At 36.2% G+C, this 144,179-nt stretch overlaps 1 protein-coding gene across 2 annotated transcripts; it reads left to right on the forward strand.

Annotated features, from left to right (window-relative positions):
• The first annotated feature begins 29,439 nt into the window (after nucleotides 1-29,439).
• On the forward strand, nucleotides 29,440-115,808 carry TAFA2 (TAFA chemokine like family member 2). Of its 2 annotated transcripts, XM_083860417.1 has the most exons (6): nucleotides 29,440-29,520; nucleotides 65,623-65,729; nucleotides 94,309-94,461; nucleotides 95,452-95,576; nucleotides 108,591-108,838; nucleotides 115,414-115,808. In XM_083860417.1, the coding sequence occupies exons 1-5, from the start codon at nucleotides 29,480-29,482 to the stop codon at nucleotides 108,600-108,602; spliced, it is 438 nt and encodes a 145-aa protein (XP_083716543.1). In that variant the 5' UTR covers nucleotides 29,440-29,479; the 3' UTR covers nucleotides 108,603-108,838; nucleotides 115,414-115,808. The 2 variants fall into 2 exon arrangements, with proteins under 2 accessions (XP_083716543.1, XP_083716542.1); XM_083860416.1 differs by lacking the exons at nucleotides 108,591-108,838; nucleotides 115,414-115,808 and having other exon boundaries at nucleotides 95,452-95,726.
• The last annotated feature ends 28,371 nt before the right edge of the window (nucleotides 115,809-144,179 follow it).

Consider the following 144,179-nt stretch of genomic DNA (forward strand, 5'->3'; position numbering starts at 1 on the left):
GATGAGAATGTGTTGACAGTGCATGAAATCTTTGATGTGGATTCCTTTATAAAATAAAATGACTTTTTGGAGCTGCAAAGATGACTGTTAAAAACTCCAGTTATAAGCCCTCATGAGAAAATAAGAGTCCTTTTGGTTTTAGCATTGCTCCTCAGCTGAAAGAATGATTGATTATTTTTTAAGAACATCTTGTAGTGCAAAGGACCGTAACAGAGGCTATCTTGATGCTGGTAATCTGTATTGTGTTTTTCTGTTCATTTATTCATTTTCTGTAGGAAATTAAAATAGATTAATGGAAGGGGTTTTTTTTTAGAAGAAGGGAGTAGAACTCAGGAAACAGAACTATCAAAATTGATATTTACATGACATGGTTGTGTAATGTTTGTCAAAGAAGAGAGTATTACAACCTTTTTCTGTGCCACACTAAAGAATGATTACCTGTAGAATGCAAGCAATGGACTTCTTATTTGTTACACACACCTGAGGCACAAAGAAGAAATGAAAGTGTTCAGTTTGATTCCATCCTATAGACACAATTCTGCTCAGCTTTAATTGTTCTGTGTGCTGTAAGAACACTAGAAAATATTCTGCCTTGAAAAAGTTGAGGCTAGGTATTCTGCAATTCATGAGAGAGGAACAGAGGCACTGAAATCACTGCTGCTCACTGAGGCCCTGGATGAGATCTTCCTCACTGTGGAGATTATAGACTGTGTAGAACCTTCCTAGTAGGCTTTGAAGGGACAGTTGAGTGGCTTCCTGTCTTCTCAGCTACTCATGCTGAGAAGACAAGCTTTATCATGATGTGCAACTATTTTTTGTAAATAATCTTAAAAGTCCTCTCGTGATTTGACTGGGGGTCATGGTGAAGAGGGAATCAAGTAAATCCCCATCCCAGATTGTTTCCGGCACCTAACAGTTGATGGATGCTTGTGCTTCCTTTCACAGACAGCGAAGTACTCAAATAATGAGCTCCTCTTTTCTAAAATAAATAGGCCAGATACTTGAAATCTCTTTTATGAAAAGGAAATATTTGTTATAAAAATAGCTGGGAGATGATTGCAGTCTTGGATTTGAGATTAAATTTATATTTATTCTCTAGATGGAAAACTATGCTGAATGACTTTCTAATCCTCTGGGGACACCTCTGTAGAAACAAAAGTAAGATGTGGGGTTTGGCAGACCTCTTTAAAGGATATTCTGTATGGAATTTGTGAGAAGCCTCCTTGAAATATGGTCACAACACAAGACTTTTACACAGCATATCAGCCAACAAAATCATGCCCCACCACTTCTAACTCCAAACAGGAAATAACTGCCTGAGAAATAATCATGAGTGTTAAGAAATTGCTCTTGGGGAAATAGCACAGGTTTTATTTTGCTTACAGGTAGGTACCCACCAGGAGTGTAAGAATGGTACTACAAGCATAAGTGCGATACTTGACTGGTAGTCTCTTTTAAATAGTATAAGGACTTGGTCCCCCAAAATTCAGTTAAATCCCTAGAATTCATCTAAGATGTGATTTCCATTGCATAATTATTATTTTGTTGGCATTTACTTGTGTTTTGCCCTAAATATTACTTAACATCTCTAGGGTATGGCTGATGAAAATGGTGAGAAATTTTTGTACAGTGTCAAGCATAGACAAGCTCTAAGAAAGGTACCACCCAGTATGCTGTCCTTGTTTGCTTGAGTTCTTTTGGCAATGCTAGCCCTTCAGCAAACATCTCAGAACAAACACAAGTACTGCAGGGAACCCAGCTTCGGATATTTCTAATGTTAAAAACAAGCACATATACCATTTTAATGTTATGGAAATCTACTTTGCAACAGACTTAATTTCCCCCTATTAATGAGTTTGATTTTCTTATCTTGGTTTCTCAATAAATTTATAGTGGATCACATTTGTATCATAACACAATTGGAGGTTATGTATTGATGTTAGGTACATGATCCACCTTTGTTAACATTATATTTGAGTGTTTAAAAATTTTACTTTATACTGTAAGGTGATTACTTGTCTTACTATGCCTTCCACTTTTATGGCTGTGGTATCCATATTAGAAGACTGACTGGGTCTCCTAAGGTCCTGTAGGAAACCTGTAGAAGCTTAGAGAATGAAGAGAAGAGGCAGACTCTTCTAAATTTGGAACTGTGGGCCCAGTCACTGGGCTCCCATTTCTTACTGTGTGACATCCTTGATGCTGAAGACAGAAGGAACATAGCTGTTCCAGGCTACTCTGCTGTACTGAAATTATCTTACAGGTAAAGATTCATAATATGTGCCGTGAAAGACTTCTATATCTCTTGTTCACAAGGATGCAAATATTTTTACTTTTGATAAGAAACTGTTTCTTTTCAAGCATGCAAACAAACATCAGGCATCCAGTACTTCTGAAAGTACTTAAATAGTGAATTATCTGGAGGAAAACGACGTTTCAGAAGCTGCGAATCGAAGTGGCTGGAACTGGATCTCAGAAATCTCTTTCTGCAGAGGTACTGAGCAATCCTTGGGTAGAGGAAATGTTAATTCTTTGAAAGATCTGTACTTCTGTGAAAACTGGTGATTAGAAGTGGGTAGTACCCTTCATGTAATGCTTTCACTGCAAAGATGGAGAGGCTGGGAAAAGTGTGTCTGCAATAATGTGTGTCAGAGAGAGATTGTTAGGTGCAGCAGTACACTTAAATAAAATATCACAGCTGGTCTGTCAGATATGACTAAATTATATAATACCTATTTCAAATAAAGTTTATGGCTCTTAGGATCATAGATTCACAGGTAATTCAGGTTGAAAGAGTCCTTAGGTGGTCAGCCTCCCCAGCCTGGGTGGCTGCAAGGGTTCTTCTTTCCCAGGAAGAGTGCTTTGCTTTTCTCCTCACTGAATGTAAAGAAGATCCTTGGAACTCCTGCCAGCCAATTTCTCCAGCCCACCTGGGTCTCACTGAATGGCAGGCCTCCCCCTCAGCATATCAGCTGGCCCTGCACCTTGTGTCATCTGCAGACTTGAAGGGAGTGCACGCCAGTACCTCCTCCAAGTCCCTAATAAAGACGCTGAGCAGGACAGACCCGAGGAGTCTCCTGAAACATCACTTCTTATTGTCCTGCAGGCAAAATATGATCCATTAACCATTACTCTTAGAAGCCTATCATCTCAGCAATCTTTTACACATCTGGCTGTCCACCTCTGCAGTGTGTAATGTCCTAATATTTATAAAAGAACACTGTGGTAAACAGTGTTGAACAGTGAACTTCCTAAAGTTGAGATAAATGACATCCACTGCTCTCCCAGTGGATATCTTTCTTTAGTCATATTTTCTTCATTCTCCGTGTAATTTTAGTTGAAAAACAAAACTATGATAGAGTTAGTATGCATGGCTGGACAGAGAGAAGCCAGAAACAGAGAGAGCACAGGGAAGGACAGCTCTTTTTGCCAACAGTCCAGTGAATTCTGTTGCCTGGCTACTTCAGTTCAGCTGGAGACACCATGTGTGGGTAACTTCACACAGCACATGTACTTAACTGTTGTGTGGAGGTAAAACATATAAGCTTGAGTTGTGCAAATAGTAACTCATTCTAGTCAGTCTTGTTAGCCTGTTGAAGCCAATATTGATGTTAGGAATGGCCAAAGAATATGTTTAGTGCATTCATGTGCAGAAGACCCAGTAGTAGAATTGCAACTTTTTAAAGTTGTGAATCAGATTGTAACAGTACTGAAGTTGTGGTAGAATAGAAGGAAGACACACTTAGGAGACTGATTTGCTACGAGACTACAGGGATCATCATAAAATAGACATAACCTGCAGCTGAGGAGTTGATTAGTTGATTAGTTGATTACATGTCTGTAGCTGGTGTGATCTTTTAGTAGAAACTGATATCAAATCAATTCTCTTGGCATATGCTTGAGGAGATAACTTGCAAGAGTAACCCCAACTTTTAAAAGAAGTTATTACATTAAAACCAAGTAAAATAATATTTTTCCTGGATTATTGCACTGCTATAAAATAACATACAAAAAAATTAACTAGAACATGGATTTATTTTAAATAAAAGAGTAGTCATTGTGTAGTGTTGTCCATGCCACAGTATATTGAGATTTCAAAGACGGCTTTTGTTCTGTACCAAGAATTTTCTTACCGAAAAAAGTGAACCCTTAAACACTTCTCAAAAGATTAAATCCTTCCAAAACAGGATCAATTCAAAATACATTAATCTGACTCCAAATGATATGATACTTAACCTATGCAGACTCTTAAAAATAATGAGAAAGGAAATCATCTGAATGAAGGGATTGTGGCTGATGATTCATATGATGACCAAGGCTGTGACTGAAAGAGTAAGGAATGATTTTTCTTTTTACTCTTCTATTTGAGGAATGAAAATGGATGATGCTTACAAGAATTGGAACAGGGTAAGAAGAGAAAAGTGACTCATTGAAAGGTTTATAGCATTGAAACTTGGAGATCTCTGCTTAGTGAACAGCAGTGCTGCTTTAGTATCAGTCTACATCAGTTCATGCTACCTGGGGAAAATATTTGAGATTTCCTCAAAGTTATTTGCAGTTATTAGCCATAATTTTTATTTTTCTCTGTGCTGTTTTTGTCATGTGATGCTGATTTCTTGGCTTAAGATGAGCTTTCCATTCAAAAGGTCAGTTTTGTTGTGTATAGATGCTCTCCCAAAGTGGTGTGAGGTGGTTGTTAAAGACCAGTGACTCTGCTTGGGGAACATGGTCTTTGCCATACTTTTCACAGATGACTGTACATTGTTATGTGTAATGATATCTTAATTTTATCACAGGTAATGTGGTTTGAAAGGGAAAATGAAACAAAAAGTTATACTCCTGCTCAGTTAGCCTGCTGTAAAATTCTGGCTCACTGGGATGGAAACATGTTAAGAGTGGGATTAAAGTGTGTATCCTCTGAGTAATATGTGATGGTGGCATTTGGAAACTTGTATGCTAGAAGGGTTAGTGCTCATTAGCTGAAAATATTCTGTATGTCCTGCTGAAAGGGAAAATGCTGAAGTGGTGATTAGGTTTCTTTTTATTGTGACTGAAATAAAGAACTTTAAGAAAAAATTTAATGTAGTTTAATGTATGTGTAGGGACTATCATTAATTGTCTAGGTGGTGTGCAGGCAGTACTTTACAGTAATTGTAGTACAACCAGTAGAATATTAATGCATGCTGCTTTGACCTGCTATCAGTCATTGTGATTTGAATATAATTTGCATAATACTTTGCATATCAGTAACATACTACTTATTAGGCTTTATACTGCTAGGATGGGGGATTAACAAAATGATTGTAGTAGCATTACTCCAATGAAAGGGATGATATTCTATATTTCTCCTTTTTCTTACTATTTTCCAAAATAATTTATAACAATGTTTTTAGAATATTAATATTATTTTGATCAGGATTAGTAATAAATCCTGGATGGACCATGGTAACAGTAGCTACCAGTTGCCTGTTAGCCTCTCATTTGTGTTTATTCTACTTTATTTAAACTTCCTGTGACAGTTTTATTTGTGATAAAAGTTGTATACTTTCACTATGACTTTTAAAATGTTTAGTATATTGAACAGTGACAACAGAGAGCTTAAATACAGTAGTTGAAACCTAAAGCTAGACATAAAAACTGTTGATTTGATATAAATAGCTAAAAGTATTTGAAAAATATTGCAGTACAGATGTATTAAAAAAGTGTTATGAAAACTTGTGACTTGGTTGGTAGCTATCATTGCTAGCAGAGAAGGGTTCCAGAATAAAAGTTTTGTCCAATGTGTGTCTACAGTGATTCAAAGTGTGTAGGACTTGGATCAGAGGCAAAAACAGACAGAGCACTTGTTGAATAAGGTGGATTATTTTTGGCCAGGAAGAAAACTTGCTTTTTGTCTGCATTTCCCAGACAGCTTGTTGCAGTTTTCAGTGGACTATTGGAACATCAGTTGATTATTAGGAGTGTATTACTTTGATTTGACCTCATGCATTTAGATCTTTTACAGACATAGACAATGCATAAAAATCCAGAATGACTACTAATCTCTTTCACCTTCAGTGTTAGGGAAAATTATCACAATCAGAGTTTCTTCCTAACTGCAGATGAATTTAATGTACAATAAATGTGAATTCCACTGGCTTATAGTAAAATTCCTGGTTGTGCCAGGAAACTGTATCAAGTTCATAGAACATATATGCTCTATGCTCTGAAATATTAGTTTCTTTTTAGTTGAAAGGTTACATACATTTTATTGATATGTCATGATTTCAGTTAATATAAATGCTGCTATAATGTCAGTAGTCTTTTTCTCTCTATTTCTTTATTGATTTCAAAGAAATTTTTACAATTCTCAGTAGAGCTGTCTTCTAGAGTTCCAGTGACATGCAAACTGTTTTGTTGTTAGTCAACCTCCCTAACAGCCAAGCTGTGACATCATGAGAATTCTCGAAGAGCCTTTTTACTTTCAATGGAAGATGCAGAATTATTTTTCAAACATTGACTTTTTAAACCAGAGTTTTCATTGTTGTTTAAAGAAATAATTTTTCACATATCCCAAAAGACGTCTCCTTAGACAATATCTCTGTGTACTTCTTTGGGTTCTTGAATGAGATTTGTAATGTTGAACTTGCTTTGCACTACATGATAACAGATATTTTACAGTGCAGCCAGCTCTTTCTTGTGCCTGGTAATAAAAGTACTGTTAGTGGGCCACTGCTGTGTCCCATCACACACTGATGTGTCCTACTGCTGCCTTTATCTTAACTGCTCCCAGTTATTTGAGAACTTGTCAACTTCTCCCCTATTTTACACTTTCCATAACTATTATTGACATAAAAAAATTCTGTGGGGAAACTAAGTAGATTGAATCCCAATGTATATGTATGAACAGAATTAGAATTGTATGTAGAATTACATGAATTCAAATAGCCACTGGCTAAACACAGCTTGCATGAATATTGAATGGTAAAATGTTTCTAGATGGATTTAATTTAGATTGCAAGTTCCTAGTAAAGTTATGTTATGCTTTTGTATGAAAGCGGCCTACTCTTTGAATGACACTTCATCTCAAAAGTGTTAGTACAATTAAGGACTTATAGATGTAAAACATGGAAATTAAAGATTGAATTTCAGTGTGAATTCTAAAATTCTGAGAATTTTAAGGGAAAACCCATCTTGGACCCTGGTTAATACACCTCCCCATATGGATGTACCACATATGTGTAAAAATTAGTTCAAAACAAGTATCTTTCATGTCTTTCAAACCTCTGGAAAGGATGTACTCTGGATACTGTAATTTTCAGGTATGTATGCAAGGGGTGGATGAAAAATACTTCTCACCAAATGTTTGGCCCTTGCAGACACCAGCTTCCATTTCTGGTGTTGCAACTGTGACTGTTAGGGAGTTAGAGGCTTCTGTGAAGGGATGCAAGATCTGGTGTGCATAGTGGATATAAAATTAATTTTAAGTAAAAAATTCCATGTCTTACGACATAACTGAATGAAAGTCTTCAGTCTGCTCCTAAAGGATTCATTCCTTAACCTTAGCAATTTTTTATCCTAATTTGAAATATTAGAAACACTACAAAATCATTGCTTTACAAATCCAGAAGTATAAATATATGAAAAGAAAAATCACATAGTATAGGATTTTAGACACAAACATGCTTTTTTGAATAAAAATTTTAAAAGGAATCAGTCTATATTTGTGTAAAGATGTATTTTTTAATTCAAACACTGATAAATAATTTTAAAATAGAATTCTGAATACTGTAGAGGTAGAGATTAGGGGAATATAAAATTACAATTTTTGATGCAAAATTTCACAGGATTCATACTATGGATTTGCAGAGCTCTACTTTATTGACATAATTAGCTGTAATTCAGAGTCAGTATTAACTGAACCAAAATTTATTAACAAGACTTTAAAGTTTAATTGCTAATTTAATAAAGAATGACAAATTCATTTTACTCAGCATGGTCATCCTCTTTGCTGAATTTTATAATTTGCTTTCAGTGTGTAGAGTCTCATGGCACAAATCAGGAATAGGTCATGCATGGTTGCTTAGTGGTTTCTTAATTAGTATTATAACCCATTTGCTTTGTTAATAGCTTTGCATTTGGAAATACCATATCCCATTTTTGCTGAGGAATCATCACTGCAGCTAGTCTAGAGAAGGCCTGTTAAGGAAGCAGTGGAAATCAAATCCTGTATAATCCTGCAAAACATATTTGTCGTGTTTGTGATCCAAGTGACTGTTCTTTGTTTTAGCTTTCTTTTTACCCTTCTGTGAAAACTGGGCTGACACATGACCTGATTGCAAGATTGTATTTTTAAGTGTGGTGCTATCATTCACTGTGATTTTAGGTAAACATGTTAAATGCAAAAGTTCTTGATACATGCAGGCCAAATATGTAATCTATGCTGGTTTTGTTTTTTTTTTTTTTTCCATTTCCACTAAAAAGGAAAACTGTGTTATCAGAAATAAAACATCAGTGGAGTGGAGATTTCGCTGCATTGCTTACTGTTTAAAAGCTTTCTTAAAACCTTGCATTGCATTGCATTGCTGAGAAGTGCAGCTGTTGATCTTGTTTGCTGATGACAAACCAGAAGCTGTGATGCACCGAGTCGCACATCTTGTGGGCAGACATTGACTGTGGCTTCATGATGTGCAACGGGGCTGGAAAAGTGGGGTGAGAGGTACTGCAGAGCTGAGCTTGGTGCCAAGGAAAGAAAGTTCTGAGAGTCCATTTGGCTCCTGGGCACTGATACAGTTCATAGCCCCATAATGGCCACTGTGAAGAAAATCAACTCTAAATAACTCTAAATAGAAAAAAAAAAAAAAAAAAAAAAAAAGAAGAAGAAAGATTTAATTTCCTCTTTTCTTACAACAGAGAAGTGTTATATGATTTGAACTAATCTTGGTCTTGTTTAATGATTATTCACTAGCTCATGAAAGAGGCTACAGAGTATAACAAAACCAGAATAAGCTCACTCAGCACATGGTTGGAGGTTTATTTGCAGTTCATGCTGCACAGATGGGTAATAGTTTGAAAGCACAGATGGAATTTAAGGAACAGCAAGTTCAGTGGTGAAACTGCTGTATTGAAAAGAGGGAGAGAACTGAAGGAACCAACAGATTGAGAGAAAAATATTGAGATCCATCTGGTTATTACACAAATTATTTTAGCCTGCCCTAATGTATAAACTGTGAGGACAAACAGCAAATATTTTACAGAAATTGGCTGCTTCCTCAATATTCTCTTATACAAGAAGTACCTCTCAAATCTAATTAAAATAGAAGGGTTTTTTTTGTTTTCATTGAATGATGTTTTATTGGGAGTTAGTGAAGGAAATAGGCAAAGATCTATCTAAACAGCAAGACAAAGCTGGAGAAAATGAATAGAGCAAAGTGGCTGGAGATTTTAACCCCAGGGTTTGTTGATCCACAGAGAGGGATTGAAAAGCCAGTTTGGTAAGGAGGGCAACCTGCCAAGCTCACTAGTCTGCAGGTCCTGCTAGTGTTGAGTGCCTGCCTCTTGGCAGGACTTGTTTCTAAGTCCTTTAATGACATTTTCCTTGTGCATCATCTTCAGAAAGGCAGGGCACAGAGAAAGCCTTGCTATGCTTTTCCAAAAAGAGTAAAGAGGAGAATACTCCTAGCAAATTTTCAACCACCTGGTTCTTTCCCTGAGCTGTGTCCACTTGTCACACCTTTTGCATTTACCTGCTTCCCACCAATGCAACAATTAGGTTGTGTCTGCAGCAATTTTATCAGATGCCGGTGTGTTGTAGACTTCAGCTCTTGAATAATTTTATTATCTGGGGAATCTGTTTACTCTAAACTTTTCACATTTAGCTCAATTGAGTCTTTCATCATAATAAAGTAACTGGGCTACTATATATGTTTAGATTTTTGCATTGGAGTTTTTGGGAAAAGTTTCATTCAATAAATAAGATCTGATAAGGAAAAATGAAAAATATGATGAAAACTCATTTTTGCAGAACATTTACATATTTTATATTATTCTCTCAGTTCCCCAATTTTCTAATATTTCAGTAATAAGTGTGAGGCAGATATTTTTAGCTAAGTTATAAAACAAAGAAAATTATTTTTGAAGTACTAAATTGTGTATGTATGTAATTCCAAGAGTAATGCAGAATCCATCATTCAGAACAGGAGAAGCATCAGCAATAAATTCATTCCTTCAAGCACTGATTTAAAAAGAGAGAGAAAGAGAAGAATAAAATTATATAATCAGATGAATTAAGACTATAATTTACTGCTGTGCTCTGATTTATCTCCTGCTGCTAGAGATTGTCTCATAAGTGAAGCCAGTATGGCTGAGCATTTAAATTCAATTTTTTTTAGACCTGACTGGTTTTTTCCCCTCAAAGTTTTATGTTTCTCTATATTTAAATTCTAGCTTATTAAAAAAAACCAAACAGTTTAACCCTGAGAACTTGCAAGGTTATTTGCTGTGTATAACTAATTTCATAAAAAGAGTACATAAGAAATGTAAAAGCCCCAAATAAATAATTCTGCATCATAGTGTGATAATGCTCTATTTAAAATAAACCATCCTCATGACAGTGTTTCTGTGGAGTTCTGCTGTAGGAGTTGGAGCCTTTCATCATAAGTAAAAGGAAATAACTAGGAAGTTATTAATGTTTTTTGTTGTGTTTATTGGATTAAATACTGAGGAAAAAATTAATTTCTTTTTTCCTCTTTCCATGAACTGGGCTGTTTCTTCCAGAAGCACATTGAGATTTACTCTTCTAGCTTGTCATTCTTCTGTTTCTTGAATTTTGTAAAAAGTGTTGGTTGGGTTTTTTCAATATTGAAATCATACCATTTTTATTGGTAACATCAGTGTCCTAATTGATATTTGCCAAAAAAAATTAAATACCAATTTCTAACTCTTTTGAAAAGGAACCTTTCTTTCTTTTTCTGGTCTGTGGAGAATTTTTTTCATGGAGCTTCTACTTCCTGTCAGAAAATAAAGAAAGTAAAAGTTTGTCTTGGTTTTGAAGGAATCATTGATGCTAACAGGAACAGAGAGGTTTCTTTTTGAAGGAATCACAGCATGGGATTGTGTCTTCCAGCTAAGAGTTTATGATTGAAAACAACTGGAGAGGACCTTTCAAGGTCATCTTGAAGGATTTAATAGGGGAAGATCCAAGCATTTATAGCAAAGATCTGTTGATTTATTTTCTGGACATAAGATAAATAGTGGTGTTTTCAACCCTCATGTATGAAGAGTCTTCTGAAACTCTAGCAGCAGTCTGAAAATGAGAAAAAAGTGCTGGTGCTGTTCAGAGAAAGAATATTAGTTCTCCAAGCTAGCAAGTTGTAAAGACATATCTATCACCATGTAATCACTGCCCAAGAGGTGCCAGCAGACTACAGTGAGTGGATTTCACTGCCCATCCAGCCAGCTTCACTGAGAAATTTGGTATAACTACTCATGGAGTACCATGCCAAGGGAGTTATGTCCTTTCTAGTAACTAGGCTAGTTTTATCCACACTAATCTGAGCATATCTGTGTGGAACTGCTCACACAGACTTGTTTTGTTAGTAAAGACAGCTTCCTTGGATGCAGAGAGCCATTAGAACTGTCTGGAGCTCAACCTGTACAGCATTAAACCCCACTGTCTCCTATTCCCTCTAAATGTGTCTGTGGAGAATTTCCTTCCAGTAATGGTCCAGGCTGGACTCACTAGATTTTGTATGTTTTTGGTTGCACATCAAAAGGAAACAGATTCTGTATTGTAGTATGGGGATTCTGATGACTCAAAGGAGAAGTGATTTTGTGTAAACATCATTCCTTGCAGAGGATGTATGGAGATGCCAGAGTATGAAACTACATCAGCCTGGCGTTTAGAGAACAGAGACTCACAAATAGCATTCTTTAGCAGAAGTTGACTGACATATCCTCATTAGTGTCAATAGGTAGTATCACCATTAATCAATTACCATTTATCAGTTTGGGTCATTGGATCATAAGGAAATACAAAGAAATTTCTAACTATGTCTGACTGTTCACACTTTGATAATGACTGGAGCAGCAGCTTTATAAATAGAGCAACTATTCTCCATAGCCCTCTGCTACATCCTGCAGATACAGCCTTTGTACCTGGCTGTATGAAGGAGATTGGGTTGAATGAGGTTAAAAACTAAGGCCGTTTATGTTGCTGTGCTTTTGACATGTCAGGCTCCATGTATAGCAGGTGAGCAGAGTTGAGCAGTTTATGAGGTTAGTGGAAAGCACTGATCCTGGCAGCCATCAGGCTTCATCCCTTGGTGCCAAGGACTACAAAGAGCCAGCCATTGCTTTTGGTCACAAAACTCTGTTAAGAAGTAGAAGAACATAATATTGGATGGTATGGATGGATACAGCTGCTCCTGTCCTGCCTGCTATGAATACAGTGATGCCTCTTTCTGTAGGAATATTGGTCAACCAGCAATGGTCAGTGGTTCTTTCTTTAAACCACACAGCCTCCCTGACTTGTGTGGTTATTTATGAATTTTATTTTTGTTACAAAGAGGACAATAATACTAAGCAGTTTCTAGCCTATTTCTGGCTTTTCACTTCAGATTTTAAATATCCTCTTACATTTTTCAGTCTTTGGTAATAATGGAAGACTGACAAAAGAAAAATGGATATGCGTGAAATACAGAGATACATTCATTGACCATGTCCCCTCAGTGGTACTATATATCCTAGTTTAATTTCTAAAGTCCTTCTTTTTCCTTGCTCTCTCAATCCTCAAACAGAAAATAATCTCTGCTTTCAACACAGGTTTGATGTGCCCTCAAGTTCTATTAGTGCAGAGAAACTAAATTTAAAAAGGCATAATTTGTATTCATGTCTTTAAACATCCAAAGAAAAGGCTCTGACTACCCAGCTTGAATGAACTAACAGTAAACAGGGCACGTGATTAGCCTAGATGTTGACTTGTCCTTGTCCTTTCAGCCTAAGGAGCAATTTCTAACTCCATTCTGCTCAGACTTGGGGCTGTGGAGAGGCCTTCAATGGAGGGCACAGCAGGGCTCCCAGTTTTGAGGCTCTTTGCAAACAGTGTTGAAATGCTGTGATTGCAGTGTTTTTGACTTTGTTCATGTTCTTCCTGAGCAACAAGCCTTTTGGGAGAGGACTTCTCTGTAGGATGTTAGATTTTTGTCCCTTCCCTCTGTGTTTGTCAAAGGGATAACAAAGAAATACTGTGTATCTTCTTCGGTCAAAACTGTTTTTATTGTTTAGTCTGAATAGTTCAAAACTTTCACTATTTTAATCATTCTTTGATTTCTCTTTCTGACAAAGAAGTAAGGGCATCTAAAGTAAGTAGATCCCACTTGAGCTATGCAGTGTCAAGCTTCTGTCAAGCCACAGGGAAAAAGATTAAAAATAAAAGGGTCAACTTTTGGTCCTCATTTCTCTGATGCAAGTGCCAACCTTTTCCTCAGTCAAATTTTTGTAATTAAGTGTTTTAAATAGAAGAATATGCTTTGAAGTTGTTGGATAAATCAAGAAGAATGAGGATTCAATGGGTTTTAGGCATAGGCTTTGAGTAAGTCATTAGGGATTTTATGAGGGTAGTGTTACTAGAGTGCAAACAGTGGATGGTGAATTTGAAAGAGATTATATGAGGTTATCTATATGCTGGATCTCTCTGGAAATAAGATTTAAAAATATATATTTGAGATAAAGTGATAAAATGTGAAAATCACAGCGAAGAATAAAGTATTTTAATAAGATCACCATAGATAATTATATGTAAAAAAAGTAAAATGTGTTAAAAGATGGGTTACTTGTTCTTTCAAGTCTAAACTCAAATCAGCACTTACTTTTAGCAAGGGAAATTCATTCATTTGTCTGAATTTATGGTGTCTCTAGGGTACTGCTGTTTTCTTAGTGAAGCACTTGAAATTTCTATAATATTCTGTTCAACAGATTGCAAAAAGAATTTTAGAAATAATTTTATTTCTGTTTGATTTTCCAAGGAGAAATAGGTAGATAGACGACTCTAGTGCATTCTGCTTTCTTTTTTTTTTTAATTAATGCATAATTATAATTATTATATTAATAATTAACATCAGAACTACAGAAGTTTTGAGTTATTCTTTCTTATTTTGTTGACCTTTATGATATTTCTGAACCTCAAATAATTATAGTGCTCATCGACATTATATAATTTAAGTTCTCTTGTCTGCAGGGACTTGGATGAAACAGAGTAGTTTTCCTTAGTGTTACATCCTTAATAATTTCCTTCTTTCTATAATACTAGTTTAGAGACTAATGGAAGAGAGCTCAGCTTTTTACTGTTTATGGCTGAAAATTTTGGTCCCTTTGAAACACATCTCACTATTGATATGGTAGACATGTCATAGCTAGAAGTAGTGCACCATCCACCTTCCCCAAAGAAAAATATGGGCTAAGTAGTGTTTGACCAATTTATGCCACTATTCTGTTATGGTTTGCTGTTCTTTGATAATCCCAGAAGTTATAAGAAATTATGCAAAATGAAATGTACAACATAATTGATAAACTTAACACTGTTATTGCATTTATTTATATGATGGCTCTGCCAGGTTCTGATATGCCATAGCAAAGACCAGATTCAAGGGATTGTTAAAGCTTTGCACTGCCTTCCTCTCTACAGTGCAAGGCACTATATTTTTCTATGCTAAAACCTGGGAAAACTCTGTTAGCTGCCAAATACTTCTCCACATACCAAATTAAACAGGCTTGTACAACTAGTGTTTTATTTTCTAGTGGATAAAAGGAAACAAAATCATATTGCCTTGTGAATCTCCAAAAGATAAAGCGAATCCTCCCCTGAGGAATACGCAAAAGTTCTGCCCAATCCTCCTCCTAGAGGAGTGGCTGCTGCCTTGCTGAGCAGGCATCTTACTGCTCTGCAGCCCAGGGCTTGAGAGAGCCCAGTTTTGGTTTTAAAGCTAGTCTAAGTTAGCAATCCCAGCCTACTTTAGTCAGTGGTGAAAAACAGGCATCTCCAGAGAATGATTAGTTATTTGACCATTTTTTAAAAGTATTTTTCTCCTTGGCTGTTTTTCTCCATTAGCTGGTATCTGCTGTCCATTACTGACCAGTTTCTCTCTCCAGTCTTTTGGGTATCTTACATGGTCTAAGTCTTCTTTTCCAGGGACCAGGATTCAGCAAGTAGCCCAGCAATGAAGCCCACCTGAGTAGAGGCAAGGTACTGTCAGATGCAGTCACTTATAAAGTTTACACATATATCTGTTGCTGAATAGTATGCACTGAAAGCTGAGACTGGAACATGGAATTTGTACTTGCTGATTATTTCCTCACTAAGGGATGGTGGGGGTTTGGATGCAGGGATTTTGTAAGTGGTCCATTTATTCTAACTTGATTAAATGATGCCTAAGTCCTTTTGTTGACATGGCTACTGGCCTTGCTGGGAGGTTCAAACAGGCATTTTCCTACAAGCTGTCTGCTTTTTTAGGTGATTAATCTTCTTAAAATCTTATGTGCCTATGTTACAATTCATAAGGAATTTAGTATGTGATACAGCTTTTTCTGATCCAGTTGTGGATGTATATTCGAAAGACATTTTCTAAAACAAGATTAAGCTACATATACCTATTTTTCTACAAATACCATCTGAGTGGTGCAATAAAAGTTGCAACTGCACCCTCTAATCATTGACTTGGTCTTACAACAGGAGGGCTGTGTGCCCAGACATGACATCTCAAGGTCAGCCAGTCCGCATTTCTGGAAACAAATTATATGGTGCTTACAAAAATGTTCCAGTTGTCTTTCAAAGTACCCAGGGCACCTTTATACTTGTTGAGGTCAGTATAGTAACTCCTAATATCAAATCAAAATATATTTCTCTTCACTCGCGATTGAATTCTGTTACTCCATCTTTTAATTATTCATTTTTATTGATCATGTTTGATTTACAAAAATAAGATCCTTATGAACTTTTCTGGGGTTGTTGTTTTTAAAGTACTGTAAATAAGATTTATTTCTAAAAATCACAGCTGAGTAAAGTGTTTTGAAAGAATTTCTGGGAACATTAGTATTTTGTAAAAATGAAGAAATTAATAAGTTTTTTGTAGACTCACTTATTTATAGTCAGAAAGAATTTTGCCAAATCTAAGAGTAGCTTTATTTCTGACTGTTCTTTAAGTGTGTTTATGACATGCAAAATGTGTTAAAGGAGGTAATGAAGTATCTGGTCTCCTCATCTTATGGCACAAGAAAACTAGTCAGAAATGAAAAGGATGTAACTTAACAGTTGGATACATGAGAAATCCAGTCATTTGTATTCATATTTCTTCCTGCAACCAAAAGAAAATGGCCACGTTTCTCACACTTTGTGTGAAATGCTACATAATGCAAATGTTTTGTAAACTCTGTGAGTTTATAGCAGCTTGGCTTTTACTAATGAATATAAACTATCTCCCACATTTCTGAGTTACCAATTCATTTTATGCCATGTAAAAATACTTATAGCAGAAGCTGTTCCTAAAAATATTTTTACTGTTGTTGTGAGACTATGCAGAACTTTTTTCAGCATCTTGAAATTACTTGGGACAGGACATTAAGCATGACTTAAAAGGAAGAGGTCTAAAGCATGATGACTTTTGCTATGCAAATGTAAAATTTATATTACCAGAATATTTTGAAGACCCTTAGTAAGAGTAGTTTTTTATCAGCAAAATGGTAATTCTTGCATGTTAATAATACCTTCCTAGGCATCTTGAAGTGGTGTCAGGGGTAGTTTAAGTTGGATATTAGGAGATGATTCTTCACCTGAGGGGGTGTTTGGGCACTGGAACAGGCTCCCCAGGGAAGTGGTCACAGCAACAGCCTGACAGAGTTCAAGAAGCATTTGGACAAGTCCTTTGCAGGGCAGGGATTTGGACTTGATGATTCTTGTGGGTCCCTTCCAGCTCAGCATATTCTGTGATTTGAGAGCAGCTCTCAGATCAGTTCGTTGTTTCTCTTATTCTTTTGGAGGTGTAGTAGTGATAGTTGGAAACTTGGTATCTTGTCATCCCACTGAAGTAAACTTTAAAACAAAAAGTGCTTGGTAGTAGGGTGGGATTAATGCTTTGGTCTGCTGAAAGATAATTGCTTAGAAGCAGTGATTATGCAGAGTGCATAATTATGCAATGTATAATTATGTATTAAACACTGCATGTCTCGAGTTGTTTATTTCTGTTTAATTTATTTTTATTACACAGAAGAAAAATCAAGTTAGAATTTCTTCAAAATATCAAATATCTAACAAAATAACTTTGCATCATTGCTAAAGTATGACTAAGATACAGATATATCATAATCCATTTGGTGAATATGCAGTGTAATTCAATATTCGGTATTTCTATTTAACCATGACCTCTGTGTAAATAAATGGCTGTCTTTTGTATATGGAGGTTGCTAGACGCTTTTGTAGCACTGTTTATGCTTTTGCACCCCAATTATTTGAAATACCTTTTCCAGAACAAAACTGGGAAAAGGGGCATCTGACAAATCTTTCCCCTAGAAAGGTTAGAAACCTATTTTCGTTCAATTTTCTTAGCATGCCTTGTCCTGACTGGATTGTGCAAATGGTTCTTACCAACTCCAGGGTGCCAGAGTGATAAAACAATATCCCTAGACTTAATCTTTTTCCTTATTATGGAACAGTTATAGCTATTGTACAGTTAAGGTTGAAGTTTACTTCCATTACAAGCCTGATCTACAACTCCTATCAACCACTTATCCCCAAAACAAGCCATTACCTGTGCGATTTCACATCATATCTCATGCAGAGTTTTATATTTCTATGAAGGCTAAAGAAAGAATACAGAAAAGGACTTAAAGTTGCAAAGCTTGATCCTCTGCTGCCATGAAGTAGTTTTATCATCATAAACAATGAATGTATCTTACAATGTGTATGCATATATTTTTGTTAAAGGGATTACTAGCCCTGCCTATTGTAAGAATCCCTAATAAGTCCTGTCATAGGGCCCCATTTTCAGTTTCTTATAGCTTTGATAGATGTTTACTGTCTTGAGATTTTCTTTCAGCTTGATGCTTGTGTTTATGCATGATGATATGTGTAAAATATTAGCAATTATTGAGACGCAAGACAATTGCACAACAGGTCATTCCTTACTTTCTGTAAACTCTTATGTTGTAGCTTGTGAAATGAAATGTAAAAGACCTAAAAAAATTCCAAAATGAGATATTAACTACTAGTTTAGCAGAAAACAAAATAATTTCTGGATAACATCCTGCCAGCTGGCTCTGGCAGACAATAAACATCGTGTTCCACTTGGTGAAGCTGACAGCAGATTTTAAAAGTCCCAAATACATACCTGAAGTTAAACTAGCTTCAATAAACTAGCTTCAATAAACTAGCTTCAAATTATTCAAAACTTTTTATTAGTTTTCTGTTTGATCTCACAGTTTTGTGGTATGGTAATAATTTGCAGAAAAGTATGTGTGCTACTCCCTCACTCCCTATAGTATGCACTAGCATTGTTAAACTGTATTCTTCTATTATTTGATCAAATTATTATTTTTATTTGATTAGGAACTTGTTGTGCTAATTTAAAAATGTAGTCCAATGTAAAAAAAATGGTACTTGAAATTCTTGCTTTTTCTTATCAAATAATTTCTTTTTGAAGAATAATCAGGAGTTATATCTTGAATTAAAAAAATTCAATATCCATGTTAATAAGCTTTGCTTTTTTATAAAGACAGGATGTAAATATAGAATGGGCAGAAACATTTTAATTCTTGTCACATTTAAAAAAGAATATGTAAAAAGTATTAGACCTGTTCACTTGATCCTAGGTGCCTTACAACATTTTTTGCTTCCTTTTGTAACTCATTAGACAGACCCTATTGGCATTTGAGGGTTGCTTTTTTGTATAAGAGTTTCATCACGTAACTGAAAGTTTTTCCCTGGAATAACTTTCTTTTATTTCACTAAGATGTATCTGTAGAACAGGCTATCAATTGTGACAAATTGATGTTTTCTTCTGAAGCTCACTGACTTCCTTTGGATTAGGTGTATGAGAACAGTAAAGCTCATTTTCAGTCCTGACTTAAACTCAGTGCCAAAGAGCTTTTGCGCTTAACCCTCTGTGTCACCTGTCTTCTCATGAACTTTTCCATAGTGAACATATGAATAAAACTCTAAATTTTGTTCTTTAAAATCTATTCCATGTTGAATTAGTGGAGATACCAATTTTAGCTATTTAAGAAATATGAAATATCTATAATCATCATACTTATAGTAACACATGTAGTTATTTTGCACTAAAGACTGAAATAAATTGCATGTTATCTTGTAGTACTAATGAAAACAAATAGCAGAAGCTATGCCTTCTGTTGTGCTTGAAATGTCATGAAAATTATCTAACACAAGTCACAATACACACCAAATAGAGTTTTTTATACAGCTCAATGTATGGTTATGCTGTAGAATTCTAATTACTGTGATTGAAAATAGTCACCGTTTATTGCATGTCTTAGGGCAGCTGTACAATGGCTAGTGCTTCAATTTTGGTTGACCACATTAATTATTAAGTAGACTCCTCACTGATCCTTTTGCACTGTTCTATTTTAAAATTGATGGTGTGAAAGGAGATGGTCTTATCTGAACTGAGATAAAATTGAGGGTCATAACTTTTTTTAAAACTGTAAGGTGTAACAGAAGACTGTGGTCTTCTTGGGATGAGACCCCTCTCACATAAATGTCCAAATGTAGTTCCTTGCTTGGAAAATTAAGAGACTTGACTTTTTCTTCATTAACTTTATTATTCATATACATTAGAGTGGTGTGGTACTTTTTTTTTTTTTTTAACTAAGTTATATCTTAAGAAATGTTTTGCCATGAAAATTTCTTGTTCCACTATTAAGCCAAACTGTGAGGATAGAATAAAAGATGTGTGAGGATATCAATTTTGATTTTATTCAGTGTATTCAGAGATTAATGTGTCTTTCTCAAGTTTTGAACATTTAAATTAATTCAGTATTTTTTTATAAATTGTAATTTTGGATAATTTACTCTCCTTTATTTTTGCTGCTATTTGTACCAGATAGTCCAAGTGAAGCCGATTGGTGTCTGACATTGACATGTAAACATTCAGCAATATCTTTCATTTATTTGACAGCATCTTGAGATAATCGATACATTTTCTTTCACAGCATGCAATAACGTTAATGGTAGGGCCGTGAACGCCTCTTGGGCAAAGGATTAATTTGCAACAGTGTAACAAAAAACTGCTCTCTCTTTCTCTTTGTGTGTGTGTGTGTGTGTGTGTGTGTCAAGGCTATGCAGCTCTTTTGTTAACTGGGAAATTTTTACTGCAGTGTCTGTCTGCAGCAGTATACTTGCAAATCTGTTCTGCAGTGAAGGCTCAGTCCTCTCCTTAGAGTACAGATTTGAAGGATTTGAAGGATTTTTTTTCAGACTCTCCAGATTGTGATGAACAGGAATTTTTAAAATATCTTTCTAAAACAGAACTCAGGGTGTTTGCTTATTTTTCACTGTTTGGGGAATCTCTTATGGTCTTGGGTAAGACATTTATCGAAGGGAGGCTGAAAAAGAAGGGGCTGATGTAGAGCCATTGAAGAATGACATAAATTCAGCCGGTTCCCTCTTTGGGCAGGGAGAACATCTAGTGACTTTCAATTCTGGGCTTTTCTGTGAAAAACAGAACATTTCCCAGTGGCATCTGGGTCAAGATTTGTGTTTGTAATGCTTGATGTTTTTACTTTTTTGGTGTTTAAAGAAGAATATTTCAGTGGTGTTTTGGAAAGGAAAAATACAAAGAAGGCCATTGATTTTGATCAAGAGAAAGCTGTAGTCACTGGTTTGAGAGCTATCCAAATGAATCTCTTGATGGGTCTGCACAGGAAAGCAGTTTAAAGGATAAAGCATAAATTAAAGGATATTCCTTTACATTTAGGGTTTTTTCCCCATATCTATAAAACTGGAAGCAACATATGAAATGACCTAATTTTAACTGATTCTTAAGTTCCTGAAGGCATGAATAGAGAGAATATATATGTATAGACATATATAGGCACATATACATAGGTATATGTGTATATAGATGTTTGAAGATCTGTGAATATAGATTAATGTTAGCATTTGTGCTCTTATTTAGGTGTATGAGCCACACCTTTCTCTGTGATTCTGTTTTGCTGCAGCATGGAAGTTTTTTATACATATCTAAATAAAAGTACTTTAAAATTAATTCACTCAGCAGAGTTCAGCTATTCAGTGCCAGAGGAGGTTGGTCCCAAAATGTGATCCCAAAATAATGAGGGCTAGATTTCGTTGCCCTTTTGCTGCTTTTTCACTTTTCTCCCATGTGCAAGAAGAAATGTTAATGCTGACTTAGCTTTTCCACACTTAAAAAATAAAAGACAACTTCCATTAGTCAGTTTTCATAATGCTATGCACAAGAATGCACTAGAGATTGCTGCTTGATCCATCTCTGGAACTGTCATGCTAATGGAACATGCAAATGCTCTGATGAAGAGGAACATAGTGCCACAAATGGATTGAAAAGATACCCTCCAAATATCTCCAAGTCTTTTGGTCCTTGGATATTTTTGTTTGACAAAAACAGTGACGAGAAAAAGCTCCCCAGCTGGCACAAGTCACCTGACAGCAATATACAAAGCCATAGTAACAAATTATGAGGACTGTGAAAAACACAATTAGAATTTTTGTAATATACTTAGTTAAAGTACTTGAAATAACATTATGCTAGAAACAGTTTATAAAATGATCATGTATGACTTAGAAAAGATAACATCAGGGATGAGATTATTTCAGAAACATAGTTACCTAATAATATTATTTGCATGTAATTTTCTCAAATCCATGTCTTCTGTGCCACTTAATATGGGTTTTAAATGGATAGCTGTCTAAATGAAATATTTGGAAAAAAAAATCCAGGGTCGTACAACTTTTTCTTTTTTTCCTCTAGGTAGTGTGTGTGGTTTGTCTGTTTGTTTGTTTGTTTGTTTGATTGATTGCTGTTTTTTGCTGTTGTTGAAAATATTTGGGTGGTATTACTCTGGAAGAAAAGCCTGTGGAAATTGCCTGGTTTGTGATAAAATTCTAAGTGAAGTAAGAGATTTTCAGATCTGAGTTTCATATCTAAAACCAGGAATTTTTTAGTTTTCTTTTGTTGTGTCTACATTCTGTTGTTAAAATATTTATATCACACTTGAAATTGATGAAGAAAAAAGCCATTTGTTGTTAAAATATATATTTCTGTATTCACAATAAAAAAGTAATGTGATAACAGTAGTATCACACTCACAAGCACATGCAGATACCACTGAAATTCACTTGTTTTCTCTAGGGCTTTTACATCCTCCATTTTAAAATGGTATCAATTTATGCTAATATGTATCCTATCCTATCTATCTTAATGTCTTCCAGGACATTATCCTAATAAATATCTCCTAAATATTCAAGGGAGTTATTTATATATAAAAGCCATTTATTTATATGTAAATTTTGATTAACTGGTTTGAGAATGCTGATATCTCTCCAAGCAATATTAAAAGTTGTGGAATGAAATTGAAAAGTGCAGCTTCTGCAAAAACAGTGGCACCATCACATGTGTTAAACAGCAGAGCTTGTTGGGGGCCCCGGGGTGAGAGGGAGGAAAGCTGCCCAGCTGCAAAGCAGGGCATGAGGTGCCCTGGCTGCTGTTTCCATGACCCTGCAGAGCAATTTGCTTTCTGACATGACCTAAAGAATCAGAGAGGAACACACTGGAAGCTGGGCAGGCTGTTAGTTAATTCTGAGCTCTTACATGACCACTCCTGCCAGTAGCACACAAGTGTCTATTGCCACAGCTGAGGTTTGAAAATGCAAATTATCTGAAGTGCAATCTGTAATTATTATTTATATTGATAAGTAAAAGTGCCTTACTGCATAGCTGTGACATGTTCAATTTGATATGACATTCTAGTTCTGGAATTATTTTGCAATATTTTAACATTTATTTTTAAAAAAATTAACTAGTAATAATATTTTAAAATATTATACACAGATTATAAAGAGAAAGAATAACTTGAATTTTTTTTACAAGGCATGCAAATTATTCAGCATTCCCTGCCTTTGACTGGATGGCTCCGGTTCCTTGAGCTTATCAAGCAGAAGGTTTTTAAAAAATAAGTAAAGAGGTGGTGTCTAATTTGTACTATGCAGAGAATGGGGAATGCTTGCATGAGGTGTGTTCTTGAATGTCCAGGGCTACTGAAAATATGAAATATGTTGGAAGATGTGGGTTTTAACTAAAAATTAGAAATGATTGTATTTTGAATCAAAAGGAAATACTTAGATTTTAAGTGCTTTAAACTTAAGAAGGTTTTCAAATTGAAATAGTCCTAAAAAATTACAATTTGAAGCATATATTTATTTAAGATATTTTGATTTATTCAAGGTGAATTCATGAATTGCTTGGGTTTTTGCATATGGAGTTCTCTGCAAAAACCCCAAACAACATTTCTGTGAAGTTTCACGGAGCTGCAGTTCTGCTACAGCACATTTTTTATCCTGTATACAGCATGTATAGCTGTCACATTCCAAAGCTCATGGTAAGGATAGACTCAGTCTAAATAAAGTGATAAGGTTTTTAGAGCTGCCATTAATTTTTGTGAACTCTTTTTGCAGTTGAATGGCCAAATATTTATTTCTGTATTGACATGTGCAGACAATCTTAATAAGCTGACCAGTACAGGATACTAAAGGATGTGTGAAAATGTGTTCTTCAGTCTAGGCTGTGTTATTGCCTTGGTTTATACAACTCCCCAGGGTCCTTAAGGTGGGAGAATAGATTGTTTAGTAACACACTAACAGGATTTGAAGTGCTTCATCTCTAGGACATTGATTTATGTCCCAGGCTAGGTTGGCACTGTCTGAGTGTAGTTATCACCTGAGAGCTTTTTGTTTGGCCAGTGTGAAATGAAAGGCCTAAATTCATAGTGGACATATCTAAATCACAAAATTACCCTCTTGTTTTGTACTAATTATGGCCTTTCACATTTCAATAAAGAGACAAAGATTAAGTAGGCATTAAAACTTCCCTCATATCCCTGGTGAGTAATCTTTGTAAAGGCACTTTGTCAGGTTATCCTTGACAGTCAGATGCCGCTGTCACTGTGCCAAACACCCATTTAGTCAGTAATGAAGAAATCTTCAAGAACAGAAAAACTCCAGCTTAAAAAAAGCCATAGAAAAGGTTCAGGTTGAGAATTTCTACTATTTAGAAAACTGTTATTCCTCAAAGACTTGGAGTCTAACAATCTCAAACTCATAGTCATCTGAAATGGTTGATTATCATGTGTCTGATTTCAGTGAAGAAACAGTGGAAAGCTACCTGCATGAATCACATTTCTATTTTTATATCTGCTGCACTACAGATTGATGCAGAATAGAATGTTCACTGGATAGAAGCAATTCATGCTGAAATATGGGGAAAGTTCTATTCCTAATTAGCCAATCACGATATTAAATGCAAAAATAGTACCTGCCTGCTGAAGAAGTGTGTGAGTCCTATACTAGCTAGTTCATAATTTAGTGGAAGGAATAATACAATTTTATTCTGGATTTGCTGTGGATGAAAAAAGTTGGGGAGCAATTTGAGGTTAGATAGTGTCGCAGTGCACCTTCTGAAAGTCCGGCCAGCCCCGGCACACCTGACAGCCTCCAACGCGTTTGTGGGCTTCTTTTCTGACACCCTTCAGCTTGCCCAACCTCGCTATAGCAACGCTCAATAAAGGGAGAGGACTCTCAAGGAAACGGAACAAGGAACTTTATTCCAGGTCCGGCGTCCCAAGAGACACCGATCCTGTTCGAAGAAGGGTATTTAAACTTGGTCTCTCAACATGGGCGGAACAGGGGTGGGTATAACAACAACCAATAGGAAAGAACTGGGGGTGGCTGCATGAACAACATTAACAAATCATGAACAAGCAGGGAGGAGGGAGCACAGGGGCCCAGCCAATCACCCATCCCAGGCCTCAGAGTGACTGGCATGGGGGGAAGGATACATTCAGGCGGGAAGAAGGAGCCAATGGAGTGCTGTCTCCAAGGTGGGGAGAGGGGGATAACAAACATTGTAGCGAACTGGGTCTAACTATAGAACTGAGGGGAAGGTGAACAAAATGGAGGACGGGGTACAAAGAACAAAGGAAGCCATTTTACACTGAATACAGAACATGAACAATAAACTTAAAACCCAACAAACCCACAAGATAGGAAATTTTATTTTGTTGTATTTTTTCCCCCTGAAGTATGGTCAAACAATGCAACAGGTACCTGAGCAATGGGTGATTTCAAATGCCAGGACATTCCCCAACAAAAGGATGATGATCCTTAAAGCCAGCTGCTATAAGACTAGGAATCACCCAGATCCCCAGGATGTGCAGCTTGAGGATATCCAAAGGGGAATGTCTCCATGGGAGAACATATTTCAGATCTTGTATATGAGGACTAAAAAATGACAAACATACCGTCCAGGGACAAGAATTAGTCAGGAAGATCCTTTGAAATACATTAAGTCAGAGAGGAGGCTCCTTGACTTTGGATTCCTAAAGCATCATCTAACAAACCCAGAATATTCAAAAGAATTAAAGACTAATTGATTTTTATTTTATTTTATTATTTTTATTTTATTTTAATTTTTATTTTTTTAAAGATCATTGTTGCTCTAGTCCTTCCTTAATACTTGTTGGTAAGTTACATGCCAGCCTGCAGCCATGTAACTGCACAGTCCCTTTCACCATTAGTGGAAAACTAGTAAGACCCATTGTGAGATCCCATGGAAGAAGATGATGGTTTATTCCAAACAATGATTTAATTCATAGAATCACAGAATGTTTTGCCTTAGAAGGGATCTTCAATCTATTATTTCAGTTCAGGGCACATCCATTTTGTCAGGCAAGAAGGTAAAAAATAGAGGAAAAGATTGGAAAACGCAGAGTTTTGATAGGTCTAACTTGAAATTTTATATGAGTCTGTTGTATGAGGACAGGAATTATTATGCTATGAAGAAGAATAGTGAGCCTTTACTGAGTACATGTCTGGGTCAAAAAAATTTAGCAGTCTGCAAGGTGAATTGGTTACGTATTTGGGATTTACAGACTTTCAGTAGGCTTCAGTGACATTTTGTCAATAGAATGGAAGCAGAAGAACAATATTTTGCATTAAACTGGTAAGGAGATCTTCTCCCTAAACTTCCAAAATCCTGGGTTTTTTACAGTCATTTCTCTAGTTGATTCATTCTACCAATTAAATCAAATTTTCTAGATGCAGCTACACTATATTTGTGTCACCATCTCTTTTTATTATGTAAGTGACTAAACTGATGATGATTGGTTCTTTGAAAGTAATTGTTTATTACCTTGTTTGTGCCTTTTTTCTTAATCTTTTTGATTTGCCAAGTCAACAAATATCCTCATTTTTACAAAAGCCAGCTTTTAGCATAGGCTGGTTTGTTGGTATCATTAAATAAAAGACATTAAATGATTACTGCGGTTACGGGGAGTTATGCAGTGTGGTTTCAACCTTTAGTGAGTAAAACTTACACATATGCAAAATTTTTCTTCTGAAATCGGTTCCTAGGTTTGTCAGCTGGCACAGCAGTGTATAGAAAGAAAAGAAACAAATTCTTTTGTAGTAGTGCAGTGATAAAGTACATGGCATTATCTTTTGGGGGAAAAAACGCTCAAAGGGAAATGTGCTGTTGCTTGTGTTGCCCTTGGTTTTCTTTTTGTTTCTGGTTTCTTCCAGGTTCAATGTGGAATGCTCAAGTGGTTTTTCATTGAAAAATGTCTTTAGAATCTTTTTCACTACGCAGATTGTGTAGATCTAAATGTATTTTTCCCTCACAGATTTCCTTTCCTATAGGAGTTTTTTTTCTTCCCATTCTCCCCTACCAAGAAATCTCTTTTTAAAGGCAATGGAGGAGGTGGCAAGGCCAAGTGGGGCCACAGAAAATGGTTGCTGCAGCAACAAAATAAATTTGGCCAGGCATCTGGAGCTGCTGTAAATTGTGTTTCAGAGGCACAAAACACCCTGGGCTGCGTGAGTTCCCCAGGGCTCTGGTCTGCAGAGGTGGGAGGCAGCTCCTCGGGCTCAGTGCTGCTGCCACCCTTCTGCAGTTGCCTCCCTAAGGGGCTGTGTCCTTACTGCCACCCACGGTCTGGGCTGCCCTGGAGTGTGCTGGGAGAGAGCAGTGGAGTAAGGGAAATTTCAGGGATGCAGTCCTATGAGTAAATAAAAGCAGGAGGATTCTGCTACTTATCATCTCCTTGCTGAGCAGGCATGAGCTGTTCTGTGTGTGTATGTGAGGGTGGAACACTAGATCTGAACCAACATGTTCATTTCTTCATAGGGCAAATTAGGAGATTTATCAGTTGAACAACTCCAACCACAGCTTCTGGCTGTGGAGCCAGTATGGAATATGAGCAGGGCCAGCTCTTGCCTGTTTGCAAAACAGGTGTTTTCTTTACTGAGTTTATTGAAGGCAGACTTACCTGTTTTTCAGGCAGAGAAAAGACCTTAATCTCCTTCTGGAGTTGTTGTCAGAGCATTTCCTGATTACACAGGGGTACCTTAGAATAAGTGTTAATCATGTTCAGCTCTCAGGATGGGCTCTGTGCTGCTTTTGTCAGATTAAGGGCTAACAAGATGATTGTTTTTTCTCTGAGCAGCTCATTGGACTTTGCTCATTGAGACTGAGACTGCCACTTCATTTGATATCCTTAAGCAAGCTTTTGAGTTGCTGTCTGTAGTCTTCTTTGGTTTCCTGGGCCAGCAGGCACAGGGATGGTGATTGGACCTGATTCTGTGGCAGCTGCTGCTATCACTGCAGCAGAGCCAGTGATACTCTGACATGCACAGCGGCTGCTCCTGCTGCTCTGGCCCTGCTTAGCCTGAAAATGAGTGGTTTTGTTGGGCAGACACTTACTGTAAGAGCTTTGGTTCCTTCTCTTGCTGGTAGTCTCAGTTATCCATTTCAGTAAAATGTTTGGACATGTTTTAATTCAAGGAGCATAAACGCCATCACTGGCCCTAGGAGGGAAGCCCCCTGCAGCAGCCCAGGCTGTGGGATTGTTCCTGGCTGGGGAGCAGCTCTCTGGAGCTCTCGTGGGCAGCTGAGCATGGGCAGCCCTGTGCCCTGGCCCCAAGGATGACCAGTGGGCTTCTGGGCTGCGCAAATAGAGGCACAAGTGGCAGATTGAAAGAAGAGATCATCCTCCCTTACTCAGAACTTATTAGACCTTGTCTTTTGGTCACCCAAAAGAAAGACACAAATTGGAGAATGTGCAGCAGAGGGCTTGAGATTTGAGCATTCGCCCTCCAGGGGTAGTCTGAGGGACTTAGAGCCTCCTGGGGTCGTAACTATAGTTTATTGATGCTTATGTTGTGGTTAATGAGGAGATGGAGACATACTCTTTGGGAGACTGAGAAATAATGAGTGCAAGCTGAAAGAGGAGAGGTACAGACTGAACAGAAGAAAACCTTTTTTTGACCATAAGACTGTCCAGGACAATTGTGCTCTCTCTCCTTGGGGATTTACAAGACTCAAAAGGATAAAGCCCTGAGCAGCCTGGTCTGAGCTCAAAGGTGGCTGCACTAGAGACCTTCTGCTTCCTGATGTCGCTTCCAGCCTTGCCTGACTAAAATAACCTTTCCTTTGCTGGTGGAAAAGAAGTGAACAAAGGAAAATGAAGGGAGAAATTGTCCTTTTATATCTCATTTTTCTGTGTAGACTGCCAAGTATGGCTTTGACATAGTATTGCTATTGCTTCTGGCTTGTCCTATTCTGCTAGTCTGCCAGACCAGTGCATTCCTGAGGGATTAACCCTGTGGCTGGTCTTGTGAAAATCTATTTCTCAGAGGATTATTGACAATCCAGAGGAAACCAGACACTAATGGAGTAATATAAAACATGATGTGATTTTTTTTCTTGTATCCTTTATCAGTGTTGCAACACTCAGGTCAAACAGCATGTCTGGCAGAGGCTGGTTGTTCTCATGCCTGCAACTGAGTCTCTGCGGCTTTGAAACCACCAAAGAACGTGGCAGCTTTTCTGTGCAAGAATTTGCCTCCAACTCAGACTGTGCTTTTGTTCTGTTAGTCCTGAATGTGCTGTATTTTATTATATTATAAGAAACATTTTTATTCACCAATATGTTCTTTTGTATGTCTCCTTTTACCTGATCAAATACTTCTTAGCTGTTCCTTTAATGCTTATGGGTCATGGAACATTAGGCACCAAATAAGGGCTGTATCTAATAGTGCAGAATGAATGGTCCTCCTGCTGCAAGGCCTCACTTATCACTGTCATAAAAGAAGGAAAACAATATAGCACAGTGGGCACTGGTTTTTGCTGCTTAAAGAAATCAGTAGGGTACTTGAGGAGATCCTTGCAGCTGTGTCACAGGTCTTATGGACTATGTGAACAACTACAGCCCTTTCTGCAGGGAAATGTAAGTACAAGGCTTTGGCACCTATATCCTTATGAAACCTCAGCTGTTATTGCTAAAGGCCAGGTTAAAACCAAAAGGCTGGGAAAGAAGGTGGCTTTATTTTTTATTACATAGAATTTGTCTGCTCAGAAGCCTTTTGGTTTTAGTAAAAGAAAAGCTCGTGATGTGTAGATTGCAGTTCTGAAATTCAGAAAGTAAAGTAATAGGTTAAATTCATTTGGGGGACTTTTAATTTGGTAACATTTTTCAACAATCCTAGGAAACAAGTTATGCCATCACATGGATTTTCACTAGGGAATAGAGTTTATTTGCTCATGTTCCAGATGTCTAGACTGTAGATAGCATTCTCTAATTTTACCACTCAACATACAGAGCAGAGGAGAAAACCAGTTAAAATGGTAAGCTTGTATCCCAGTGTTCATTGAACCTAGTATAGAGACTGATGTAATTTTTTAATGATCAATTGACCAGATTAACTCATAAGCAACCAGCAATATCTAGCTATGTACTGCAGCTGTAATTCTGTCAGATTGCTTTCATACTGTTTAAAATTAACTTAATTTGTAAAAGGTTTTGTCAATACACATCAATTTAAGTCCTAGTGGCTCTTCATACTTCTTTTTTTTACTGAATTTAAGTAAATTTTATTTATATGAAAGGTTGCATAATTTTGTAAATATCTATGTTGGTGAATTTTTAATCTCTCCCTTCAATTAAAGATAAACTAATCTGTTCTTAATGTCAGAAAACATAGGATTCATTATATAAATCAACAACTATGTTCCCTTATCTCAGCAAAAATGCTATTTTTAATTAAATGAAATTTCAGCAATGAAAAGGTTTGTTGGAATTGCTGCTTGCTTAGTCAGAAAAATGTTTGTTGTTATTTATTTGCTTTTTAGGCACATGTTCACACATACACAATCTATATTTTCTGTCCAGACTTTCTTTGAAAGATTTTGCAGTCTGAAGATGTGATATCGAATGGTCCTGTCTTTCTGAATTGTCTGTATTTGAAATTGATCTCTTTGTAGGATTTGATTTCCAGAAGAACAGAGGTTATAAAGCTACATTTTAATTTATGTCTCAGTTCTCCAAAGTACCAGTGTTAACCTGCCAAGCTTTCACCAAACTTGGGATGTGAACTATAATAAAGAATGAATATTTTACCATTTCTCAGATTTTTTTTCAGTATAGAGCTCACAGTTTTTATGTGAGAAGTAAGGTTTGAAAATGTTGGAACTATTTAAACATCACCTGATCTTGGCGGAATTATACAGTGAGATACCTAATATAAGATCCATGTTGTATAGTAATGCATTTTTATTATAAAGTTTTAATATAACGGTTTTAGAACAACCAAACAGAAAAAAATACTTAGGAAAAACTACTTATCAATACTGCACCGATAATGTACAAGATAGAGTAGATCAAATTAAGTTTTGATTAAACCATTTTTAGTTGGAAAACATTGACAGAACTGAACTTAAACTTCTTGTGGGATATCCTTTTAGATTAGTTTCCTGGCTTAAAATAGTTTTGAAAAAGTTCTAAAGTTGTGGAAACAACACACTTTGCCATCTTCCAAATGAAGATTTTAGTTTTTCTTAATTTAAACTATTGTTTTGAAATGTGTTTGTTTTATAGTAATATCAGCACTGGAATGGGAGTTTTAAACTAAATAATCTGTTGACATTTTCAAATTGCAAAAGTTTGATGAATTTGACCTTTGTTTTCCTCTCAGTGGGAAAGCAAAGCAATTGAAATCATGAATATTTTTGTGTGCCATGAAGTTACCATCCTGTTGAGATCTGTTACAGCACATGGGAAGGGATAGCATTTATCTACTCTAAGGAATCCACTGATTCTTCTGAGGACACTAGAGTAGAGTTTGAGGAATAATCAGTCAAGAGAGATGGCCTTCCCACACTGCTTGAGCCTTCCTGTGTTAAATGTTCCTAAATTATCTCTTGAGCAAGCATAAAGTGAATAGTCAGCTATGATGGGTTGATGGGATGATGATAGGTTTCAACCAAGGGCATAAAAAAGAAAGGTTTAGAGGGTCAAGGGCTCAAAAATGGATTGAATGAGTTCGGGAAAAAGGCACGGAGCAAAGCACGTCTGAGAGAGCCCATTGCTTTCAGAAACATCTGGTGGTGATTTGCTCAGAGAGGTGAGATGATGATGATGAGGGATCCTTGCCATTATTTTCTTCCTTCTGCTGGTGTTGATGCCCAGCAAGCCAGAGGCAGGAGGACAAGGTGGTGCAATGAGACTGTAGGCCCTCAGAGAGAATACAAGTGGAGGAGGTATGGAAAACTATGCCTCCAGAGTATCAGGAGGAGAATCTGGAGGACCTGAAAAGGGTACACATGTTCATTTCACTAGTGAAGGCACATGAATCGATGAATTGCTTCACAATTAACATGTCTCTGCCTTCAGAAGATTTGCCAGATGATGACCTGAGTGCTGTGGGAAGTGCTTTGACTGCAGGCTAGCGCTTCTAGGGAATAACAAGTACTATGATAGTAGGGGGGAAAACAAAATATGAACTTGTGATAAATAAATCTAGTTAAGGAGATAGGAAGGGATAGAAATCCAGAATGTTAGGAATCACCAAGTGGAGAAAGGTGGAGGATATGCCAGGAGACAGATGTATTGCATATAAAAGTGAGGAATAGAAAGAAGGTGAGAACACCATAGCAGTGAAGAGAGACAAGAAATGAGAAATACAGGTATTGCAGGTAGGATAGAAGTCTCTACTTAAGTATAGAATAACTGAAAATAAGAACCAAAAGAAGCCTCCTAATCCAAACCCCAGCTCCAGTGAAAGGTCACTACTTAACCATGCATACTTAAATAATTTACGCTACTTTATTTCTGGTAGGTTTTCATGAGAATCATTCAGCATCATTTTAACAAGTATGCTATTGCCTCAGGGATCTTCCTCCTTGGAGAAACATGAAATAACTACCCTCAGAAACTGGCTCTTGCTTGTCTTGCAGCAGCCTCTTAAATTATCTCTCCAAGTGAAAGTGAAATTAAATCATACAGATATCAAATTCTTTCACTGAAAATCTTGAGGAAAAAAAACCTTGTTCAATATAGTACCTAGAGAATTTAAGCTGTGTAAGTGATCTGAGTGAATAACTGAGAGAGCAAAGAGGATTATAATACCACAACCTAAGTGTAAGTGCATAAACTATTTAGAATGGTTTCTGCTTGGGCAGAATATTACTGTTTCGAGAGAACAACTTATTCTTCTTTCTGTTTTTTTTTTTTTTTTTGAGTATTTCCGCTTTCCAGTTTTGATCTTTGTCAAATGAATTATTATAGCCTTTATAAAGAAATAGGAAGTATCAAGTTGCATTGTTATATATACCAGAGAGATGGATCAATGGTTATTACAGTTTCCAGATTTATTTACATTCTTCCGCTGACTTGGTCTTTGGAGGAACAGCAGATTAGCCCTTGATTACTAGGAAGTGAGCAATTCACAGTGAATAATTTATTTGGCAAATGACTTATGACTTAGAATATTTTATTTCCCAAAATGAATTCATTGGATGTTGTACAGGCCTTTTAGGTAAAGAGTTTTCATTCTATAGATTATTCATCATTGGTTATGCAATTTCCATAATTACATAAATTTGTATACTGAAAACAAGATAACAGATCTCAGTCTCTTTACCCTGCCACAGATGCCCTGCTATGGTAGAGGATTAGCAAAACTGGAAATCTGTAAGGATCTGTAGGAATTCTGCAATTTAGGGCTAAATGACACATTTTTCATTGACTTCTTGCTATTCCAAGTATGGTTCTTTTGCTAGCAAACATTGCTTTTATCTCTTCAGCATGGAAAAATCGTTATCGCAACTCTGAAACTATCTGTGTAATGCATTTGCTGTTCATCTGCAGATTCTTCAAGTACAATGTCTACTGCCACTATTAAACAGATTTTTCAGTAGTTTAGGCAGCTGCTTGTTCTGGCTGAAGCAACAGGAGAGTGTTGGAGAGCATGGACAGCATGAGGAAAAGGGGCACACAGAACAATATCTGAAATACTGACTGTTATATGACTTATTCAAGTCATACAAAAATGTATAGAGGGATGCCTAGACTGATGATTGAAAATAATGGTCTAGCTCTGGAATGATTAGCAGTCTACAAAGTCTACTCTGAGATTTATGGATCTCATCATGAAGTGAAACACCACTATGAGTGTCCTTAAACTACTTAGCAGTATGTGCTAACACTGTCTGGAATTGCTATCAACTCTAGGTAGCAGCTAAAGTACAGGTAGATATACTTTAAGCTCCTGGAATGGATATATGTATACTGATAGAGAACTTAGTAATCAGCAACTGGCTCAGGAATTGGAGGTCTGAGAATGTGGGAGTGCAGAATTATAGTAGGTGCTGATAAAATTAATATTTGTACTTTGACAAACTCCAAGCGAATGACATTGAATCCTTAAAATGGTGACCATTAAATCAAGCCCTGGCTTTGATACCATTAATGAAGAAATAATGTTTTGACTTCATACAGAATCATACAGAATGACTAGATTGGAAGAGACCTTCAAGATTATCCAGTCCAACCCAGTCCTAACACCTCAACCTAGCCATGGCACTAAGTGCCACACCCAGTCTGTTTTTAAACACATCCAGGGATGGTGACTCCACCACCTCCCCAGGCAGACCATTCCAATACTTTATGACCCCTTCTCTAAAAACCATTTTCCTAATATCCAACCTGTATTTCTCTTGGTGCAGCTTAAGACTGTGTCCTATCATTCTGTCAGTTGCTGCCTGGAGAAAGACACCAACCCCCACCTGGCTGCAGTCACCTTTCAGGGAGTTGTAGAGAGTGATAAGGTCACCTCTGAGTCTCCTTTCCTCCAGGCTAAACAATCCCAGCTCCCTCAGTTGTTCCTCACAGGGTTTGTGTTCCCAGCCCCTCACCAGCCTCGTTGCCTCCTTTGGACGTGCTCAAGTGTCTCAATGTCCTCCCTAAACTGAGGGGCCAGAACTGGACACAACACTCCAGGTGTGGCCTCACCAGTGCTGAGTACAGGGGAAGAGTGACCTCCCTGCTCCTGCTGGCCACACTATTCCTTATAGAGGCCAGGATGCTTCTGCCCTAAACATCTGAGTTGGTTAACACAAAGAAATAATTTTCCATTGAACTGCAAAGTCAAGCTGATCGCAGCAGAAGACTGAATGGTCTGATTTTTTTTTTTTTTTTTTTTTTTTTAAAAGAATTTGGTACTTTGCTTTGTGGATATTGAAGTTGTGTGATTATTGCTGCCGTCCTGGGAAACTTAGTTGATCTTTCACTATCTTAATGAGTGGATTTATTGTTATGCAGTTTGTTGATGAAGAGTCATTTAGCTATTACCTGCATTTGGGGCAACTGCACAGTTGGAGACTGTAAGGGAAATGGTGCTATCTCTTGACAAAGAAAAGATTTACTGAACAATATTTCTTGTCATTATGGCTGTCTGATGTTTGCTGAAAGCAAACAGTTGGCAGAGAAAACCTTATTGCACTTTGAAAAATTGTATTTGGAGATTTTCCAAGATTTACAAGTGGCCAATGAAATTACAGTCTCCAGGGATATCTCGTCAGACATATTTTGTATCCTTATTTTGAAAAAAAATAAGATGATTTAAAAAATTAAGTAAAATTTATTTCATTTATATTTCAGATTATTGAAAAATAAATGAATGAGTTCCTGGACTATATCATAAACTTATAATACAGAAAAATAGATGCAGTTGTCCTGTGTAATCACTCGATGCCATTCTTTGATGTCACCCAGAATGCGCTACAAAGCTGAATCTTTATTTTCTCTTCTTTTATTGACCAGCATTTTTATTCCCAATATTAATATAGTGAAGACTAGGCCATAAATAAAATAGAATCTGCAGCTCAAGGTTACAACATTAACAGTGAAAAATCATTACTATTTTTAAAATTACATATTAAAATCAGCTAAAAAATTTTGTAATTTGATAGATATAAAGCTGTGTTAAGTATTTGTTTGTGCTTTAGGGCAAAATAAATCCACAAAATTCTTAAGGAAAGCTCAAAATATTTTTTTTTCTTCATAAAGGGGAATTCAAAGTTTCTTCTGCTGTTATGCACAATGTGATGATTTAAAGCCTAAAAGATTTTCTCCCTAAATCACCTATTCAAATTTGTATGATGGAAACATATTTAAACATAATATTTTTAATCTTGCTTTCATTTGAACTTCTGAATACTTTTTCAGGAAAGCAAGTGTTTCATTAGTCCTTTTTGCCATTCCACTATACTGATCTGCAAGTAGATGAGAATCATCACATTAACTTTCTTCTTTAAAAAAATTAATTATACTTACTTTGTTTTTAAACCCAATATACATCTAGTCTCATTGAATTTTACCACTTCTAAAGTGTTGTACAGTAATTCACTCCTCATCATGCGTATTGGGATTTGTCCATTCTGTCCATTCTGTGGCTGGACTCTGTGATCTTAAATGTCTTTTCCAACATAAAGGATGCTATGATTTTTTAAAAATATTCAATTTTCAGTGAAATATTTAAGCTACAGCACAATGATAGAATGGGAGATGGCATAGTTGACACTTGGCTGTGTCCATACAATTCTCTTTACCCTTTACAGGAGTTGAGAAAAAACCAAATATTATCATGCCATGTTGCACAGTTTGAGAAAAGAGGTTGTCTTCCTGCTTAAAGCTCTGCTTATTCTTAGACTGTTTTATATAATTTTTTTTACTTTACTCATGAATATTAAATTAAAATAATCAAGGGAGATTTCATATACCTTTAAATAATTCTAAATGAAAATTATTTTATGTGGGATTTTATTTTCCTTCCTGGGGCTTTTTTATGGCACTTCTAACAGATTTTATGAAAGTTTTACTAGATTTTTATTTTTAAAATTCAAATTTAAACCAAAGGTAAAAATAAAAATGCTTATTGCCTTAGAAACCTATGAAAATGCACTGCCTTAGAATAGGAAGAAAAAAAAATTACAATAGAGTTACAACTTAAACAACAAATATCTACTAAAAAGTTTTTGAAATTAGCAGCTGGACACTCAGAGGCAGAATTGAACATACAGGGCTGAAGACTTTCAGCTAACAGCAAGATGCTTTCATATGGTCCGTGCTTGACTGCCTCTGGACAATCTGAATGTCCAAAATGCATTTGAGTCGAGTTGTTGCTTATGCTGGGGCATGTTGCTTGGAGGTATCTGCACAGGTTATTGACTACATTTTGGAAAGTTCCCTGTGTTCAGCAGTGCAGGACCTGAAAGCAGTACTGACACAAAGCAGAACACTGAAATATAGACATATAGTTTCTTTCAATCCATGACAAAACTTTCTGAATTTTCCTTGCTGCATTACCTCCTTTTGCTTCCTTGTCTCTGAGACCCTGTTCCTTCACACTTGCCTCTCTGGGCTCCAGTGTAATCTGGCCTTGTTTATCTGGCTGTTTGAGGAATTGTCCTATTTTCATTCCTTACTTTTCTCTTTCTTTCCTAAAGATGGCCAAATCCTGGGAATTCTGGCTTACTTTGCTGCAGTTCTTTTGGAAAACAAGAGAAAGAGCAAGTCTCCTCCCTGTCCTGTTCCATGTCACCAAAAATATTTCCCCCCTTCTTTTTTTTTTTTTTTTTTTGAGTGTATGCCCTCAGTATGCACTGTCTACATAATTTTGGATGTTGCTCATGTGTTGCTACCATTTCTTTCTGAACAAAAGTACCCTGAGGTGCATGTTTCATTTTTATATTGAGAAAATGGAAGAGTTAAGGTAATTGCTGGTTTGAAGGGTTCAGTTTGTATTTTGGACAATGTGTAGCTCTTGTGGTCTGAAAGCAGCAAAGAAGACACAACCATAGGAAAGCAAAAGGAAGTTTGGACATTGATGTTGCTCAACAGAACAGTTCTTCCAGATTGCCTTTTTAGTTGGAAAGACTATCTCTTCTGGACTGAGTGACAAGGTTAGTTTGCCCTGCAGCTGTTTGAGCACTACAGAATCATTTCTATTGCTAAAACTCCTGAATTTACTGTGAAGGGACTGTCTGGTAGGAATTGCTGAAGTTAGATGTTTGCTTCATCATGAAGAGTGCAAGAGAGCAAGCTGACTGCGCTCAATTTGTTTATTGATTAGGATTATAAAGGCTGTGACCAAGCAGGGATATAAAGTTGTACTTAACAAATTTATCTTTCTTTTGTGATGCTTCAGTGACTGAAACAGAGAAATCTCTGCATCTTGTTTTACAAATTGTATTGATATCTTGTTAATGAAATGTAGCACTACAGTTTCCAGCCTTCTTCAGCTTCTAATCTGAAAAGTAAAAGCACAAAGAAGTATAACATTCACAGATCATTCATGTTTGGTGTCTGCTTGGCAATTTTGATGGGGTAAATATAAAAGCACAAGATGTAGAAATCATCTGGCTAGCACAAAATGGAAAAACTAAACAATTTTGAAAAACTCTAGAAAAATAATGGTCATAGAAAGTTCAGCTAAATCTCTTTCTAGAAATTCTTTAGTGTTGTGTCATCCATGTTCATGTTGTGCTAGCATACTCATATAAAAATTTCACTGAATTAAAGTCAAATCAGTCAGCATAGAACAGCCTAAAGAGAAGTCATAGAAACTAATATTAACCTGTGCTCCAGATTGTTTTAGCAGATTACTAAACAGATTTCTTCAAGCGAATTTCAGTAAGCAGATTTCTTGCATTCCAGAAACAATTTATCTATTGTTAAAGTTTACTTCAGCCCATTTTGAACAAGAAGAAAAAAAAATTGAGTATCACTGCTTTGACAATCTGTAATGTTAAGATAGATGATAAATAGTGTTTTGGGTGGGTATTGAGGAAGATAATAATCCCATTATTGAGAGTTAATTTGGAAACTGACTGGTAGCACCTTGATAATATTCTAAGCATCTAACACAATAAGTACGTATGACATTTTGAGGCAGGGAAGAGAGACCTATAAATTACATGTTTTTCAACAGCTAAGTGACCCATAAGCCAATAATAGTTAATGACAGATTTCCTGTATAGCAAAATTGCCATTTTTAGCAGATAATAGGTATATTTAAATTTTATCAGGCTTGACTTCTAGCAACATCCACCATGCATGAGGAGTGAGGGTTATCACGATAGTAGTCCAGACAGGAGTAACTGCTGTCTGTGTCTCTTTTTCCCCAGCTGCTGTGCTCCATGCATATGTCAGTTTACATGTCCAGCATTTTCTTAGATTCTCATGCAGTGAAGGTGCCTTGCTTTCTTAGTGATACCTTTTGATTTTTTTGATTCCTGTTAGTTTTGGAATCCTGTGACCCTCAAGTGCTGGCTTGGCATTTACTCCAGTAAACTGCAGCTTACAGCAGTATCCTGGGGAAAAAATTCTGATATGATTCTTCTTATAGAGGCCAGTGCCGTGAACATTGCTGGTTTTAGAACTTAACTAACTTAGCTAAAGGTAAAGCTTGTAAACTGTTTTGCATTCTTTGGTCTTAACTTGGTACTTCTAGATGTCCTGAGATTTGACCATGACATGTATTTTTCTTTGGGTAAAGTTTAAAAGGCCTTCTGAACTATGATCTAACATCATAGTAACCAGTAAATAACTTATAAAAAACTAGTATTGTGTAGACTGTATTTCAGTGTGGAGAAACTGAAAGCAGTCAGAACTTCCACCCACTGCTATATAAGCAAATCTCATATTTTGGTTTTAATTACCTCACTGCTTGTCCTGATTTATAAACACGTCATTCTTGTGAAGTACTTTTTAAAGCTCTTAATTGAATAGAACCAATTACATAAAGTTAAGGTCCTTACCAAAGGAAGATATTGTGCCACATTATGCACAGAACTGTAATAGAAAATAATTCTGAGGTGGGAAACAAAAAGAAGGCAGAAATAAAAATTATTTAAAAACTTATTTAATCGACAACATATGTCTTTTAATGGAAGACTAATTTGGTCAAAAATCAGAAAATTATAAATAAGTATATAAATAAATAAATAAATCTGTTTTCATCAAAACAACAGAAAATATCTGCGAATTATTTTTCACTTGCATTCTGAAGAGAGGTTTTTAAGAAGATTGTTCATCCAAACTAGTGACAAGCTGCAATGAGACATGAGGGAAGATCTCTTAGACTAATAAATATGTAAATATTAGGAAAAATATCATAATTCTTTTTTTTTTTTCCCAATAAGAAAAGATTAGTGGAGTCCAGAAGAAACTGTTCTAGACCTATCTGTTCAAGACATTCATAAATGATGTAGAAAAAGAGGTGAATAGGGAGATGAAAAAGTGTGCTAATACTATTCAGTGAAGTAAAAATGGAAAGTAAGTGATGAGATTTGCAGAAGACTTCAAGATACAGGGGGATGGTGTGAGAAAGTGTCAGATGAAATTCAGCGTAGATAGTGATGCACATCGGGAAGAAAAGCTAACTTTGCATTCCTAACGATGGGCTCTGAATGATATTTTCCACTCAAGGTAGAAATCTTGGAATTATAGTAGATCATTCTATGAAGTCAGCTCAGTGCTTAGAAATAGCTACTGATTCAACAGGGCACAAAAGCTGCAAATAAAATGGAAAGAAGTGCTGGGAAGGTATAGAGAACAAAGTAGGCAACATCATTAAGGCATTGTACAAATCTCTGGCCTGTCTTCATCCTTGAGAATTAGCACACTTCTTGGGTTCTAGTCCTGAAAACTGTATAGTATATCTAGTAGAATTAGAAAATAATAGAAATAGAAAATATATAGTAGAATTAGAAAGAGGATGTGACTCTTGAAAGGTGTGTAATGGCTTCCTTAAATGAAGAGCGACTTTCTATGCCAGTGTACTTCAACCTGAAAAGAGGCATTTAACCAGCTCTGTCTTGGAGTATTCTGTTGGCAAAGCAGAGTTTATAATGGCATTGCCACTATGTGCTTTATTTTATATTGTTCCTTAGGTGTCATTATTCACTACTGCCAAAGACAGGATATTGAGTTTTACAAATGTTTGGTCCGACATCCTGCTTCTCATTTTGTTCTGCCTTGTTCCTATGGAGAGAACCAAGATGAAATATTTTCTTATGATTTCATATTCACTTGTCAACTAACAGTAGACCAGAATTTCAGGACTGAAGAAAAGTTATAGACCTTTCTGTCTGTCTGTCTAATATGTCTGCCCAAGTATGACATGGTAATATCACATACTAGGAACTGAAAACCAATGAAGTGAGTATATATTTTATATTGTACTCAACTTCTGGAAGACAGTTTGAACTGATAGATTGGTTAGGTTGGAAAAGACCTCTGAGATCACCAAGTCTAACATTAACCCAGCACTACCAAGCCCTCTGCTAAATTATATCCCTGAGTGCCACGTCTGCCCTTCCATTTTATTTGCCTTCCATTTCACTGTTGTATATGATTAGTTTCAGTTTGATCACTTCATATTTATCTTTGCAATTTACATTTGAGTTTTCCATTCAGTTGGAAGATTAAAAATAAATTATTATTACAGAATTTGAATTGGGAAGAGAAGTCAGACTTAATTTTTTGAAAGTACTCAGCAGTCTATTTTAATATATGTGGACAATCATATGAAATGAACAACATGGTGTTTATTTTGTATAAAGTTTTAGAGAAAAGTAAGACCAATTGTCACTGAATATGACTTAAGAAAATTAACAATTTAGTTGATGAGGGATTTCTGAAAAGTTGTTTGTGGTAGAGTCTTCTGATTAATGTTATATATATGTACATATGCTTTTGGAAATAGACTGTTTTGCAGTAATTCTTTCTTGTTTTAGAATGAGAAGTTCCACACATGGAATTATTATGACATGGTTAGTATCTTGTAAAGAAACATAATTTCTTAGTTAATGTTTGTTTCTAGCTTTTGGAGTAACTGTTAAGTAATCCTGCAGTAAGTTAAATAAGTTAAGTAAACTTAACTATTGATTACCATCAATACAGTGGTATTCCATATAACTTCCTGTGTATGTCCGGCTCCATCTGTGCATTTCAAATCTAACCCCCAAATTTAGAAATTATAATGGCTAGCTTTAAATTTTATTGGACTAAGAACATCTCTGGAGTAATATGGAGAAAAGATAATGAGGGACACATGCATTGGTAGAGTGGAAACTAAACAGAAATGACACGCTAAGACACAATGCAAGTTGGTGGGAGTATTAAGTCATATATGGTATCTGTTAAAATAAATCACAGATTTTTATAGAGGTTGCCATGGCATGCCTAGGGAAATGTTTGTTATACTATCTTGCTGAACATCTAGCCTAAATCTGACAATGAATTCCATAGTCTGAAGAAATACTGGATGAAAAGTGTCCTTTCCATTGCTTGTTGTCAAGTTTCTATTTTAAAATTTCAGATAGATACCTGTAATCTCTTTACTGAAAGAGATAGTAAATGAAGATTCCCCAGATGAATAACCAGAGACTAGAGGAGAAAACACAATAATGTTTAGACATTTCCATTGCCTCCAAATATGTTGTACAAAAGAAATCTAAAAATTTCCAGTGTATCTTTTACACTAAAAAAGTGGATTGTGAGAAAGATGAAGAATAAAGAAATTATTTTAAGGAAGCAGCAACATGGATAAAAATGCTCGCAGGTAAATTTGGTACATTTAAATAAACTATAAACTTAAGGGCTAATTGTAAAATACTTTCAAAATATTGAAAACATGTTAAACAAGAATCAGAGAGAAACTGTTAGAACTCACAGACTAGCATTCAAATGAAGAAATAAATGTAAACTTGGCAGCTCAAACATAAAATTGCAATGAAATGAGACAAAAACATTTTGAGGGACAGCTTGCTAAGGGAAACATACAATTTATAGACACCTTCCTCACCCCTGAACAGAAATGGGAAATTTGAAAGCAAATGCTGAAAATAGGGAGATAATCAAAGCCATTGAGTGTAATAAGGCCATTTTGCAGAAAATCTGATTAGTTGTGTGCATTTATGTATTATGCAGAGAAGGCTAGGAAAATACTTTCTTTACAGTCATTGTTTATGGATGATATATCTGAGGAACTTTCTCAAATTAAAGTGTCAATAAAAGACATTTTTAACAGGTCAATAAAATTAATAGTAACAGTTCACCATGATCTGATAGTTTGCTTCTGAATGTTCTAAGGAACTTAAATATGAAGCTGATGGCCTCCTAATAGTAATAAGCAACCTACAGTTTTGAATGAGTAGGAGGTGGAAAACATGATACCGGTGTTTAAAATGGGGATTCTCAGGATGAGAATTACATACCAGTAAATTTGAAGCTTGCATTAAAGAATTTCATAGACATTATTATAAAGAGTAAAATTGGTGGAGGCATAGATAGATAGATGCAGTAAGAACTAATATGGCTTGGAAACTAGAGGGATGTCATGAATTAGAAGTCTAGAGTTATTTGAATGTGTCAGTAAACATTGGCTAAAGATGATGTAGATGATACAATCTAGTTAGAACTGTGAAAGGGATTATAACAAATTCCTGTAAAAAAGACCCATATTAGCACCTTATTAAAAGATTGCTAGATAGAAGTCAATGATTTTTTTTTCTTATAATGGAGTGTAGTTACAAATAAAATCCTGCAGAAATCTGTGCTGAGCCTGGGCTCTTCAAGATGTTCATAAGTTTGAATATCACAGACTCATAAATTATTCAGAAAATGAGATGAGCATTATAGCAACAAAGTTTGCAGACAAAACAGAGTAATGCCTAGTATTTAAAACAGTCTGTGATGAGATTCTGATGGTACAATACTGGTTTACTGGGTAATAAAATGGCAAATTAAACTCAATGTCAATAAATACCAAGTGATGCATGCAGAGGAAATGATCTTACCTACACATACAGAATAATGACCTCAAAATTTCCATTGTTATTATAATTTAGCGATATTAGAGTCACAGCAGATATTTCATACAGAACGTCATCTCAGTGGTAAAGACTGAAAAAGAGAAGTGAGTGTTGAAAGTGTAAAGGTAAAGCTGTGAGAGCAAACACTGGAACTTCATTAAATTAATACAATTACATGCTGCACAGTTTTTTTGAATACTACATGCAAGATTAACTCATTCTATCGCAGAAAAGTGTAGAAGAACTAGGAAGGGTACTGGGAATTTAACCGGGTATGAACCAGAGGCATGGAGCACCTGTGCTATTAGAAAAGACAATGTCAACTAGGACTATTTCCTTTGAAAAATAGACAGCTGCAATGAAAATATGCACAAAGTATGTACAAAAAGTGAAATGAAAGTGAAAAAATGTGCATAATCATAATGATCATTCTTTCTTGTTGTACTCTAACTAAGGAGCAGCACCTTAAGGAGTTTAAGACAAATAAATGGAAGTGCTTTTCCTACAACTGAAAAGTAAATTCTAAAATTTATCATCATAGGATATTTTGAAAGGCAAATAGAAAGAGTTTCTGAATGTGATGAAAACAAATTATGGAAAATGAGGCATTCATAGTTATTATTCCAATGGTCTTTGTGCAGCATAAGACCCATGAGTCCATGTACTGCTGGCTGCTGTATGAGGAGTCAGGCTGTTTGAACTCTGTCCTGGGTTGGTGATTTTAAAATACAGGACAGAGGTCAGACTGAGCAGTTCTAAGGTTGACTTGTCTCAAAGTACACAAATGAATATGAAAGACCTCATTCTAAACAGCCTTTTCCCTCCTTCCCCATACAGTCATCAGCACTTAGGCAAAGAACATCTAATATAGTGCCACTATTCCTTAGAAATGTGTTTCTATTTTTGTGCTGAAAATGGGCATGTTTTAGGTACTGCTGAACAGCACTGTCACAGCATCAAGGCTTTGGGCCTCTCCTACTGCTGTCAGTGAGTTGGCTGGGGATGCACAGGTATCTGGGAGGGGACACAGACAGCTGACCCCAACTGACCAAAGGGATAATGCAAACCAGTGTTGTGTTAAACAATAAAAGCTGAGGGAAAGAAAGAACAAGGAGAGACTTTCAGAATGAAGGCATTTGTCTTCTCAAGTCACCATTATGTGATGGAGTACTGCTTGTCTGAAGATGGCTGAACACCTGCCTGACCAAGGGAAATACTGAATTAGTTCCTCGTTTTTATTTGCTTGAGTGTATGGCTTTTCCTTTACCTATTAAACTTCTGTCTCAGCCCATGACTTTTCTCTCTTTTAGCCATCTGATTCTCTTACTCATCCTTCTGGAGGGAGAGAGTTATCTGGGTGGTGCTGATCTGCTGGCTGGGGTTAAGCTATCACAGGCAGTTTTACACTATGAGCACACATGTAATGATGTTTCCTAACAGCATCTTGTGTCTAGTATCTTCTTTTATGTCATGATTCCTGTATTTAGACACACTGTTTGCTGTATAGGAATCCCTGCAATAATGAATACTAGCATTGTGCAAATTATTTTTTAATGGTTCATTGTACTGAAGAGCAAACAAATTCATTTTAATAAAAAAATCTGACAGTATAGTATGGCTCCTGATTCAGCATGCAATTTGCAATTTTACTCCAGTGAACAGAATGTGTACAAGGCAATGCTTTCTTGCCCATTGCAAAGATATCATGTACGTATTGTTTACTTATAGGGTAATATTAATACTTAATTATGTGTGAAGCAGTGACAAAGCTGGGTAATTATGCTGAAAGGACAATGTTATTATCCAGGCTCAGCCCTCTTTTCCCTTTGAGGAAAGGAGTGGAATAGAAAAATTGGAAAGTTTATAGGCTGTACTTTATCTGCATTTCCTCTGTGCTTGGACATTCTGTAAAGTTACCAAGGGACTTGGCCTTCAGTCTTTGTGCAATGCTGAGGTTCTTAATCTCCTGCTAAACACACTAACTGGAGTAATGGAAACAGTCCAGCTGCAGTGGTATGGAGCTGTATTTAGGCTGGCTACTCCATTACCAACAATGTACAGGTTTATCAGGAGTACTGGGATGTTAGGTTTCAGATATATGAGTAAGACAATAGGAAAGATAATTATCTTTTCCTGACTGCTCCTTCAGCAGTGCTAGGCTTTCACTATGTTACTTTTTAATTAAAAGAATCAAGACTAGAATACATTTTTGGACATAAATGTCATTTAAAAGGGAAAGATTATGTTTAAAACCAATTGTATTTAAATAAAAGGGTTTGCTTCTTTTATCCTTATATGTGTACAAATTGGCATTCTGGAACTCTCCTGGAAGGATATGTAAACTTTCAGGAGACATGCTTCAGGTCATCACCACTATGTTGAGTTCTGTCCATTAGTAATCAGATATGCTGTCTGTATCTATGTGCAGTTAGTTAGAATAATTTGAGTAGAAATTTTGTAAGGAAGATGATGTGAAAAAGACTTCCTTGAATATTACTTAGAATTATCCTTTTTGTCCTATCATTGCATGCGCTTTTTTTACAAGGGCGTATAGTGACAGTACAAGGCAGAATGGCCTTAAAATGACAGAGAATAGGTTTAGATTAGATATTAGAAAGAATTTCTTTACTCTGAAGGTGATGAGACTTTGGAGTAGGTTGTCCAGAGAAGGGCTTATAATGCCCCCATAAATGTTCAAGGTCAGGTTGGATGGGGCTTTGAGGAAACTGATGTATGGAAGGTGTCCCTCCCCAGGGCAGAGGGTTGGAACTAGATGATCTTGAAGGTCCTTTCCAACCCAAACCATTCTATGGTTCTGTGAATTGTTATTTCCTGCTAATAATTCCAGGATCAATTTTTCAATTCATACATACTGTGAAAAAAGATGCTTAACTTCACATCTGAAACCTAACAAATAAAAACTGCATCTGCAGCTGCCAGTGCTACAAACTGTCATAAAATAACTATGAATCTGGACTGATTTCCATGTGAGTGCTATTTTGCTTTGCTTTTGTCATGGAGTGAGAGGGAAGGTGAATTAATTGAATACTGTTCTTGAGAAAAACAGAATTGCTCATAGTAACAAATAAACCTCTTCTAGATAATGAAACCTGATGTATTTTTAAATTATAGTGTTATCTAGACTGAAAACTAGGAAGAGTATTGCAGTGCATTTTTCCTCTTGGATTAGCTTCAGGTGGATATTCCTGGGCGGAGTGGCTCAGTCTGTAAAATTTGCTGGTGGTGGCATTTTACTCCTCATGGACTTTGTCAGTAGAATCAGTGATTTTTACTAGTTTAGGGATTAAGATCAACTACATTCTTAAAGAGTAAAAAACATCTTTCTTCAGTATCCTGAACATATTTGCAAAAATTAAAAAGCATTAAAGAAAAGCAATGTAAGTGTAAGTTAGCAGAGTCTTCCTCTAGAAGTGTTTGGTTCTTGTGCCAAATTATATTTTCAGCTCCTGTAGACAGATCTCCTTGAACTGTAAGCATTTGTATTGGGATCATTATTGTGGGAAATATAGTATGATGTGCCATGTTGCCTCCATTGATAGCCTCCATTTCTCATCTTTCCACTGATGAGAAAAAGACAAGAGTCCTGGCTGGTCTGGTATTCTCTGAGTGTCCTTCAGATGGGAGGGAGAGGAGGCTGACCAGATATAACTGTATTTCTGGGGATACAGATTGTGTTCCCATTTTTTTTTTTGTGTGTAGTGGTTTTGGCCTTCCTGGAGAGAATGGTCAAGATTAACTGAAATGTTTGGGTTAACTGACCAGACATAGAACGGTCCACATGAATTAAAGTTCCATTGCAGAGTTACTGCGGTACCTAAAAAACTATAGTAAAATGAGAATGCAATTTGTCCTGTAAGACCAAAATATTGTCATATGAGTTCTTAGAACTGTGAACTGAAATCTGATGTAATGGACAAAGTTCCATGTTGTGTCTCATTATGGAGAGCTTTGATTTCTGTGTAACTGAAGTGTAGCCAGAAGTTATATTTTTGTTTACTTTTCAGGCTTCAGAGGTAAACATTTCACATATTGAACTGGAGATGGTATCTTTTAGCCCAGTATCAACCTTTATGCATTTCTTTGCACTTAATTATTTAGGTAGTGTCTTTGATTATTTTTTCCTCTAATTTTAATGTTAGCATTTCACCCAGATTTCACTGAGTTTAATACTTTCCTTCTTGATACTAGTTCTTACTTTTGACTGTTTCATTCTTAAGGCAGAAGCAGTGAATTAAATTGTATATTAAAATCAAGGATGTTTGCTTTTTTTTTGAAGTAGCTGTCAAAAGTGTTTTTCTGTGAAGCTTTTAGTTTTTTATAATTTCTTGTCGGTTACAATTTTTGAGCCACAAATCCAAAGTACCATTCAACACACGAAGAAAGGAGCCAAGGCATTCCTTTCATTTGTTCTACCTTTTTCTTATAATGGCCAGACTTTAGGCGTCTGCTTATCTTTGTGCCCAATGAATACCTTCAGTGAAGCTGCTAGGAATAGGTTATTTAAATCTATCTCATAGGTTGAAAGTTTTATGACAGTTCCCTCAAATGTAGAAGAAACCAATTTCAGTATTGCTCCACTGAAATGCTGATAGATCTGACATGTCACACATGTTGCCAACCTCTGCTGCCCAAGTGGAGCAGGTACCACTTGTGTGGAAGTTTAATAAATACTAGAGGTCGATGAAGTTGGACTTTGTAAATAATGAGCTTATACTGTTCTGTGGTTAATAGATGGATGAAATTACATATAATTTTGCTTGAAATCCATACCTGTCAGTCTTGAAAACTGCAAGTCTTTTTCAGGAAAATTATTTTGATATCCTATTCCCTATGGATGTTTATACGTAAAGGCATGCTGCAGCTATGATGGAATTGTTCTCCAGACATAGAGGTTGTGGCCATATTCTGGAATTCATTCAGGTCTTTGACCAGCTTATGCATGGCTGTTTGCACATACAGAACCTAATGCATTCTGGACAGGTAATTGGTTGTCAGAATATTCTACATTATTTTGTATACAGCTTTCAATTTGAAAGAATATTGCTGTTGTAACTGCAAGGGAAACTAGCCCATAATAGCAGATGCTGTTACCAGGCAGTTAATTTGCAAAAGGCCAAGAATTAACACTTTAGCTGTTTATGTGGCACACTAATTTTTCTGCAAAAGGAAATCTGCATTGATGAATAATTTAAATCCCAGTCTCCCTGCAAGTCTATAATCACGTGCCCTACAGAGACTGGAGTACATTCTACTGTGAGCATTGTGCAAAAGATTAGTAGCTCCGTGGTGGCAGTGCTGCTATAACAGTGTGAATTGCACTTTTAATTTGTCTTCCCATCTGACAGAGCATCTCATTATACTTACAAAATTTATTTTAAATTATACTTTTAAAATTCTCATTTGAAGGATATTTACATAAAAAAGGTGAAGATTAAATAAATTGTTTTAAGTCATATCAGCAAATCATTTTAATGAGACCATCCTTTCTTCTTGCATTTGGAAAAGAATGTGCATTTTATTCCCACCATGTTTAGTTCCAGTCAGTCAAACCCAGCAACTGGATACAATTTTTTACATTATAGTCTAGATATGAAATGTGTGATAAGCCCTACTTTGTGTCATAAAATTATGCAGGCTCTCTAATAGCTAACTTGTTAGCTATCTTGAGCTGAGAAGTATTTTATACAAAATCTTATATAAGATGAAAACTTCTCTTTTTTTCCCCATAAGTAGTACTGAGCTGAAAATTATTACGTTTTGTTAATCAGATTAAATTGTGAGGGAGTATACACATAAGGTCCTTAGGCACACATTTTTAATAACAACATTACATTCCTTTCACTCCTTCTTTTTGCCCTATTTGCTCTTCCTTAACTACATTATTGAAATCTAGGAAGCATAATAGCTGATCTATTTAATGGCACATCATTATCTTCCCACAGCATAATGCATACTATTCATTCTCTCATATTATTCATTAATCCATTATATTTATTCTATCCTAGTCTTTGTGTAACAATGTAAGGAATCAGACTTTCACTGTACAAATGAATAATATTTTGCAGTACTCAAAGATCTCAATTAATATCAGTGACCTGCTAATTTGATGGGTCAGTTATTGGTAGGATTTCATGTTAGTTGGACACTATTTGTTGTAGCTCTTGTTTATTTTTCTGGACATCTGCTGCTGGAGTTAGTACTGTGCTGAGCATGGTACAAAAGCTGTGGGCATTTATAGTGGCTTCAGTGTGAATGGGATTGGACTTATGTGAAACACTTGTATTTAATACTTTCTCTTATAAAATATATGGGCCAAGTCCTTTAAGGTGAGGGTAGGTTTAGGAGGCTGTTGGCAGTGCACTTTGCTTCTGGCAATTGTTTTCCAGCAGAGCACACTTCATGGGCTGTGGCTGCTGCTGCCATGACTGTGTGGGGGGGCAGGAGCTCCCCTTGCTGCAGGACAGAGCTCTGAGGTCACTTCGGGGCAGACAGGATGCTCCAACTCATGTCCCAAGCTGTATTCCTGTGTTATGCGTGGGTTGTCAAGAGGTGGTTTTACTGCTCTTTAGTTTCTTTTTTTCTCTTATTTGCACACAAGGTATTCTCAAATATTGCAGTTATTAACAATTGGTGAGGCTTTGGGTTCAGATCCAGATTCGAACTTCAAAGGCTGCTGGGAGATATTAGGACCTACATTTCTGACTTATGTTACCTACTCTTGTTTTTCATATTTCTTATTTGACAAGAAGAGTTCATGAAAACTCTTAATTTTTATACTATTGTTCTAAATCACTTTTGATTTTGCAGCATCTGTAGATTTAGCTTGGAAAGAAAAGTAGAATTAATTTAAAAATGATTTTTTATTATATGCCTACCTGACTTGTGCAGCTGTAAATTGCCCACATTTAAAAATAATATAAAAGTAGGTATATAATGAAAGGGTAAATAATGTCCAAAATGGACACCGGTGTTTATTAATATCTTGTGTCTCCCAGGAACTGAAGGTGTAGCCCCAGTTCCACAGAAACTGGAACATGTCCTGAGTTGTAAATCCAAAAACTTTTCCCTTTTTCCAGGCTAGAGAGATCACCACCTTGCATACTTGGCCCTAACTGCTTACATGCTCATGAGCTGATATTCCTGTGCATACCAAACAGCAATTAGATTTCATAAAGCTATGCAAGCATTTTGGAAAACAAGTCTCACTACAGTTTTAAAATCAACTTCCACCATCTGTTTGGGAAAAGCAGTGGGTTGGTTCCTTGTGAACTTGGCAATTAAATATGCTAAAATATAGTAGTGGCAGGATACAATATTTGCCATACCTATTAAGAACAAAAGCTAAACTCCAGCTATGTTAGACCAAACCTCAGACCAAGAGTCACCATCTGGCTACCAGGTTAATCAAAACTCTTGATACTCATCAAACACTCTCAACTGGAATACAATTTTAGTAATGAATTTTAAAGCAACCAGAGTTAAATTCTGATTAGAAAAGCAAAGTTCTTATTTCAAGGGTTTAAAAAGCTGTAAAGCATATAAAACTGCCTATTATGGGCTCTTATATTCAGATTATTTTCCTGGTTTTTGTTTTCAGATTTTTAAAAATTATTTTTAGAAGACAGCAAGAAATGCAGAAATTTTAGTAGTTATCTAATGTTAGAGAGATTAAGGCCAGCACAAGAACGTGGTAGACTACTGTTCTGGTTTTTGAAATAATGAAATCACAGCTTTTTCCAGGTGAAATGTCATTTCTGCTCTTTCCAGTAATAAAGAAATCTAACAAACACAGAATTCCTTTTAAGGGTATGTCAGAACTTCAGATATTCTGGAAAACTATGTTGAAGAATAGACTTATTTCTAAATCTTGTTTGGGTATTCTATTTCCAGAACCAGTGCCTTAGAGAATTTGAACAATAATTTGAGTGGAGAACTCTTCATGGCAGAGGATTACAGTGAACGAAATGCTCTCAAACAAGCACACTTCAGTATCTGGCGTAAGTGTGCAATTGGTGCTGCTCTACCAGGAGGATGTAGTTATCATAACTGTGTGAAAAGAAGACATGGCAACTGTTTAATGTACTCTTGCTGGATAAGTAAAGGATTCCATTGAGTGGGCTTCATCTCATCCACCCCTGCTTTTCAGATTATTAATTCATATATACCTACTGGCATCACTCAAGCAATAATAAAACATAGCATTTTCATTTTTTATTAGTATTTGACAAATATCATACTTTGAGGAACAGACCACAATAGAAAATAAAACCAACTTATGGTGAGGCTCAAAGACTAACTTTTTTTTCTTATATTGCCTGTAGATGAGTATTTCTGAATTACAGCCATCATGAGAAACGTCCCATTTATCTTTTACCTCACGTAAAAGATTTTCATTATAGCTAGGCAAAGAATTGATATTTGATGAGCTTAATCTGGTTGACAGTGCATTGGAAATATATAATGGTTTATATTTATAGGAATAGTACATATTGGGTGAATTGCTTTCCCATTTCATTCCATTGTTTTTTTCATATAAATACTTTGCTCATCTTGCAGTTAATGAGATGACAAATAGTTTGAGATGACTGCTAAACTTTGAGGTCATGACATACAGTTTGGGTTCATAAGCCCTATGCTATCTTAGGTGAAATACAATGGAAACATAGGGTTGGAAAGGACACTGCTCTCAGTGTGTAGAGAAGTGTCCTCTAGACACTTTCTTTCAACTGGATTTTAGTCCTCTTTTTTTCTGTTGAAGAAACATGAATTGCCACCATCAAATAAAATATATTAGACTGGACATATAGGAGCAAGCCAGCCACTGGAAATACCTGAAGATAATAGCTTTACAGATTCATGGCTCTTCTTGTTTCCAGATTTATTTCTGAGATGTGAATGCATTGTTGTGATACCAGTAAAAGAGGAAGGGGCATATACTATTACCTATTAAAAGAAACAGAAAAAAATCCAAACCAGAAGGATCAGTCTTAATTAATAGACTTTTACTTCCATTTATCTTAGTAGCTTTTGTTAAAGATATGCATTCCTGTGGTAAGTAATTTTCATCATTTAGGTAGCATTTTTTAAACCACTAACACACTTTCACCTTGAAATATCAATTTTATTTTTCTCTGAAATTTCAAAGCTTACATAAGGGAATTATGGGAAAATACCCCTTTCCAGAATTTGTGACTTATTTTCTGCAAATTGTTTATATTCTTACATTAATATTAATTAAACATGAACAATAGTGATAGAAGTGAATTTATTATACTTAATATTGCTATCCAGAATAAATTTCCATACAGCATCTGTAGATAATTTGGAAAAAGAAACATAAAATTAATATGTGACTCCACTGATTATTTCCAAACCAAAAATTTGGCAGTACTCGCCAAATCTGATTTTCTGGAAATTTAGGTTCACGTTTTTAAAGCTCTTAAGGCTTTATGAAAATGGATCCTTTTGTTTCATTACCTTTAGAAATCTCATTTTCTATGAAACTGTGAAGAATAATTACAATTGAAGTTTTTGTCTAATTATTGGACTTTGGGAGCTTTCAAAGAGACACTAAATATCAAAGACTCCAGAGGAACAGAGGGGAAAAACTGTGCTTCCTTCACTGTGCAACTGAAATGGAGGCCCATTGTTAGCAGCTGCAACTGCAAATTATGCAAGGAGCAATATAAAAGCAGAGAATGTCCTTTCTTTAATCAGCGTTGTAAGAAGAGCTTTCACCTTTAACAGGCAAGGATTTTGGGAAGCGTGAGGCAGATAGCTGTTAAAATGAAATAAAATTAATGGATGCAGAAGGAAATATGCTTTGGCTTAGGTTGCATTTTGCTTCTCTTTAAATTTTGAAAGCTGTGGTGATTTTCCAAAATTAAAAGAAAATATGATGAACTGCTGATCTCAGTATCATACATATAGTCTCCTGCAAGTCTGACAAACTTATAATGATTTCCTTTAATGGTGATGGCACTGCAATAGCTATATTTGTGACTGAAATGATATGGAAATATTATTACACCATTTCTTTCTTAGTAAGTAATATATGAATGGTATTATATCTGTGCTCTTGCAAAATATAACATTCCCTTATTAAAACTCAGTCATCATTCAATTGAAACAGCATTCTAAATCTTATCTTTAGAAGTTTTGGCAATTTTTTCATGTCTTTCATTTATGGCCATTCTTATGTCATACTAGATAATTCTGTTTCTTACCTAAATACCCTCTTCAGGTCTTACACATTTAGAGAGTAATGCTCTCTTATTAATGGACTCACATAAATGCCTTTCTGAGACAGCACTAAAAGAATCCTAGTTGTCTGTACTGCTCTTGTGTGTTACCAAATTTAGATTATTACTGGCAGAAAATTAGACGTTAGTTGGTCGAGTTCCTATACAGTTCCAATTAATTATTACAAAATCAAGAATGAAAAGACCAACCCTCTCTTTAATCATGGGTACTACAAACACTCCCTGTAACCTCTTGTTTAGAAACAAGATGCATGAAATTCTGAATATCCTTGTCTCTAATACTGGTGCTGCTTATGTAGTTGTTATGAAAGAGTAATGACAGACCTTTCTTTAATAATACTATACAAATAAAAGTAAATAATTTTTTGTTGTTCCACTAAGCATACATAAGAATGCAAATGCAGAATTTGTTAGAAACATTTGAACCTGTTGTAAACACGGTAACATCTGAGTATTTTCTGGGCCAAGTCTGTATTAGGAAGGAATATAACCTTTATTCAAATTTTGTTCACTCTTATAAACTCCCAATTGAAGGACATTTCACATCGTTAGGCTGGAATTATGAATAATAACCTTAATGTTTTATTGATAAAGTCAACTGAAGTGTACTTAGGCTCAGTCCTTTACTCGAGCCCTGTCTGCCAGGGCAAAATGAAGCCAATGCCTTCCCTCTGGGCTGGAGGATGTAGGTGGTGAGAAGGGCAGGTCCTTGTTGACAAGTGTCTGTCCCACTGCCAGTCAGTAATTTCTGAGGCTTTCCATTTTAGCAAGTCATTTTCTGTGTTATTCACCTAAAAGGGTCAACCTACTCATCTTAGCAGTGTCTTTATTGGTAGCTTGGCCACCAGACTCAGGGAAAAACTGTCAATAATCTGATATCTGAAAATGGCAGGTATGGAGCCAGTAAAGCATCTAGTTTGGCAGTTTTGCAATGAGTTGTGCTTTTCTTAACAGTAGAGTTGCTTGTTAGGTAAGGTAATAGGTTAGGTAATACTCCCTGTGAAAAAAAGACAGAAAGACTCTTGTCATTAATTGCATTAAAAGGTAAGGGTTTTGCTGTTTCACAAAAGGGAACAATTCACTGGGTAATTTGAAGTAATTTATTCTGAATTCTATGCTCTAAATTAGGGGGATGTACTGCAGGTAACTGCTCCCTGACTTTGGTACACAAGCTGTCTTTTCCCTTTGCTATGGTGTCACAGTAGGAATAATGGCCCTAAAATGCAGATCAGAACTTGTTTGAGGGCCTCCTGAATGACAGGTTCCTTTCAACTCGCCATTGAGTTTTTCTGAGGATCTGAAAAGGCTTTTCAGATTAATCACAACCAAAAGGGCATCTCATCCAAGTATAAAATAATTATAATAATTATCTCCTTCCTCATGAGATTATAGGGTTGCATCTACATTAGCAAACAGTTTATCCCTACAGAAGTGATTTTGTAAACCCAAACTGTTGTTGCTGGGATCCAATGATGTCCACATTATATTAATTTAGCGGAGGAGAATGTTTTTTATTAGCCCTTGTGTCCCGAAAGGAACACCCCTAAACTGTAGGAATGCATTAGGTGCACTCTCAGGCTCATCTTTTGATTTTCATCTAAAAGGGATTAATTTGCTGTGAATCATTCCAGAAACATTCCATGATGTGATCCAGACCATAGTACATGGAGAAAATATGAATATTTGTTTGAAAATTGAAGTCCAGCTTTAAATTGAAATGCTGACATAAATGCACCTTGTAAGAGTCCAAGGAACTAGAGGAACAAAACACTGTTTATTGATTTGTTTTGTCATTCATTCTCCTGTTGTGCTCTGCCTACAAATCTCAAACTATGTATCATGCGGCAGGAAGCTGGGTATAGAACTTTTGAGAAGTGCTGGTAATGACTGGTTATTTAATGAGCTCCTGGCTATATTCAAAAGCCATTGCAAGACAGGCATAATACATGCCAAAAAGAGTGCATTATTTCTTGAGGTAGACTCACTTGGATGAAAATCAGGGTTGAAGCTCCATATGACTCTTACATAGCTGCTGTTACCCTTCAAAAGGGGATATTTGAAAAGGGGGTGGGAAATTGATTTGATTTTTCAAGGAAAACTGCCATTTAGATACTTCAACTATGATTAAGCAATGACCTGGCTTGAATTGATTCCTAGCTAGCCATCACAAGGATACCCTGAATTTTCTGTCTTCAGTATCAGCTAGTATTAATAATATCTTATTGTTTTAGAATGCTGACAAGGAAGTAGAGACTGAGAGTCGGAATTGTCTTAAGATATTGGATGGTTCTAAAGATAGCATTAGTTATTGTAGTCTATGCAACAGATTGGATAAAGTGCCAGGGCCAAAACCCCGCTACTATTTGGTAAAGTCCTGTGCAGAGAGGAAAAAGCCATTTTTTCATTTCTATGAGTAGAAAATTCATATTTTCTCCTGTGCAGGCATACCTCTCTGAGTACAAGGCACTGTATCTGTATTACCTGCTGGACTTTATGTTCTACTTCCCAGCTGGAGATGAAGGTTATTTATGCAGCGTGGATGCCTTTCTTTAGCATCTCTCTGAGTGAAAAAAGTCTTTTTCTATGCATATGCTCAGGAATAGACAATTGCATTATGTACCAGATCCATATTTTGGATGAGTATAGTCTAACTTTTATCTCACTTGTTTTCTTTGAAAGTGGTTCCTGTGGTGGCTGTGACAAAAAGGCATGTGTTAGGACTTGACATTAAAAGAGTGAAGGAACACGTTCCAACCGTGTTTCAACCAGGTTTACTCCCAGCTGACAACTCTCCTGCCTTCTTAGTGTGTTATGTCAGCTGTTAGAGCTATATTGGTCATTGCGCAAGCAAGATTCATAGTTTCCTGTGATTTGAGAAACCTGTCATTTTTATTTACACTTTAACCCTTACTTTTAAGCGTGGCCCTAAATGTGTAGGAGTCAGGTATAAAACATAAATTAGGCTCAGACCTATTGTTATTTGTCAGAAGTGCTACTCTGCCTATTGACAGATATAATTGTCATGAAAATAGCAGGGGAAAACTTAGTCTGAGTCCTGCTTCCCTGTTCATCTGCAGAGATCTGTCACAGTGTTATTTTTCAGAGGAATTCTTCGGAAAAAAAATTAACTTTCAGTTGGATATTCGTGCAAAAAAATCTGAACATACAAATTTCAGGTCTAGCAAGACTATGTAATATGATGGCCTTCCCCCATACTCATATCCACGTAAGAATCCCAGAATTAGTCCTCCACTATCGATTGAAGACATTATGTTTAAAACAGTAGTCACTTTAAATAGATCTCACAACAACAGAGATTTTGAAATTCCTGTATCTGCACTTTAAAAATAGTTCTAATGGTATAGTTTCTTCTGTTATCTGAAAATACTTGCACTTGAAAGTACATAATTTTTAGGTTCCACATCTCTATATTTTCTACGTATTTTCTACATTTTCTTTGTTTCTGCTCTTGCAGGAACTTCATATCTCAACAATTGTTATGCTTGCCAGTTTTACATTTCCATGTTGTCGTTGTTAAAAATAAGGATGACAATGTGAAGATTTTAAATTTAAAACATAAGTGATAGAAGAGACAGCGATTTCTAAATCAAGTGAGGGAGTCTTAATTATGGAATAGTCACCCATGCTCAACAGTTCGACTTCAACTCACTGAAGTTAGTTAAATAGCAGTTTATAATCCACCAGTATAGTACTGTGACTTTTTGGGTCACCTTAAATTTTGACACAGAGATGAAAATTATGCCTTGAAGATGTTAAAACAACAAGAAAGTATATTTGTCTTAATCAAATGTTCATCAGTATAGTTAGTTTTTGGATGGAGAACAATATGGGTTCAGGTAATAAATGAGAACACTCACATTTTTTTTCCTGTGAAATGCAACAGCATTAGGAGTTTTTCTGAGGAGAATGAAATGACATAGAAGAAATCACTTCACTAATAAAACTTGCAAAGAACTTGCTTATAGTTCTCTACATGAAAAAAAATACTTCTTGTGTTTCTGGACTAGAGTACAAGAAAGGAATCATGGTATTGATATAGAGACAAGGCTCTGGAATCACTGAGCTATATGTCCTGATCCTGCCTGCTGGCAAGGTATCATCTAATACATTTCTTCTGGATTTTTTTTTTCTTTTTTTTTCTTTTTGCCTGCACTGTGTTTATTTCTAGCTGATTTCTCTGTTTCCCTTTAACGTTTCCCTTGGTTCACAAGCCAAATTCTTTAAAACTCCTTCTGTGATAGAGACTTTAATCCCCTGACTGGAAGACTGTCCCCATATTTTTATGGGTTCAGTTTCACTTCCATAAAGATGACTGGCCAGAACTGTATAGATTATTCTGAATGATAGTTTAAGAAACTTCATACTTGTCCTTCTGTGTCTTTATTAGAAATATATAATTTAAGAATGTATATGATGTGCCTTTTTCACAGCCATCTTGTGTCATATTGACACTGATGTGTTCTTCGTGATCAGCTTAAATAAATGAATTGTTTTTACATGTGTTGTTTCAGATGATGAGTTCCCAACTTGTAGCAGAAATGCTATTAATCCCTGATATTCCCTTTCAGTAGTCCATGCTGTTGCTGCATGGAATCACCTGGATTCACCTTTCAGTTCTTATAATCCACTGAGTCTTCAGATTAATGTAGAAGTTCTGTAGTGACACTGTAGAAAATGCTATATCTAAAACCAGACAAATTATATCTACTTCATTTCTTTGTCTGGAAAATGAGTTATCAAAAAGAGCTGTTGAGTTAGTCTGGCACGAGCTACCTTTGTTAACACTGCTTCATTTTATCCTATGTTCTATTTACTTCCCTCTCTTTAATTTATCTTTTTCTTCAAAGCTTTCAAAGCTCTTGCAAACTGAAGAGGTCAGACTAATAGGCTTACACTTGCCCAGATCATTTTTGTCCTTGCTTTTAAATATGGGTACTTCAGTTCCCATTCTCCACTAATATTTGATGCTTTCTCTGTCTTCAAAGATTTGGAGGCTTATCTCTGCAACTGCAATGGCCTTTATGAAATCACAGTACACCTAGTGATTCAGATCTTAGTGAGACATTTTGTTCAAAGCTCATTGCACAGTTATCTTCTTTTTTTTTCAAAGTTAAGCTTTTGATTGGTTGGTGAGAAATGAATAAAGAAAATTTAAATAATCATCTGCAGGAGGATCACATATAAGATATAAGCAAATACTGCTGCCTTGATGATTAAGTGAATAGCTAGTACCCCATGCTCCCTTAAGCATAAAAACTGGGAGAGAAATAGTTTAAAGTGGCATGATAATATCAGAGAAAATGATGAGAATTGGAGCCTAAGTATCCTCTAACACTTCATGGTCAGAGATTATTTCACAAAGGTGCTGGACATCATTGGGCATCTTAAAGATATTTTAATACCTTGGATGTTTAAATATTTCATAATGTTTTATGTTAGCACTTAAAAACTCAGTAAATAAAACATATAGGTTTAATGCTAGATTATTACTTTTAGTTTTATGTTTTCATTACTACATAGAAGTATAGAACCTAACCACCCAAAAATTCATGGCATTTTATTTCTCCGTACTGAGTAACCTGTCAGCATTAATGTTCATTAGGTGCACATTCTTTTGCTGGTCCTCATGAAATGGCCAAGAAAGAAATTTAGTCAGTTAAATATATCTGTATTGTTTGAATTGAAGCTGGCTAGAAGGGCTGTTTGCTTTTTTCTTTGCTTTCTTTATTGGTTTCAATTAGGTGTTGTATTGGAAAATTAATGAAGACGAAAATTACTATCAACTGTGTGTACAGAGAACTGGGATTAATCTGGAAACAGGGGACATTAACATTGATAGCAGTTTAGAGGGAAGATCATTCATCACAACCATACATATGCTTTTGGAAGAAATAAGTTCTTTCCATCATCTCTCAGTATTTCTAGCTGGAAGATGGAATGCAGCTAGGTGGCTCAAGCATTTTTATACCTCTGGCCATTTGAGCATTCATGCTTATCAGATTTTGGAAACAATAATATATATGTAAATTTCACATCCAAGTGCTATGAGACTGTTGGCAAATGTAATTACCTGTATGTGCATCTGCCTACAGTTTCCTTCTGCTGGGAAACTAATTGAAGTATTGAAAGAAGAATTTTTTCTTTGTTTTGTTTTGTTTATTGCATGTTTTCATATATTCCATAAATTTTTATTTTTCAGATATTTGAGATATTTTCTTCTCTTAAAACTCTCTCTTCTTATAAAAGCTCACTTACTAATCTGTTTCCAAGAACTCATGTTGTGTACATACATTTCTGTATATGCTTAAATTTAAGTATGTGCTTAAGTTACACTGATTTAAATAAAAGACAAATATGGGCATACATATCAATCATATGCTAAAGGACTTTTGGCAACATTTATTTTTCCTCAGAGCCCTAAGTTTTAGCACAGTAGTCTTTCAAAACCCCTCTTTTTGGCATCAAACCCCAAAATCTTCAGTTTGCTTCCACTGCTATACTTAACAAAGTAACAGTGACAACATTAGTGTATTGGTCCGTCTAGAGTGCTTGAACTATTTCTGAGTATTTTAGTAGTGGGGTAAACTCTCTATGACTACTTATTTTGGCTATTGAAATATCCACACCATTAAACAACTTTAAAAAAACTCCACAAAACAGCAAACTCACCCTTTTTGCTTTATATGCAGGGATTTCCCACATCTCGTATGTGAGACTAGAGTGCATTGCCAGGCTAAATGCCTATATTCTTCCTTTCATTGCCCACCTAGAACAAAGGAAGTAGCTTGTGAGAATGTGTTCATGTTTGTCCCCCAGCTTCCTTTTGGAATCACAGTGCACTTTGTGTCTGTTACAGGCTCTGATGTATGAAGCAGAAAGAAGATTGACTTTCACAGGCTGCTTTGTACCTGAAGTAATGAGAGTGGCAAATTACGTGTTCCCTGAGCAAACATGACAAGAATGTCATTGAGGGAATTTATATATATGCAAATGCACAGGGGTCACATCGGTGTTATTTTTACAAAGTGACCTTATTCACCAGGGGGGCATTTTTAAATCTGCATTAGTCTACACTGGAAAGGCTGAATAAAACTGCAAATACCTGCATTGTGTGGGACGTAGCAACTAACACAGCTAATAAATAATGTACGATTCAACACAGTGGAGAAGATAATTTGAAGAGCTGCATTATTTCTGTGCAAGAGACTTGGGGTCTCAAGTGATTTCTACTACTCATTCAGGCTTTCTCTGAAGTAGCAAATAAAATGTTTGTCATAAAAAGAAAACTAAGAGGGTGTGAGACTAATTTTCTATGAGATTTTTGTCTCTTAAGCGTTTTGTCATGATTCAGTAGAGAAATAGACATGTATCTCTTTGTGAACACTTGCATTCAGAGGGTCTGAGTATTTGCAAAAGGCAAATGGACCTCACTGACAATGAAACTTCCCACATATGTAAAACAGGAATGGATGAATTTTGAACAACTTCAGAGAATCTGTTGTTTGTAAAGAAAAGAAAAAGAGGAACAGAGAAAAATGCTGTTACCCCTAGGAAAGAGATGCGAATTTTATTTGTGTGTCAGCTTTTAAAGGAAGAATAAAAGCTATTGTTCCCTTACGTTTTTTACTCCTCAGCAACACAGATGACATGAGTTTGTACCTCACACAAAATGAGAAAGCAAGGTAGTTTAACACTAGTCATACAATATAAGGAAATTTTAATTTCTCCTTTAATTCTGAACTGTTGGCAAGGTGACTGATCTCAAGTCCAGAAACAAGGAAGAAAGTAGGAACACAAAAGCTTATGGATGCTACATTGAAAAGTGCATGGCATTTTTGGTACAGCTGAATGGTTGGACTTCATCTGCTTTTGAAAGTGAGGTGGAGCAGTGACAAGGAGAGCCTGTGCAACACTAGAGTGTATTCACAATTTCCTGTTGTTGAGCCACAGACGGCAGGAAGAGGTATTTCTGCTGATGTGGCAGCTTGTGAAACTCCTCTGCAGCATCAGATATGGTTTCTCCCTGAGAAGAAAAATCCTGCAATTTTTTGTCCCTAATCACCAAAACATCCTATTCTTGAGTTCATGATACCAGACTGGTGTTGGTCTCATAGAGTGTGCTTATGCAAAAGAAATCTTAGGGAGCAAATGTAACGAATCCTATGAATGTATTCCCGTGTTATGGTGTCAGTGAAGAGCTGGGCACAACAGAGTCATCTCACACTCAGCCACTGTCTGTTTGAATTATGTAGGTGACATCTTTTTGTTATATTTTGAATGTGTTCCTGAATCACAAAAGGAGCTATCTTTCTTTTTTCTTGCCTCAAAGCACATTGAAAAATGAACTCAAACACAGCAGACTTTCATGTCCTCTTTTGTGTGAAAGTGCAGAGAATTCCTTGGGTTTATTTCCAATATGTTGGGTTAGAAACTGTAGGAATTTTTTTTGTTACACATAAAGCTCATGTGTAAAATTGATTTTCAGATGTAGGTGTTTCCTATAGCATGGCTATTCTCTGTTTTGATCAGCTTTGGCTTATGTAGCATTATTGAAGGCTGGATGGATCACAGTGAGGGAGAGGTTTTGCCGAAAAGAAAGTAAATAAAATAATAAATGTCTCAAAAAGAAAACTATTCAGGTTAATATCTATAGTTTGTCTGTGGAGCTCTGCATTACCTCTAGTCAAAGCAGACATAATTTCAGGGCTTATTTGTCCTACTTAACACAGCCAGTTATGTTAGTGTAGTAACAGTACTGAAATGGACTCAATTTTATTTCCTGGATGCACTTACTCGACATGGATCAGGGTTGCAGTAGGCTAATAGTTGTTTCAGAGCTGAGGTCAAATGCTATCTAGTCTCTGTGTCTTCTCAGTGCTCTTTCATGGGCTGTTTTGCAAATCCATAACAAAAAGCGCAGCGTCAGGGTTTCAGAGCCCAAGTGATAATGCATGCAGGGAGATACTGAGCATATCTCATGGCCTCTCTGTTCTCTCCTTCTTTTCTAGCTCTTAGCTCACTTTGTTGATGATGTGCATCCATCCCAATCTCTCAGCTTCTTGGACTTTTTGTTTCTAGGGCTGCATTGCTGCAGTGTGGTCCTTGTGCATAGCAGGACTGCTCAGAGCAGAGAGCTTCACATCTTGTTTGTGCTTATGCAGCCTCTTGTCCATCGTTAGACTGACCGCTGTGTGTGACAATGCACACAGCCACAGGTCTGGGTCTAGGATTATATAGCGTAATTACTTTGAAGTTTAACACCATCTTCCAGCTTTTTCTGTTTGAGCAGCTGTATGTTATGAATGCTTTAACTGATCAGGTTTTTTTTCCGTAGTTCTTCTGGTGGCCTCTAAACTATTAGTCCCAAAGTAGAACAGCTACTTGCACTGCTTTTCTCTTAATTATGTCTATTATGGGACTACTATTAGACACAGTTCAGATTTTTGTCCTTCTAAAGGTGAATACCACAAATAACTAGTGCCGAATAATATAACAGGTTTGTGGTGCAGAACATGGTGTATAGTTTTTCTCACAACTGGGAAACCTGGCAATGGCAATGAGCCCAGATTTTCTGTGTCAAAGCTGAAACCCTTCCCTGACTTTGCAGGAAACTCTCTCACTCAGTGCTACCTTGCTCCTTTTTGGTGTGCTTAGCTGTGTGCAGGGGATTTGTATCTTCACTCTGCCATGCATCCTGAGGGCTGCTGTTCTCAGACAGAGAGGTTGGTTTTCTCTCTTTCCCCTGCCACTACTGTTTTTCCTGATGCATTTGCATTTTCTGATGTGCATTTGCTGCCAGTCTCACAGCACAGTGAGGGAATCTGGCATCAGCAGAATACAGGAAGAAACTGTATTAGATTCAACCTTGCTTTAATGGTGCAAGTCCCACTGGGTTTTGAGCAGTGTTATGTAGGTGAGGAAGAAAGATTTGATTTTAATGAGAGATGACTTGGCACCAGCAGCATAACAGGTGCAGTATGAGAATCTAGAGTGAAAGAGTTAATTCATATTCTTTTCACAGAGGTAGCTGTGAAAGAGCATATGCTGAATGTGCATTCCATCCTCATTTTTTTATTCTTATTTACAGTGACAAATAATGTATTTCCCTTTAGCTTTGAGTGGTTCATAAACCTGGAGCTGATGATGAATATGCAGTTTACACTCCAAAGGCACTGGAATCAGTGCAAGAAGGCAGACCTTAGAGGGGTTCGCAGCACACTGTGATCTCTGCTGTGATTATTAATCAGTCAGGCTTTCAGGGGCACATGCACCATCCTGGCTACAGCACTTGATTACTCCTCTCTCCTTTTGCTTGATAAATGTGATATCTAAACCTCTAGGAAATACATAATAAATGTGTGACTAATGTAAAAGAATGCTGAGCTCTGTTTGCTCTGAATTCATATTTAAAAGGGTTTGGTGCACTCTTCAGTAGGCTTAGTTTCAGTCATATTTTCTTACACACAGCCTGCTGATCAATCTCCTGGAGAGCAAGATTGGCAGTTCTGGGGGTAGTGGTCTGGTTTGAAGTCTGGAAGTCATAAGTGGAGTTGTGGGATGTGTGTTGCATTATCAGTTTATGGTGCTATATTTGAAAGAAATTTTCTGAAAGGAGAGGAATTGTTTTGAAGAAGTGGGAAATGATTTGGGACTTTGAACACAGTACTGGTTAAATCTGTATTAGAGCAGTCTGCATTTCAAAGCTGGGGTTCCCCAAGATAGCATTCTAAATAAGCAGAGGAAAAGAGATGCACTTGAATTCCTTTGGGTTTCTCATGAACATAATAGGAGACAAATGTGGACCTGTAACAAAGCAATGCATGTTTTTCTGCTCAGAAAAACAACCTAGTTTCAGGCATTAGGGTACAGCAACAATTTTGATCAAAATTTCAGCTTTTCTAGTATAAATGTTTGAAATGGTTATCATTATTCTCTTGACCTATCAGCAGAAACATGACCATTGTGTAGAGCTGTTTCATAGTCAGCTCCCTAGGATTCTTCCACAGGGAAGAAGTGAGAGAAGAGCTCATTACTGTACCTCTTGCCACTCTCTGCGCAACTGTAATCCTTAAGCACTAGAGCCGACATGCCTGAACTTGTCTTTTTGTCAGGTAGAGGGGTATTTTGTCTTTGGAAGAGGTTACTGAGAAATAAGTCATGTGTTATCTTGTGCTTGAACCACTCTGGTGGCTTGCTGTCACAGTGAAAACATCGCTGAGCGAGATGAGGGAGCTCTGTGCAATTTCCCTTGGTGCAGTAAATCAAATCTTTTCATTACCCAAAGGTAGACAGGAGAGAGGGTAGTGAGTCTGCCCTGCTCTACTTCTTGTTTCCAAACCACTCGGGTCTTCCTAACAGGATTTCTCTACAGGAGGATTGGTACACGAGCCAAAGGTCTATTCAAATCTGTTGTTGCCTTAAGACTCGTGGGCACAATCCCAAGAGAGCTGCAATCCCAAAAGTTAAAAACACCACTGTATGATCAAAGACAACTGCACTACTGTGACTGGCTGCACACACAGTAGTGGAACTACTCAGTTTATCAAAACCTGCTCAGAGATACGTGGGTTCATCCTTCCTGCCAGCTTTGGAGTCTGCTGTGGTTATGAACACTGTTTGTGCCCTGAGAGAAATGCTAATGATGTTGAATTCTCCTGGTACTGACTAGGGTGAATGAATGCTGTTAGACCAGAGAGGGAGGTTATGTTGTTGTTCTGTGTTCCTCACTTAGAGCCAAGCGGAATTTAAGACTTTAGGATTGTGAACTGGACACTTATAAAAACTTAGTCAATTCTCCTTAAATTAAGAAAAGGATGTCTTTTAAAGAAATCTCAAGATAAATATTTAATTTTGTGTATTTTTCTTTTCAGGATGAATAGAAGATACTTACAGAAAGCAACAAAAGGAAAACTGCTAATAATAATATTTGTTGTAACGCTGTGGGGGAAATTAGCATCTGGGGCAAATCATCATAAAGGTAAGAAATTCTATTCTGTTCTATCATACTATTTTATCTGTGGCCTCCATCAACAGATTCAGAAGGGCCTGGTCTATCCGACCTTTTCTCCTCATGCATATTCATGTTTTCTGATACTGGTTCAGAACTCTCAAAGAGTGAGAGTTTTCAATGGATAGACTTTTACTAATTTATTGAAAGTAATTTTGTAATGATGGTATAGTTGAAACAAAATGCTAAAAAAGTGTGGTAAAATTAAAAAAAACATAGTGAATATTTTTTGTCTCATAAAAAGAGTTGTATCAGCAGATATTTATGGTGTAAATGAATTCCTGGAATGAACCCTAAAAAGAAACAAGTTTTAGTAACTTATATGATGTTTCTGTGTGCAGTTATCTACCAAGACTAACTTAATGTATATTGAATGAGATTGTTTCATCATTGAAAAAAGGCTGCCACTTTGCAGTATTGTCTGTTTTCTATGCTTCACTCCTAACAACTGACCAAGAACTTTTTGTGACAATGTGAAATTTCTTTCCTCTTGGTCATTCCAGCCCTTAACATGCATGCTTGTACATACCAGCACAATCTGTGATAGATTATTTAATATTATAAAAAGGTCTTTCTTTCACGTGTGTTTCTGTTAACCCTAACACAAGGAACAAGGTCTCCAGATTCACAAACTAATGCCATCTTATAGGCTAATATAACTTGAAATGTGATGTGCCGTATAACAGGATTTTGAACTCCATTTCTCGTTGTCATATAGTGTCTGTTGGCTGTTTATATGCTTATACAAGATCAGAATAAACTCTAACAGTCTGGATAAAGTAAGGATGGAACATGATTTTTATCACAAGCTAAGGAGCTAAATCCAGAGAAAAGATTCAAAAAACCCTAGTTAGTTAATTTCTCTGGTTTCATGTACATTTTATAATGTTCACTCTGATGACAGGATCTTATGTGTAGGTATTTTTATATATCAAGCTGCTAGGTATTTTTCTGTTGTGTGAAGATACTTTTCTTCAAAAGTCTCCACTGACTAAGGACTTCAGGATGCAGAGACACTTTCTGCAAAGTCTTAAACAAGTTGCAATTTGACTGCAGACAAAACAGAATCTGATGTGGTCCTGCAGGCCACCTGGTGGGCATCATGCCAGACAAGAACAGTAAAAATATGCTGATACCATTTGCTGAGCCTTGTTCCCCCTCCAAACCGGAATACAGATTTCTGCTGTGGCTTCCCAGTTTTGTTGTCTGTTGGAAAAGAGCCAAGACATCCTAGCCTGCATTCAGAATTCTTTTGCTTTGATTATTTCTCTTATCCAAAAAGCCAATATCCAGACCATTTTGATTCCATACGCAAGGGCTGGTCAAGCTGTGTTTGCTTCTATGGAATTCAGACTTTGCCAAAGTATGCTTGCAGTACTTTTTGGAAAGCTGATGAGTAAAGCCTATCACCATGTATTTCATAGAAACAATTTATAACCATAAGGACTATTTTGGGATTTAGTGCTTCATAATTAAGAATAAAAACATCCACCACCAATTGTAGCTTTTCTGTGTAAGGGAAACCACAGCAGAACTGTACCATTGATTATCTGGACAGTGTTTGTTTGAGCCTCAGCCTTAGAGCAGAGATAACTTAAAGAATATTTAATTTAATTTTTTTAGGTAAAAAAAGAAAAGTGCATGGACCCCCCATAAAAATCAGATTATTAGCTGTAGTGTCTTCTTTAAATTCCTGCAAGCTAAGGAAAAGCTCCTTTCTGTTTAATTTGTATTTTTTCATACAAGAAAAGATGCAAATTAAATGTTGTGCCTTTAACAAAATATATGAAGAAGTCTTACAGGGAAAAATAATAATGAGAAACATGACTTGAGTGTTCAATTTGGAAAAGCAGCTACTTTACCTGTTCAATTTCTTTTGGAAAGAAAAAATATTCAAAAAGATTTTGGCTTGTGGATTTAGCTACACTCACTGTATATTGGGAATTTTTTTAAAAAACCAAAAAATTATGTAGCTTAATTACCACTGATTTCCAAAATGCTGGGAGTTTAAATTTCCATTGTGTCTTAGAAAATCTTCCCCCCTGCTCTCATGGCAAAAATGGAGCTAAGGTACATTGAAGGAGAGCTTGACCCTGTTCACCTTTGCATGGAGTTTCCAAATACTGAAAAACATGTGAATTTTTTCAGCACTAATTATCCCCAGCATCATTAATCTTCATTTATAGAAGTCCTTACTAACATATTGACATGACAAACCCTAATGACTTTGAAGGAGCCCCTACAATTCCAAATACAAAAATCTATAATCTGCATTTTAAAAAAATCTTTACTTTCCTATTGACTTACTCATAATATTCACTAGTTGCACTGACTTTCAAACCCATCTCTTTTTCAGAAGGCTATTGTTAAAGAGAAGAAAAAGTACAAGAGGAAAAAGACCATCAGTGTGTGAAAAATTGTTTAATGAGAATTCTGCTATCCAGGCAGGCTTCAGGAGGAATATAAACAGATGACTCTGACAGGTTATCTCTAGGCTTGTTGCACTTATTTCAGGGATATGGCACAAATGAAAACTCCCAATTCAGCAGCAAGAAAAATACAGGCCAAGGCAGGGCATGGGAAACCAGGCTCTGAGGACCAATTGAGCAACAGGGTTACAAGCTGGGATTTCAGATTGCATCTTTTCAGTGTCATGTGTGTGGGTGACAAATCCACCCTTCTTTCCCTTGAGAAGTCCGGTTTGAAGACACTTCTGCTCCCATTATCTTGACTGATGGTTGCAGTTTCATCATTCTGGACAGTAAGTCCAAGAGCTAAGAACATTAAACAGTGTTTAAAACAACACAAATCTTGCTCTTTTTTTTCCTGCACACAGGATTATGCTGAGTTCTTCAGCGTGATTCCTGGCAGTGCACATACTTAAACTCCATTTATCCTGTATTCTGTAAAAACCCCCAGTAACACTGCTTTTTTTTTTTTATTATTTTTATTTTGCTGTGGACCCTGATACTGTGGTGATGGGTGCCTTACCCAAGCATGTGCACCTGAGAATCAGCTCACAGTACTAGAAGCATTTGTGCTGCAGTAGCTACATATGAGGAGGCATATCTCCAAAAGGATGTTGTCAAGTGTATGAGTTGAAAAACTGATAAAGACTAATCCTGATTCTCCTACACAATGCTAGCCCTTGGAAAACCAACAAACCTGTACAAATATGTAGTGTTTGCTGGCAGATATGGCAGGCAGGCATCAGTTCAGCTTCACTGCCTTTTTACTATTTCTGTCATAGGAAGCATGAATTGATTTGATGAACATTGTATCGCAGCCTATGTTTAAGGTGTCAAATGTTGAACTGCTCCTTCCAAGAAAAAATGTACTGATACTCCCTTACAAGCACTCCTTTCTAGAGAAGAGGCTACTGTGACACAAGATTTCTACCCTAAAATGAAAAATTCTTTCAAAATACATAAATCTGTGAACTTTTTGATCACTAAGTTTTTTTTACATTGATAATGCAATAAAATATTCTAATTAAATGAAGAGTGCTTTTGAATCTAAGCATAGTTTAATTTTTCTCAAAATACAAAACAGTAAGTTCAACATTAATTTTAAATCCTGGAAAAAAAAAGGTAATTAAATAATATGGCTTATGATGAATGTGTGCATGCCAGAGGGAATTTGTTATGGAACCAGAAAACAGTCTAGGTAGATAAGTAATTGAGTATCTTTTGACTTATCATGAAAAGTCATGATTTTTTTTTTTCATTTAAAAAAAGTCACTCAGAAGCTGAACTTATTCATCTGATGCCTATCATATAGATAAACAAAACTATAATATGTGGTGCAGAATTGCTGCTCCTACTTTTCCCTGAATTTGCACTAAATTAAAAATCTGAGGGAACATCTTTCTATTCACAAGGAGATAATGAATTTTGGTTTCTCCTTGCAGAGGAGGAGCTGTTGCAAAATCCAGTTGAATGAAGGAGCCACTGAGCCTCTAAAACTGGTGGTTAGGTCACCCTTCTTGGATGAGTCTGCCTTCCTCAGCTGCCTTGCTGAGGTAGGAACACTGCTGGCACGAGGATTGTGATGTAGCCTGTGCCACACATGCTCAGAATTTGGGAATGGGCATGACTATGAGAAGTAAGAAACTCTATTCCTAATATTTTGAGATGCTGTCTAGATAAGAATAGAGAATAGCCCTAATGGTTACATGGGAGATCTCTGCAGTACTTTCTCAAACTTTCTCTAGAAATACCTTCATCTTGAGGTTATAGTAGTTTAGTATGGATTTATATTTGTCCTTTCTGTTGAGGATTTTACACTGTATAGAAGACAGCATCCACAACACAGAAATAGAGAGCATTTGTATTCAATTTTGAAAATAGAAAGCAACATCAGTGCAGAGGACAGAAATTGGATATAAGGCATCTCTTCTTCCACCTAAGTAACCACTGGATAGCCACGTGCTCCTTGTTTTCCTTTGAGTGAGCCTGATTGGAGGTAATGCCATTTTTTGGGGATAAAATATATGTGGTTTGAACGGTGAGCTAAAGAGGGCACCAAACTCAGGTCTCCCAGTTCTGCTATAGGGGCTCTAATATAAAGGATAAGCACTTGCAGTACTGTTTTTTCCTCAGTTTGCACTTTTTTGAAGTTCCTGCACTGTAACATTTGTTAGGGATCCGACCCTGCGCATAAATTCACCTTCTGGTTGTGTGGATCTGTCAAAGGACAGAAGAGTTATTGTTCTGCATGTTCCCAGGTTCTTTACTGGAATTAAAAAACAAAAAGTCTAATATTTAAATGAGGGAAGTTGCAGGCATGTAGAGGAATGTGTGTGGATGCCTTAGGAGCTGCCAGGTGAGGCTGGAAACTGTGAGTAGGGTCTGTCAAAATATTAGATGGACACATCCACTCATGTATTATTTTTTTGCCACTCCTGCTTCATTCAAAAACTCTTTTGTCATATTCGCTGTCTCAAACATGGACCATCTTATCTCTTGTGGAAGTTTGGCCCAGAGATAAATTCTTTTAAATGAGAGTGCTTTGTGTGCAGCTTTCACTAACTGAATACTAAGTGTAATTAGGGTTTAAATATAGAAACAAAGGAAGATGATAGTTATTTTAGCAGGCATAGGGAAGAAAGATATTAGATGTTCTTATCTAGCTTGAGCCTGATTTGAAAGTTTCAGTCATCAGGATCAGAACCTAATCCAAAAATTGCCATTTGCTTTGAAGATAAAATAGAACAGCCACTCAAACACTTTTGTATCAGTATCTGTCACTGCAATCTAAAATGTTAATACTATATCTGTTTGAATTCTGGAGATAACATTCCTTGGCCTTCTGTCAGGGTCTAAAGGGAAAAAGAATATCTTATTGCCAAGGTGCCAGTAGTTCTGTTTGTTCACTAGGACATGGATGCAGAAATCACTGCAATAATAGAGTTGGGCCTATTTCTTCCCTGTGCTGCCAGCTCCATCACAGCAAAAGGCCTTCTTTGTTACCCCATTCCCACCATCACCTTGGCTGTGAATCTTGTCTGTCCTTGAAGCAGCCATGGAGGGACAAGTTCCAGTGTTTCAATGATGTAACATGCATTTTCCCTTGTACTAATCACTTAAAAACATTTCTATTTATATTTGGCAAGTTGTATGGCTTCTTGAGGTTTTTCTGAGAAAATAAAAAGGACAGGGTTTTTTTTTTTTTGGGTCTGATCTTGTAATCTCTATGCCAAATTTTTTTAACTTTCCACAAGTAAGTACCCAGGGTAATGTTCTTAAATTCAGAATTTTATATTGGAAGAAAGAAGACAATTGCAAAAAAACATTATATTCTTGTAAAATTTATATAGTTGATTTTACAGTTTCAAATTCCAAACTTTTTAATATTTCCATTTATAGTAATGCTTTCTTCTTTAGATAACTGTCCTACCAATCAACTGTTTCTTTAGCCAATTTCTGTTTCAGAAGATTAAGCTTTCCTATACTTCTTTGTTAGGAAAATATTGTAAGATCTTAGGACTGAAAAAACCACGGATAGTATGCTTATTCTTCTGTCACTTGTTCCTAACGTGAGTAAATGTTGACATTTCCCTAATACTGGAATCAGACCCACTTTTCCAATTTTATATTATTGGTTTTAAATTCCTCCAGTAGAGTTGTTATGTGTACTGAGTAATTCATTCTGCTAGATTTCTTTATTCTTATGCCTAGGAAAACGAGTGATTACATTTGTATGCCACAGTTTTTTACTAAAATCATGAAAATAGTAAAAAATAAATTGTTAAGCAGTATATGCTCTTGAGTCTGTTGACCAGAATTTTTCTTTTTTTTTGTTAATGTTTTTAGGGCTCAATTAATGTAGCAATAGTAATATATATTTTTGTTAGCATTTCCATATTTAAAATATTATTTCTGGGCTTACAGTTATAGTCTGGATTTTTCATTTGCCTAAATGAATATCATGTCATAAAAAATGAAGGAAGAGAAAGACTGTTTAGTGACCTGGAGACTCCTATGATACATCATGGAGCATGATCCTGTGCCACAGCAAGCCAATGGCATTGCTGCAGTTGCCTGTGCTCATTCCCCAGAACCTTCCCCCTTTCTGAAAACATTTTTACTCACTGAGTGTACTGGCTACACTTTTTAAAGAGGATTCTTCCAGCACAGATACGGAATATAGGAGTTATAAACAGGATAATTGTTACAAAATTTGAAAGGTAAATATCAGATGAGTATATACAAGTAAACCTTTTGAGGAAATGCCATTTTCTGTCTCTGTATAAATACTTAATGCTGGTAACAAGAGTCTACTGAGTTACTCTGAGAATTTGAATCCTTAAGTGCAGGAAAGCTCTGTATGCACCTTATGGTTGAATTTTCCACCACTGGAATTTGACATGAAATGTAGAAAAGGGTGTGTTTGGGTCTTCTGATGGCTTTGGTGCCAGTCATGTATCTTGAGATGTATTGGTCCAGAGGGCAACAAGGCTGGTGAGGGGCTTGGAATATAAGCCCTGTGAGGAGAAGCTGGGGGAGCTGGGATTGTTTAGCCTGGAGAAAAGGAGACTCAGAGGAGGACCTTATTACTCTCTACAACTTCCTGAAAGGTGGTTGTAGTCAGGGGGATTGGTCTCTTTCTCTAGGCAGCAACTGACAGAATGAGAGGACACAGTCTCAGGCTGTGCCAAAGGAAATTTAGGTTGGATATTAGGAAAATATTTTTCATGGAAAGAGTAATTAAGTACTGAAATGGTCTGCCCGGGGAGGTGGTGGAGTCACCATCCCTGGATGTGTTTAAAAAAAGACTGGATGTGGCACTCAGTGCCATGGTTTAGTTGAGGTGTTAGGGCTGGGTTGGACTCGATAATCTTGAAGGTCTCTTTCAACCTAATGATTCTGTGATTCTGTGATATTGGATGGTCATGACTAGTTTATATCCAAGACCCTGAAATCAGCTTTCTGTGGTGGAGAAACCAAGCAGATTTTTCACCCCTAGTATGACAATTTCATTTTTTCCTGTCTTTTTTCTTTGGAGCAATACATCTGGGGCTATCAAACGAATATAATTGAAGAGAAAATCTGAATAGTTTGCAGTTTCCTTTACATTATATTTTCCCAAAATTTAACTTTTTAAGGTCATACAATTTTTATAAGTCAAATATAATGAGTCAGTATCAAGTTATAATTACAGTCTGATCCTTAACACTCTGTGTGTGGAACTAGATGACCTTGAAGGTCCCTTACACCGCAAACCATTCTATCCAGATGTGAAAAATTACTGTATTGGCAGGATTAGGACCAATTCTATCTGTAAAGTAAACATCTGCTTTCCTGTATGAAGGACATATATTGTAGTGCCAGTATGAAGTGTTTTTGCACTGTCCCTTAGGCTTTCCAATACACGATCCATACAATGAACAATGACTGTCCCATATCTACTGCATACCCCATAATCTGACTCAAAGGATTTCACATACTCAGATTGTTTGATTTGTGCATGAAAAAGCACATCCCATGTAGGGATTATTTCTATAACATTCAGGGCATATGTTAATCTAATTTTCATCTGTATTAATTTTCTGCTGATGATGTATAAAGACTGTGCCCTTATCTCTTGACGCTCTTCACTGAATTTACTCTCCAAGAGGGTTAGTAATTGCTTGCACAATGTCATGTTTTAGAACAGCTGTTCTTTAGTCATACAGGTGCTGAGGAAACATTCAGAAGCAGTCAGCTGTTCTGGGAAGTATACATAGAAAAATGTATTCCTTGTTTTGTTTTGCCGTTTGTAGAGTTTCTTTCTGAACAAAACACTGAGTTCCGTTCAATGAGGGCTGAGGAAATTTACTGTTTTTAGGCTCAGTGGGGCAGTCTTCCTCTGCAATAGAGAGTTAGAATCATTGAATGACAGAATTATCACCTAGGTGGGAAAAGGCCTTTGAGATTGTGAGTCCAGACATAAAAGACTAAATGTAAATTTGTAAAATTTGTAATCATTTTAGAAGACAATGTATATATGTATGCATATGTGTGTAAGAGGTACGAGAGACTTGGATGTAAGAGGAAAATGCAAGGTCATCACTGATATAGCTTGTGTGGACCATTTTAGTGAAGTTGAAATAGCTTACATGGACCATTTTAGTGTTTTTTAAGTGCTCATAATTTATTTATGGGAGTTTCACAAAATAGTGGTGATTTTCAAAACTAACTGACAACTCAGGGAATTTTCTGCATCTGGTTTTAGGCATCTCCTCTAGGTTCTCTGAAACACCCTTCAGAGCTCATTCATTTCAAGAACTGAGAACTCAAGCTTTAAGTCTAAGTGTGAATACTTCCCTAAGTTCCTATATCAAATAATTTACAACCTATTGGACAGCTTCTGGAACTTTTGGAAAATCTCTTAGTAGGAGGACTCAATTTGGAAGTTATTCTTTTATCTGCCTAAAAGCTCTTCTCCTGTATCAGGGTCATAATGTGTGAATAAAATTCTAAAGGTCTTATTTTATTTCTAATTTTCAAATAGAGTCTCATTTTGCAGTTCAGAAGCCAGTGAAATCTAGTCTGTGACAGATTTATTTGTATCTGTATATCATTCTGCAAATGATATACATTCATTGCTCCTTGTTGAACTAAAATACACAAAATCAGAGAATTGTTGGTGTGGAAGGGACCCCTGGAGATAATCTAGGTTCACCTGGAGCAGGTTACACAAGATTGTGTCCAGGTCTTGAATATCTCCTGAAAAGAAGGCTCCACCACAACCTCTCTGCTCTGTTCCAATGGTCTGTTACCCTGCTATGATCTGATTAAATTAAATTTTTTAGAGAGATGCTTCTGCCTGAATTAAGGTGCAGATGAGACCATACGTTGAAGTCAATAGTATAGATTTTATTTCACAGTAAATTTGAGGTAGAGACAGAGAGATGGAAAGAAATAGAGAAAGGTGGGGAGGGGTGGGGTGGGAGAGAAAAATAGTGACAGAGGTATAGATAAAGTAGAAAATGTTACTGCTCTGTGGTACTTGATGGTGTCCCGTTGAATGTCTTCTGGTCTTCTTGGTGGTAAGGGTGCCATAAAACAGAGTTCAAAGGATTCAAGTTCAGGCAAGATGGGAACCCCCAGGTGCCTCCCCTGGGGAGACAAGTTTGACACTGTCTCTTGCAACAGGCTCTGGATCTGTTGTGCCACTTGGATCATGTGTAGTCCCTTGGTGCAAGGCCTCAGGAATGAGCATGGGGAGAGCTTTGGCAGTCTTTGCTGGATGACACCCCCTCAGCTGTCCCTCACATGAATATCCTGTGGATGTGGCCTTCATTGTGGGAAGGTTTTGCATCTGAGCCTGTTTGTATGAGGGAGGATGGATGTTCACTCCCTATGACCAGAGGTTACTCTGCACACCCAAAACTCTCCTCCTCTCCCTGATTGAGGGGGAGTGTGTGCAAACCTGGCCTCAGAAGATGAGCCTGTGGGCTGTGGCCTCCCCCACCCTGAATGCAGGCAGAGATGGTTTTCAGGACAGCTGCTGGGTTTGGTTTTCTTGTGGATACATTCATCTCCCTCAGCCTTGTTTACTTCTCTTTAGACCTGAGATAATTAAATATAGTGTCATTTTTGTCTTATCCCAAGTTCTCTTAGGCGCCTTCACTAACAGTCCAAAGTTCCCGTCAGGAGGCATATTCAGGGAGGGGTAGGCTGCAGTGGTGTAAAGGTCTTTGTACAGTTTTGCCACATTGTGTAAAAAATCCTTCATAACAATGTGTAAGCCATCAACTGAAACATTTGTCTCTCATACACTCTCACAGGAAAGCAGTTTTTCATCATATTCAGATTGAATTTCCTGTTTCAGTTTCTGTTTGTTGCCCCTTGTCCTGTCACTGGGCACCACTGAACAGTCTGGCCCCCCCATTCTCTTGACAGCACCCTTAAGATTTTTGTGTGCATGCAGAGGAATTCTAAACTGTTAAATATGCAAAGAAATAGTAGTGAAATTCTGACCTTCTGTTTGGGAGTGTGAAAGTACCATTTAACTATGGCTAAGAAAACCCCACTTCTCTACTTAGATGGGAGCAAAGCCATGGCATACTTACTGAAGGATGGAGGCTGGCTTAGGGGTTCAGGTGACAGAAAGCAGGAAAATCATAAAAGAGCAATCTGCCTTGTGCAGCTCTCTTTTACTGGGCTGAGCAAGAATTCTCTCTGTAATGATGAGGAGGCTAAGGCAGGAGCTGCCAAGTCTGTCTTGTTCTTTTTTCCCCATAGATTTGTATAACTCTTGTACTCAAATTGTTCTCAAGTAAATGCAGTAGACTTAGAATTCTTCTTGCAAAATACTTCTGGCTTCAATATCAAGTGCCCTTGGATGACTGAAGTATAAACCTGAATGTGTGAGTTATTTTGGGTGAATGCAGAGATGCAGAAAGGATATACACAATAAAAGTATTCTGTTAAGACCAGCACAAATCTTGGGTGTATTGTGCCATTGTATTTTTAGGTGCAAGTTATTAGAATTGCTTCAGCTGAATCTATGCTCCAGAGCTGTGCATGAGAGGAGAGCTGTCTGAATTACTGAGAAGGTCAGAATTGCTCTGGATCCAGGTTTTGAACCCAAGGCTAGGTATGTGTCTGGTGAGTGGGGAGCAAGGATGAACCACTTCAGCCTGTAGTTCAATCTCAGTGAATAGATCACTGATCACAGAAAAGACCAAAACCATCATTAGATTCCTTAGTGAGCTGAAAAATTGAGGAAAACAAAAGTTTAGTTTTAAAATTCAGACAGGTAGCAGAAAGTATTATACCTGTGAAAAACAAAATGAAGATATTTCTTAAGTAAACAACTTATTTAAAACTTTGTTCAATTTTGTTCTATTATGTAAATAAGGTACTGATAGAAAAAAGATATTACTGGTGCTAAACTTTCATTTAAGATGCATTGGCATGTGTCAGATTAACTGTGGAAATTTTGTGAAATGGAACCCAGAAGGTGTGCTAACTGCTACACACTGCAGAGTGGAAAGTAAATATATATCCAGTGAGTGAATATTTGAGAAAAGAGGCATCTGGAAGAAATAGGATTTTTTGATTCCTAATTGCCTCATTCACCCCAGAACATCTGCCAGAGATATTAAGAGCAAAAATGACTATATCTGAGAGAAGATAAAAGTTTAAATAAGGAAGAAGGAAGAGTAATTTTGTGCCATCTTGTTACAATGCTGCACACTGTGCATATGAAAGCTGTGTAAATCTCTTCTTTTACTACTAGTTTTGGTTAAAAAATTGTCTTAAGAGAGTTAAAATACTCTTTCTTATGTCTACGTTTATATTTTGAAAACCTGTGAAAATCCAGAAAATCTCCACTATGGAAAGTAAATAGTCCATATTTTCTCCTTCATTGTAACAAAACATTTTGTCCTAGAAAGGTGTGTTGCAGGAGACAAAGGGCATCCTGCAGAGGTTGTGCCCTAGAAATATCTGAGAAAAGAATTTATGCTTCATCTTCCTTAGGCCACTCCTGTCCATGGTATAGTTTAGATGATCACCAGTCCTGGAAATGTCTCCTGGGGGATTGCAGGAATGAAGTGCACTCAGGCCCTCTGCCTAATATTAGGGAAGAAGATGCGATCAGATACAAACAGCTAAGAAGTGGGGAATTAGGAGGAACCCCATTGCACAGGGCTCAGTGGTCTTATCTCATGACTTCCATGACTTTTCAGTTTTTGCCCTGAAAATTGCAAGATGCATTTTCTGCAAAGAGATTTAAGGACAGAACGCATTTTCCACCCTTCTTCTCTCACAACATCACTGTCATTAGGTTTTCCTGGGTTTACTCTGATAAACAGCTCATAAAGAGGAACATGACTGAAGAAAAGAGCATAGCCACCAGAGAGGAGGTACATATATTCTACTTCACAAGTGTGCAATAAAGTAAATTGTTCAGTACTGAAGCCAGGGACACCGATAATAAGACAGTTGAACTGAGACAGACGCAGATATGACCACTGTGGTTAATTCTACGTAGTCCGTTTATTTCATCTAAAATGGCAGGTTATATACTCTTCTAGATAGTTTACAAATGCAGACACATTTCCATTGGCACACAGCACAGAAAAAATGTAAATAGATATTGTTTCACTTGTTTCTTAAGGTGGCTAAAGGATTCACACTAATATTCATACTTATTAACACTCGGAAAACCCACTATCTCCCATTAACACCTTAACATCTAATTTTTAGCTGCTCCACAGACTTCACAGTTGGCCTTGGTGTGGGGCCCAGGATTTGTAGTTCAAACCTAATTCCAAAATATCTACACAGTAATTTTCTCCAAGTGCTAGAGAAAAAGAAAGTACTTTTAAACTGATGTAATTTAAATTTTCTTTCAAAAAAACTCAAAAAAAAAAGGAACTAAAAGGAACACCACATATTGTTGCCTATAAAAATGCCATACTCTAGAACAGCTGTTCCTTATTTTTAGAATACCAAAAAATGTTCAGAATCAGTCAGCTGTTTTTGGAAATAGCAAATCACAAAAATATTTTAATTAGTTTGGACTAAGACCTTCACTGACAGGATATAAAGAATTTTTGTCTGTGTTAAAGGCCTTTAGAACTTGAGTTTTCAGTATTTCTTTCTGAAAGTGAGAGCAAAACTAATTTAAAATACTCTGAATGGCACATGGAAATCATACTCTTATTTTTGCAGTACCTGTGGTTTATTTAATCACAGGCAATATTTTAGCTACATTATTTTTCATCTTTCTGAAATAAACAATGCTAGTCTGTTTAGACAATAGGACACTCTTGACAGTAATTACTGAAAATATTTTTAAAAATTATTTCACTGGAGGAAATATATTTCTCAACTCTAGTTCTTGTTTCTATTTTCAAATATGAATTTGCCTAATGAACATTTCTAACCTACATATGCAATAAATCCTGTGAAGAGCTCCCATTTAAAACTGTCATACTAAATAATAGTGTATGGGAAAAAAAAAAAGTAAAGGACCACACTAATCAGACTATTTTTGGCTGCCAGAAAAGCTCTCCTAAAAATCTATCTTTAGAACAGATCTGTAGGAGTGATTATAAACTAGTTTGCTTTTCTGCTGGGTGCTAGGAATACAACAGTCTACTCTTAAGCAGCATTATGATCCACACTAAAACTGTAGGAAAATGCCAAATTATGGCATTTATCCTAATAGAGTCATTGTAAGAGAGGGGTGTTAAACTATAAAATATTACTCAATTTTTCATAACAATAATTGTTAGGGGGTTACAATTTCAATAGTTTTTAATGAAGTGGGGTGGGGTTTTTCTGGCATTTAGTTTTTATTTTATTTTGTGGAAAATTCTCTTATGTTTATGCGTAACAATTATGGATAATTAAAGAGAAGATAGTTGGGAAAATGAGATTTCTCTCTTACAGACAACCTGAAAAAAATGCAGAAATGTTATTTTACAGCTATAGAGTGGGGTTTAAAAGGTCCAGACTATTTTTTGTCCCTGTATTAATACAACGAAGAAAAAAAATGTGATGTATTTTAAATCCGGGATGTCTGAGTCCTCTAAGTTTCTCTCTTTTTTGTTTTTGTATTTTAATTTTTTTTTATTTGAAGGAGAAATTTTGCTGTTTAAAGAGAACTTTGAAAATCAGTCTTGATATGCTACCGCCATAACTAGTAAAGTTTTTAAAGCTTTTTAAAAACTAGGGGAGCATGTTTTTTCCTCTGACTCAAGTCTTCTATTACACTCAAGTGGGCCTACCTCTTCTGGGTCCTGTAAAATGTCATAGATCTGAAAGTCCAACATTACAGAGGACAACAAATCAGTGGATATATTTTAGCTTGGTTTAGTTTTGCAAATATATTACGATTCTTAGAGCAGACATGGTCATTACAGAGCACTGATCTCTGTTAGGCCTGTTTCAGTTTTGTGGCAATGTCAGATTCCAATGTGGGCGGTCTCATGGATGAAATTACTAACCAGGGATCAAGTAATATATTTCCTGGAGTAGCTGTTTCACTTAAGGAGGAATCTAACCTTGCACACTTATAATTTGGGTAATACCTTCTGGAGGTGCTTGTTTCTCTAGCTGTGATGATTATACAGGGATGTCCATCTTAGATTAGGCACAGTAGACATCCTGTGTATGGTGATGTGCCTTTGGTTTTGTAGAGAACAGTTGAAGCCTCACTCTCATTATTGTAATAATAATAATAATAATAATAATAATAATAATATAGTTAATGATGCTATAAAGATTTAGACAGTGAATAAAAATGTCAAGATGCATTGCTATGTTAAAGCATTGGATGCTTCTACCTGGAGACACTTGTATGTCATTGATTGTATGTCAGTATGCATCTCTATAGTACTTGAGAAAAAATAATAAGGGAAAAAATTCCAGCAAATCTTTCCAGTTTGCAGGTTTGGACACTGCTCTGCACTGCTTTTGGGGCTCTCAACCATGCATGAACTGCTAAAATTTGGTTTCTGTCCTATCAGATGACAATATATTCATGTAATAGCATACATGTGTTGCTAGACTCTAGGAACAAGTGTATGAGAAAGGAAAGGTGGGTGAACATGCAACTCCCATGGAGAGATGAAGCAGAGGATCAGAAATAATCAGATTACATCTGTATTACACAGAATGTTCTATAAAGTAAAAATCCAAGTAAAGAGCAAAACAAATATCAGAGTGGTTGTATGTGAAATAAAATGAGATTCACAGTACCTATGCTTACTTTCTTTTTGTGGGTCTAGTTCCTTAGAAATTATAGGTGCCCAGTCAACATAGAATTCCTAGACAAGGCACTACTTCCATATAAAGAATTAGGTGTTAAAGCAAGACTGTCCTACTGAAGTTGGGAAATGCTGACTCATTCTGCTGCATCTTCAGTTTCTGATTTCCTCATCTTTTTATTTTGTTTTACAATGATCTGCTAACTACAACTGCATCTGAAGGATATTTGCTAGGATTATTCTGAAGATTTCCCTGACTTGTGAGCCCTGTGAAGATAAAACTCCTGCTAGATTTCTGTATGTGATCAGACAAGGTGTTTCATGAATGTCATTTGGTCAAATCCTCTGGTGTATTCCTTTGCTGTTCAGCTTTTAAGGTGGTGAATTGAAGGGGAAGGTAATTCTTTTTTTGAGTTTTGTGACAGTGTTCCACAGGCTAAAGAAGATTACACTTGGCTCCCTTCACAGCATATCAGTGCTGTGGACCTGGGCAGTTATTTAACATGCATGTGTTTATTCTGGTCTGCATTTTAGAGCTAAAGAAGAAAAACTATTTTGTTGTGAGGAAAAGTAGATATTTGTAAGGAATTGTGGGTAGTCAGTTATTTCCCCATCACAATTTCATCTGACCTTGGAAAGAGACATCCCTATGGATATTTATAAATAGTCTGCTGTCATTTTTGACACATTTTTAGACACTGGCAGACAAATACACTGCACTACAATGTATTGTATGTGGCATTCAGCTTTGCACTTGGGACTTTGAGAGAGTCAAAATATCCCACGGATAACAACTGCTACCCAATCTCAGTTATTTAACTAAAAACCACACTTCAGTGCAATGTGAGGTCTGAGGTTTTGAGGTTCTAATGTGAGGAAAATCCTACATTAAAGTAGCAAAAAGATCAAAGAATATGCAGTCATAAAAAGGTATACAGCCATTATATATATATAATATAGTGGGTGCTATAATTTTATGTGCAGTCGGTTGTTTGCCTATTTGTCTTCTTTGCAAGTTCCTATTGCAAGTATTGCATTAAAATTCAAGCATTACCATTTTCTTTCTTTTAGATTTTATATCTCCCAGAGAGCAAACCACTCTCCTTTCTCCCCTTTGCACTTCTACAATGGTGAGAAAGATGTGAATGCCTCTTTGAACTCTCCCTTTGGCATGACCAGTCTTTGGCACTGACATAACATCTTGGATAGTGCCTCATTCCTGGCACCTGCAGAAGCATTGCTTTGGCTCTTGTGGGAGAATGATGGGTCTGGGTTCTGGGTAACATGGCAGAGGAGGAGCTGTGGGGGCTGGACCTGTTTGGAAGCTTGCCCTGAGCTGTAGCCCCTTCACCAGCCCTTTCAGCAGGAACAGCACAGCACTACAGGCTTCTCCTTGCTCCACGGCAGGAGGCAGAGTTGCTTGGCTGGTCTGTGAGTCTCATATTCAATGCAGGAGGCTTGACTTCTCTAGGGTAATAGAAAATTAGTTTACTAATTATTTGCTTTATTTTGCTCCAGGTGTGCAGTCCCAGAAAACTCATGTCCAAGAGCTGCCCAGCAAGCTCTGCTGTGTTCTGTACTTGTGTCCCAGCAGTGGTCTAGCGCCACAAGGTGCCTGGCTTATTTTGTGGGTAGGTGAGAAAAAGGATCCTGCACTGACCTGGTGTGGCCTCTTATATCTCTGTGTGTAATGTATGAGCTTATATAAAGATAAAGGATTAAGATGCCAAACATGAAGCTAAAGCTTCATTGTCTGAAAATGTCCCTGAACAATTATGATTTTTTTGGTCCATGTTGTTGTTTTGAATAGGTTTTTTTGAAGGTGTGAATTACTTCAAGTGCTTTTGTTACATGATAGTTGTTTAAAAGCACACTTCGGGAGTTCTGGGTTCAATATTTTTGCAGCTTCTGACTTTGGGTAGCTGTCAGGGTGGTCTGTATGTTTCCTATCAACAGCCTCTGTTAACCAGAGTTCCTTCAGAAACAAATGCCAGGGAGTCTGCTAGGAGCATCTTAAAATGTACCTTTTCAGCAATAAGACATCTGAAAGTATTATCTACTGGGAATCTTTGGACAAAAATACTCTTCATTGCACTAATCTGAATGACTCTCCTGGCAGTTTCTCCACTTTTTCTTGGCTCGTTGGAATGTGCTTGCTTTTTCTCTGTCTTGAAGAATAGCCAGCCTCTTCCCAGGCCATCCGCTTTCAATTCATAGACTCTGTCTAGATCCTTATTGATTCATCACACCCATGGCTAGGAGACTTGCTATTTATATAGAATCAACAATGTAGAGGGAAGGTTGTAGCAGGGGAGATCACTCCAAAAGAAGGCATTTCACAGTACTAGACATGTGCCTTGTTAGCAGTATTTTTCTAAAGGCCTGAGTTAAGTTTCCCTCCTGACTCTGCACTTCAAAGAACTTGCCTGGGGCTCTAAAGAAGCAAGCTGAAACTTAAAATTAAGATCTTTCTTTCAGACGGTGAATTGTGTATTGGGACATCCTATGGAGTTTCTCTTAACACATATGGGGGAGTCTGAAGGATGGTGGGGAAGTCTTAGAAGGCAGGGGTGTAAAAAAGGAAAAATGAAAAAACAAAAGTACTTATGTAGTTGTTAGGAAGGTGAATGTATGTACATGTGCCTGTGGATTGTGGGAGGAGTATTTCAAACTGTATTTGATAATTTGCTTTAATTGACTGATTAAGTAAAATGCATTTCAGAGCTACAAAAGGGAATATGATATATTATAAAAGTACATTAGAGAATTAAAGAAACTTTAAATTAGTACATTCTATCCAGTCATGAAAATAGATAAGGAGAAGAAAAACAAAACCAAGCCCCAAACAAAAAAAATTTAACACACCATCTAAATCTATGTGTAAAATAAAATGAGCCAATCAGAAAATGATCAAGGCAAGCAAACAAGCAAAAATCTTGCAGAGCTTTTAAAAGGTGGAATTTCAAAAATTAAATGCTTTTTATAGGTATTATGTTAAATGTCATCACATATTTATGTGATGAATGTATATGCACATAAAAGTGTTAAAAAGTATTTTCATTACCTTATGTTATATTTTCATTTAAATAGTGAGTGCACAGCTGTACATAAATACCTTTCTGCATAGAAGAGGGATAGTGAGTAAGTCAGTATTCGGATTATTATCCTTGGGAAGATTTGCACAATGGGAATCTTTACATCAGCACAATTTTTAGAACTTTACCTTGACTTCACTGACTGGTTTTCTATCGGGCCATCACTAAAATCCCAGAGTGCTTCTGTTACATCAAGTTTCATCAGATTAATAGTTCCTCAATATAGATATTAAACAAGAGATGTTCATATTTGCCTTCAGGAAAATAAATTTTGTCTTCTTAGTTTGGAAGTAATGATTTTCTCTTTACTCTTCTTTATTTGGTGAGAATTTTTAGATTTGCAACATAAATTTGGGAGACTGTTACTTTTCAAAGCTTGAAAAATCTTAGCATAGGTTTAATAAGGGGTGCTGAGCAACTCTTTTTTAAAAGAAAAGTGAAATAAAACATGAATACTTTGATAATGAAATTATCATTGACATGCTTAAATATGAATCTTATAACTGAGGTTTTCTTTTACCTACAAGAAAAGTGGAGAGGGTCTTTTTACAAGAGGATGTAGTGACAAGAGAGGATAGCTTCAAACTGAAAGAGAATAGATTTAAATTAGATATTAGGAAAATATTCTTTACTGTGAGGGTGATGAGGCACTGGAACAGGTTGCCCAGAGAAGCTGAGGATGCCCCATCTCTGGAAGTGTTTAAGACCAGTTTGATGGAGCTCTGAGCAACTGGGTCTAGTGAAAGGTGCCTCTGTCCACAGCAGAGAGGTTGGAACTAAATGATCTTTAAGCTTCCTTCCAACCCAGGCCATTCTCAGATTCTGTGAAAGTAGTTTCTGGACCTTAATAAATGAATATTTTAATTGCAGAAGAAAGAACACACATAACCAGTTAGATGTGTATTGCAATGGAACTATAATGCTGAGTTGTTTAACACTACAATGACACAGACTCTGAACTTCAAAAGCTGAAAATGACTTTTTTATTTTGGAATGTGTCTTTTTTATATACTGTTTTACACAGACCAATTTGATTGGTGATAAAAAAGGCAAACTTCTTCAATCACATTGGTCAGACTAGAGGGACATCAAGAAGAAATCTCTCTTAGGAAAAGGAATGAAAAACATAGTACACTTACAAAAACACTTGTTTGCAGAAAATTCCTTGGGAAAAGAATTTCAGAAAATGAAAACATCTCAGGGCTACATAATGCAGGGACGCAGATGCACCTTTCTTTGGGGAAATCGTGGTTCCCCTTCCCTGGGCTTTGGCTACTGTCTCCATAGGGGCACCTCTAAGTACTCAAGATGCTTTTAAATGAGAATGAGAAGGCTGTGAGCCAACACAGTTCAAAAGCATTACTGAATATACCTCTCCACCTTGTTGCGCTAATCCTATTCCACAGAAACCTCCACACACAATATTTTTCTTAAGGCACTACTTAGGGTGAAGGTGTTGTGCCAGAGGACCATACAAATACAGAGAACATGTTAATTTGTCATCTATACAATGTGACCATTTGGGTCAGCTAGAAAGAAAAGAAAATCAATAATGTGAATCATCTAGGGGAACAGGAAATATACTCCTCATAATTGTATAAACTACAGGCTTCTGACACTCCAAGACTGAGGAGGAAATGTGGGGGTTTTTGTATTCTGCCAAAGGCTGAAGGCTGCACTGAGACGTACTGCTGCTGCTTCTTGCTGACTCGAGATACTTGGCAGAAGGCCCAAAGAGAGTGTATGAGAGAATAAAAAGTCTTTGTGCCAAATGTTCTTTTGAGTGCCTGAAAGCTGGATTAGTCTTTTTTCTCTGTGAAATCATATAATTAGTAATCTCAAGCATCAGCCTGGTAATTTGCAAAATGTCTGCACACTTTAGTATATCGTTTGCTTAACATGTTTGATAACAACCTCAGAGATACTGGGGCTTTTGACTTGTAGTATTTATAAACTGCACCTCGGCCTGAGTGTTTTTCTACCAGTTCTACACAAACTTTCTCATGGATTGTGTCAGCTCACAGCTGCTAGAATAAAAATACGGAAGCATCTCATCTACAAAAAGCAAAGTGGCTCCATTTCTGTCCTATGAGGAAACACACAGCCTTTGCCGCTGTCATCATTGTCCCCCCCACTGCACTGCCTGGCAAATGGGGTGGCTGTGCTGGAGCAGCTCCTCTCTGGGCACCTGCAGCGGGAAGTGGGGTAAGACCCTGCAGGCAGGCTGCAGTCAGGGAGCCCAGCCCGAGGTGAGGACTGGGATAATGTGCAGAAACTTCTTCTGCTGCTCTTCCACTGAGTGGATGTATAAAGAGCTAGAACTCCCCAAAATTATTGCTGCTTGTGATCTTGTTCCTGAATGCTTTGTGGTTTTGTGCATCTAGAGATTACCTGATTTCAAAATTTAGAAGTTGAACCTAGGGAGAGCAACACTCTAGGCTGAGTGGGGTCATATGGAGAAGAGGCTACCTGAAAATCAGTTGTGTTTTGAGCTCCTGTTTCTTTGGCTAAAAGTTTGTTATGAAGCAATATTTTGTAGCCATTGCCATAAAAAGACAGTGACTTTTCTGAGAGAGAGGAGGTAAGCTGATTTGAGTAAGACTGGCTCACTTCTGCCAAAGGACTGATTGAACACAATTAGCCTCAGTAAGGTCGGGAGATGACTGCAGGGTCTCCAGGTCCAAGAGATCCTATGTGAAATGCTCTATCTGTAGTTTTTGTTTGTGAGAACAGCTGGGACTATGCTACTTTATCTCAGTAAATCTTTTCCTCTCGTAGTAGAGATAACTCAGCAGTCCATTTCAGTGTATAGATTTTGCTATGGTAATATCTGAGGCTAGATCTCACAGATTCATTAGTGAGCTCTTCTCAGGGAAATGCTTATATTGTAGTTTTGCTTGATTTTTTTCCAAAAGGGAAAATGTCTTCCCATACAGATGGCTGTAAATGACGGCTGGCAGACAAACTGATGGATGAGATTTTTCTTTGGCACCGTGCAAAAGATTATGCTTGACAATGTGACTGTGGCAAACCATTCATTAGTTCAGGTTTTAAAGGCTACTGGAGATGCTATGTGCATAGCATTGTCATATGAACTCTGCTCATCATCCTTTACCCAAGTGGACTAACTGGGTTAATTGAGGGGTAGAGGAACTGGGCCAGCATCTGCAGAATAAGCACTTATCAAGAATGACTCTTGTTATTTTAAAATGATCCTCTCAGGAGAGAAAACACCATTTTGAATCCAAGAAGCCTGGGAGGAACTACTGTTAGCAGTATTTTCTCTGTGTGTGTGTGTTGCCTACAAGTGGCACTACAAAATATTCCAAGCAATCAGCTATGTTTTTTTTTTTGGCAATTCACCTGAGAATCTATCCCAAGAGGCAAGAGACATCAGAGTTAAAGAGAAATGAAAAACAATGCTGTACTTTTAACCTAAATTGATTCTCCACTGGTGTAAGTAGAGCATACTCTATCTGGAATTTTTGGTGCCCAAAGTGAACAAGTGATTTTAATAACTGTAGCTGAGGTACAAAGCATGGGAATGTGGATACAATAAATAGGACCTGTCAATAATGTGTGTTTGTAGGGTTTTCAGAAATAATTTCATGGGAATATATAATATATATATGGGAATATAAAATATACACACTGATGAGGGTTGCCTCTCAGTTGCCTCTTCTCAAGGCTGAACATGCCCAGCTCCTTCAGCTTTTCCTTGTAAGAGAGATGCTCCAGTCCCTTAATCATCTTTGTATGACCCACTCTAGGAGCCCTTGCAGTGAGGAACCCAGAACTGGACACAGCACTCCAGATGTGCCTCACTGGGGCAGAGCAGAGGGGCAGGATCACCTTCCTCCACCTGGCCACCAGGTGCACTCCAGGATACCACTGGCCTTCTTGGCAACAATGAAACACTGCTGGCTCCTGGCAGCTTGTACATATAGAATGTGTATAAGTATCTGAAGGGAGGTTGTCAAAAGGACAGAGCCCAGCTGTGGTCCCTTCCAACCTTACCCATTCTATGATTCTGTGATACTGTAGAATAGGATAGCACAAAATTAGCATTTTAGTCCTGCTGTTAGTGTAGTACAACCCCATGTGTAATCTGAAAATAAAGCAACATGAGTGCCTTTCCTGAGATGCACAACTGTGTCATGCTTCATTGTCACCACTGAGGACACAGGAATTACTGCTGTGTCTGTAATTGATTTTTAAGTTCGCTGGCCAAATAAGGGAAAAAAAAAAACAACAAAAGAAGAAAAATAAAAAAACAAATCACACACACACACACACACAAAAAAAAAAAAACAAACCCACAAAATAAAACCCCCAAAAACCCAACAAACCCCCCCCATAAAAAAAGAAAAAAAAACACCAAGTAAGTTTTTAAAAAATAAAAAAGCTTTGTTTCTGATAATTTTCCCAATTTAAAAATTATCATAAGTTTTTCAAACCAATTTTAAAATTTGTACAAAATAAAATTAAAAAAAACCAAACTTGCAGATAAAATTCTCTTGGTTTTTATTTTATTTAATAGTCCTAATTCAGCATAGTTTTCACAGGTCTAGACTATATGTCATCATTTGCTCAATCACTGTGAGAAGTGCTGCATATTCAATCATCAGAATCAATATCTCAGTTGCAAAACCAGATGTCACCTTTTTTGAAAAAAAATTTACTTTGTCATTGAGATTCTGTCCAAACACCACTTATCAAACCAAAAACACTGAGTTGAAAGGGTTTTGAATTTGATCTTTAAAAGTGATGTTCGCTAAGGTTGCTGTTGATGTATATCTACCATTGCTGCTTTGGGAGTTAGGCATCTTTTCCCCACATCTGTGCTGCCAGTTCTCCCTTCAGCCCATGGAGCTGAAATGGAGTTGTGCTTTGTTTTGTGTTCACAAAAGCAAACTGATGCTTGTTTTCCCAAAATCTTGGCTGCCTTTTTTCCCAAGTGCACTAATGGCTGGTAAAATCAAAGATTTCATCCTTAACAAAAAGCTTCACATTGCTTGTGTCCTTACATCACAGAACTGCAATAATATCATTACAATTGCTGGAAGAGTAGAAAATAAACTATGTTCAAGTTTTTCCCTAACAGCTCTAACATGGATATTATAGAAAATATTGAAGAATGTTAAAATGAATTGAATGAAGAAAACAGATAGTGTATTTGTTTTCATATGCCTTAGTCTGACATTTAAAAAGAAAGTTTAGATGGAAATCCTGACTTGGCTGTGGTTAGATAAGATTTTGATTGTTTAAGATTTGATAAGCTACTAACACTTATTAAAATATTTTAAAAAATGCAATAATATTGTGTGAATGTGTGTTTTGTGTGTGTGAGGGAGATGTTGCAAGTTCATTTGTATCCTTCCTCTCTACAGTGACAGACTGAGACTGATATGACATACTGAAATTGCTGAAGTGTAGCAGAAAAATCACCTACATTTGTTTCCCTTGTCAATCAGTATGAACAAAGCAAATAAACAATGTGAACAAGAACACTCTTTTTTTCCCCTGATCATTTAAGGGTAGGGCAGTGATCTAGAGCCCTTTCTGGAAAAGTGGGATATTATAACCACTAATTTTATTTATTTTACCAATAACACTCAATCTAACATTTTTTTGGATATTGAGGTATAGAATAGTGACTAGTCACTTAGGGAAATGGATGAAGTAAGTTGACAATGTTCTGAAATGCTCTCTATTTTTCCTTACAGTTGATTAATTAAAACAGTAATTCCATTATAATCATTAATGTGGGTTTGCTTTATGTGAATAAAAAATGCATATGTACCCACATTGAATGACTGGGTTATTGTAGTATTTCATATGGGGCATCTTCCTGATCATACCCAAGATGACAAAAAGTCTAAAGTGTATAAAATATTAGATGCAATGTAGATTGAGACTCATGGCTAAGTATAATTTCCATTCTTCTATTTATTGTTGATGCTTCTTTTTTCAACTGTAGCATAGACTCAAACAAGAAAAGCTCTGCAGATTTTAAATAGTCTCTATGACCTCAGAAAAATTACCTGAAATAAAACAAAAAATGATACATTTATTTCATGTAAGAGTACAGACCTGCAGTTCTTGCAATCTGCTATAGGAACTGATTTCTGCATGGGTTAATCAGGTGTCTGCGGCTGCCAGCTCCTTCCTTTCAGCCCTTTGGCTGAAAATGCTTCTCACTGGTCTCTGCACCCAGTTGTAGGAGCTAAACTGATAGAGAACTAACCCTAACAAAGGGGAAATTTTTCTTCTGGTCCAAATCCCTGGCTTACTATCTTCACTATCAAATAAGCATTCATGCAAGCAAGAGATGAAATAGTGCTGGGCAAGAGACAAAGGATCTTCTTTTGCTTCCAGTAGCTCTTAGTCATTAGATGGATTTAACTGTATCACCCAGCTGTGCCAGTGTCTTTGCATAGAGCATATAATGGAGTCTTTTTTGATATTTTTTCCTTGCTGTTTATATGTGGCTACTGCAATGACGGGGATCCTGAGGACAGAAACAGGCTGTGCCTTTATTTTGTTTAGTTCTTGGCAACATGATTTCTTCCTCTTTGTTAATGGCCCGTGTATGTGTTGATGCATGATCTGTGCAACTTTCAGGAAAGAAAAGATTCAGATGATTGAGCAGATGGGTGACAGAATTGAACATCAATGTTTAAGTGTTGAGGTTAGGAAAAGGTGATCATGATGGTATTCCGATTTTCTTGATTTAATGCAAGGTTTGCATATCTACACTAAATACCTTATATTCGTATTTGTGAATTGAATTACAAAATAATAATTTTAAATAGTAACTTCCATTCTTCCCTGGAGCAATCTTCCCACAAAAGTAGAGGAGTAAGGGTCATACTTAGTGCCAGATGCACTGTGCAAATGTGACTGAAATTTTATTCCCTGAAAAAAGAAATATAAAGCTACCATGAAGGAACAAAAAAAAGTTTCATCTAAAATGAAGACTAGTAGTTGTCTAGTTTTGTTTTTTCCAGGAACATGAACTGATTTTTTTTTTTCCAGGAACTGATACTGAAGCTTCTGGTTATGATTTCTGAGATGGATATTGATGATTTTGCTACATTAAAAAAAGGTTCAAAAGTGCCAGGTTAATTGCAGGATATGCCATTAATGGGTGAGATATGGTTATGCCTGTTTTCCAAGCTGCACTCTCATGATACAGTGTTGGATCTTCTGGAACATAATTTATATGTATATTATGTATAATCATCAGGAAAACTTTTCAATCTGTAAACACAGAGATCTCTGAGACTCTTTCTTCATTCCCTCTCCACATGGATTGCAGGAAGAACCACTTGAATTAGAAGTGAATGAAATACTGTTTGCAGTGGTTTTGAATAACTAATTTCTGTACGATTACAGAAATGACATTTGGTTCCTCAAACAATTTCTGCAAAGCAACAATCCTACTTTGAAGTCTGTGTTAGGAGGAAAAGAAACAAAGCCAAAATGTGGATCTCCCAAAGTACCGTCCTCATTTTGTGGAATGATCCAGTGGCTTAATGAGGTTAATTTGTTTTAGGTTGTGGGAGATCCTTTATCTACTGCATAGAAGCTTTAATGTCACACTAATGTGACAGATACTGTACTTACTGCACTGGAACTTAATTATAGCATAATTGATAGCATAAGGACCTGAAATCCCTACATTTCCTGTCAAGGAATTTTCATGGCATTTTCTAGATGGCAAATAGAAACTAGAGCCTAGATTTCTCAATGTTTGAAATATCTTTGTATATTTTTTCTAAGATATTTCTGCTTTATACCCAGAAAATTTCAAAGCACCTTTATTAAAAATTCCCCAAATACTACCAATCGTATGTGGTTATTTTTTGTTCACTTCCATTTTTCATATGTCTCTTCATCCTTTGAAATGCTTTTCTATATTGTACATTAATATGACTGTTTCATTTCATTGCATGCTTTTTACATAAAAGCATTACAATGCCTGATTTTCTCCTCTTAAATACTGCAAAGGAAGCTTTAAAAATTTTTGTTTCAGTGGGAAAATTTCCCTCACAGAATTTTACAATAGCTCTTTTAACATCCATTCTTGATGGTAACTGGTGTACATTGTACTTTGTTTTTCCTTAGTGGTTGTATTATGGCATTTCTGTAGACACAGTAAAGCAGTGTGAAGTTATATGATGAGAGAGTGAGAATACAAAATTTCAGGATCAGTGATATATAGAATACAAATTAAAACTAATATAGTGAAAAAGTAAGCGGTTTGAAGTTCTCATCCTACCACTAAATCTACTTTCTTTTGTAGGTTCAGTGTCTAGAGCATTTTATGTATCTTTCATAAAATACTATTTAATGAATTTGTGTTGGATGAGTGGGTATAAGATATGTAATTGCCTATCAAAATTAAAGTTAATGTGAACCTACAAAAGCAGGATGTGTTTTTTCTACTATATATTATACATACCCAATCTATCTTAGAAAAATTTTTTTCCTATTCACAAATAAAGAACTTTACATGTGTTTTATTAAGAAAAAAGAGAATATATTTATTTAAATTGCTTTATTGGCTTGTATACCAGTGGAATTATTTGGAGAAGAATTAAAAGTAATTTTTGGGGCAGCCTGTGCTAGTAGCTAAAAATATTTGCTCAATGTCATCAGAGGTATAAAGTAACAGAGATTGCAAAGCTCAGGCAGATAGTATGAATTACTTTCCTCATCCTCTATTGAATTAAAAATTACAGTTAGAAAGTGAAGAAAATCAGTGTTTTTGCATAAAAAAAAAAAGATTTCTTTTCCTCCTAGATTTTTGATTTAAGGGTAACATTTCAGCATATCAAAATATGATGGATCATGGGTTAATTGCTTGCATTGTGTTACATCGTTTCAGCTGTAGTACAGCATGAGTGATGGAGTATAATCAAACCTGACATAGTACAATACATTGAGTGATGACAAAGACCACAAGAATGTTCACAGATTATGCATATGAAAAATGCATAATTCCCCAGTGAAATGTTTAGCAGTTTATGTTTTGTTGATGAAGACCCAGAGTCTAGTTGCTATCTGTGGCTTTTGCCTCTAGGAAATTCATGGGGTCCACAGCCTACATCTGGTTTTGTTCCTTCCTCAGGCATTTTAGGAGTTGACACTGTGAATAACAATGGAGTGAATCCAGACACAAGTGTTGTGCTCCTGTTCTTAGGACTTTCTCCTTGTTTATTGTTTGACATTAGGGATATTAAAGGTAGCTGAAACATTCAGTACACAGGCTTTGCATAAAGCACACAAGAAGTTAAATAGCAGCAGAACTAAAGGACACGTATTGCTTCACATAATTAGTACACCTGCCCATAGAAGGTTGTAGGTCAATATCAGCTAAAGTTCAGAGTTTTTTCTCTCTTTCTTCTGATGGTAATAAACTACCCTCAGGAATATCTGGTCTTGTATAAGCAACCACTAAAAGTTCAGTTAAAATCTTTTCCAAACTCCAGATCCTTTAGTAACTGCCTGCTGAACCAAAAAGGGTATTTGGTAGCTCTCCTCTTATTAAATTGGTCCTCTCATTGGACTCTGGCAGTGTGATTCTGGTAATCAGTTAAAGCAGCATCAATGGCAGTGATAGGTACAGATATGGAATAATGAAAATTGTCCTGTTTTCTCCCTTGTTTGAAAGATTTGTTTCCCGATGTTCCCAAACTTACTTTGCAGTGCCAGGTTTCATTACGTTCTGTATTTTGCCAGCTCTCTGTCTGCCTGTAGGAAGGTTTTGGAATACCATGTCAAAATCTCTTCAGGAAAAAGTCTGGAGACATGGATTCTGAAAATATATGCATGTTTTGGTATTTTAGCATGATATACTTTCCTATCAAAGTTTCTCCCACAGGGAATAAGAAAAAAAATATTTGTAGAGATACACAGCTGTTTATGGGAGTCCAGAAATTGATGTAGTTTCTAGGTTAGTTTTATGTTTTTGCTTCCCGCTTCACTGGAACAGGCCCATATGTAGCCTTGTCCAACTGTTCTTCTTTAGCCTGTGTTTCCTGCCTGATACAGTTATACTTCATTTGGAAAAGAGATCAACTCTTCTTTCTAGAGTTAATACCATTGCAATTCTCACTTTATGTGTGGCAGATTGCCTTAGAGCCAAGTTTAATGCATTTCTAATTAAAAAAACTCCAAATGAAAAAATATGATGTTACTTCTCAAAGTTATCCAATTGTTCATCTTATTTTCACAGCTCACCATGTTAAAACTGGGACCTGTGAAGTGGTGGCACTTCACAGATGCTGCAATAAGAATAAGATAGAAGAAAGATCACAAACAGTGAAGTGTTCCTGCTTCCCTGGGCAGGTAGCAGGTACCACCCGGGCAGCTCCTTCTTGTGTTGATGGTGCGACTCCTTCTATTGCTTCCTTTCTTTGTGTGCCTATGAGTTTTTGCTGGCTTAAGGTCATTTATGAGCCTACTCCATTACAGTTAACTATTTAAAGTAAGAGTAGGAAAGCTTCTGCATTTTGAAGGGGGTATCCAAGGTGAATGGGAGGAAGATGGAAAAATTAATTATATGCTATTGCTCTGTGGAAATGCTAAACAATATTATTAGATGCCAGTGAAAGAGGCCTCTTGAGAGGCTAAATTTGATCTAATTAAAAGAGGACTCTTGGAGTTGTATGAAATTTACTTAATTAAAAGTATTTATGCAAAACCACCATAAGCATATAATTTTCATGTGCTACAATCTTACATCTAATTCATATATTTATCTCATTTGAAAGAAAAAAGCAAACAAACAGAACACAGTTCTGTCTGGTTTTTAATATTTTTAGACCTACACTATTATTCCTCTTCAGAGTGCAATATTAGTGTCTTAACAATTCTGGTGTAGGCTCATATGTTTTATTTGGGAAAATACTAGCTGATTTTTCAGCTAGTCTTTGTCTGAAAGACATCTCTTTCTCTGAAAGAGTGGCAGGATTCACCCTTTACATGATCTCTTTAATGCTGATATGTTGTTGGCTGTCAGATAAGCTGTAAATATGTCATCATTGGGGAATAAATTTAATCAAGCTATGCTAGGCTATATTATAGACCAAGCAAAAGAAGAGATTCTACTTAAAACTTTGAAATCTGGCTGAGCAAGATAAAAATGAGGTTGGAAAGTAATGCTGTGAAGAAATTGACTTTGAAGCACATAGCACCTTTTGCAAGTTGGAAGCCTAATTTCTTATGAAGGTTCTGAGGTGGCTGAAAATCACAAACTACCTGTCAGTCAACATATATCTCATATTTCCTGGAAAATAAAAGAAATGTTGCAACATAGTGACATCTTAAAGTGTCCATTTCAACAAAATACAAATACATTTGATTTCTTCTCTTGCAGCTTCAATAGTGGAGCAGAAATGGTGGTGCCACATGCAACCATGTCTTGAAGGGGAGGAATGTAAAGTTCTTCCAGATCGTAAGGGATGGAGCTGTTCCTCTGGGAATAAAGTGAAAACAACTAGGGTAGGTATGATACCAACCTGACATGTTACCAACAAGTAAAAAAAAAAAAAAAAAAAAAAAAGCACAGGAAATTGAGTGCACAAAGAAGACCTAAGTTAAGAAGACTAAAGAAGCATGGGAAGAGAGTTGTACTGGGATTGGACTTCCTGGTCCCTCATACTTTCCTCAGCATGCTTTTCAATTGTTTGAACATAGTAAGCTGTGTGCCAGACCTTCTCAGGTAAGCATTGGGGATGGTAGAGTTGATCCCTTCAACTAACAGTAATAATCAAATGCATTATAATCTACTATGTATTTCTCTCTGAAATCAGTTGCACTAAGTCTGTACACTTTGCTAAGCTCTTCATTCAAAGGATAGCAAACAAGGATTTTTATCACTTACATGGAATTACCATGTTTCTACATAGAACCTGCTGAGTATGGTAAGCATTTGATGTGTCATTACAACATGATCTGGTTCTTTCCATCTGTGATTTACTGAAAAATTTTGACAGAGTTTCAGGGAGTTCCTTTTCTCCATTTGACAGTTTTCATATTATTGGTTCAATTTTATATTTACAGAAATATATTGAAAGGCCATTATATACAATGCCTGACAACAAAATAAACATGCTGTCATATTTGCATTTTAGTGGCTAAGAGAAACAGAAGAAAAATAAATCCTTCAGATAAGAATTAAACACACAAACCTCTTAAAAATATGGCATTGTATCTTGTCAGGGTCAACACAATTCTTCATCGACATACAAAAGATGAAAATGTACTCTGCATGCATGTGTATAAACACCTTCCTCCCTGCAGCCCAGCACATGTACTCATGACTGATTTTTCTTATATATATTTAAAAGTTTGTAGTGTCAGGCCATAATATACTAGATAGGTGTTTACTCTATACAGGTGTTTGAGTATCCATGTAATTTTATTGAAATATTCCTTACATAGGCACTAAATTTCTGGTACACATTGGTTATGGTGAAATGTAGCATGCACTGACTGAATTGTATTTCTTCTGTTCCACAGAGAGCTCTATATGTCTCAGTTTCTGTATTTATGAACACTTTGACATTCTTTGAAGGAGGGATGCTTCCTAAATGTTTGTTTTACAGTTCTCTTTCTTAATACACTTTCAGATGTGTTCCTTCTGAAGATAACCTTGCTGGAATGCTGCCCACATAACTTTGTGCATGCCAATGCAAATCTGATTGTATGCATGTAAAATGTATGAGCATATATAATATAATCAAAAAGAACCAGATAGATATTTAATAATAAAAAGTAGAAATTAGAAATTAGAAATAGAAATAGAAATAGAAATAGAAATAGAATTGTGTGTGTTTTGAAAAATTTCCTGGTTATTGTGTTACAGAATATTTGCAATTTTATATGTATTGAGAGGGTTTAACAAATGGTAAGTAAAAATTGGATCTGGATTATATTTCTGTAAAAAAAGAAGAGGTCACAAAAGGGGGGGAATCAATTTTGATTTCTTTGATGAGATTTCTTCTTAAAAGTTTGTCAGAATATAAGTTTCGCTGCATTGTTTGAGGTTATGAAGTTTTTTTTGCTGTGAGGGATCTAAAGAAGCCCAAGGCTCTTGTGCTCAGGAGCTTGTGCCTTTGTTGTTAGACTTTTAGGTCTGTCTCTTTGCAGCAGCTGGAATTTTCTTGTTCTCCATAGTGGGAACAATCCTCAGGACTCATTCCGTACTTCTTCAGTAATGATGCTTTGGAAAAGCAGGTCCTTTTCTGCATTTGCTGTCATAAACACTGATTCAGTACAATGGCTACCATAACCTGCTTACAGACCTAGCATCACCACCTTAAATTCCCACTATTTGATCTGCCTTCTGGTTTGTCCAGATATTGTATGTTTTCCTTCTTTTTCCTTCATTTTCCACAGAGCTGCAAGGCTATTCTAAGAAAATAGCAAACTTCACTCCAAATTTCTGACTGCAAGTTGACCTAAGTCATTGAAACCAAGTCAATGACAGGCCAATGAAGGTCTCTGTCTTTCAGATACAGTGACCTGTGATTTTAAGAGACATCATTCTGATGGCCGATAAAATATATATTCCTATTGGAATATGAGTGGTTGTTTGTGTTAGGAGAGAAACTCATTATCAAAGGGGAAGTATTTTTCCCTAATATGTAATCACTACCACATTTTTGTAGCTCCTCTTTCTGCTCCCCATGGTCTAGAGAAATAAAAGGAAATTTTAAAAATTGCTCTTTTTTTTCAAAATTCCCCCCCTTCTTTTTGAGAAAAATAAAAATAACTCTACAGAGAACCAGTATTAATAAGTTAAGAATAATGAGTTTCTGTTTGTCAAGTGAAATAATCCATACATGATTATCACGTATAATGTAAAGGCATAAAGAAACAAAGTGAACTGAACAGCTTGGGTGATTTAAGTAGATTACAGAAAAATCTTCACAAGGCGTTCCTGAAAGGCCAAAAAAAGTTTATCTTCACTTTCCAAGCATTTTCTGTAAATTTGCCTTCTTCATGTGCCAAAATCTTAACCCAATTACCCACTGAAGTACTATCTTCTACAGGATGCCAAGTTCAAAAGTAGCATTTCCACATCTTGGGCCATTAATAGTTAACCTTTATGTTAGAAATGGAAACAATGGAGGAAGGAGCTATTTTGCTTGTCTACCTCTGTTTGCATATTTAATCTCACTATTGTAAAAATTATGATACTGACTTCCTAATAGTTCATCACTAAGCAAAAAGTCAGATGAAAAATGGCAGAAAGCTAACTGATTTTTAAAAATGTGGTCTACTTGAGGTTTTGTATTTTGTTCAGTTATATAGATCTAATAAGGCCATACATGAATAGAATTATGAATTAGAAGTGCTCAGAATTCAAATGTTAAGAGATCTAATCTGGAAATTATTTACCTTTAAAATACAAAACTGGGTATTATTTTCCTAAATTGTTTGCATATTAGTGGGAAAAGACTGATCTTAAGAATTAACCATAGAAAAGAACTGGATATAGGGAAAAAAATGCATATGAATAAGATGAGTACTGATTGTGCTGATTTAGAATTGACTATTTTGGGTCTTCGTAACCTCCAGAAGAGGAAGGGGGAAAAAGCCAAATGCAACTTAGGTAAATCAGTAAATTTTTTGACTTTGTATAATGAAATATGGGCTTATGTTCCTGGGCATAATACCACAACAAAAGTGGATGTTCATGAATACATTATGAGAATTATGAGATGACATGAGCTGAGCTTTTACCAGGCACACTTGGGCATTCTCCTCCAGGATGAGAAACTGTTGTGAAAGGAAACAATTGCATTTTTTTTCCCACATGGCTAGCCTCAATTTTTGATGCATAAACAAAAATATTGTCACGCTGCCCTCTTTAAATGATGAGAAAAGTGTTTCAAAAAAAGGGAAAAATCCTTTTTTTGTTTTTACCTTTGAAATACTCTTTCTTCTACAGTCTCTTTCTAATATAATTATTCTAGTTCCAGAAGTTTTCCTTCTTCCTTTCTTTCTTTTTTGTGTTTCCTTTTTCTTCTTGCAATACAGGAAAAGGTTTGTATAAAAAAAGAGTAATTTTCCCATCAGTTGAAAAATATATTATTTTGTATAAAATGGAGAATGATATTTAAAAAATTCTCTGAGTTTATATCAAACAGACGAGCCCTTTAAAAAGACTGAAAATGAACATTTTGCAGTGCCTCCTGGGGTCCCAGTTCTCCAGGCATCCACCCTGGAACTAGCTTGGAACACGTCATGACTCCTGTGTAGCTCATAAACCTTTGTGTCTTTCCTGCAGAAATTAGAGAAAAAGAACAAGGTAGAGTGGTGTATCCTGGGTCTCACCTCGAGATTCTGGAGGTGGAACATGACTGAACAAGTGTGTGTTTGCTCCAGGCAGTGGGAGAGTGTTCCTAGGCCTGATATTTTATGAACATGTAGAGAAATATGCATAGGTATTTTTTTGGGGGAAAAATATAGAACAAAACAGGCTATTTCAGTTGAAAGGGACCTAAAATGATTGTCTCATCTAGTGACCTGACCAATTCAGGCCTGACCAAATTAAAACATGTAAATAGCACCATTGTCAAAATGTTTCCTAAACAGTGATAGGCTTGGACACCTCTCTAGGAAGCCTCTTCCAATGTTTGACCATCGTCTTGGTAAAGAAAAGCTTCCTAGTGTTCAGTCTAAACCTTCCCTGGTGCAGCTTTGAACCATTGCACAGTAATTAAATAGTACCTTACCCTCAGGATTTTAGTTTGATTTAGTAGAACTGCCTGTGGAATGAGGCAAAGTTTAACACCAAATTGTGGTTAAATTATGTGGGGTAGAATTTACTGGACTTTGCTTGGGTTAGGACTCTCTAGAGGGAGGGCCTAAGCCTAGCCTGTCTTCTTAGTTTTAGATAGAATTGTTCAGTTCCAGAGGACAATTGATTTTGTTCTAAGTCAGATGAATTGTCTTCTGGAGGTGCTTATGTTTCTTAAATAATCTAGGGAAAAAGCACCATGACTAACTTAGCCCCTAATGTTTAGATACTTAATATTGAATAGGAGGCAGCTGGCTTAAATAATTTAGTCACTTTGATATAGTCTTCAGCAGGAAGATGACCATAAAAGCCCATTCATTCTTTGTCAGTTTGGGAAGCTTTGGACTTTGACAAAAATCATATCAAAAATAATATCAAATTCAATATGATATAATAAGAGTTTAAAAAATGCTCATATTCAAGACACATAGCTACGAGCTAAATCAGTGACTCATACTATGATGAGCAACATGTCCAGGATCTACTAATCACAGTGCATGTTGGCAACTGTGCATGTGCTTTTAGAATTATTGGTGTAATACTAATACTAATAGTATAAATTTACAACAACAAAAAAATCAGATACATAGGAGATATTTATTTTTAACTTTAGAAAATCTCTAGAAAACAAAAGTGAGTATTGTTTTCCTATAGACAAAGGAAAGAAGTATTTTCAGCCAGGTTATAAAGGGCCATCATTTGGAAATAAGCATTTATCTTCTGGAATAGCTGAGCACCTACACTTTTAAGATGGGCTGAAGGAACTGCAGTTGTTTCTCTGAAAATGGCTAAAATTTTTTAACATGTGGAGGAAAGCACACTGCAGAACAGAAAAAAATCAATACCTAGTATATTACTGTGTAACTACATGCCAAACCAATATCAGAAATAGAGTACTGCAACAAAATAAAATTAATATTACAAGGGCGGAGAGAGAAATAAAAGAGAAATATTACAGGGCTGAAAATAAATCCATAGTGAGTATATTTATCTACATTCCAAATCCAAACCTGTATTCCAAATCAATACCAGAGATAGGCGACTAGGTGAAGAGAGCAGAAATATTGCTAGGATGGTGAGAAATCCATAATGAGAGTGTCTATACCTTCAAAAACAATGTAGGAAATTACTGTTATTTGTAATATTCCAATTTAACTAATTGTACGTTATGGTTTCCAGAATTTAAAGGAAACCCAAAATTAAACAAGATCCTTGGAAAAAGAGAAAGTGTACTGTCCAAACACAACAACTGGCTTCATGTGAAGGCAAACTGTGCTCAGTATGTGCATCCCACAGCTCTCAATCAATGCAGTTTTGTTGCTATCTATAAATACTGCTTACATTTTACCCCAGCTTCTCTTTCTCACTTGCAAATGCTAGGTTGTTTCTAAATTAATTACAGCTGGTGAAAGGAGAGACAGTAATTTTATTTATGTTTCAATTTTTAAAATATGCTGTTAATAACCTTTCAGCATAAGGAATGAAAGGATCCCTGTTTGGTACCTTTACATTTCAGAGGGCTACTCAGATTCCCAGTATCAAAAGGCAGCATAAAGTGGTGACTCATCTACTACCAGTGCTGTCATAACTGCTGCTTGAGTAAGACAAGATACAAGAGAGCTAAAATGTGTCCCTGGACATGAAAGGAGAATGGTATTTTTTCTTGTAGCTGAGCCTTACCTAGTGTACACAATGCAGCAATGTTAGTTGTTGGTCTGTACTTCTCCATATAAGCAACAGATCCATAGACTCTTTGAGTGTTACTGCTTTTTCTGCCAAAGTTAAGTATGTGCTAACTTCTTCCTTCGTGTCTTTGTTCCTCTTCCTCCTCCAGGCTTTTCAGAAACAGCAGTAATAATGATATGGAATTAGAAAAAACAGAAATTCATCATCTAAATACAATATATAGATTATTCCAGGATGTTTCTGATAGGCAGGATGTATGGTACTTGTGGTCAGTGAGTGCTAAGTAAACAGTGCTGTTCTCACATGGTATTGTACATGTACATGCCATTTTACAGTGTATAACAGCTATTAACTTACATGACATTAAAAAAATTGACTTTTGTTTTGACCACTGAAAAATGTGAAATAATTGTAGGATGGATCAATGATCTGCCATGTGTCAGGTACAGGAACTGCTTTTCCTAATATTATGCAAAGGGTTATATAATTGAAGAAACCACCTCACCGTAAAACTACTTTGTTCCCCTGCCTCACTTCAAAGCCTCTGTATAGACTCTTCAGCTCCTAGTTTAATTTCAAATGAAGATTTATGGGAATAATGTACATATATACAGTGACCAGCAATACCTGGTGGTTCATAAAAATGATGTGATTACAATATAAGTGAGTGCAGAGACTGTAGCAAAATATTACCCATGGAAAAGAGTGATTGCACTTGTGACAGCCTCTTTGTTGCTATGACATTTCTTTCCATGCCTTTGGCTAATCTGTCATTAGGAGAAATTTGCAGCTGTCTCAGCAGGTTTCTCATTGCTAACTCAGAGACCACTGTATCTAATCTGTCATTAAAAAAGCAGTAAGTGGTATGCACATATTTTCTAAGAATAAATAAGAGTTTGGGAGACAAATAAGCTGGTAATGGAAATACAGTGGTATTTTCTAGGGTCAAGCTGGATTTCTGTATTAATAAATAATTATTGTTTTGATCTAGCACCACAGTTCTTTCATTTTGAAGCTTTGTATTTTTTGTAAGGCACCTAAACATTAACCTTTTAGGACACTTGAACATTTTGATGGAAATAGCTAGCATCCCAGTGAACACATGTTAAAAGGAATCATCAGTATTCAGGGCTATGCAATTTGCTGATTTTCCTAAATACAGCCTTTATATACCAAAATTGCTTCTTTAATGTGATGTCAGTGTGCCTAGTTCTATCCTATGTAAAGTTGTGAGTCTCCATTTGGCAGGAGTCTAGGCCTACACCTTGATGATGTTCCTTTGTGGTCACAGAAATCTAGACATGTCATGGTCCTTTCCTCAAGAGCAAATGTACTATGAAATAGCTACAAAAGAGTAGTTACAGAATAAAGGATTAAAGGAAGAAATATTGTGGTGTGAAATGCTATAGGCAAAATCATAGAATGAAAGGTCAATAAAATTTGGGCAGGTGAGGATAATCCAAGCATTCGAATCACCAGACATTGTCAGTTTCAAATTTTGTTTAGTTCTCTTCTGACTTTGAGTCCTATGGATACTGAAATGAGGAATGAAAGTGAGTAACATCAAAAGAGAGAATGGGTTAAAGGCAATATTCACAGGTACAGATCTTCTGAAAAGAGGGAGCCTGATTATACGTTACCTTGCTATATCTCCTTGTGAATACACTGAGTCTGGTCTCAAGTTATTCAGAAGGGGCAATATATTTTATATTTATTTTTGTGAGTAGACACACTGTAAAAATCATGAGAAATGAAATCTTTTGCAATCCCTTGTCACACTCACAGCATAGTAATACATGCTGTAGTTTATGCATTTTTATCAGGGAATAGTTTTTCCAAAGGTAAGACCACAGTTAGGATGCATTGTAAAGCACCATTTTAGCTTTTCCAGAACCTGAACAGTGAGAGAATTACTCTGCAATCAAAGAAAACTATTTCTGCAATATTTAAAGAAAAATGCAAATAGATTTCTGTTGCATGTCATTAAATACTAATCAGTGATTTTTGCAACCATTACTTTCGTCCATGTGCAAATCCTCCAATTCATCTGTCCAGCCAAGACGTTTTCTGCCTTTGTCCCAAAAGATTCAACTTGTGATTTACTTTTTTCATTCTTCTGCCTTGTCCTTTGCTGGCATGTTTGAGATATTGACCTCATGTCTGAAGAATAATTTTCTGCCTCTGTGATGGAAAATAAGAACAAGTTCTTAAGGCTGTTTGTTAATGACTGGTTTTCTTTACTTCCCCATGAATTTCCACTTTTCCAATGTCCTGACACCAAAAAAAAGGTGTTTCCACTTTCATTTGCAGCTTCATTCTGCCAGTCTCTTGGCCATTCACAGCTGTGAAAGAAGGGCTCTTTGAATATCTAGAAGTCCTTTTAAATTTTTTTGGAAAATTTTTGTCAGCTTCTAATATCAGAAATTACCAAACAAGATGATATTCAAGTGCCAGTATTGTGTGAGTCATGCTGGCAAGCTCTAAAACTAGTGCTTCTTCCTTGTCTCACCTTCCTTTTTAGTCTGTAGGGGTTTATTTGGATCATTTCTGCAAGTCAGAAATGATACATTTCTGGTCAGAGAGATTGCGGTATTCTGAAATCTCACATTATCTGATGCCTAAATAGCAGCAGGCAGATTTTTTTTCCTCTTTCCCTGGTTATTTGGCACAAATTTTGCATCTCTGCTTAGTTGCAGAAATGTATCAGGGAATGGAAATCTTGCCCTCAATTGCTCAAAAGGTAATGCTTTCAGTTCTTCAAAATAGCATAGTTTTCTGGAGGTATTTCCTTACTCATTAGGACTGATTATAGAAAACATCAGAAACACCCCCTTGACACAGCCCTGCTTTTCTGCCTTCTTCTAGGGAAGGAAATGAATAATAATCATATGGAGAGTCAGACATACAGAGCATTCTGAGCCTACACAGTCACTGTTGGAGGAGTGAACAACTCTCAAACCGGTTGAAATCAGAATATTCAGCTATTATTCCCTTGCACAGCAAAGTGAGCATGGTTGTAAATCTTAACTCTTTCTCCCTAAGAGTAATGAAGATAGTCCACCTTTTGTGAAAACTCTTCTAAATGAAGAAAAATTTCAGGCAGAAATAAGTGGAAGATTTCTGCCTGTGACTAAATTAATAAAGAAGACAACCAACATAGAGTTAATTTCCATGAGAATTTCATAATTACTCATTTTTTCGTGACTTGTAGTTTACTCCTTCTACCACCCTGATGAGCACCAAGTCAATTTCAGGAAAGACACTACTGCTGTGTTTAGAGAAAAGACTCCAAAGGACTTTCCATGTTTTATAAAATAGACTGAGCTTTCTTCTACTGCATTATTAGAATACACAGATGATCTCTTCTTAGATCTTACAGTCCTGATTATCATCCATCACTTTCCATATCTGCAGTGATAAATGCCATAGAACTCTGAAATACAGATTTCTGTGTGAAGCTACAAAATATCCAGTCTACCAGGGCTTATTTGTATGATGAAACCTGTAAAATTATGTTGGAACAAAAGTTTGTCTCCAGTTTATGAAGATCAATGGGTTCTCAAGGAAGCAGTGGATCATCTAATCAACATGTATCTACAAACTCAGTAGTAATAGATTTGAGAATTTTAATAGAGCTGCAGTTTTGTCTCTTCAGGTTGAAGAACGTTAGAAGATAAATTACTGATGCCAACCAGAAGAACTTATTTCTTCATCCTGAATTCAAGCTTTGTGGTTTAGGAACATGTTTCTGACAAAGGAAGACCAAAGGACTTTATCTCTGCTCATGCTGTTTCTAATTCAGGCAAATGCACTCCAAAATCAGATTAATTGTTCTAGAAATTGGAGATCTCTCTATCCTGATTCCTTGTCACCTTTTCAGACTGACCTTGGAAAAAGAAATTTGTCATCCTCAAGGCATTATTCCAATTTCACTTGCTAATAATTATTGTTCATCATCCACAAAGTACAAAAAAGGAACAGGAGACTTTCTTACTTGGAAAGTAAATTACTTGGAAAGCCAACTACTTCTTTGAAGGTCATTCAGGAAATTTCCAGTCCTTCTTCTTTCTTGTGACCTTAAAGCACATCATTGGTACTTACATTCCTGAAATGTTGACATTTGAAGGCAATGACCTCTTCTGAGCCTTTTGGTCTTTCCTTCATTACTTGAGATTTTAGAATTCCAGAGTCTAATTGCAATTAGCTACTTTGATTCATTCATACTTGTCTTAGGTCGCATTCTATTTAGAAGATAATGAGAAGATGGACATATGAAGACAACTGGATAGGTTCCATAAAAAGACAAATCAAATTGGATACCACAGTAGGTTCTTAATTAAAACTCCTAGCATTCATTTTTTAGTTTTGACAGAATACTTCTTTTCTGTGTACTATGAAGTTCAAAATTACTACAGAGGTGTTATAAGGTGGTGTAACTTTCACCTGGACATCTCCATAATGCTCATGCAAGAAAACATTTATGTATTAAGCTGACAGTACTTGTTGTTCTTTTCATCTTTGACCAAGATGACTACAACTGTTGGGAATCAGAAACCATGATCTTGACTATGTCTTATGTGTTTTTTTCCTGGGCAATGAGAAATCCTTCTTATTGTTCATCTATGAAAGCCTCTGGGTGAAAAGCCCTCAAGTCTTCCTTTTTCACAGTTCTATTAGGGCTTGAGAAAAGGTACCAGTGATTTTTCTGAAATCCTCCAAATCGGCCACCTTTCTTCTCTTTCTTATCTGTATTGGAGTGATGGCATGGTGGGTACTCATACAGGAGAAGGTTAAAATTAGATTTAATGAAAATAATTTTATATTCTTTGAATGAGTACCCACTACTTTGCCAGTATGTGTTTTTTTAAGCCAAAATTTCTCCAAGCATAGAAAAGTCTTTTCTTCATGTGGAAATTCTAAATGGATGAAAAGAGAAAGGAAAATTATCAAAGGGATTCAAGTTGATGACTCATTCATTGTTTTTAATTTTTTTCCTTCCTGGATATTGGTTCTGCTGTTTTCTAACTTGTTTTTTAGTTGTCTTATATTCCCTCAGCTATGGCAGTATTCCTGGAGCCAAATGTGAGTGCACTTCCTCAAAATGCCAGTAGTGGAAGCTGGTAAGCAAGTGGGGAAAAATCACCAGAGGAATCTCTGAAGCTTGGGACAAAGGCAGAAAACACATCAGTACTGCACTAACAGAACAGCAGGTACTCTTATAGAGAAGATAAAATTGCAGGTAAGGAAATAATTTACATTTCTATTTTGAACTTGTCCAAATGGCTTGTTACTCTCCATTCAAAATACCAGGAAAAACCCTACAGCATAAAATTTGAAGAAAAATATCTCAAATTTGATTAACTTGGACTACCTGATTATTTTAGTGGGGATAATTGGAAGTTTGGTCTGACACCATTTCTGGAGAAATATATTAAAAGATGAAAATCTTTTATGCCTATTAGACAATTTAAAACCTCAGTCTAGTTTTAAAACAAGGCTGAGTTTGGGTTTTTTAAATTTGTTTTGCTTTTTCATATTTAGAATGTTAACACATGAAACTGCTTGTTTTAGGTTTTCCTTTCCAGTCAAAAACAAGTATAGCCTTTTCTATAGGTAAGTAAAGTCAGATAAAGCCAAAGACAGAAGGACTCTGTTCCCATCTCTCCATTTCCACTTACTTCCTGACAGTTGAAAGGGTAAAATGACTCTTTATTATGCTTCAGTTTCCTCATATGTTGAAAGGAAAGAGGTTGTTTTTATCTCCCACTTGGGATGATTAGGTGGGTGGTGTAGAAGAGAAAAAAATTACATTTATGTAATTAATTGTCTTGCAGTCTTTTATGCCGCCATGCTGCAGTCCCACTATGGAGTTGTGATCACCATAAAAACCTCAAGAGGATATATCCTTGTCTGAATTGCTGCAGTTATTATCTGTTCAGAAAGTAAAATAAGGTTTATCTTTAAGTCCTCTTTTGATATAAAACTGTTGTCTGGAAATTAAACATTGTGTTAAGTTAAAATAATTCTACCATAAACTCAGTTCTCTACCAAGTTACAGAAACATAGAGAAAACTAGGGTATGTTCAATACAGTGGCATAACCTTTTGGAAGACAGTAATAATTAGTACATAGGAAAGACTGATGAATGGGATTTAGCCTTGATGTAACTCATGTCTTCATCAGCTGTTCACAATAATAACTGTCCCAGTGAGTTGTTTATTAAGTTTATTTTGTAAACTATCCAGTTCAAGGAAATATGACTGGAGGACCATATTAATTGGTTTCATAGTATTCATATATGTAGATATTTTATTTAAGCAAGAAATTATTGAAGTTTTGCGTTTATTCTTGTATATTTCCAATGAACTGCGGCGTAATATTTAAGTTAAAAGCGTTAAGAAAATAAAAGAAGAAAACTCAAAGAAGTTTTTGGTGATCTTTTGAGGTGCTGTGTATCACTTTTCAGAAGCAATCATTATTGGCAGGTCCAAAATCTATCTCAAATATCTAGATTAAAAACTATGTGTCTGAATTGAATATTGTCTTCTGAAATGTGTAATATGTCATCTGTTATTTTATGGTGTTTCCTGTAATGTTCTAATTTTTTTTTTTTACTTTAAACATCTATGAGAAGAACACACTCAAATCTTTCATTTTGAAGGAATTGTCTTCTGACTTCATGACTCCTTTCTGTACCACAGGTCTATGCATGAACTTATTCTCAAATAACTTTACATAACTTTACTGTTTTGTCATACTTAAATGTTGCTGATATACTTTCAAAAATGAGTGTAATCTATCAGTTTCTATTGCTTTTTGGCTTGAATTTGAGTATGTTTGGGTATTTTGAAGACCATGCACTTTTCCTAAGAGAATTTTCTCTGGTTCTGAAATTTGTTTTTTTCCTGTCATTTTGTATTTTTCCTTGTAAGTTTAAAAAAATATTCCAACTATCCCAGTTTTGTCTTCTGTAACTAATTTCCTAACAGTGTAGTACTTGACATGTGTTTGTTTCTTAGGCAAACGTGTAAAACTCCTCAAGTCCGAATGGAGAAGTAGAGAAAGGAGGTTTCTGCTGTGCCTGATGACAATTTTTGTTTTTTCCACACACAAAAAATATTCTGGCTCCACGTTGGAGCAGTAGTTGTGATGAATCCTAGTCTTGGTCGGAGTCTAAGGAAGGGCCAGAACATTCGTTGAGGAATAAAGAGTCAAACCACTCCAGAAAATGTGGTCCAGCCCCGGTTTGTTACTCACAGAGCAGCAGGTGTGTACAAATACAGGTTTACATAGTATTAACAGGAATTGTTGTACCTTACTCCTCATTGTAGTTGTGTAGTTTGCTGCAGACATTAAAAAATTGCGGCTTATTTGGGCAGAGTTTCTGGAGGGTGGTTGGAGAGACTCTGACTGTGCTCCTAAGCAGCCTCAGAGGGTTACTTAGATGCTTCTGGGAGCTTTAAAATGTCTTTCTTCACACACTTGCCTTTCAAAGATAGACCCAGTTGGTAAGCTTAAGTTGCTCACTCTTGGGGAAATAAGAGATGCTCTGGAGAACAGCACTTGGAAGAAAAGTCCATCTTAATACGTTCAGTCTAGTGTGGCATCTGTCATTGAAAGCTCAGTATCCCATACTGAACTACTTAAATTTCAGAAAAAATTCAGAAATGAGTATTTCTGTTATATTCCTAAGATAGGCTAGAAGTTGTCTATCTATCTTAAAGCTGTGTTAAAGATGCAAACATTTATCATTTACAGGAAGATATGCCATGCTCTTTTCCTTTACCTACTTTTCTAGCCCTACCTTTCAGATTATTTGAAGTAATTGGAAAGCTCACTTTACATGTGAAAGATTTCCAAAGCCTTTTAGTTTCAATTAAAATTTTTAACACCGATTGTCTAGATCTTCACTTTACCAGCAAAAAATTCCTGCTGAAATCCTTAAGAGCATTGGGAAATAAAGAAGTAGAGTTATATTTCAAATGGCATTGCATGAAATGAGTTTTCAAAATGTTTTTCTCTCTATAATGGAAGCCCTAAGCATAGGAACTACCACAAGTGCAGTTCTGATTAGTCACTCTGCAATAAAATGTGAAAGAATTATAAGGTTTTAGCATCTCATGGTTATCAAAGACCTTTTGAGTCATGTCCTGGGAAATACTCCTTTTAATTAATAAAATGAGCTAGTCATAGCTCCTGAAGGACAAGCGTGAGGATCTAAAATTCTAAATCGCTTAACTGGCTTGGGAACATGTTTAGATTAATACTTTTCATACTGCAGTGCCTAAATAAAACTAAGGGAATAATTTGAAGCTCTTGAGTCCTTAAATAAAAAGTTAAGTAGGATCAAAATTTTATAAACAGAAATTAAACATTTGAAAAAGTGTCTTCCAGTACGTAATGCTCTCTGAAGATAATTGAATATGTGTAGGTATCATTAAATATCTGATTTCCAGACTGTTCACAAGTGACTCAAATTTTGCCTTTTGTCATTAGTCCAAGTCAAAGAGCTGTCTGTAATACTAAAATAAGGGCCCGTGTCCTAATTATTGGTTCTCTCTTGCAGTTCCCTTGGAATGTGCTTGAGCCACCTTCCTTTTTCAGACTTTTGAAATGGTTCCTCCTACCTCCACAAACTTAGTTATTTAGCAATAGAGACCCAAACCTTCACCTACCTACTGTAAAGGGCTTATGTGTATAGGAGCCCTATTTCAGACAGATTCTTAACATCTTTTTGCCCACTTTCCCCAATTCGTTGGAACATCAATTACAGGATTATCCATCTGTGAGGAAATTGTGAACCTGTCTTTTGCTAACAATTTGGAAAGTACTTTGGATTATCACTGGTACAAGATAGTAGTACTAGAACAGAAGCATTTTGTAAGCATCCCAAGCTTACAAGTTGAACAGTTTCAGTGAATGAACATGCACAAGTGGCAATGCAAACTGTCATTTGCTTTCACAAGCCATGTATGAATGATAGTCTGTGGCAAACATACTGTATGGTTTTTAAAGTTCCAGGAAATAGTGTTCTTCCATCTGTTCAAAAGATTCATGTTCAACCTTAACCTCATTCTCAGAGGGCATGAGTGGAAAAAATGCACTGGCAGATGTTTGTTTCTAGTTATATGGGCCCTTCTGTTTCTACACTGTAATATTTATATTAATTTCTTACTGCCACAATGAAATCATTAATGTTATAGAAAAAAGTTACTTATATAGCCCTCATGAGTTCATTCCTTTTTAGGAAAGGTTTGATAAAAAATCACTTTGTTCATAATTTTATTAATTATTTGTGGTGTTTTGCATACAGTATAAGAAAGAATACCACAATAAGGACACAAAATGGACAGAAATATACTGCATACAAAATAGGGCTGTTTTGGTATGAGATCTCTGTTTTTTCTCCATGACTTATAGGATAATCCATTGCTAGGCATTTCTTCAAGCCATTCCTTATGGCTTTTGTCATTCCCTGTATTTAGCTTATCTCATGCTGGTCATTAAATAAAGTTGTGAGGCCCCGTTTATTTTTGCTTGAAATCCCCATATAAATATATATATTTATTTATATATTTATTTATTTTTCCCCACAGGCTTTTAATATTTTAGAGAAAAATGGAAAGGGTGCCAAGATGATTTTGTTTCATGAAATTCCACTTAGCTCAGGGTGAACTATTAATTGCTTTCAGAAAAAATAATTTCCTTTCTGCATCTTACGTATCTCCGGAAAAAAAGAAAAGAAAAGAAAAATCCTGGGCATGCTTAGATGATATAACCTATGACAACACACAGTCCTATATGGTTGATGGAACAGTTCCAATTAAAAAGAAAAAAACCTCCATTAAGTACTTTCTGTTTCTTTGGAGAAAACATAAAACAGAGGGTCCATCCATATAGAATCATCTGTCAAGGCAAGAAACATTGGCTTAAAAATTTTACCTTTTCAACTGCAAATGCAATGCATTTGCATTGATACATAGTCCTGTCTTCCCTCCAATTCTCCTCTCGCACTGAAGTCTCTTCTTTACTGTGCACGAGGGAAAATAGAGAAAATTAAATTGCAAGGGGACATATAAAAAGGGAAGTTTCTAACTTTTAAGTGCCTGACTTTGCAAGCTCAAGAGTCAATTTTCAATATGGATTTTGTGTATGGTTTATGATAAATACAGAAAAAATTCAAAAAGCTGCCAGTCAAAAAACAGTAATGTACAAGTTGTGTTATGAAACTTTCCAGCACACACCTAATTTCAATATACCATATATTGCTATGTATTTTATGATAATGTTATTATAAAATAATTAATAATGTGCCTATTTTGGATGTAGAAGTTATTCCATAGTTAGCTAATGCTTTGTGATATATTTGTTTCTCTGAAGAAACAGCAGACGTTTACTATACCTAATTGTGGTTCTGTAACTTTGATGCTCAGGTGCCTGAATTTAGGGGGAAGTGCTTTACTATTCAGAGAATATTTTCTCAGCCATTCTTTACATCCTGTAGTCTTGATTTTTCTTCTTTCCTCTTTTAAGGCAGAAGAAAGTCCTGAGTAAAAGTATCAGGCTTGTTTTTTATTAAGAATCTACTCTAATGAAATAAACAGTATTATCTGCTCTATTCATCCACTGTATGAATTTCACAAGAGAGGATATTTTTCACCCATTGTGAGCAGCATTGGAATGCAGGTTGTCCAAAAAAATCCCTTGAGGCTGAAAATCTCTGGTAGCTTTTCTAATGTGATGGCATGAGATCTTTTAATATCTAATCCTTTCTGCATTACCCTGGCAAGAATGTTTTACCCAGAGACTGAGTCTGTTCTGAACATTTAGCGAGCAGAATAATGTGGAAATCTTCAGGTGCATTTAATTATATATTGTTGTGTTAAAATAAAATCAGTCCACATACAATTACAGCCAATTTACAGCAGCCACTCACTAATTTAAATTAAAAAGTCTGCAACTGCAGAGTAATTATGCTTTAATTGCATATTTAGGACAAGAAAATGAAGAGACTAATGCAGTGTATTTATGATATAACAATGATGTGAAAAAATTTATTATTATAAAGAGAGTAATTGCATTTCCGTAATGAACAAATTACTTCAAATCAACACCTAGGATGCTAAAGGTTTCATGTACTTTTTAAATTTGTATTGTTAATTTTCCATACGTATTAATTATTAATTGAAAACTTGATTTGCACCTATTTAGGGTGTTACTATTCTCTAAGGATTTTAAAGATCAGACACATTTTGTTATTGGTCCCTCTTTTCCTATGAAGGCTTTTGGCACAATACCTTAATACCTTACTTCCCAGACACTTAAATCAAATAGCATTTACTATATCCAAAATTAAGCATTTCTGGGAATACCATCAGTAGGCATTAGCTAAAATTCATTGCTTCTTTATGAAACTGCCTTTAATAACCAAGAAGTTTATTCACTCCCTGATGTATATGGTGTATGAATATATAGTTTCCATTAATGTTGATATGCAATCTATGCCTGAATATAAGAGGTATTAACATCATACACAGAGGCAAATATGGACCACTATATGTGTGTGTGTGTATACATATATATATATATATGTATATGTATATATATATATATATATATAGGTCAGTGACCTGGTATATAGCAGAAATTTGAATGGATAGCTGCTTTTTTTCTTATTTTAATCACCTATGTAATTTATGCGACAGTGTTGCTTTCATAGGGATATTTTCACCAGTATTGTAGTGCTAGGTGGGGGGAGCAGATAGGCTTGCAAATTATGATTTTACTGAGTTTTCTTGTGACTGAAAATACATTTGCACTTCCAAACAGCCAAATAACTGAGAAGTCATGCATGTGCAAAAGTACCATTTTAGCTATCTGAAGTTTGTCACATTAGCCCTCACATGGTAGATCAGGGTGTAATAGAAGTAATACATCATGAGATAGTTGAGGTTTGAAGGCAACTCTGGAAGGGCCACCACCTTGCTCAAGCAGAGCCATCTAAAACCAGTTAAGACCAGACAGCTTTTGAATATCTTCAAGAATGGAGCCCACAATATCCCTGGGCAATATGAGCTAGCTTTCAGTCACCCTCACAGTGAAAAACTTTTTCCGGAAAGGGAACTGCCCATGTTTGCTTGTTCTCAGTTTCTTGTCCTGCTGCTGGGCACCACTTGAAAATCGTCTGGCTCCATTTTCTCAGCACCCTTTCTTCACATATTTGTACACATTGATGAGATGCCCCCTGAGCCTTCTCTTCTCCTGGTTGAACAGTTCCAGTGCTCTCAACCTTTCCTCACAGGAGATGCTTCTGTGTCTCATTTGCCTTAGTGGCTCTTTACTGGATAGACAGATAGGTAGACATAGATATAGCTATAGCTATAGAGACATTCGCAAATGAAGCTAATAAAATTCCACCTGCAGACACTATCAAAAGATGTGTATTTTACATTGTGTAGCTCAGTGGCACCTGGTTCCATGAGTAGAATTCCAGCTTGCTACAATAAAGCAAAAAAATAAATAACAATACGATGGTGCATCAGCCTTTTGAGATTTGGTGCAGGGCACAGAAATATGTTGCCTGACTTCTAAATTAATTCTTTATTATTTTTGCAGGCAATCTTCCACTTTAGGAGGGGCCACATGAGGCTGTTTCCAACAGCAAGACCAAAGCAAAATAAAAGCAGTGTCATAAATAAGCCTATGTATCATAAAAATCACAGAGCAGAATTTTATTATTGCCTTAAGTGCTGTTCCTAGAAACAACTCTGTTGAGAAGGCAAACTGAAGTAGTGAACTCCTTGAACAGTCTGTTTAATATTCTGTTTGTTCTACATTTATGCTCTGCAGAGCTGACAAGAGCTGTATGCAAACAGATTTGCTGAGGGCAAAAGAATGTTTCATCATTAAGGAGCATGACCCTTCTCTCTGTGATCAAAATGAAAAGCATATGCCCCTTGATGTCATAAAGTATTGTGACCATTCCAATGAGTTGTTCCTCAAGCCTTGGGACGTTTTTCCCTGACACAGTTTGATATTACAAAGTTACGAGATGATTAATTGTATCCACTGACACAGCAGAAATATTCCTCAAAGTTATGTTTCTTCAATATGACAAATTTTTTTTCTTTTAAAGTTTAAAATCCAAAGCAGTTAGAGGGAAAGTCCAATTATTGTGAAATGGTTTGTCCCCCACTCTTTCTCTGTGGTCCATCTGTTTCCCTCTTGTTTCATATTAGGCTGGATGAAAACACTCTAAATTAAATCCTTGGTAATTTTTTACTTTGTGAATAACAGGATCTCTATCTTTGTGAACTTGTGCATGAGTTTTGTCCTATTTCTCCAGTAAATGATAATTACTTGCTAAGATACATTAAGCTTTAAAAGGACATTGCTTTTTTCCAATCTAAATGATTCTGTGATGTTATGATTGTTTTGTAAAGATGCATGAGAATATAGCTCTAGTATGAGTAACTGTATACTCAGTGGCTAACGTTTAAAAACCATAGTTATTACCAAATAGAATTTTTAACCACAGCAAAAAAAAGAATAACAGAAAACACGTATTTGTTGGTTGACAATTTATGATTTTATTATATTTTTAGGCATGGCCACATTTCAATCCCTCCTTGTGAAATCCTATTACCAAAAAAGCACTTAAACATACAATTTAAATTGTGGAGCAATGCCGTCTAATACCATTGGGATTTATTCCCTTACATAAAAACAATTGAAAGAGCTTTGCTGGACAGAAATCTTACACTTCAGTCTCAATTTCCAGTGCTTTGGAACTAGATTCACTATGTCCAGTTTTGATCTTCTGATTTTCTTTTTTTTTTACAGGTAACCCGATAGCTAAAGACAAATCAAACCAATCTCAAGGCTGATAACATTAAATGCAACACCTAGGAATTTCATTCCTCCAGGGAATCCTTGAAGTGAAATTTTGTATGGCCGGGGTGTATCCTTCAGAATCAATTGTTTCAATGAGAACCTGGCTTGTAATCAGCAACAGCCTTGAGATCAAAACTACTGGAAAGTTATTTTGAACTTCTGTGTCACAAATATTTCAACTGATTGAACTGTGTACACTTGTAAAATTGCACTTGCTGAGGAATTTGCAGCTGTAATCACAAGCTAATATTCTAAAGGTGCAGAAAAGCAGCAAACTTTTGGATTCTTCGTTGCAGATCAGTGGCTTTTCATTTTGAAGAAGTCAACCTCTGAAATGTATTGGATTCTTAACTCTAAAATGATCCTTGGTCCACTGTTCAGATTGCTGGTGGGACTGCGCAGTGCTTTAATTAAATTTCTGTTGCAGAAATTGTCCTCTGGCATGGCGCAGTTTTAGACATTTTTATTTGTGTTCTAATCTTGCAGCTCTCAAAGGTACATATTTCAACATCTTGAAGTTGCTTTGTTATAGGAATGGAATTATATATCCATTGTTAATAATTATTGTTGACAAGTAATAGTTATCTGAATACATCAGTCATATTAGAATGTATAGTCGGGTTGACATGTTTCCCTAAGGCTAACCAAGCACTGCAGATTAACAGTTAAAGAAAGTAGTGGTCAAAACTCAATTACTACTTCAATTATAAGGCATTTTATATCTTTAATATATACATTTCCATTTAGTTTGAAGGAAATGGGTATTCCCAATATGTACTTTACTTTCTTAACCTTTAATTCATTTAAATTGGTGGTACGCAGTCAATTACACTATTTCATCCCTTTTTTATAAAGGTAGACAGGGATGTAAATGAGTTTTGCAATTATGATATTGGATGGTAATCATTCAGAATTTTTGTCTTTTTATTTAAAAATAAAATCTCTTGCTTGAACCTAAGTACTGATGGATGCTTATGTATATGTCTGCTCAGTCTGTTTGCCATAAAAGAAAAAAGTCCTAGTGCTCTCCCAGTTTTACACTTCATGGGTATTTTGCTTGCTTACAATCATCCAATTCAGATCTGTTTTGTTTTGTTAGAAATTCTTGAACTTTGCAATGCGTTGTTACATGAAAAAGATCCTCAGTATTTAAAGGCCTTAAGCATCTTTGAGCTTTTTTCTAAGTTATTACAGAATGTATAATTTTATACTCCATTTAATGTATATTGTACCATCTGTAATGTTGATACAAAAGTCATTTGGCAATTCCTTGTAGTGACACTGCATAAACATACTGATTAGAGGAATTTCTGACTATATGCTTTGGTGAATTCAAATGAAAGCCACACACACTTAATGGTAGTCAAAAATACTTAGAGGTAAGCTTTTTAAAGTCCTGAGTGGTTACCAAACACAGCAAGCAAGCAAACAAAAAAGAAAAACAAAAAGAGAAAAAAAAAGAGTAGAAGGAATTGGTTTAATCATTACAAGCCATTGACATGGCTGGTTTAGTTATATATTAAGTTCCATGATGGATGAACACCCTGGCGTGCTCTACCTGTCACTGTAGCCCCTGCTGTTCCAAAACCATTTCATTACTCCTGCTGTATTATTGCACAGGAGAGCTCAAATAAAATAAATGACCGTTGGGAATAAAATTGAGAAGTATATTCTGTCATTCTGCTGGGAAAGAATAAAAAATATGTTGACAGAAAAAGATCTTATTTTCTGATTAAAATTTAATTAGAATAAACCGTTTGTAGCAGAAAGTAGGTCTCTTGGTATTTTAGGATGGATTAGTATTATATGGATTTGTGCTAAGAGGTTCAGGACCAAAGGTAGCATCTTAAAGAGGTTGTCTGGAACAGTGCAAAGTGTAAATGTGCTGTTTTGTAAAATCTGAATATGACCTCTATTTGGTCGAAAATCTATATCATGCTTCTCAATACTTGTTTTCTTTGTTTTCTTGTTGTTGAACAGCGCTGAAAATACTGTATTATATACAAGTGTAACACATGCATACCAATAAATGAAAACAAATAAATGGATTTTCAAATATACTGAATAGATTCTCTGCAGTAGATTAATGTTTTGACTATTCATAGCAAGTGAATAAAATTGTAATATAAAATACAGTTCCCTGCATGGATGTGCGCATTGAAGATCTGTTTACTCATGGAACAAAATAATTTTTTAGCAAATAAGAATCTCAAAGGTTATATTAACATATTTCTTCAGTAGAGCAGAGAATATTTCCCACCACTTTGAAATGTCCTTTTTGGAAGGAACTAATACCTATGGGAAATTCTGGTGGCTGTGCTATTGTTTTCAGGTCAGATTGAATAAAATTTTTTTTCTTCACAAAGTGTGAATCCTGAAAAATTATCATTTAGATGTTTTAAGTAGTAGGAAGACATAGTAGACAATCCTGAAAAAGAAATGTTTCAGGTTAATTTGTGGAACTGTTTAAAAGAAAAGAAAAAAGAAAGCCAGTTAGTCAGATCTGCCTGAGCACCTTGAAGCAAGCTAGGAACCACAGTTCAGGTATCCACAGTGCAGGTTTAATACTCCTTTGAAAATGGAGTACAGGTGACTGGATCAGCTATATGCATTAATGTAGCCATGTGAATTGCTTCAATTAATAATTTATTCCTTATATACTACTTTCTAGATTATTTCGTCCGATTGCAAAAATGATCAGGCACTATGATCAGAGGGTTACTCTTTGAATTAAGTAATCATCAAGAACTTTGAACTGCAGAATAGGAAGTTCTGCAGTTCCAACTGGCAGTGCATTGAGAGGGAAGGAAAAGTCACTGCTTTTTTCATACTTCTGACTGTTAAATGTATTGGATCAGTTCAACAAAGCACAAAAGGAAGTTCTGATGTAAATCTGAATGAAAAAAATTCATAGCAGATCAAATAAATCTTAAATAAAGCTTAAAAGCATTCAAGTTCTAGATCTTGGTTGTATATGATTTATTGGTCATAATGAATGTTAACCTTAAGACAGCATTGCTGCACCATTACTACCTATAAATACACCTATTGTGCTATATATTTTTAATTTTTGTATTTATCCTCTATCTTTTAAATCTTGACTTCTTCAGCTCTGCCTAAAAATGTTACTGGTGTCATTTCAGTACTTCGCCAACCAATGCAGCTCTGTTTTGTGTAGAATCTATATGTTTTAAGAGTGCATCAGAGACATTTATTTTGTAAGTAAAGAATCCAATATAAGGATTTTAATTTGCTTGTTTTCATAAAAATATATGCAGGGATTTTTTTGCTTATTATAATTGTACAGCTGGCTTTTATAATTTCTTGGTAAGGCATGAAAGTCTGTAACAACAAAACAGAAATATGTGATTGCCATCCTTTATTGTTGATTTACTGCCTCCTCCTTCATGCCTCAAATTTTACACATCTGTTGTTAACCAATCTATTGGCAAGGAAAATAAGCACAGATTTGATTTGCAGGAGAAGTGTTGCCTTAATTTCTAGTTCCTTTTTGCCAAAAGTTAGATAGTTCTGCATCAAACCTGTCACACCTGAACAATCTGATGCCATTAAATGATTTCTCATGTATTCAGTGGTCTTAAATTGAAAAATAAGTATTTCTTAATCACTTTGTCTTTATAACACAGTTTCTATCCTGATAAGCTTTTCTGTTTATTCTTTCACAGAATGAATGAATATTTCCAGATTATATCTTTGGTCTTTTTTCTGTAATTACAATTTTGGTCTTGTTTTCATGTACCTTCTGTACATCTTTCTTATGTAACTTTTGGACTTTACAGACAGTCATTACAAGTATTTTAGCAAAAATATGGCTGGATTTTTGGCATGTTCTGTATTCATATATAGTACAGAAGAGATAGTATATGAAAAAGTTGAATTTGCCTCAAATTTGTTTTAACAGGTGAGATTGCAAGTGTTGTCAATGTGTCTTCATCCAAAACTAATTTAAGACCATCTGGCAGGAGGGCCACTGTTGGTGACACTAGAAACTCTTGTGTAAGGGAGTGACAGTTCTTTGTCAGACTGCTGTGAACAGGACTCCAGGAGAGTCAAACAACTGTAGTATGGTTTCATCAGCAGAGATGTAGGGTCTGTGGAAGTGGATCCAGCACGTGAGCACAGGGGTACAGTCAGCATCCTGGACCTGTGGCTGGGGGGGGTGACAGTAGGACCTTAGACCTATTCTCTGGGTTGTAGCAAAGGTCTGTCTCATGTCTCTGGGATTTTCTCCAAAGCCAGAGGACAGAAATGGCAAGGCACCTTTGTGATTTCAGTGTGGTTTGTATAAGGGCTTCAGATGCAGATGAATCTCTAGCATTTTGTTTAGAAAATTCTGATTGAGCAAATTCATTGAAGTTCACCTATCCTTATTCAGGTTAGTGGTTAAAGAAACTACTCTCTATTTTCACTCTTTCCTTGCAAGTATACAGGTCAACCTGTGTTGCAACTGGAAGTGAAATCCAGTTATTCCCTGATAATAGATTCTCTTGATTAAATATCACTAAACGCATCAATATTTGCCATGACTGAAGGACTTGAAATAAGTCTGGCTTTCTGTTCTGAAAACCAGTTTATTGCCCAACTAAATCGAATAGTTTATGTAATAGAAATATTATTGCTTATATGTAACCCTAACAGCAAAACTTCTATATTAGCTCTTCAAACTATATTTATGTTCATAACTGTAAAATGTAAAATTTTCTTTAGATCCTCTATAACAGCAGGGACATTCTTTTTTTTCTGCTAAAACACTGAGGTAACCTAAGGACACCGTAGTTTGGGATTTATGGCTTTCACTGCTTCAAATGCATAGCTGGGAAAACAACACATAAAAATACTTATGTTACTCACATTGCTAAGACATTTTTCTTGAGTATGAGAACTGTGTAGAGTTGCAAGTTTACTCCATAAGAGCATATTGGTGGAATCTTGAACTCTTTTCTCCTTACTGTCATAATAAACGTGACAGAAACTGTACTTGAATCTCCACCCTTATGTCTTAGTATTTATATCAGAACTTACAAAATGCAGACTAATTTAGTCACTATGTCTCCATATAAAGTAGGGGGGTTTTAATCTGTTTCCTCCTTATGATTAATTACTGATGCCTTATCATATTTGGGCACAGAGAATATAATCCTATTACTGATTTAGAGTTTGTGCATCTTTTTGTTCTTTTTATTTTGCTTTGGTCAGTTTTTCATGTCCTGCAATCCAGTCAGTTCTTTCAAAACTCCAGTAATGATGAGAAAAGATTTTTAATAAATAGGGGCCTGGAACTGAACACAGGACAAAAGAGAGAGAGATGATATGTTTCTATAATTTTATCTTAGTTACCATTTTAAACTATTCTTTCTAAAGAGAAGCATTTTTTTCTAACTATAAATGGACTGTGTTTCAATATGCTCTCTGATCATAAAGCTGATGAAATGGTCCTCTCTGTATGTCAGATTACCTCAGCAGAATTTACAAATGGAAGATGATGATTTTGCTAATGTCCATGGGCAGGTAGACATAATTTGGTCCCAGATGCTCTGCCTAATGTTCATGGCAAAAGTGACTCAAAAACAATGCCTCCATATGCCATAATTGCTGGAATTATTTCTCAGGCATATTCCCTTGTCATCCCTCATATGTAGAACTCATTAGATTCCTAGTGGGAGAACATATGGAGAAGAGAGATGATGGAAAACATTATAAAACAGATTGTGTATTTAAATTTATATTATAAAAGACCTCTGTGCACAGGCAAACTTAGCAGAGAAAGTTCAAACTCTTTCTTTCCGCTCCATAAAGAAATTGACATTTATGGAGCTGTTATCTCAGTGCATTCAAATCCACTTCTAGATGGTGGATTAAACCCTGAGTTTAGGGATAATAGTGGGAATTTTGCTGCTTATTTGAGGTCAACTCTGTATTTCTTATATTTTTCCAAGTGTTTACTTAAACTGTAATTAAGATCTTTTTACTAATAGGGATGATCAGAAGTTCCACCCATACAAGTCCGTTGGCAGGACCAGGCCTTTGACTATGGGCTTGTGATTTCAGTGTCAACATAATATTTTTGAGGAATACCATGCTTCTGTTTCACAAAAAAATTGTTAATATTTCTTTCATCCAGCTCAGCTAACTAACGGATGGGGATCCTATCCAGTGTGGAGATGTTTTGATGACTACTGACTACTATTAATTAATTATTTATCCTCTATACCAGTTAAATACAACAAAAAAAAAAAAGCTAATCATACATTAATTCAAAGTATTATACATGGACGTTTGGGATGCTTTTTTAGTTGCCCTTAGGACTCTTTCCTGCTTTATGGTAATTTTTTTTCTGTTATTTTTTACTCAAGAATGACCATGAAACTGGTTTTGATAGGGAGCATTTGAGGTACTATAAAGTGTCCCTGTAGTAGAGGTGGGCACTAGCAGGAGCTACCCATTAGACATTTAGGAGGTGGATAAACTGATATCTATGACCTTACTGCAGTGGCTGGTAAAATATGGCCTATCGCCTAGAGAAAACATAGAAAGGGTTTCTGGAGAAACCCATCTGCCCAGCTCCCAAAGGAACAATTCTGGCAGGGCGTCTCTTATTACATGGAGCCAAATCAAATATTACATCTAAGTCAATAGAGAAGGACATAGATGAACTGTAGGGCTTCTATTGCAGTATGGCTCTATAGGCCTTAAAAATATCTGATATGTCCACAGGATGTCCATCTCGGTCACTGCCTTTTTAAAAGAAGACAGAACACAGCTGTTAAAATATAACTGCAGTAGAGTTGTGTGTGTGTATTTGCTGGGCAATACGCCTTTCTAAAGCCAAGACTTGGTCTCGTGTTGTGAGAGAGGGCCTCCAGTTCAGATCCAACCTTCCTCCTTTGCTGCTGGACTGTGTTACTGTATACCATACAATTGTATACCGTTCTTCTAAGCCAGAGTCCCACAGTACACTGCTGGCAAGCTGCACCACTTGCCCTGCACCTTTCAGGGCAGAATAGTTTCTCTGACAAGCCTCAGCAGGCAGCAAAACGTGCATTACCACACATGCTTTGTCTTAATACTGACAACCTTGAATGTTCTCTGGATTTTTTCCTGACACTACAGGAAAAATATTTATTATTAAGTGAAAATGTGAAATTTTTTATTTTGTGCCAGTTGGAACATCACACTTAAACGATATAATTTTCAGTTTCTTGTATGTTTATCTTATTATGATTTATTCATTTGTGCTATATATGTATTAGTCTGTCTGTCAACTGCTGGTGGCACCTTTTAAAATAGTGTCATCCATTAGTGTTTTTTTAATCACTGCAGGAAAATGGTCATTGGATGGTAAGTCTTTCATCAGCACTTTGTGGTATTTCTATTCTCTCAGTACATGCATGAGAAACTAGATGATGAAGTAGTAAAAGAGCCTTGAAGATGTACTGATTTAATTAATCTCAGGCAAATAGACCTTGATTAGTGAAGGAAGTTATAGCTCCTCTGTGTAAGACGGTGTTCCATCATTCCGAATATCCAGCCCTCTGCTTTGATTCAAATTTGATTATAAGAAATTTGGGCAGTAGTAATATCGATATAAAAGATTAATAGCAACTTGAAAGATGGATCCTTAAGTATTGATGTATGCCATCAAGTATCCAGCATATTTCAAATCCTGGGCATTACCTAATGCTCCTAATGGATAAGGAAAGTAGCAAGTATTTTCAACATTTTTATGTCCTTGGAAGGAAATACAGACATACCAGAATGTGTCTGTATGTGAGCTGAAGTGCTCACTGTACTTCAGTTAATGATGTGTTTATTGCTCAAACTTGCATCTTACCTCACCTTTGGTTAAAGCTTGTAACATAAGGACCTTAAACTGATCGATTTCTACAATTAGCAGTTCTGAAAAGAAACACAAAAGCAGGTTTAAGGCTGTTGATTCCTGGGTTAACTCCACTGTCTTTCGTGAAGTTATTCTCCAGGTAAATCTAGTCTTAACATTCTAGATAAATAGTTCAAAAATTAGGCTGCAGTTAATTTGAAGACCTACATTAAGAGGCATGTGGAACTTCAAGGGCTTGGGTAAGAATAAAATGAAGGTGACAGAAAATTTAGGTTTTTTCACTGTTTCACCAGATATTATATTGTTATATAATTGTGGGAATTATGGTTCTGGTCCCACCTCCAACAGAGAAATATGTGAAATTCAGTCCTGGTCTTATTCCTGCCATAAAATATGTACCAAAGGCAGTTTATGAATGTCGTTTGGCACAAAACTTTTCTTCTCAGAACCCCAGTGTGAGGTCTCTGTTCCATGCCTGTGCACCTAAAATCCTGAAAATAGAGATTTCTGGGAACTTTGCTGATGACTGAAGCTCCTTGTGGACTTCTGCTGAGGTTTATATTTCATACTGACTACCTGTGCCAGCTGTTCCAAAAACAGTGTCATTGGTTCAGACCCCTGCATCTCTTCACTTTTTTGTTGATCAGTGTAGTAAAAAATATGCTTTATAAATAGTCTTTAAATTTGATGTATCTGATAATTTGTAGCAAATCCAAAATGGTATTTCTTATTTTATTTCAAACTTGGAAATGATTCAATTATCACAAACAATAATAAACTCAGTCAACTCACTCACAATAAAGAAATGTGATGCCTTAAGCTACTTTTACCAGTCAGAATATTGTCAAGGTGACCTTTCATGCTGTTTCAATTGCATAGCCTTGCCATTATTTAACTATTAGAATGATGGAAAGCTTGCACTTTGCTATTTGAGTGGCAACATTTCTAGACATGGGGACCTGAAGGAATGGAGCCATTGAGTGGCTATAATTAATGTGCCACATTAAGGAGTTAAGCATAAGCAGCCAAAGAAAGACTAAACCTGGTGCAGCAAAGCAGCTGCAGTCTAGTCTTGAGAACAAAAAGTCCATTTGCAATGCTTTCTAGAATCCTAATATCTGCTGCTGGTGTCAAGTCATTAATAATAAGTCATTTTTCCTGCACTGTGTCTCGACCATCCATTGTGGAAATGTACATGAAAAATGCAGCTCCTGGATTGCTATTAAAACTCCTCTCAAATTTAAATATTAATGAGATAAATGCCATTTTACATTATTACTTTCTATTTTAAAAGGAAAAAAAAATTGTTTGTTTTAAATATTTTACATACATATTTATGCAAATAGAAGTAACTAGAAAAAATAGTAATAATAATAAAAAATCTGTCCATTATAATATTAAGATGTAATTGTTTAATGACTTTATGATTAGATGTATTCTGTCTACTTGAAGCTTGACTCGTGTTGACAGAAAGCAAAATCATCAGAAATACATGGCTGTTGAAAATCCTTTTGTCTTTGCAATGCAATTGGAGGAGGATGAACCTCACAGACTGTGGGAGCTGTGTAAAAAGCAGAACAGAAGAAGGTTTCTTTTTCCGTCAGCGGTTAGGTGATTTATATACATGACTCTCATTAACATTAATGGAAGTTATCTGCCTCATTTTTTATGAGCCTGATGTGAAGTTAATGGCAGTCTTCCCATTGTCTCTAGTGGGCTGTGGATCAACCAGTAAGTGCACAAATGGGTTTGGTTGAAATATTGGTGCTTGTAGAATGGTGCTTGCTTAGAATTTCAACATGCTTCATTCACAGTTACAACAAAAAAGGCTGTGTGAATGTCTAAATGTCTGATCTGAGGAGTTAAATGGTGCAGAGCGTGCTGATCTGTGGCACTGTGGGGCATCCACGTGGCAGACTGAAGAGAAGCCTGAGCCAGCTCGCAATGAGCTGGTGTGAGCAGGAGTAATAATCTGCCCAGCAGCGCGAGCTGACTCACTTTTCAGAGATTTGAACTGGAGTAGCTGTAATGGGGTTTGTGGTCCAGAGTACAGGATGAGGGAGTTGCAGTGCCATGCAATGCTGTATACTTCTATCAACAATATGGTAGTGTGCAATCCCACTTTTTTTGAAATCCAGCCTGAGATCTGCCACTGTGCTGAGTTCTCCTCTGCTTTTGATTTTTTTTTTTTTTTTAACAGAGGAGTCATATTTTCATTGCAGTAAACCTTTCACTGACTTTTGAATGCTTTGCAGTTTTAACAAATCTAGACTCTGCTGCTTTTTATTCTGTGAGGAGGGAAAGGAGACCTGATGTTGCCAGCAGAATTCGAAGGACATCTGTTCACATCTGTCCTGGGATAGAGCTCATTTTCTTCTTTGTAGCCAGTACAGTGCTGTGTTTTGTATTTAGTATGAAATAACTTTTAGTTTGTAAGTAAAGGATTTTTCAGTGTCCTGAGCTCTGCCAGTGAAGAGCTGAGAGGGAGTATGGACAGGACAACTGGCCCTAAATGGCCAAAGAGTTTATTCCATACCACAGAACATCAAGACCAAGTATATAAACGGAGGGGAGCTGGTTGGGAAGGGTGATCACTGGGATAAGCATTGGCAAGTGGGTGGCAAGGGATTGGGTTATTTTGGACCACCTATTTCTCTTGGGTTTTATTTTCTTCTCTCTCTCTTTTTTTTTTTTTTCTTTTCTTTTTTTTTTTTTAATTACTATGATTGTAATTATTATCATTATTACCATCATTACCATAATCTAAATTTGTTTCAACTATTAAACTGTTCTTATCTTAACCCACTTTTTTTTTGACTCTCATCCCAATTCACTGGGGAGGTAAGTGAGCAGGTGCATGGTACTTAGCTGCTGGCTGGATTGAATCACAGCAGCATGCTTGTTCCTTATTATGAGCCAATCACTGCAGGGACAGGTGACCACCCTTTCTGTCAGTGAAGATCATTTCTCACCATACACAGAAAAGCCAGTACATAATAGCTTTCCCATGGATTGGGAACTTCTCTTATAGTTAATCAAGTTAATATTAAAGTAGTCCTAGCTGTACTGGGTTTCTGCTTACCACAATGGTCACATTGGTGTATACATTAAAAACTGGCCTCTGGAAAAACATGTATGTTGAAGCTGAGCCTCTAGTAAGAATAGGGGAAGCTAGATCCTGAGGGATTTAACACAAAAAGGGTTTCTGCTCCTACTCTGCCAGGCATGGCTACTGATGGTCTCAATCTCAGGTCCAGGCTGTAGCAGGGCTGGGCATGTACTTTTGAGATATAAAGGTACACACAATGCAAACCAGACCAGCACATTTGAGAGACTGGCCCTGTTATCTGAACCCACCTGAGAACACAAATCTTATATGGGACCATGAGCAGACTGCCCAATCACGTCCTCTCCTCTGCCTGCACAGGATTAAAGCCTGTGCACAAACACAGTTTGCTGCAGCTGAAATGTGCAATAAAATGCAGTTAATTTCTGCTTCACACCAAGATTCTGCTATGGTCTTTTTCTCTGCATGACATCATGAAATGCAAATGCATTGGATTTTCCTCAGCTCTGGGCTCCTCACAGTTTCAAAATATGAGAAGAATATAAGAGAAGCAGGGAACATGACATTGACAATCCATCAGTTAGGGAACAAGTAAGTACCCAAACATGGGATTTACTAGCTACATTCCCAGATTTTAGGGGATGCACAGCTGGAGTAATTGTAGGAGGAACAGAACAAATACTCCCTACTTGTTCAGCTTTGCTACAGCTCTGCACATGCACAACAGAAAAGCTAGGTGTAGGGAAGAAAATAGAGATTAGTGCCATTCAATTTGCCTGTAGAATGTTTTACAATGCTTTTTACAAGCTGTGGTTTGGTGTTTTAGTTTTAACTAACTCTTCTCTTCTTCCTTATTTTTAGATTAGGAATTATTTGATAATTTTAAAAAAGAATTTTCATAACTTGTTAGCAATCACAAGTTGGACTGCACTGCTCTGGATTTTTTTTTATTGCATATAAATCTAAGTCTAATAAAGTTCTGCATTTTTATTAAGGATTTGTTTTCTCTTTAATTGTAGGAAATGAAAAACCACAGCAATGCCAAAGGGTTTTATTAAAGTAGGAAAAATCAGCATGCAATATAGACAAGCCAATTAAATAGCACTCTATGTCCCTCAAGTAGAAGGTATAGAGGCTTGCACTTAAATTGACACTTTTGTTGACAAGGAAATAAACCCTTATAGAGTCAAACCCATAAAATTTATCCAATACAATATACTAAGTGCAGATTAGCAGTCCTTTTACCACAGCAATAAAAAAAATTAAACTCACAATTCATTAAAAACCTGATAACAATATTGCAGGTTTTGAGTTATTTCCATTAAAATATAAGGATTTGCAATCAATGACTGCACCATGTGTGCCATAGATATCAGTGTTCAGAGGAGTGCCAGTGTTTTCTTCCTTGCTTTCATGCTGGGACTGTTCTGCTTCTAGGATTCATTGTAGGGGCTGTGAATGTGCTGTGGAGTACACTGAATTACATGAAGACCACTCCGCAAGAAAAATTGCTATCCTTGGTGATGCAGGTGTTTCTTTGGTGCCTAAGAACAGGTACAGAGCCTCTGAAAGATGCTTGGATATGATTAACACTGGACCTTAGAGAAAGCTCCTTCTGCTTTAGATCCTGCTTTTGACAGCAGGATCCCAGAACTGATGAGTGTGCTTAGCTAACAAAAATCCCCATCACACTAACAGGAGTCCTTCCCCACTGTGCATCATGTAACAATTCTTTGTACAGTTCCATAAATTGTTGGCAAATCCGAGATAGTTATGAAGGCCTTCCTGTACAAGATTCTTGTGAGAATCAGGAGGGATATTTGGATGCAGGTAATCAGCGCTATGGATATTTTGAGACAAATTTATGAGGAGATAAAATATTTTTCTCACTGTTTGGGTTCTGGATGTAGTTCCAGTAAGACTTTCCTGGGTCAGAGAAAATCCTACCATAGAGCTAACAACCAATACAAATTAAACTATATCCTTGTGGTTTGACACTGAATCAGGAAGTGGTTTACATTTAATGGGGGTTTTTTTCCCCAGTGGATTTTACAAATCTGTTTAGTCTTTCACTCATTTCTATTGAATGAATGTTTGTATTTCAAAGTCATCATCATTAAACATGATGTGTAGGGAACTTTATCTAAAAGGATAAGGGTAGAATGATCACAAGGTATCCAGTCCTCACTTTCAAGATGACCCTTTATTGTAGGACAGAAGTATGCAGCATAATCTCTGGATACTATTATTCGAGCACTTAGCTCCTTAGTGAATTGGGAGATGTTTTTAGATTCCGGACCTGTTAATAATCATCTGTATGACTAAAAGCATGAAGGCAGAATTGCTTAAAATGTTCAGCAAAAGAAAGGGTATTTTTTATGGTTACATCACCACATGGTGATGGTTAATCTATCTTTCATGAAACCGTAAGAAATGCGGCTCAAATTGGGTTCATTTGCCCTTGCAATGTTTAATCTCCTCAGTCTATAAGATGAAATTAACCAATGTAATCTAATGCATGCTAGAAATGGAAAATACTAGAAAAGGCATTTACAATTAGCACATTTGAGCAAAAACAAAATATGTGCCATTATTTGATCCACTTTTATTAGATACAAATTTCACATTAGCTGAAGATTAGCTTCCAGAAAGATAAGAAGTTGTTTAATTTCACAGTATTCGAGACACATGCAGCACATTGTGATTGGATCTTAGCATACAAAGTCCAGAAAACAGTGAAGAAAATAGACTCACGATCAAGGTCCACCAGTATTTAGTGTTCAATGTGTGTGTGTTCTAATATTTTTAGATCTCTATTCTGTATTTGTTTTTTGAAATCAAAATTGTAGTAATATGTTGTCACCCCTCACTTACAGGGGTCACATGTTGTGACGTGGGTGTGGACCCTCACAGAGGACAAGCAGGCAGCAGCAGGGTCAAACATGGAAAGCTCCTTTATTTTCTGACTTTATTATTTTATATACACTTTTTACAGAAGGACAGGATTGGCTCAAGGAGGTTATTACAACCTCCTGACTCTATTGGTTACTGTGACCATCAGTCAAGTTCTCCTCTCAGAGAACAACTATGCAAAACACATAGATAAATTCTAAAAATATATATAGTTTACATCAAGCAACGATAGTTTACATCACGCAGTGTGAGAATCAGGCTGCAAAGATTCAAACACTTGAAAGCAAAAAAAATCCAAAGCAACAATATGTGATGTGTAGAAATATATAATATGCACAGAGGAAGGGAAATAAGAATCATTGGTATAAAAACATAAGTGTTTATTCCATAAAAACATTCCATACCATAACAAGAAAATTTTTTACCACTATAACATACCATAACAAGAAAATTTTTTACCACTATAAACATCTTGCTGAGATGGGAACTAAGATTACAAGGAAAAGTTTATACAAATTTTCATATGACTTTTTAAGTAAGGTAGCATATTTAGCTTTTCTTGGTTCATGCATGTCTGCCATACAGTAAAAAATGTTTCATAGTTCTTAATTGCCAATGGACATAACTTAAATGGAAAATTCAACCTTGTTCTCAGGACAAATCTCCCACACCCATAAAGCCCTGCTTACCACTGTTTCACTTTGAACATGTTTACTCTTCAATAGTTTCCTGCCCTCACAGAGCAAGCATGACATTTGAGCATCCCACCAGTTGCTGCATGATCAGCATAGTGAGAATTTCCCCCAGTGTTATGAATGACTGCTTCTAAAGGGCACCAGTTACTTGCCTGAATGGAAATCAAAATCTTGTTCATGGTTAAGGTTTCTTGTAGTTCATGTCAACACTTTTAACACTCAATGTATGGAATTTTTTCAGTAATTCCTCTGGTTTCTCCCAATTCTTGCATTAGTTTGTGTATCATTTGCATTCTCTTCTGTATTTACAGAAAATCTTAAGGTAGGTGTGAAGGAACTTGGAATGAAAATATGAACCACTCACAGGAAGTTAACAAAATTAAACAGAGAGTGGGAAGAGAGTTTAAATTACATTTGAGCTTTATTCAGATGCAATGAGATGTGTACTTTTAATTATTTTTTTCTATTGCTGGATAGATTCTGGGCTTCCAAGCACATCTCCAGTTAGTATTTATCAGCTGACTTTATGCACTGTTTCAGAACCATTATGGTGAACTTTCCTTTCTATCCATTACATCAAATAGGATGCCATGAAGGGTGACTGTTCCATCTTCACATCTTTCTGCCAACATGAAGCTCCTTGGCAGAGGCATAACTCTCTTCAATCATCAATTACACCCTTCATGCAGCTAGAAAAAGGGAAAGCGGGTTTTGCTGACAGAAAAGTCCATCTCAGAAAGTCACAATGAATTAAAAAAAAAATTACGCAAACATCAACTTGCAGCAACTCTGTTATAGCAACCTAGAAAAAGCAGGCACATCAAGAGTCTGCTTAGAGACAATTGTCAAGAAAGGAGCTATTGGTACAAGTCCAAGATCTGTTGTCTCATCCCTGCAGTCTAAAGAGGCTGACAGCTCCTCTGAGTGGATGACTCCTCCCTGAAACTCACCCTCTTCTTGAGTCATAGTTTGATGATATTTATACTGACAGATGTCACAAAATAACATTCTAAGATGATTTGGGTTCAGGCTCAATGGAATGTTTGGTTTGAACTCAAAAGTTTTTGAGGTAAAACCACCCCAAACTTCTATGCTATGCATTTATCTGCAGTTGAGACTGATAGCTGCAGAAAGAGACATCTGCAGATATGACATGTTTACAAACTCACCAGAATATGCCCACTGCCTTGACTGCTTTCAGATATGCAAATGAACTTCTTGATGTACAAAATTTCTTATGATCACAGAATCACAGAACAATTCAGGCTGAAAGAAACTTCAGGAGGTCTCTAGTGCAATCTCTGATAAAAAACAAGGTTCTCTCAAATCAGACCAGGTTATTCAGGGCTTCATCCAGATAAGTTTCAAAGATCTCCAAGGATGGAGACTGCACAATTGTTTAAATAAACCTTTCAGTGGTGTTTTCATAAGGAATCTAATTAGGAAAAAAAGGTCTATCTTAGTGCAGGGAAGATTGGTATTGGGAAAGTGTCTGATAAAATGGACTTGACATCTTTTCCCTATTCTGTTGCTCAAAACGTCCATCTCTATTACTACTTCCTTTTATTTGTCTTCCTCTTGTGCAGGCTTCTCTTCCATTACATACAAAATTCTGTGAAGGGCCATGGCATGAGGCACCCATATATTGGCAAACATCTGGCAGGCTTTCTTTGCTATGAACTGTAGGACATCTCCCCTGTTGTACAGATACCAGCCTTTTGGCTTCTTTGCAAGTAATGGTTGAAAAAATTTATTTTACCTTGAACAAAATATTTAAAGTTTTTTGCCAATCCAAATCCAATATGTCATGAGTAAGTGATACTCCCAAAACACTAGTTTGAGCTTCTTCCCACGGTATGTTTTGGCAATGTTTTATTAGATTTTTTTAGATGTGAGGAAGAAAATCTTTACTATGAGAGTGGTGAGACATGGGAACAGATTTCCCAGAGAGTCTGGAAGTGTTCAAGGCTGCATTGGAATGGGCTTAGAACGACCTGGTCTAGTGGAACATATCTCTGCCCATGGCAGTGGAACTGGAATTAGGTGACTTTTTAGGTCCTTTTCAACACAAAACATTTCTTTCTATGATTCTGTAACTGTTCTCAGTGAGATATGTTTTTCAGAAACAAACCAAGCCCCTAAATATTAATCTGTTTTCTTATGGTGTCATTGAAGAACTCTCACCCACAATTTCAGGGTTTGTCTCAATTTTCTGTAGATTTTCCTCCTTTCAATCCTAAATGGGTTTCTCTCTTGCTAATTAAATACCTCTTTCTCATCTCTGAATGTAATTTCCAGTCACTGTCTGCCTTTTCCTTGCTGTGTGGTTAAAGATGGTCTACACAGCCAAAAGGAACACAGAGGGTAAAAGAACAGCAGGGTTGGCTGCAGGGGAGCATGGAAGGCATGAATCTCTCTCTCTCTCTCTTTCTGTCTGAGATAGAAAGATATATGTACCTTTTCACATTTCACTATTCTATTCTGCTCAGTCAGAGGTGGGAGCAGGACGAAGCTGCTGTGCTGCATGTGTTTGTGTGAGTGCTGTGTATATTATCTGAATGGCCAGTTGCATACATTTCATAATGTGTACAATGCATACATGTGCTCTGTATATGCCTGCTAAGAACCCATGCTCAGCCTTGCTACTGGCTGAACACGGGTTTTGCTCCTGCAGCATCCCTACAGCCCTTGATCTGCTGAATCTGGCCTGATTTCTCCTGACATTCTGCCTTTTATACTGGGCTTAGCTTGGGAGCCCGTGCGGATCTCCGAGATCTTTCTCATTCCTTCATTCTGATGATATGTTTAAAATTCTTTAAAATATGGGTCTTTCTCCATTGCTAACTATAAATAGAACTAGCCCTGATATAAGAAAAGAAACAGTCTGATTTAGGAGCGTTTATAATCTCTGCCTTCTCTGCCACCACTCCTGCCCCCTTCATTAAAAGCAATTACCTACTGCTTTTCTCTCTCTATCTATCCATCTATCTGTGAATACTTAGCAAGTAGTTAAGACCATTTTGCTGTCGTGTCAGATTGCAGCCCAAAGCAGAAAAAAAAATAGTAGAAAAGATGAATTCACTGCTAAAACTCCTAAGAAAACTTCTAGTTCTTGTTCATGAGTTTAAGTGGGTATCCACTCTGTCTGAGTCAGATGTTAGCAGGGAATATTTAAAAAAAAATTAAAAAAGTAGAAATAATACTTGTCTGCAATGAAAATATGCTGTGAAATGTGGAAATGGAAATGCTATCTCCAGCAATGGAAAACCAAAAAACACAAGCTTATCCAAAAGTCCCTAAAAACAAACACTTTTATCTGACTGAGCAATCAGCTTTGCAGGTTGTCTCTATCTGGTGGGGTTTGGTCGAAAGTTTTGCAACATTTATTTGATTCTCACCTGAAAAAGAAATTGACATTATTTTGACATTCTCTGCACTCAAATAAAGGTTCAGTGCTTCATGTAGTGCATGCCATACAGGGTGATGTGGTGGATACCATTGCTCCAGCTTCATCTTCCAATGTAAACAAGGGTGTATGATCTTCCAGCTGAAATTCTCTACTTACTGAGCCAGCTGATAAAATCTAACTATTGTTGCCATCTACCTGAAGCCTTGTAAGAAACTTCACTCTTCTCAAGTGCCAGAAAAGAGCTAATTTTCTTCTGTGAGAATGCATCCCTTGTTTATGGTACTCTGGGAGCGAGATAGCATTAAAAAAGCAGAAATCAGCTGAGAAATATGATTTCAATTGATATGGTTTTGGAGCTGATTTAGAATAGCTTCTTGAAAAGAGTCTGTATTTTTATCTGTATCTTGCATATTTTAAGGATTATGCATATTATCAAGTATCAGCTCCTAAAAGTGGCAGATCAATTTATGCTCATAAATGTATCAGTGAATAAATCATGTGCTGAACTAAATCTAGTCAGTAATGTCTAGTTGCACTTTTTCAAAGGCAAATGAATTCACATACTACAGTCACAGAATTATTAGGAAAAGCCGTAAGAAATCAGGATTTAGGTGGAGAAGTAGGCTTTTTCAGTTTTAATTTCCCTAGCTATTAGTTTGCTGGTAATATGAAAGAATTTAGTCTAGATTTTTTTTTTTTTAAAACCAACTGTCAAGGAAAAAAAAAATCCTACTCAGGATGAGTCAGCTGAGGCATGAAGATTGCGACAGACCATGGAGTAGCAATGACAGATTTGATCTTGACTTCTTGATTTTTTTCCAACCCAAAAGTACTCTTTTCTTTTATTTACTTATATCTCTCTGAAAGTTTGCACCTGAAAACTGGATTCCAGTGCCTGCCACTCTAGTGCCTTGGACAGCAGGGTGGTTGACTTCTATTTCTTATATGCTAAACTTTTAATAACTTAACCTGTCTTTGCAAGGGCAGCACACTGTTGACTTGTATCCAGTTTTACACTCTTTATATACCTCAGATCCTTTTTTGCAGTGTAGCTATCTAGTCACTTGTTTGCCTTATTAGTTGTATGCACTTGAGTTTCCAGCAAGACTTCATAGGTGTTGTTATTGAATTTTGTTGTACTGATGTGAGCCCATTTCACCAATTTATCAAAATTATTTTGAATTCTAAACCTACACTCCAAAGTCCTTGCAGCCCCCCTCAGCTCAATTATATACAAATATGATAAGGAGCTTTTCCATTATTAATGTTGTTCATGAAAACTCTGACTAGAATTATGTGTAGAGCAGCCTTACCTTGTTTTCAACAAATATATTACAGTGTGATGCAAACTAGTGACAATTAGGTTAAAACTGACTCTTTTACCTTCAAGGCAGCTGTGTTCAGCCAGAACCAAAATACCAGACACAGCTTTTTCTCCTGAGAGTGACTGTGTCAAAAATATTTCCCAGTTTCATCACAGTTTGGCCTGTGCTTCTGCTCTGTTTACTGAGGGAGAGACAGCTAGTAATGACAAACAGGTTGGTCATTGAAGAGGTTTTGTTTCAAGAAATGGATAGCAGATGCTTAAGGCTACTTCATTGCTTTTAGGAGCTTATAAATTGATTATTTAATCATTTACTTTAGTATCATTCTGCAAAAATAAAGTTATGTTTACTGATCTCTAATTCCCCAGGTATTTATTTTTCCTTTTCTTAAAGTTAAGATCAATATTTATCCTTCTCCATCTGTTTCAGATTTCATCTATTCTGCATGAAGTCTAGAAGATAATCACTTACAATTCAAAGATCGATTTGCTCTACAATAAATTTTCTCAAGCCTTGTGACTTGAATATATATAACTTTCCTGAATACCTAAATATTCTTTGATTTGTTTTTATTCTAGCCTGGACTATGTTCACATTCCTTTGTTGTTTACAGCAATCTTATAAATATTCTGATCATTATTAACCTTCTTGTGAAAAAGGAACTGAAAAACCCTGGGACATTTCTGCCTCTAATATGTTATCTGTTAATATCTCATTTTCTCCATGAGGCTCAAGACATTTTACTTCCTTTTGCGATGCCCTCTAAAGCTTTTATATATTGCATTTTTTTTTCTTTTTTTCTTTTTTCTTTTTTCTTTTTTTTGGCTATCATGTGCAAGCTTATTACCCATTGCTGGATTTTACACATTTACTCTTCTTGTTTTGTCTATTTTTTACTTCTGTACTGCTTTCTCAATTATCCTAAGCAAATTTGCCTCATTTATACTTCTGAACAGTATATAGTCCTTATTTGATTCTGAAATAACTCAGAAACCTCCATGTGAGCCCAAACTAGTCTTATCACATTTCCTATGCAGAATTGTTTAACTTAAATATTGTTTGTTTGTGTGCTGGTTACAGTACCCAAATAATTTTCCTCATTATTTTCTTGCCCAAGATTTTATCAAATACTGATTTTATTTTTCTGTTTTTATTTTAGGCTCATCAACAATAATTTCCTACTCTTATTCTTGTCCACTGAAAAATCATGAATTCTAAAGAAATGAAAGCTAAAGTTCCTGTTGCAGCAACTACGGTTTTGAAAAAGTTGGGGTATCTTTTTTCCTATGTTTCTGCTGGGGCGTCATGCTGCTGAACAGGACTAATCTGCCATGGTATTTTGTGATACCAGATATAAGAGAGAAAGAGGATATTTCACAATGTGATAGTCTGCTGAAAAATACTAATTTTGCACTGTCCAGAATGGACTGGGAAGGAGCTAATAATAAAAATACCACTTTATTTACATACTAGGGTTCTTTTTGGCATATGTATTAGGAAGAATGTTATTTCAACTCCTATTTAAATGCAACCATTCCAGTGCAGGCAGAATACAACAATAACACGAATTATAAGACTGAAAGCAGTAAAGCCATTATCAGGAAGGATAAAATCCTTTTTGTGAAAAAGTATTATTTGAAATTCACAGATTACTGTCTTTGAAACTGACCAGTAGTTCAGTTGCTCCTTCTGAAAATGGATATTATTTATTTATAAGTCATATTAGAAAATAGTTTTGCATTCATATCTTTCATAATTATTATATATTGAAAGTACTGTCACTTCCTCTAAATATAGAGGAAGAATTCATTGCTGAGTCTATAAATAGGGTACTATTGCTGGATGGGAATGTATGAGCTCCTGGAGAACTTACAGTGCTTCACTCTGGGAATGAAGGGCCTATACCTTATTGCAGTCTGTGTGCCTTAGGATCTGACCAGGCTTTGTGTCTCACTATGCTCAAAATTCAGTTGTGAACAAATAATATCATATATATGGAGATAAGAATTTATTGCTATCCCAGTTAATGTTTTAACAGGCTAATAACCAAACTAACACAGAGCATCTTCATTAATAGTATTAACAATTTTATACTAAACCTTCCTAATATTTCTCTGTTGTTCAGTGGTGTTGTTTTCACCCTTTCACTATCCCTCTGAGTCCAAGACTGACTCTTCGATACTTCTCAAGAAGAATGGAAAACAGAACTTTAAAAAGTCATCAGACTCCTGAGGTCTTTGTCAGATGGAACATGATGTTGACACAGATTTCTTCAATCTTGCATCTGCTTGGATTTACTTTTATATGTTTTCTTCACACAGACTTCTTATATGCAGTTTATTTTAATAGTTTTCAGATTATTCATTTTTTTCTCTTTGCTTTTTCCCTTACAACTAGTGCCACATTACTCATGAGGCTGCACTTGTTGGATTCTTGTTGATTGTCATTGGCATTTGTAGTCTAGTACCTCAGATAAACCTTTCAATTTTTACTCTAGAGTTCTAGATTATTTAACCCACTTGTTGTCATAAACTAAAACCAATATGAAGAAACTTGTGACAATATTTGCCTCACTTCTAGACAATTGATACCATTGCTAAGTCATGCCAGGACAATCCCTGGTAAGTTATCAGACCCTCACACTGTGAGGGCAATATGAAGCCTTTTGTTAATCAGCAAAAATGTATTTGCTGGGCTACCTTCTATCTCAACAAAGGAGTGTGAGATGTGACTATACTCCTAGCTTGACCCAATTAAATGCAGCTAAATTAATCTGTGTCACCATTTCGGTTTTCTTATGGCTTCAATGTAAATCACCATTTATGTTTTATCTAATAGCATTTCTGTTCGTCAATTTCCTCAGTTTAAAATGCAAATAATGTTATTTCCTGGACTGTCGTTTGTAAAGTAATTTAATAGCCCTTGAGGATGTGCATCTCATTAACTACAAATATTACCAAATTGTTAGTATAGGGAAGGTCCTAAAATAAGTTTGTTAATTCTGTTTTTGACAACTTAATTATTTGATATAGTATTTAGAGACATTAAGATAACCTTTCTCTTTCCAGCAGCTACTCATGTTTAAGATACCAAACACCTAATGGAGCTCTGGGAAGCACAGCATACATTGCAGCTGACTGATTTTATTTGGGAGTTCTGAAACAGGTAATAATAACAGAACAAGTCTGTTGAATCACTTTGTCATACTGTATTAGTTTATCTTGGGTAATGGAACTGCAAATTGTGGTTTGTGGCTCTAATTTTTTGGTAGCTATAAAATGCATTTTATCTAAATATTGAGCAAAGAAATTATGAGAAAACTTAAATCCTCATCTACTGTAGAATTATGTACTACTTCTCACCTTGCCTTTGGCCATGAAAATCAGCCAGGAGTCTGATGGGCACTGTTACATTGCTGCAGCATATATTTCTGATGAAATATTTTTTATACTTTTCAGTGGTGCCATGTGAACAGTTATGCAGGTATGCTACTGCCAAACAAGGAGTTGGTGAGCTGTGATGGGATCAAGGAGCTCTACCTCAACATACCAGTATGAAAATCAGACTTAATGGAAGGAAAAGGAAAACAGAAATCATGAGCAAGTGTAAAATGGGAGGGCATAGGCTCATGGAGAGTCTGCTGTGCCTGGGGAGGACAGTGTACAACTGCCTCTGTGGAGACACTTTTTTTTGTGAGCTTCTGCAGATAGAGGAGGGGCCCTGTGACCTGATCCATCTCTTGGGTAGAAAATTTCACCAGAAAATATCACAGAATTATAGAATAATTTGGGTTTGAAGGGACCTTAAATATCACCTGGTTCTAACCCCTCTGCCATGGACAAGGACAACTTCCACTAGACCAGTTTGTTCAAAGCCCCATCCAGCCTGGCCTTGAACACTTCAACAGATGGCATGCCCACAGCTTCTCTTTGGAAGGTAAACTTCTTCCAATGCCTCACACCCTCACCTTCTTCCTAATATTGAATATAACCTGCCCTCCTTTAGTTTTGAGCTATTCCTCCTTGTCCTATCACTGCATATCTAAGGGACAAGAATTTCCAAGGGAAGAGTGTTTCACTTTGTGTGTATTTCTGCATCTATTTTTCTTTCTGATCATTGACAAACCCAGAAAGGAAGGACTTTCAATACCTAGAAGGCTGTTTCCAATGGTAAGGGTAGAGGACCTTTCAGAGACTACAGGCTCAATTCTGAGTGAAGGTAAAGCCTTTTTATACTTTTAAATCTTCAGGAGAGGAAACCCATGAGAGCCATGACACAATTTGCAGTTAGTATGCAGCTGGATTGGGAGCAAAACATGACAAATTTTATTTATTAAAGCAATCACCCAAAATACTTTCATATTCTTTCTAGAAACAAATGGCTTTTTGTTTCGGACCTCTAAAGGTTTTGAATTAGAGTCTGAATTAGGTTTGAATTAGGTTTAGTGTTACAATATATATTGTTGTACATACTTGTATTATTTAGTATGCACATGTTTACAAGCTATAGTAGTTCTTCATTGTATCTGTACTACTATACAGCTTCTAAATGATTGCATGGAGTAATCCTCTTCAATGTGGCACATACACAAGTATGGTAACCTTTCCGAGAGGGAACATTTTTACATCAAAATTTTTAATAAAAGGAACAACCTGAAAAGAGCACATGAAGACATTTAAAAACATGCTTGAAATCAAACATGAAAAAATACCACCTCTGTGGGAATAACTGCTGGCTGAAACATGGTGTGGTCTCTTTGCACCACTTCCTAGCCACCACCCCCCATCCCCCTCCGATTATGAGGTCAGTGCTACTTATTCATTAAAAGAGAAGGGCTTAGCTTCTAATTTCACAATGGTAATTTGTTAAAAAGAAAGGCTCAGCTAGTGTTCTTATAGGAGCGTTTAATGAGCTGATATGTCTATAATCAGAGCAGAGAAAGGTACCAAATGTACCTGTAATGTTACATGAATGGGTTATTTGCCATTTTTAACTACAGAGTTGGTACATCAGAGCAGAATTAAGGAGATGAAATCCATGTAGCAGGCGGGCATTTATACAAAAAGCAATCTCGAAATACAATTAGTAATAAAAAAAAATCTATTAATGCCTTATAATATGTTAACAGGATCTTAACACAGTTGCTGAATGATGTAAGTAGAAGGTAAAAAGTCAGAGGTTAGAATGTTATTAGCAGCTATGTTCACAGTTACGGAAACCCCCCAAAAATTCTGACTGCTTGCCACAAACATACACATGCTGACTCAGGGTGAGAGGTAAATATTGTGTCATGTCATGGGCAATTTTTAAGGATATTTTCTATTTTATTCTCTACTTACTACAGCAATAGAGCTGGAAATTTTAGCTCATGCTGCAGTTTTTGGTGGCAGCAAAATACATTTCTGAAATATTCACTAAAGAGAATATGATGAGAAACCCTGAATCCTAATTTACTAAGGAGTTTCTCATGACTTCTTATTTTGCCTTTGGCCATGAAAATCATCCAAGAATGAGATGACTGCTTTGCCCCTTCCTATTCTATATATTTCTACTATAATTCTTTTACAAATAAATTGTATCCCATGCTGAGTCTCATGCAAAGCTCCTGTCAATTGGCACAGAGTTAATAAGAAGCACTAACTCAGTGTGCAGGGAGTTAACTCTCAAGTGGCTGCAATACCTTAGCAGCTCTGTGGTATCTGTAAATGCCAGGATGATGTCCGGCAAAAGTCAGTGTTACCACCATCTTTGTCCATAATAGCCTGAAGACTAAGCATTTGGCCATGGGTGGTACATTCACTCCTTAACAGCGACCAGTTACACCCTGGGATACATTGAGACCAGGATCACCGACAACCCTTGATTAAAACCAGAGTGCAAAGGAAGGGTTACTGCTGCTGCTTTTTGAACTCACCATACACATTTTAACTGAGGAAAGAACACACTTCTCTGTTTTCTGGGTTTCTCTTGACCTTTCCAACACTTTTCTGGACAACATCTAGGACAGAACTAAATGAAGCTTCACAAATGGCAGACTGAATTTGCCCTTTTGCCACCAGTGGAATCCTTCTGGTTTAACAGTTCAAAAATTAATGCCCTAGACTGGAAACAATTGTCACAATTGCAGTCAAGAAGAAAAAACTAGTTCCTTGCCAATGTTGCTATCTAGTGAAGATGCTTAATAAAAACAAGCGCAGCAGCATTATTGGTTTTCTCAAACTACACTTTAGAGTTCTTCTGGGACACTCTTGGTTCTTGTCAGGCTGGGACAGAAGGCTTAATTGTGGGGAACATATTGCAAAAATAATCCACTTGACTTACACTAAGCCACTAAAGCAGTCAGCCATAAATGAATGCTTTTTGAAATGTTGTCATATTTATAGTAACAAGCAATATATTTAAGTAGCATAGGAGTCATAAAAGAAGCTCAGTATTAAGAGTTTTGAAGCAGGAACTAAATTAGGCTTAACTAAATTATTTCCTCCCATGATTTTCACATGGCTTCCCTCGACTGCCTCTTTTGTCCAAGGAATGCATCTCAATCTCAGGATTATATGAATTCACCTACATAATCAAAATCTTCCAAAGTCAGTTCAGGAATGATACCAAATTGCATCACAAACAATTATGTTGAATATATTTCCTAGTCCTTCAGAGAAAAACTCTGAATATGTATGAACAAAAAGGCCTTCTCCATCCATGTAATCCAATTGGTGAATATTTGAAAGTTTAAGAGTTCCTTTTGAGTGCCAGGTGAATTTTCCTTTAGGAAAAAGAAAAGGAGGAGTTGTATCTGGATGCAGAGAAATTAATTCAAAAATTACTGCTATTGTGACCTATCATGTAGTAGATTTAATTAACTCTACAGTTTTCTGTCATAGCCCTGTACTTTTTGACAGCCTTTTTCTTTTTTTCTTTCCACCCTAAATTTCGTCATAGTCACTTTGTACTAATTTGTTGTCCCTCTGTTCTGCTAATGCACATCATTATAAACTCTGTTGGGCTAAACAAATCTCTTTTCCCCTCATCATCATAGTATCATGCTCTGCAATAGTTCTCATTTGAGTGTATTTTTCTTAAGCACAACTGATTACAATTATACTGAGAATCCACATTTCTATTTTAATTTAGTTTCCGTAATTAAAGTTTAACTGGCTCAATCAATTTAGTCCTCTACAAGTTAATAATTTTGAGTCCTCCAAAATTTAGATAATGCTGCCTGAAAAGCAGATCTTAAAGATATTTGCTTCAGGAAGCTCCAAGAATTTACTCTGTGATGTCTCAAAATGGTATCACCTTAAGTACTCAATGGCCCTCAGTTCCTGACACTCTGTGTCTGTTTAAATATTTATATAACTGATATATCTACCTCATTAATAAAGTTTTTTAGTTTTTAATATATTGTCTTCTGGATAAAAAAGGGAAATATTTCTTCTTTAATAATGTCATATAGCTTGAAACTTGGAAATGGCAGTTAAAAAAAGAGGAACCTCATGTTTTGGAATTGTGTTAACTTATGGCTTAATGCATTAAATCAAAACTGTGCTTTCTATCACATCACGCTACAAAAAAAAAAAAAAAAAAAAAAAAAAAAAAAAAAAAAAAGACTTTTTCTGACCTAAAGTAAGATGGTGTCTCTCAGTAATATTTGTGTAATTTTATTGCGCCATGGTGACATAGCTGAGTGGTAAGCTGAAGATTTAACTCTTGTTATAAAGAAATTTAAATACAAAACCTTGGCTGGGATGGACAATGACTGTTAAAATGAGGAAAAAGAGAGCTGGACAACTGTGTTATAGACATGATGGGGTTTTGCCCAGGAAAGTGCTTTCTCTTATGAACATTGAACCTCTACTTGAGAATACTTAGCAGTAGAGTCAGATAACTTGTTCTTTCCTTAAAAGAGATAGATATAGATACACACACATATATATATAATAAACCCAAAAAAGTTTATATGTTATTATTTAATTATTATTTATGATGCTGTATATTATGCTAATTTACTTTTCTGTTTCCTCACTTGGAATTCATACTCCCAGCTATTAGACCACATGTTGGATCTGGTTTTGTAACATAAAATAGAACATTCATCCTTCAGTCCTACAGTTCATACACTTTTCTCATGTGTTACCCCTGCCCTTAGAGGGGCAACACGTTGCGATGTGGATGTGGACCCTCACAGAGGACAGCAGGCAGCAGCAGGGTCAAACGTGGAAGGCTCTTTATTATCTGACTCCAATTCTACTTATAGACATTTTGTACAGTGGGCCAAGATTGGCCCAAGGAGGTTACAACCTCCTGACTCCATTGGTCACTACTATGCAAAACATACTGATAAATTCTAAGAATACAATATTGTTTATGTGAAGCAGCGTGAGAATCAGGCTGCAAAGACTCAAACACTTGAAAGCAAGAAATGCAGGGGCAACACTCATGTCCTCTGTGAATTCTGCATTTGTACCTAGAATAGAATAGAGAAGATTCTCCCTTGGTCCTGACTAATTGGGAGAGACTTATGACAAAATCTAGATGGGGACTTTTTATATGACTTCTTACAGATGGGGAGTCAGTGAAATGAGTCCCATACAATAAGAAGATCCCTGATTGCTTTATTTGTTTAGGGGGAAAAGATAAAGAGGAAAGACATATGCCTCTTCTTCATATGCAACTAGTCTAATACTATCTTCCCTTCTGAGCAGGTGAAGTCGCAGGACATACAACTGCAGTGGTAATGACAACTCTGAGTCATTTAAACCAAGTAAATAAATTACTATCCTCCATTACTTGAAATTGAGTATCTGTAAAGAAGGTTGTTCTGACAAATAGGTGCAAAAAGCCATTTGAAAAAATCTTGGAAGGTAAGTTGTACACTGAGAAACTTGTTGACCATTATACTATCTCCAGAAGCAAGAAAATCATCCTGGGAGACAGACTTTCTTTGTAATGAAATATCAAGATCTATGTTTAGTGATTTTTATCCTTTTAAAACAATTTTCTCTCAAAGTTGCCTCCTTAGATGTAGAAATAGAATAGTGTATGCTTTGAAGAATTGACAAATCAATACAAAAAAAACCCCCCAAAAACCAAAAAACCTTTGCTATATGATTTCAAAATCACCAAGATTGATACTGTAGAAAAGAATGAGAAAAAACAATAGGATGTGTTTTGAAATAGCAAGGAGCACTCTGCTAAAAGATTAGCAAAAGTTGCTATTAAGGGTGAGATAATGAAGAGAAATCTTCATTGTTTTAGACAAATTGAAATAGAGTTGAAGAAGGAAAGGAAGGAAAAGAAGTGGGAGGAAAATAATTTTCCTTTCCTTCTTTTACACAGCCTCAGAATTTTCAAACTCAAAGCTGATGGTGTTCCCCTTTGTGCTCCACCTTGTGTTTGGGCTTTGCTGGGTTGGCTGCCCACCCTTGTGTGTTTTCCTGGACTATTACTC

This window comes from Zosterops lateralis, assembly GCF_965231275.1.
Source record: "Zosterops lateralis genome assembly, chromosome: 4".
Classification (NCBI taxonomy): domain Eukaryota; kingdom Metazoa; phylum Chordata; class Aves; order Passeriformes; family Zosteropidae; genus Zosterops; species Zosterops lateralis.

What these genes read in the sequence shown, in the direction of transcription:
- TAFA2 (XM_083860416.1), top strand. Translation starts at nt 29,480, where the DNA reads ATGGACTATGTGAACAACTACAGCCCTTTCTGCAGGGAAAT. An exon ending in TGGGGCAAATCATCATAAAG is followed by an intron (nt 65,730 to 94,308) that starts GTAAGAAATTCT and finishes TTATTTTCACAG; the next exon opens with CTCACCATGTTAAAACTGGG. An exon ending in AGCTCCTTCTTGTGTTGATG is followed by an intron (nt 94,462 to 95,451) that starts GTGCGACTCCTT and finishes CTTCTCTTGCAG; the next exon opens with CTTCAATAGTGGAGCAGAAA.